Genomic DNA, 144,179 nt, shown 5'->3' with positions numbered 1-144,179 from the left:
ATGATTGCATTGATATTGATTGTGTAGTGACAAACTTTAAATAGCTTACAATCATTTGCATGTCTGCATGTTTGAATTTACTCTACAGTTGCCGTGACTTTTACAGTACCAAGTTCCCTGACGGCTAACCGCCAAGTTACTGCGCGGTGTACCGAGAGTGGAGTGCTCGAATCACAGACAGCGAGCTGGTTCTTGGACGGCGTCCAGATCACTGAGGGCGTGGTCACAAATAGCAATCAGGCTCGACAAGACAAAAGATGGGGTTACCAGGGAAACATCAACTCGACTAGACCTGCAGACATATACACTTCTACCGCTAGATTTTACGTGTGATAGGAAAGACGACATAAACATAAACACAAAGGCAGACACTACTCCATTGGCCCAACGATGCATATGAAAGGGTTTAATATGTGCGAAGTACCTTTAGAAGAACTAGACACATTAGTTGTGCAAAAACGAGTTTTGATTTTTCACATTGCGGCTGGATTTTTCTGCCATGCCACTCCAAACGGAAATGACGATACTTTGATAAACAATCATCGCAACAGGAATCATTTCACCAGCATTAATGTCAGATCTATTTCCCTGTTGATCATGATCATAAAAACTCTAGGATGAAGCCAGTTTGAAACCTTTATTGTTCAATTTCCTTTCCGACACCGACGGAAGTAACCTTTATTACTACATAATAACAAGACGGGTAAAACATTTATTTTGCTAGAAAGATGAAAACACATGAATGTGTTACAGTACACAAAGAAAAAAACACGTTTTCAAAAATGTCAACAATAAAGGTATTTTACTATTTCTCCAATTAAAAAATTGAAAAAGCTCACTATCACCATCTTATTGAATGGTGGTATGTTATGGGCGTAAAAGAAGATAACAATACACGCAACGTGGACCACTCTACGACTGATGTGATTAGCATGCCCTTGAAATTTACAGATATCCTTAAGAACCAATGTTAATCTAGCTTGTCGTATTGTAGGCAGAATAGGTGACATGATCCGAGATAAAAATCTATCGTAACTTCAGTAAATGGACCTGTATGAATAGATATCTTACAATCAGAAGCTACGGAATTTTCTCCCATTTGGCTGCTTGTTTATCATTGGATTACGTGTCCGCTCTAAATATCTTACATCTAAAATGGTACACTCTTTGATAATCGGCCATTTTTACCTTGCTGCTCGGGTATTTGTTTATGATGCTTACGGTATGGCAAGGAAGGGTTAGAGGCCTACTGTAAACTTGGAATGGGGAATAAGTTTGGAGTTATTTTTGAGGTGTTGCATTCAAAACAAATACAACAGATTTGATACCAAAATTATTAATACATGCATGTTTAACATACGCATTTGTTTGGTTGAGTGCTAAGGTTTTTCACAGATATCACAACCATTGTTTTTGTGATTGAAAAAAATGAACTTGTTAGACTAACCTCATCAAAAAGTGACTGTTTATTCATGTAACCTTGCAGGGCGTAAGATTAGACTAACCAAGATGCTGGGAGACATACCCATCACACTAGTTACATCGCTCCTGGGGCAGGAACATTCAGTTCTTCATCGGCGTCTCTGGCAGCTGCTTTTATTCTAAACCCTTTTACTGCACGGATCGCTGCTATCACTACAAAACATATTATGACATCGAAAGTGTGTTGACCTTCACTCCTTCCTCTGATCATCATGGCAAGACGCTCCAGTGCATCATTTCCGGTTCTCAACAATCAGCCACACTGAACGTGAGACGTATGTATCGAATAACACTAAGACGTACGTTTTAAGACGGATTTGCAGGGACATGTGAAGCTTTACCAGTGGCAAAATAATTAGGAAATTAAAGCACATTTCATTCTTCTTTTTTTAACTAAACACTGCTTTTTTAGTATAGTTTCATTTCATGAAATTACAACTGTCCTCGATAGTAACGTTGATTGCTTTAGTTTAGTAATCTTCAGTAATTGATCGAGTAGTACTTGTAGTATTATGTATTTTTTTTTTTAGAAAATCATATACTCGTGGTGTGTGTCTATTGAAGTTACAGAATTAAGATCTTTTTAATAAATCAGGGTGAAAATTGGATTTTAATGAGTACTACCTAGACCATACACTCCGCCAGGTCTATCAAAGTTATGTGGAATAAACGCATCCCATCAGTAAAGGCAAGATGTTATAGTTACATGAATAATCAATGCATTTTTCTACAGATGTAAAGCAATTTTCTTTTGCTGTAACATGAAATCTTAGCTCAGTTGACAAACTTCCAGAAACTATACAAACTTTAACAAAATAATTATATTGTTTTTTTTTTATGATATCAGTTAAAGAGTTAACGGGATCGTAGAGTTTCGGTTGAGACCTAACTTCAGTTTATAACATTTCTTGATGAGATAATGAGAAACCTCTTATGAAATATGAAAGAGCATATAATTCCAAGAGGAATTCAACGTTTATTCGATGAAAATTAGTTTTGTCCTGGCTGAGATATCCAAAACAAAGCGATCCTAACAAAAGGTTGGACCCACCGTTTATTCGGATCACATTGTTTTACTTTGTTTTGGGATATCTCAGCCATTCCAAAACCGATTTTTATCAAATAAACTTTGAATTTCTCTCAGACTGGTATGTTTTGTACTATTTCGTGAGTGGTTTCTTGGTATCTTGCAAAAAGTTAAATGCCCTTTCCTCATCCCTACCAATACTACACCATCGCCTTAACCGATAAGCCCAAGGGGGCATTGTGCCCCCTAACCGATTTTCATTTGCCTCTCCTTCGCCCTTAATCCAATTTCAACCAAATTTGGTGACTTTACCTAAAATCTTATTGCAAACATTTTGATGTATAATCTAGCTATATTTTGTATTGCTGGTTGCCATAGCAACCATAAACTGACAGCCATGTCGAACAGGTTTTGCATCTTTGTTTTTCTGTGCCAATTTCAAATAACAATATTACTGTAAGTGTATGAAATGGGCGTTTCTTGACTGAAATTTAATGAAGAAGCAAAATGTGAATTAATTATGGTTTTGAAATCTTTTTCTTATTATTTCCTTTGTTTTATGTGACAAATTCATAAAATTAGATATAATAGACATGATGGAAAACAACAGTATTTTCCAAAGATTGCCTTTCTATTTCCAAAGATTGCCTTTCTATTTTGTGTCATTTTGCTTCCTTCAGCCAGGTTAAGCCTGTAATGTCTTTAGATTATCATATTGTCAATTTGCAAACTCAAATAAGCACATAATTATGAAATGTGATAACTATACATGTACCTATCCCAAACACTTCATCACACTGTCAGGTCTCATAATATTTCTTGATGTTGTTATGAATAGCGCCCCCATGTGGGGACCGTGAGAAATGACAACCATAACAAATAAGAGTCCACTTGCTTATCATGTATGGCAAATATGAAAATGGTTGGTCTATAATACGACATATACTAGGGATAAAGAAATTATACAGAAAAATCATGTCTTAGCATGTTCCCAATGTATTTCTTTGTATTTTGGAAAATCCACCCTCCATGGGTGACCTTGAGAAAATTCAAATGTGTGGTCAGGTAGAGTACATGTTGCTCTACCCATGTGCCAAATATGACGATGATCAAACATTATTGAAATATTCATCGGGGAAATCAAAAGTTACTCTTGGTGACAGGGCATTTTTGTACGCTGCACCAAAATTATGGAATAATCTCTCTTTGTTTGTAAGACAAGCAGTTACAATTAATGAGTTTAAGGCCAGGTTAAAAAGTCATCTCTTGAAGTAATGTATTCTGTTTGAATTTCCTGTAATGCGCAGTAGAGTATATTATCATAGTATAGCTGCGCAATATAAATGTCCTTTATTAGTATTATTATTATGATACATCAAATAAAAAGTTACATGGGGAGCACAATCTGTCCCTCCCTCCCCCCCCCCCCCCCCCCTTTGGACCTGGGATAGGTAAAAATAGCTTGGGCTTAATAGGGTTAAACATGAGATCATAAGTTTTCGAACAACATTAATAACTGCTATCTGGCCAGGTGGTCCTAACTGATTATTACAGGCTATGTAATTATAAAAGATTTAACTTGTTTGTCCATTTATTTCTTTATTAGTTAACTGCTCAGACAATCTACGTATTTCATATGAAGAGTTTGTTTGCAAAAACCGATAAGTCCATATTTGCCAAATGGAGATATTTGCGATTAAAGGTCAAGAAAAACAGACAGAATAATAAGAAAATTTGTGCTTCTTTGGACCATAACTTCAAAAATGTACCTTTATATGTAGTGACCAATATATCATTTAAAAGGTATTGTTTTGTACTTTATGACAGAGACCGTACTTCAAAATCTTCAAAAATGGACTTATCGGTTTGTGCAAACAAACTCTTCATATATTCTGTCACGTATCATATTTGTAGCTATTTGATTTGTTTTGTATAAATATTCAGGCCTCTGAGTAGCTTGTTTAATCTGGTAATATACACGGTTGGATTTTAGTGACTACACAGTTATCAGTCATCGCTATTAAGTTTTTTTTTATTGTCTTTGATAATAGACAATTTATTGCTTCCTTGTATACAATCAAAAGGATGAAATTGTCTTTATAATAACGACAAAAAATCCCAGTGTATAATAATGTGAGGTACACCGGGATTATTTCGTTGTTGTTTCTTAATTCTCTAGTTTTGGTTTGTGGTATGTCATCTTTGTAAAGACTGAGCGTCTTTTCCTTCATGCAAACATTGAATTACTAGAATTATCGTATTGTAAAGTCACAGAATCATGACTTAGCATGGGAGCCTTCAGGAAATCTTAAACAATGGAGTGGGGCATTCCGATATTTTACACATCAGCATGATCCCGGAACATTCTTTTCAAACTATGGGCTTCTTATTTCACCCCTTCGCAAGTGATTTTATGCATATCGGCAAAACAAAACAGAGAGCCATGGGTCATACTGCAGTTACTATAATCACGATTATTATTATAAGATTACGTTTTACAATGGTTTTTGGATTTTTGTTTTGAAAGTGAACACTGTAAAGAAAGTAATTTAGTGCTGGCATCAAGGCAAGCAGCCGCGGCATTCAGTCCCTTCCGAAGGACTCAGCTATGAGGGTATTATTGCCTTCCCTATAAAGGGCACAAATGCTATTGCCTGAGTACTCGAACCAGAAATTTCAAGATTGTGAATCCGAAAGTCTTACCACTAAACCGCATCTTTGATATTTCTTCCCTGCGTTTCAACAATTGGCTTGATAGATTAATGGCAGTCCACTTATTTTCAATACGCAGATGGCCCGGCCGATGACGTGTTAACTATTAAGACACGTGACCAGGGGTCTTCCTTGCAAATTGAATGTCACGTGATCCCTCAGAACCAGCCACATCCCGCCATCAATTCATACGTCATCAAAGCTGATGGCGTCACACTCTCCCAGTCATCTTCTCCTACTACTCGCCTTTTTCTACGGCCTCGTTGGTGCATCGAACTATCTTGCGTAGGATCTAACGACCTTGGAATGACATCGAGTGTAGCAATCTATTGCCCACGAGGTATGATATGCACACTAGATGACAAATACACACCAATCAACAGATCTGCTTTACAGCATGAATGTAACTGCTGTAATAGTTTATGATCATAAGCGTTTTCATAAGAACACCTGAGTTTTCATATATATATATATATATATATATATATATATATATTTAAAAAAATGAAATATACCATTCAATAGAAATGAAATCACTTGAAAACATCCATTTTCATAATGAGTGTTCTGTATAGACAAAGAACGTCTTTCTCCTTGTAATATCATTGTGTTTTGATGTTCGATGTTTCTTTCATAGTGCCCCCAGGAAATGGCACAATACAGGTTGAGTTCCAAGAGTCGGGACCTCTGACGGAGGTCGACGGAGGTTACACTAACTTGACTGTATCATGTGATATTGCATCCCATAATCAACCATTCCCGCCTATCAACCGCTATGTCATCAAGAGAGATAGTCAAATATTGTCGACCTCCAAGTCGGTCACCTTATCTCCTCGACCGCACATGTGTACTAATGTCACGTGTATTGGCCGAAATGACAACGGATCTGCATCATCTGTTAAAACGTACTGTCCCAAAAGTAAGAATTCATCTTTTATCACTTTCTAGCCTTCTAATGTCATTGAAATTTCACGCATTATAGTGGCATATAATAATGCGTGATTATAGTTATTTGGAGACAAATACATAGTATACATAATTATATAGGTCCAATCTACAAACATGAAGCTGTGCAATTTCATCCCGCAGTTTGCCTCTAGTAAGCCATCACATGTGAAAAAACAGTATGCATGGAATTGGACATTTTCTTTGAATAGTTCCTGCAGGTTGGAATGCACATTTGAGAACAAACGAGTAAGAAATAACAATAAAAACAAATGTTATTTCTAGTTCAAATTACAGAAAATGCAATAGCTATCCCGGGCAGCTATCCCACAGTTGTTGCTTATTTCCGTTTTTCTAGTGTCCACCTTTTTAACTATGATTCTCAAATCTGAATTAGTTTTATCATTGCCAGCCTTCTCTACGTATTTCTCGAGTTCAAACTGTATGGGAGGCGCTGTGGCATAGGGGATACGACTCCCGACTCCCAATCAGAGGACCCCAGTTCGAATCCCATCCAGTGCTTACGTCCATGGACAAGATGTTTTTACCCAGCCACAATGTCCCTCTCTATACAGGTGTAAAAAATAGGTACCTATGGCAATGTTCGGATAATGATAATTGCATGGACCTCTGATTGAGTAGTGGAAACACTGAAGAAGCTACCCTGGATAAATAAAATAAAATAGTAATTTTGACATGACGTTGTGTTCATCATCCTTTTATGAGTCTTTTGTATCACTCTTCAAAAATCCTTGACAGATCCACCACGTGATCATATCATTGACATTGAGTTCAATGAAAGTTTGGATGGTAGTTGTCGAGGTAGTTTGATTATTTTTTGTCGCGTGAACGACATCGACCAACCCTACCCTACTCTCGAAAGGTACGAGATCAAAGTTGGAAGTGTGACAGTGTCAAACTCGAGCTCGTCATCGTTCACGGTATCGCCAAGCCCACCAGGCTGTGTTTATGTCACGTGTATTGGAATGAATGAACTTGGTTCGACATCTACCGTGAATGAATTTTGTCCAACAGGTAACTTTCATTAATTCGTTCTTTTATTTTGGAAAGGAGTGTTAAATCTGAAGGGCTAGGAAATTAAAACGTCGATTAAAACGAAGAAAATTTACCATGACAGCCTTTTCAGAATTTGTCTATCCCCAAACATCAATCAAAGACAAGCCGTTCGTTTCGCTTTGCAGTGAAATTCCTGTTAAGTTTATGCGACATGGTGATAACATCCTACCATGCCGCCCATATAGCTGTCTTTTGTTCAGTGATCTTTATTTGTCATTGTGTTTCGTTTATCATTGTATCATTGGAAATAATGACAGATTTTCAGCGCCAAGGACCTTTGCAGCGATCTTCAACAACCTACGCCCTCCTTGCCGTCGTGCTCTTCCTCTCCGCAATCGTGTCGGTCGCTTCCGTCAACAGAAGAAAAATGTTTTCTACCCCAAAGGAGGTATTAGCGATAGACGAGTAGACTATACAATGCTGCAGAAAGCATAAACGCTGTGTAATCTTGCACTGTTTATACCAACTTGTCCCCAAGATGAGCTGAAAACTTGAAGCTCATCACACGAGTCTTGTACGTATATATATATATATATATATATATATATATATACATTTATGCGTGCGTGAGCGTGTGCTGCGTCTCCCTACCATATTTAGATTTAAGATTTGTCTTTTTACTTAATTCTACACAGGTTTTGGTGTTTTCATGGTTAGAACACTGTTTTGTATAAGACTATTTTGATATGTTTATATTTGTATACAGTGCACTCCCGTTATAACGAAATGCTCGGGACCGGCACTTTTCTTTCGTTATGACGAAATTTCGTTATAACCGAAAAAATACTATATATAACGAAAACAAGGAAGCCACGCATATATGATATTCTGTTTGTTGAATACTCGTCATACACTGGAAAGCTATGTGAACAATAAAACAAATAGTTAATCAATTTCAGATTATTCTATTACAATAACGCAAGTTCCCCTCGGAAACTGTGAGGGACACACCAAGCGAATCCCCATTTCGTTATAAGGGAGCACATTTCTTTTGTTTTTCTTTGTCAGTGGTGCTCGGAAAAAACTTCGTTATATCGAAAATTTCGCTACAACCGTGTTCGTTATAAGCGAATTTTGTACCATAGACTTTAATGGCGATAATTTTGTGACCAGAAGTTTTACTTCGTTATAACGAAATTTCGTTATAACGAAATTTCGTTATAACCGTGTTCGTTGTAACGGGAATGCACTGTACTATAACTATTGATCGTCAAGCACATGCGGCCTATAATAAATGTCTATTTAAGTGGTCCATAAGAAACGAGACGATCCATATCATTACAATTGCAAACTTTGAGGTATGTCATGTATTTTTCTCAGAGAATGGAAAGTGAACGGTCAAGTAACACCGTTTGTTGTGTCTTATAGGGTTACAAAATCGACAACTTCATTAATAAGAATCAGATCAGTGTAAATGACTCCAAAGAAATCGGGAAGTGAGAGGAAGACGAGTCCAGGACTTTCACACTTGAAACGAGCATTGTCTATTCGTAGTGTATTAATACCCAATAATTCTTGTAATTTCATGAATAGGGACCAAATCTTTACGCACTTAATGTAGATCAGACACGTCATCGGATTTCTTAATCAATCCTGATCATTTATCTTATTCTTACTTCCTCTGTATAGGTGGAATGTTTCGACGAGTAATTGGAATTGTCTGGATTTCTCGCTGTTTTCGTCCTTTTCGTTCGGGAATGAATTCTTCTTTTACCATGCAGATTCATTGATGTGACGACTCAAAGAATGCATTCGATCACATTGCAATAGTTTTGATGGGAATCTTTAGTGTTAAACGTTTTCATGATATTACAGTGTATAATATGCGGTTTCCTGTTTTATTAGTGGAAGTCTGCTATACTTAGTATACAATCCATGCCAGTGGGTATTGCCTGATATCGGATGTTTAGCGTAGTTGTAACATTTTGTTGTACACAGAACTGTTAACCATTGAGAGCAAAATTCTGCATATATTATCATGTTAGTGGGAATAAAGCTTTAGGGGAACTATTAACACATTAATTTGGATTCAAACGTTCAGGCCATAACCACGATTAGGACCGACCCCAATCGCCCCCCCCCCCCCCCCCCCCCCAACAAAGAAAAAGAATAATAACAATCTTCTTATTGCGTCTGACAGTTGTTTTCGCTTATTTTTCTTTTTGTTTGAGAATTATAAACCAATTATGTGGTCCAAGTGTTACATGCTCACAAAGAGTAATACCTCTTCCAATAATAGTAACAATATGCAAGCTTGTTATATCAGTTGTATAGTGTGCTGTTACTTCATTATGTTATAAACAAGACTAATTAATGCTTAAGATTCCGTAAAAGGTCACGGTCATTATTTCCAATAGTGCACATGCCCTTTTAGTGTCTTAATCTGTCTAAGAATAATCCTCCCACTCGTGTATAGTATTTACAAAAAGTCATATGGGTAATCCAGAATATCACGTCTATTTTATTTTCATTTCGTTGCAAATATCAATAATATGTAGGATTTCATCAACTACGAATTAATTCAAATTTTGTAGCGCATCTAACTTATCATCAAACACGTCATTAATCATTATCAGTAAAATCGTAAAATTGTTTCATGCCCATAATATACCCTACCCTATCATGCAATTACCACTCGTATCGGTGAATTCTAATTGTAATTTCAAGCATATTGCTGCATTGTTATGCATCAACTTTACTTGTCTACAAAATAAAGCCTCTATATTTTCACAATGAAACTGCAATTGCATACGTGTTGTTAAAAGTGTCCTCTGAGTTCAGATTTTAGAGTTGTATCACACCATTCCCCCGAAGACAGAATTTTGGATTGACAGAAAGTCTCAACAGAGCAACGGAGAAAAAGAAAGAGAGAGAGAGAGAGAGAGAGTAAGAGAATAACCGTGAAAGGGATTGAAGACTCAAAATAACGAATAACTCACGAAAATGAACCCAAAAATATGGAAGTGATTTTGCTAATAAAGCAGACATTTCTTTGACACAATCCGACGTAATTATCAAATGCACATTTATATGGACCGTAAGAAACAGGGAAAGAATAGTTGTGAGAGAAAAGAAAATAATGTTATGATCACGCTAGAGAGGAAGGAAGAAAACGAAGAAAAGAAGATTCCGAGAGCAACCACGCTGATGTAAATTTGGACATATATAGTAGACATTGCATTCTTTTCAATTAGACAGCGTTACTTGAGGATGTCTTATAATTGTGACCGTGCACCACAAAACAAACAAAAAGTCGCACCCCTTGATTTCACTTGATCACTCAAAAAAGGTGAAAAGGGTCAACCAAGTCAATATTAAGTTTTTCATATTTTCTGGAAGGGCTACCCTTCTTCCACATTATTCTAAAGTTTGGGATCATAAAAAGAATGGGAAAGTGCATTTTCAGCAGTTTTTCTACAACCCTTTCTTGTAGAGTGGTGAGATCAGGTATGTCTTAGAGGCTCCTTTTCATTTCTTGATAATCGTTCTCACACTCTTCACTTTCAAGACTGATCACTTTTGAAGGGACAACGCTACTGCTTTGAAAGATGGCATTGATCATGGACAGAATGTGTTGATAGAACATGCTCAATTTCAACTTAATCCCTTCATTGTTGTTGCTCCAGTGGTTTCCATCCTGTTTTTGCCCCATTCACCGCACAGCTAGCACGGTTTGGTAAAGATTAAGCGCTTGGATATAGACGGATAGACCCTGTACTTCAGAGCCTCTTTTCTCTGTTCACACTTTTCCAGAGTGTGTGCTCTCTTTCAAATACTTAGATATAGGTTAGGAGAGTCCATTTCAATTGAGCTATACATCAATGTAAAGCTTAGAGTCTGCTCCTTCAGAATCTGCCCTTAACTAAAAATCCATGTCTGGCGACTTTTTGTCGGTTTCGTGATGCAGGGTCACAGTTGTAATTTGTGACCTTCTTATCCAGTAAAATTCATTGAACTTTGTATCATGATATGTAGATACAGTAATTTAGATCACAATCTGTAAAGATATCGATCAACCTTCGCAGCCCAAGGAATAAAAACCACCACTGCTAATTCTAAGTCGACTAGATCTAATAGTTACGCCAAGCACAAACTTAATGAAGGTGACAAGCCGGAATTGTTGTTGCATCCATTTCACGTTGACTACAACTATATATTATGAAAACGTGAGCATGGCTTAGCAGGGTTTGAAAAAAAGCAATTTCTGTACATTACTCCTTACTGAGCAAGCATTATATCACACACACACACACACACACCCACTCTCTCACACACACACACACATACACAGCCAACAAAGAGAAATGAAAGAGAGGGAAGAGAACCGAGAAGAACGTCTTAAAGACAACATGAGATAGAAAATTATGTGGGTACCTGTCAGGGCCGGCGGAGCGTTTTCAAATGTGTGTGTGTGTGCGGGGGGAGGGGGGGGGCACACTTCTGGGTTTCATGAGCTAACGAGCAACAACAAAAAACAAAAAACAAACGAAAAAGAGGTCCTCAGCTCACTCTCCCCTTCCATTTCCGGGTTTCTTTAGCTGACAAGCAAAAAAAAACAAAAACAAAAACAAAAAATCTTCAGCGCTCACATAAAGATATCTATCTATTTTTCTTTAGTGCCACTTACGTACTTCCGGGTTTACAAAAATGGGAGTGGGCCCAAAGTAATGACACCTTATGTATGTCTCTGTATGGTGCACAAAAAGTGGGGGGGGGGGGGGGGCGAGCCCACGGCCCCCACGGTTCCGCCGGCCATGCCTGTAGCTGCGATAGAAAAGAAAATATGAAAAACAGGAACTCTTAATAGAGAATAATACAAACAATACAAGTATGTAGGACCTATTCAATAACCATGTTGAACAGTAGAAATCAATGTCACTAATTTTAAATCATTCATTTATATACGCTGTCACCAACATACTTAAGTAGTTCATGCTTAATAAGTTGTTGAATCCGTAATTCATTTGTGATTCAGGATTTGCTTTTTTTTTTAAATCTATTTACTCAGCCATTGTAGAGCTAAGTATTTGCAGGCTCGTAACTGTAGGATTTTTATAAGAGGGTTCAGAAGTAGAAAAATTGGATCGTTTTAGTTCACATTCTTCGCCACTTCCGGGTTTAATCAGCTGAGAAGCTAAAACAAAAATATGATAATACAAATATTAAATTTTTAAAAAAGCGGATCTCTGTTAAGCCAATTGACATTACGCAAATGTTACCCTGCATCACAATACCACAACAAGTCCACAAACATTGATTTTTACTTATTTTAATGGGTAGATTCTGAAAGAGAAAATTCGAAGCTTTAAGATAATGTATAATCCAATGCAAGTGGATTTTCCTCTGATAATGTGTCTAAATAGTGTAAAGAAAGAATACACCCTGGAAGAATGGTAACTGAGAAAAGAGGCTGTGAAGTTTCGGATTTGTTCTTGAAAGTGCTTAATTTCACCAAGCTGCTCCCTGTCTAATATATGGGACAAAAAAGGATGTAACTCTTATTCGGGCAACGACAATGAGGACATCATCAGATTAAACTTAAATTTTGCACACATTATACGCACATTATATCGATTACAAACACAAAATTTCAAAGCAGTATAGCATTTTCTTTTTAACGTAATTCTAGTTGAAAGCATATAACGTGTGTGAAGGGTTCTTTCAGCAATATAAGAGACCTCTAAGACATAGCTAATCACATTTTAAAAATGTGTTATTTGCAAAAACAACAAATAAACAAACACACATACAACCAGGCAATTGAGTTATGATTCCAAACTGTAGAATTATGTAAAGGAAGAACCGTTTCTTACAGAAAATAGGTTGATAGAAGGATATACATTTATGGGTTGACTCATGCATTTCACCTATTTTGAGTCCTCACGTAAAGTATTTGTATACGTATACGTAAAAGTATAAGTAAAGTGCGAGTTTTTGTTGGTTTTGCGATGAATGTGATTATGAAGACTTGGTGTTCTCATCAGAACTGGAAGAGGATGGCTAAGATGTCCGAGTGGGGTTCTCTGGCTCAACATAAGGGTGGAAGGGCACTTACATATACGATAATTATCTGTAACGTGACATGGAAGTGTAAATTGGACTCTGAACTCCATTAGCAGGTCAGTCTGAGCTTTCCTTCTCGTCTAGGGACAAGTGATCAAATAATATATATTTGCTTTCAAAGTTCAAGTAATATGAGAACTGAAGTTGGAGTTCAGTTTAAAAGCTCGGTTCCCTCCAAGTGATTCGTTCTTCTTCCTTGGGTTAACTTTGATACTGCATGGTCCCTGGTTTTAAGTAATAACATATTACGAGACATCATAACATCATGGCGTCTTATTCTCTCTACAAGCGTCTGGGCCTATTAAGTATGACGTTATTTCTGATATCCGGACAACTCTTCTGGACTGCACGGTCTGATTCTTCAAGATTATGGCTTCGTCTCATATCTGGTAACTTCTAACAGTCCATATCTTATCACATATTTTGCATGGACTGTGCAGAGCATCGCGTTCTTGTACCTGACGAGTAAAATGGGGCCTGTCATAAGAACATACCAACATATAATATTTAGTCTTCGAGCAATTTCTGCTCTAATGGTTATAGGCCCTACTTGTAGTTGAACGCTTGATAAGTGTGCCGGAACATGTCAGCTACCTTGACGTTGTGTCATAATTATCATAAATTTATCAAAGAGCTAGGCCTAACCAGACTCAATTTGGGGAATTTGGTAATTATAAATACTTTCCTAAATGCCGGTTAGCGGTGATGCATTCTTCCATAACGGGCACAAATGGCTTTATATCTTAAAAACTATTATTTAGAGTCATTTCATTAAAGTTAATGTAGTTAATTCCCGGAATCTGCAACAACTTGTCAATGTCTAACGGCATTTCTGTTTTCGAATAATCCTTACGATATTTGTTTCATATCTGTCTTGTCTTTCTAGGTACTCTTGGTCTATGTCTTCTACTGACATCGTTTCTTTATACCTGGATTCTCTTCCAACAACCAACACCGCGGCAAACCCTAACGACAGTCACAGCACACTTTGTGGTAAGATTTTTAACGGACCAATTTGGAAAGCGAGAACGGAGAAAGATTTTTGAGCTCTGCAAGAATCCTATGCATCATCAAGAGCGCCTCTTGCAGAAAATAATCAAGCGGAATGGACCCACCGTGTATGGGCGAGATCACCACCTAATGGAGATGAATTCACTTGAACATTTTCGCAGACAACATCCTCTCACGAACTATGAACACTTCCGGAGCTACGTTGATCGAATGGTGGAAGGCGAGAGAGACGTCCTCATTCACGGTCTTCCTACGTCGTACATCAGGACAACTGGAACAACGGGCAAACCCAAATATATCCCCCAGATTAATCGAATGGCCATTTTATCACAAGTCATGGCCTTTATGAACTTTGTGTACTACGACCTTTACCAGGTAGGTGCACTTAAGAAGACACTCTACTTTTATGTTGCACCAGAAATTTTGAAAACAAAGTCAGGGGTAGATATCGAGACAGGAGCCGCAATTGCTGAGGGGTACGACCTGGGCCTCAGTGGCTTCTCTACGCCCCCTGCTGGTTACAAAATCAACACCTTACACGAAGCCCTATATGTGCAGTTACTATTTGGCCTCCTAGATCCAGATATAGGTGCCGTGGTATTGACGTTTGCCCACTTCTTGGAGAGTGCCATGAAGATGTTGGAGACCAACTGGAGACAACTCGTCTATGACATAAAGCATGGAACTCTTAATCCAGCACTGAAGCTCCCAGCCGAGATACGCCGAGAGCTTTCCGAAGATCTCGCCCGTCACGGAGCCGACCCGAAGAGAGCCGCTCAACTTGAAAATGAGTTTGAAAAGGGATTTCAACGGATTATTCAGAGAATCTGGCCTCGCATCCGTGGGATCCATGCCGTCGATTCTTCGGGAAGCTGGCCACGGATTAGTCAGACGTATGCTGAAGGTATACTATATCTGGAATTGATCATTAGCCGTTTGCTGGTTAAAGTTGACGAATCTTTCTGGCCATCCAAGGACAATAATGTGCACCGGTGATTTAAAGGGCCAAACATTTCATGGGAAATAGTTGTCAGCAAGGGGTCATCCACGAGACCGAAACCCACATCTCATACAGCCCATGAGCTCGATGCTAGGCAAATAAGGCCCATGAGTCCAATTTGTAGCACTTTAGGGTTTTTTTTTCCCTAGTGTCGGACTCGTGGACCTCATTTGCCTTGTGTTGATCTCGTGGACTGTATGACTCGTGGGTCGTATTACTCGTCCGTTGCATGACTAGTGTTCTGTATGACTCGTGATGTGCACTCTTTTGTTGGTCTTTACGCTTGTACACGATTAGGGAGCTTTAGATTTTAGACGCGCGGACGTTCAAAGGGAAAAAAACATGTTCTGAGCGTGCGCAGAAGCGTGCGTCAACTTGACCCGCGATTCTGCGCACGCTCAGACCATGTTTTTTTTTTCCCTTTGAAGTCCGCGCGTTTAAAATCTAAAGCTCCCTAGTATCTCTCTGTGAAGAATAGCGTCAAGACTTCCCATCACTGTCCAACTGACTGTAAACCAACACCAGACACCTACCTTGAAAACATGGGGAAAATACGTGCTTTTGATCTCATGTTGTATTTATTCCTTTTTTTAAGTCATGGGTTCAACGGGCCTTTCAGTACGCCAGAGCATGGTTTCCAAAGAGATACACAAAATACATGAATCTCATGATAGTTTACATCGCTCTCGTTTGATGAGATAAAATACCTCTTTATATAAACATGTATCATGTCTGAGTGCTTGAAACTTTAAAATGGCTCATATTTCTGAATTTCTTTCAAAGCAAAGTTTGGGGCAAGATTAAAGTAAACAGATAAAGCAAGGCTTGGAGATCGAAACAAAACAAAAAAACGTCACTACATGCACAAAACGAAAATCCACTGACTGACAGTGATATCTCTAGCCTCGATGAGTTAGACTTAAGTTAGTGAAAGAAAATATTATCTTATCAAGTAAGGTAATGTTTTATACTTTTTTATTTAATCTACTCCAGGGAAGCAGTTGTCTGTGTGAATGGTGTAAGGCTTTAGTCTTGAAAAGTACATTTATAATGAGCGAAAAATATCACCCAACCGCACATTCAACATTTTTTTTGTGTGTGTAGGATAGTCAATTAAGGGTATCCCTTGCTGCAGTTAACATTGTATCCTAAGAACAACCCCAAAGGGTATATCTATCAATGCACAGTCAGTGGGAATGAAGTGGTTCATTGCAGTAATACCATTTATGGCAGCATTTGCTGTGAATACAATTCGTTATTCCAAGATAAATTAATCTGACAAGTAAGTGATGTTTCGTTAAAAGGTATTACGTTTTCACTTTCAGATCAGGAAATTTTTTCATTTTGGACTAATGAACCTCTGGAATAATGAACACTAACCTTTGTCTGAGGCGTATTGAGAAAAAAAAGAGCAGAGTCCTTTGACAGGCACAATTATTATGTAACACTAAAGTGTAGACATCACCACAGCAGAGAAACTAAGTAAAAGGAAAATGATTATTGGAAGTAAGTTTAACATTAGAAACGAATACACTTGTATATTAACGCAAATCTTAATTGTTGTTTATTCACCATTACACAAACCTCGACAGGGCTCCAGTTGATCACGCTAGTTTACGGGTGTTCAGAGGCCTTCATGTGCGTCAGTCCAGGGCCAAAGTTCCTCCGAAGTGGCTACCTGCCTTTCGTCGACCAGGTTTTGTTTGAATTCATCAGAGAGCAAGACATGTGAGTTTCAAATGCTTTGATCTGGATCCATGACACGGTGTGAATTATGGTTTCATATTTACAAAGCCATGTTTCATTTTATGGCATGTCATCATTGGTGTTATCAAGGTTGAAATATGGGTTATGAAGCCTGCCCAGCTCTAGTAGGCGATCAAAATGTAGAGCAGGGCTAAACACATAGGAATTTTAAAGAAACATTGACACGATAGGAATTTTTTCTTGCTTGCAGGAGCCTGGATAAACCAAAAACCTTCTTCTTGAACGAGGTCGAGAAAGGACAGAATTACGAAATAGTCGTCACTCAAGGCTTTGGGCTGTATCGATATCGGATGGGGGACGTGGTGCGAATCGAAGACTTCTACGAGAATGCGCCGGTCATCGAATTCTTGTACAGGTAAGTTTCTACTGTTGTTGTTGTTATTTTAAGGGGGGGGGGCGATACTACAGTGTACTCCCAAACACTCTTATAATGAAACTTGTTATAACGAAGTAAAAATCAAGATTCCGAAACTATTGTATATATATATATATATATATATATATATATATATGGGTGAGAATTTTGAACGATGTACAATTGCCAATTTTCGTACCTTCTGACATTCTTTCCCTTAGAACACGCCAGGATGATCTAAGAAACCAGATTTTTTCATGTCATCTCAAAGATTGGTAAATTTCCTTTCAGGAAATATATGGTTTGGTTGCCTTTTGCCTGATATTTTTCATTTCACAAGGACTTAAAGCGTAAAAATACGGTAAAAACGCTATTTTCACAATAATTTTTGTTTTTCAAACTAATGATGTGCATTTTTAATGGTACGTGGCATCTAATATCTGACCATGTTCTTGATCTTACATATCATGGGTATGTACCACAAAATTATAAGAACTTCATGAGCACGTACAAAATTACAGAGAACAATTAAAATATCAAAGTCCTAAACAGACGAACGTCCGTGATGCTTTTATTTCTATCGCTGCTGCAAATTCTACTTTGTTGCCCCAACTGTAACGTATACAAAAATTTGGTGTTCCACCTAATGAACATATCCTGCAAAAATTGTACGTCTGCTGGCTGTACATGGGACGTAATATTCTTTTATGCAAAATTATACTCAGTTTTCGTCACGGACGTGCTTCCGCTATTTTCTAATAAAGATCGTAGCCCATGAAACGTTATCGGCGATATTGTTCTGAGTCGTAATCAACTAAGATCTAGCAACAAGACAATATGTTTGTTTTGAGTTTCTGTCCATCCTTTGTCAAATAGGAACCGAAATTGTATTTTTAGACGAACCTCCAAGAAAAAAAGAACGTCCGTGATGATTAAAACGTTTTCGAGTGGGACACCATCTTGCTTTGATGGCGAAGGTGCATTTCACCTTTGGCTCTCTTGCCGAGGAGCTGCATGCCATTTTTGGAGCGGACTGAGGTTCGTCCGCAGTTTTTGGACCATGCAATTCACCAAAAACCAAGCAAATAATTGATATTTTCTCTGAAAATTCACCTCCTGATCCCCCTCTGAGCAATACATATGTTGTAAGGATGTCAAATTTCTTATAATTTGCATTGACAATACCTTTTCAAATTTTTGAAAGAGTTAGGAAGGCTAGGTACTCTCTGCCGATTAGTTATCCGTCCTGGAACATGACCCTAGTAGTAGAACGAACGTCCGTGATAATTCCAGAGAACGTCCGTGACGTATGCAATCCCTCCAATAGGGATAACTTGTCCCCAAAGTGTCTTGTATTCTTTAAAACTTTTGGCTCGAATAGCGACAAATAAAGTTTTACAAAGTAAATAATGAGTTTAGAGCAGTAGTTTCAGAATTTTTAAGGCGTTATGTGATCATGATGAACAAACAATTGAAAATTTACTCACAATTTTACGCTTGTTTTCCCTCTAATTATACAAAAACAGCTAAACACTTAAAACAAAGTTATGGGAAAATGGAATTTTGCGTAATCTGTAATTTCTGTGCGTTTAAATTTCTTTCTAATGAGGTTCTGGAGACAATTTGTACTGTTACAGGTTCTGAAAGTTTCGCTCACGGACGTTCTGTCCGAGAAAGGAAATTTCTGACAATTACAAATATATCACTGCACATAAGATTAATGTTAGTTGAAAATATTACCAAATCACCGAGGCGCTCATACCCGAAAATGAATAGCGTTCAGCACTCAATTTACCTGTAATAACAAACGGAAAACGTTTTTTTCACGGATGTTCGTTGGTTGAATAAGTCAATGGATTACATAGTAGGAGAAAGAGGATCAGTGCCACTTTTTAGTGACAGGTGCTCTAAGTGTTTATCTTTTGAGTATGGTAGCTGCCGTCTCAAACAGAACACATCCAGTTTTGGTCTCCATAACGGACGTTCGCTGTAATTGTCATGATATTAAATGCCTTAATTCATTCTTATTTTTCTCTTCATGACGATTTTTCTCTCATTCCTTCAATAGCCTGAACATGCTGCGACCAAACAGAAAACAAAAACAAAACAAAACAAACCAAAACAAATCCAAAAAGTGCTACGCAATCACATTCAGGATAATGACGGAAGAAGTCTGTAATGAGCATGTGTTGAATAAGAAACGGAAAAGTTTCAAAAGGACGTGGAAGCAGTTGAATGAAAATGACTGAGACACAGAGAAGGGATCGAGCTCCAACACACAGAGAAAAGAATTGCCAGTGCACTCCCGTTATTCCAAATTCCTCTGGAGAAGTTTTTGTTTGCTTGTTTATGTTTTTTATTCATCGAAATGCCGTCACAAGCGAGCAAAAATCATGCAGTATACAATAAATTGTTGTCTGATGAAAACACACAAATCCTCCGCTTATCATCACATGGTGTTGTTTTATACTCATCAATGAAAAGCAATATTCATTTGTAATTTTTTCCAAGATTTTTTTTCATTTTACATTTAAGAGACAGAGAGATCGTCAGTTTGTTTGTGCTTTTGTGCTTACTTTGAAAACACATGTTAAAAAAGTAATGATTAAGAATAGGTTTAAGGTTGCACTTTGATACGTTCGCTCTTCCAAAGATTCGTTACTCCGATGTCCAAAGGTTTGTTATTCCAATATGAAAAAAAAATTGTAGTTAATTCAGGAGGTTTGTTATTAGAAATGTTCTTCGAAAAATAGATATTAAGGATCATTATTTTTAGGTCCGTTCCTCTAAAAGTGGAATGGGTCTGATATTCGTTTAGGTGAAAACGGTTATTATGAGGTTTTGAAATTGGAGGATTTTAGTTGTTAACTTGTTTCTCCACATTTGGATAAGCGAACATAAGTTTTCATGTTCCAATTAATAAGCCTTTCGGTTAACCTTCGGAGATTCATATCATTTACCGAATAAAAAAGCTTCATAATTATACGAACTCTATCAATTTTCGTATTGACAAACTGTATGAATAACGAGCCTCCGAAATGACGCGCTACAAAAGGTTTGTTATAACAAACCATATTGTATTAATATCGAAGTCACAAACATCCATCCAAGATATATGGACTTATTGTGTCTTGTTATGACGAAACTTCGCAGTATCGAACCTATTATCATTTCTGACTAATATAATAACACAAATTTTTCTCGGTAACAGTGTGTAACACAAGGAGCAAACACAGAGGGATTTCTTCCTAACGTATTCGTTTGCCCTCCCCAGCTAAACTTCGTATTTCTATAACGGAGCACATTTCTGTTGTTTTTCTATATTAATTCTTTGTCATAATTTTAGCTGTGACCATGTTCGTTATATAAAAAGCAAATTTTGCATTGTAGACTTTATTGAAGTTTAGTACCTTAATATTTACTTCATGATAGCGAAATTTTGATAAATATATTCGTTCTCAAGGATGGGCTACGTCACTGAGATTACACGTACGTTTGTACGTTCATTTACGAGAGATGGAAAAATTGTTTTCTTTGATTCCTCAGTATGAGAAGATAAACAAGCTTATATAATTGTGAATTGGTAATGTCTATTCAGGATTTTGCATAGGAGTTTGTTCTCGACATGAAATTGCTGTTTGTTGTGAGTAGAAAGCGTTTCCAACTCAAGAGAGCTGCATTGTTCAATATCTTGTTTGTTCCGAACGTCCGTGAGCTACATGCGAACCTCCGTGATGAAAACTATGCTATGTTTGTTGGGTTATAGAGACTGCCCAGATGAGATACATCTTAAAAAGGTATATTATTATTTGGGAGTGAGGATTAAAGTATAGGATAGTGAAATAAGAGGTGAAAATATTGAGTTTCTGTAAAATGCGCGTAAAGTGGAGAAAGTGTTTAGCGGAAGAGCAATATTTTTACAGAAATGACGAATTTAGTTAAATCATCAGTTGTCTACCATTACGTACAGGTTAAGAGTACAAGCTTAATATTCTGCAATCACGTACACATGTCCCTTAAGATATTTCGTTAGGATTTTGAACTGAATCAGATCTTTGGAAACTATGTTAAATGGTATTCAAATGTATGTGCAGTACTATTCCTTACGGACGTTCGCTGCTCTGGACATGGTAAACTTCAGCGGTGAATAAAAACTTGTTCCTCTGGGAAAATCCTAGTATAATTGGGTTCATATTAAAGCTTGAGTTATACTTTTTCAGGTAAGATGAATGATTTGGAGAATTTCCTACTTTTTAAATTTTGCCTTGTTTTGGCTCAATTGTACATCGTTCAAAATTCTGACCCATATATATATGAAGAGTTTGTTCGCAAAAACCGATAAGTCCAGATTTGCCAAATGGAGATATTTGCGATTAAAGGTCAAGAAAAATAAAAAGAATAATAAGAAAATTTTTGCTTCTTTTGACCATAACTTGAAAAATTTACCTTTATATGTAGTGACCAATATATCATTTAAAAGATATTATTTTGTACTTTATGACAGAGACCGTACTTCAAAATCTTAAAAAATGGACTTATCGGTTTTTGCAAACAAACTCTTCATATATATATATATATATATATATATAGATATATATATATATATCTGTATGTTACTTTATTGTTTAACTACAACAAAATGTCAATGATATTACATGCGAAAACTGCTGTCGCAATGACGTTGTTAAAACGGGAGTCGTCTCTAGAAAATATGACAGTGTTATTGGTTGTCCCTTTTGAATCATTTCAGGGAGTATCATTCAAAATATCCATATAGGTGACATTTCAACTTTGCTTGGATATAATAAAACAAGTCTTAAAAACCAAGTGTGCAATGTTGCATGTTGTCTGTATTGTTTAGAACTGGTCAAATGCTGAATCTTCGTTTTGAGAAGCTGGACCAAACCGTGGTATTGGAGAGTGTAAGAGCAGCAGTCAACCGCTGGCCTGGCAGATGCATGCTGGAATTCGCCGTGGCTGAAAGCACGATTCTTACAAAGGACTGCCCAGGTATATGTCTTTTCCACATCGACTGGTTGTTCAGCTGTGGAAAAGAAGCAAAACTTAAAAGCATTGTGCATTTCAAAGGAAATGCTACTTACTGTTTTCCACAAACAGGGACACATCTAAACAAAACAAAAAAAAATCCACAACTGGAACAAATTACCGAGCAATTGATTTAAACATGTATCATTAAAGGACAACCTCAACTTCATGACACGTTGGTTGAGTGAATGCAGGAATATTAGAAGAACACATCAGTAAGAGTTCGAGGAAAATCAGACAATCAGTTCAACAGTTATGAATTTCTGCTCAATTATAACTCGATGAGAAGACTAAGCTTGTGATGTCACATGGGTACAACAATATAAAGAGAGTATAAAGAAAATTCAACATACTATTATTTTCACCTTTCTCGCATAACAAAAGTTCACTCGATTTCTCTATTTAAGAAGGCAGGGGGAATAATTTATTATTACCCCATCAACATTCGACAGTGACAAGTTGAAGGAATGTGCACTTTATTCAAAAAGTAATGTTTTGTGGAATTCTTTTTTTTTTAATTTTCTTTATATTGTTGAACGCATCTGGCATCATACACTGTAGTAGTCTCCGCATCCAGCAGTGATTGCGCAGACACTTTAAAGATTAATCATTTTTGAATAGATTGTCGGATTTTCCCCAATCTTTCACAGATAAGTTCTACTACTATTGCTGCATTCACTCAACCCACATGTCTATAAAGGTGAACTTGTCCTTTAACCCTATAGAGCCCAAGCTATTTTGACCCCTTCCAAGCCCAAGGGGGGGGGGGGGGGGAGGCACATTGTGCCCCCTATATAACTTCTTTATTATGTGATGTATGACGGTCATATTTGAGACATCATGGGTAAAGCAACTCATACTCTACATGACCCAACATTTAAAATTTCTCAAGGTCATCTAGTTTGGGCGCTGTTTACCAAAATATAAAGAAATACATATGACATACGCTAAAATCATGTTTTTCCTTTTTATTTCTTTATCCCCAGTGTATATGTTTTCATCTTATATCAATCATTTTCATATTTGCCACAAAGGAAAAGCAAGTCAACCTTCACTATTTTTATTGTTGAAATTTCTCAAGGTCAACATATGGGCCGCTATTCATGACAATATAAAGAAATATATAAAACCTATGATGTATTGCTTGGTATGGATACATATATTGGCATCGCATTTCATATTTCCAAATTTTTGAAATTTTGAGTTTGCAGATTAATAATAATGGATGATAAACAAATGATATTACAGGCAAAGTTTGTATGAAGATAACGCAGAATAAATGGGTGTCTTTGGAAAATGTATTTTCGGTTATTTCTATTATATCTATTTTTTGGTGCATATGTCATATAGAAAATAAAGGAAATAATAAGAAGACCATTTCAGGGTAATTCACAACCATATTCTTCACCCTCTGGTCCTCCAGCAAATTACAGCCAAGAAAACCCCAATTTCATCCATTATTATATTGTTAACTGAAATTGAAACAGAAAATTATGCAAAATCTGACGAACTTGGTTGTCAGTCTACGGATGCCATGGCAACCATGGCAACCATATCGGACAAAGCTAAACTATACATCAAAATATAGGATTTTAGGAAAAGTCACCAAATTTGGTTGAAATTTGGTAAAGGATGCAGGAGTGGCAAATGAAAATATGGTAGGGGGCACAATGTGCCCCCCCCCCCCCCCCCTCTTGGGCCTTGTAGGGTTAAACAATATTGATGCAGGTAATACGTAAACTTATTTGAAGCAGCTATACTGTACACCGTAACGTCTTTTTTTTTTCAAGGGTCCCTCATCATAATAGCAGTTTACGATATCATTGTCAAGCAAATGGAATTTATTGTCATTTGATTCAAATTTGAGTTTACCTTGGTTCTCTTTTCAGTGGTTGAACCGGATGAGCTAGCGCCTTACTACCTCTTCTTCATTGAATTACAAGAAGCAGGGAAATCTCTTTCGGATACGGAAAAGCAAGCAGTATGTGATATCGCCATTGTGTTCTGCACTCAGTCTGGTTAAATTTAAACTTCAGTTTAGCTTTTTATTGAAGACGCTTTTGTTCAATTTATGAATACGTGTACGTTGTGTAAGTACAAATTTGTACATTTTGAGATTTGATATAAGTCAAAAGCTAAAGTATACGTTGCAATGTGGGACTAAGATATAGGATTTTATCATGCTTTGAATCATTGTCTATGATGCAATGTGAGAGAGAGCTAAAGGGGCATTTGGCCTGGAGCAATACAGGCACATTGGTTGTTAGTACACAGTGCAATCCTGTTGGAACGAACATGATTACAGCTATATAACGAAATTCTCGATACAACGAATTCAGATTTCATGTCCGTAAATTATCATTAGATTATATCTTAGTCACCATACTGTTCGGCTAGAACGAAATTTCGAGATAACCAAAAAAAAAAAAAAAAAAAACCGCCGGTCGCGAGGATTGCTCTGTATGGATATTTTTTTTTTTTGACGTACATGTAACTTTGACGAGCTGTTCTTCAATAAACACCACACTGTATTGCTATGCAATATCCTCTTTGAAATAAAAAGTAGAAAAACCTTGGGCTGATCTGCGAGTCTTTATTTTGAAGAACTGATTGTCACTTTTTTTTCACCCGAATTCATGCACTGGGATAAGAAAGAAACAATCCTTTCTTTTCCATTTTCAACTAAAATATTTGATATTAACTTTTCTATCTCTCTCATAAACTACATCTCTCTCTCTCTCTCTCTCTTCTTTGACATCTCATTCCAACTTCATTTCATAATTCTTTGTAGATGTAAATTTCAATTAAGAATTTTCTTTAACCACCTTTTGCATGAGAAGCTGCGTCTGACAAATAATGCTTTAATTCCTCACTGTATAAATGTTCTTATTCAAGGCAGTCGACAATTTACGCACACGATTTCTACATGTACCATTTGAATATGAAATGTGAAATGGAATATGCAATTTAGAAAAAAGAAACATTTTCTTCCCTTTCCATTTCGTCCTGACCAGATCGACGAAGAGCTGCGACTGCGCAACAGTGACTACGAACGACTCCGTCGCGAAGTGTCCATCTCACACCCACGAGTCTTCGTTGTTCGACCAGGAACCTTTGACGTCCTCAAGGACTATTTGCTGGAAAACACAGGAGCAACTGCCAACCAGTACAAGGTTCCCCGCAAATTGCGCACCTATGTCATGGTGGATACTTTACTGAAGGGCATGGTGTAATCATTGCACCAAATTCACTGGGATCTGGGCTGAGCTGATCTTCACCTGTTGGAAATTCTCACAAGTGTACTGCACTCATTTGCCCCTATGTCGTACCTTTTTACATTACACCTACCATGAGAACGAAATACATATGTAATCCTAAGTATTCGCTGTCATTATTCATCAATTTCTATTATGCTAAGTTTTTCTGTTATGCATAAATATTCTACGGTTAAGATTCGGCAGTTAAATCTCTTAGAAGGTATTTCCTTGTTGATTTAATATCATCGGTACTTATACATTTCCTGGCGATGAAGTGGCGCATTAACAGACTATCTTCTTTCTTTTCTTCTCCTTCTCCTTTCTCTTTGCTTTTCTTTGTATTTTTTATCATTTTGTTCTTATTTGGGTTTTGTTGCTACAATATTGCGCTTCTTACGCACGGCTCTTTTCTGTTGTTGTTTTGTTGTTTGTTTTCTTTTTGTTTGTGTGGCCAACTGTGTGTTTGTGTTTGTGTGTATGTGTGTACTGTTGTTTTATCTCACCACATTTCCCTGGTATACCAGGCTCAATGAACATGGTTTGTGCAGTAACATTGATATCTCCGTTCATTTCATTACTGCGTTCTGTATGCTTTAGTGTAATCTGCTTCATGGATTGGCGAGATATAAGAAGATGGGTATGTATATATGTGTTATAAGCATATTTTTCCCTGAAGTGATCCGCGTCTTGATAGCTCCTATTTCAGTAAATTGCTCTATAACATCGCCATACAACGTGCTTACTTTCTGTCACCGTTGTAAAGTATGCATTGTCCACCCCCCCCCCCCCCCATTATACACGTAATTATAATATTTATTTATACGTATAGTTTGAATTATACTTTATGACTTATTTTTACTTCTTCAAGTAATCTAAACAAGAAAAATAAAAAAGAAATGCAGTCATGAGGACACAAAATAACAAAATCCAAACAGAATGAAAGAATTGACAGGTTGAAAAACAAAATATGATAAGTATTATGAAGGTCCACTTTGTCCAATATGATATCGTCAAGCTTATTTCTTCCCTCCTTCAAGGTTCATACGTCTTAATGAACAGTTTCCAATATCATTTTGTTATTTCATGGTTCTATTTTCTTGTAATAATATGTAATAAGTAGTGTTTATGAATAGTTTGTTTCAATATCGCATATTAAAAAAAAAAGCATAAGTATGAATTGCCAGTTGATTTTTCTATCTTTGTTTTCTATCGAGTGATGTAGTAAGTGAAAGCTCTGGTTCCAAGTAGATCATTTTCTATTGCCTTAATTTTTCTTGGTTTCTTTTGCAAAGTGCGCTCTGTTTTCTGATAAATGATTATGTATACGTATGCATGGATGATATGGTAATATATATTTCATAATCTGTATTTCTTTTTTATACAAATTTCTCGATATTATGAATCGACCAATCAATACTTTAGGCATTGATTTTGTTGATGAAATTGAATTTAAATAAAGTATAGGAAGAGGAACGAGATGAACGAAGGAAGATTCAAAAGGTAAACGCTTTATGTAAATTTGAAAATGATAGAGTAGATATTGCTTCGTTCTCAATTAGACATTAGTTAATTTACGGTGTAGCATAATTGTAATTTCTGACCTTCACTCATACCGTAAAAGTTATTGAACATTGTATCAAAGATATAGATGGTTTAACTTAAATATTATGACCTTTACAAAAAATAAAACAAAAAACATTTTGAATGAAGGACTGATAGCGAAGTCTATATAAAGTTTGAAGACTTTGAATAATAATAGTGTAAGGGGGATAACTGAAGTGGCAATACTTTCCTAATTCCCCTTCCAACTGTAAATAGTAATACTTTTTGACTTTTTTCGCACTTTTTCTTTTGTCTTGGAGTATTTATGATCGACTTGTAGTATGTAAGGCTATTTCACTGTTTGAACTTTGATTTTATGTACATGACATTTGTGTCTGTACATAATGTTATATGGAAATTAGTACAATTTTTTTTTTATACCAGGCAAGAAGACATCTAATATTCAAAAGGTTAAATCAAATGGTGAAGAAATAACAGATGGTAAAATTATAGCAAATGTGTTTAATGATCATTATGCTGATGCTGTAAGATGTAGAAAGGCATCGACTGATTTCCAGGCAAATCCTGAGCAATTTCTCAAACCAATGTCACGTGATATTTTATTTTACTTCACTCCCGTTACTGAGAAGGATGTGTCGAAAATAGTAAAGGAAATACCCAGAAATAAAGCAACAGGACTTGATTATATTCCTTGCAGTGTAATTAAGGACTCAATTGAATGCATTGGTAAATCGTTGACACATATAACGAATCTCTCATTAATGGTAGGACATGTTCCTGATGAATGGAAATTAGCTCGGATAACTCCCGTGTTTAAAAATGGAGATGTTTGCGATCCTCACAACTACAGGCCGATTTCTGTGTTACCCGTCCTATCGAAGGTAATTGGAAAAAGTTGTTTTTAAACAGACTTTGATACACATATCTCACGGAGAACGATATCTTGTGCCCGAATCAATTTGGATTTAGGCTAAACCACTCGACAAGCCTTGCACTCTTAGAACTCACTGAAAATATAAGCACCGCCATAGACAATGGTTATGTTGTGGGTTTGGTAACCTTGGACTTAGAAAAAGCATTTGATATGATTTCCCATGATATCTTGCTCAGGAAACTGAAATTGTACGGTTTCAGTGATGATGTATTAAAATGGTTCAAATGTTACTTTTCTCTTCGTAAGCAAGTAACTATTATAAATGGACATACGTCGACCACATCATTTGTCACATCTGGGGTGCCCCAAGGCAGTAGGTACCTATACTAGGGTCATTGTTATTTATTATATACATGAACGATCTACCTCGTGTTGTCCATCATTGTACAGCATCTCTGTACGCAGACGATACTTGTCTATACGTAGCAACTGAAGACCCCTATAAGCTTGAAAGAAAGGTGAATGATGACTTAGCCTCAGTAGTGAACTGGCGGAGCCATAACGAGTTACTATTGAATGTAAAAAAGTGCACTATGCTGATGGGATCACAAAGGAGATTATCCCGTTTTCGTAACGTGTCCTTCTTTATTGAAAATAGCAAGCTGGAGTTTGTCTCGGAATGCAAATACCTTGGCGTTATTCTCGATAGTCATTTGTTCTGGACTCCACAGATAAGTCATGTTAAGTCAAAGGCATTAAGTAGTTTACACGTGTTAAGACGCACACGCGTATTCATTGACCTAGATACCGCGATCTTATTGTACAAAAGCATGATACAACCCCATTTTGACTACTGTAATACAATTTGGATGCATTCAAATTCTACCGCCATACGGAAACTCCAGGTCGTTCAGAATAGGGCACTGAGAATAATCCTACAAGTAAATGGTATGCAGGCCTACAGTCGAAAGCTACTGTATGAAACCTCACATATAGACTGTCTGAATGTGAACTTAGAAAAAGATCTTGCTATATTGGTTTTCAAACTACTACGCAAACTTGTTCCTAGGGAGATTTCTGCTAAATTAACAACAAAATTGTCACATCACCAACTGAGAAATAACGTATCCAAAGTTTCCCTCCCAAAGCCAAACACAAATTTCAAGAGAAACAGCGCATTGTATGTAGCGTCAAAAGTTTATAACAGCCTCCCGATTAATCTCAGATGTGAAACCCAGTTGAATAGATTTGTGTCAAACATTAATTGTATCATTTTCCAAACTCCGTTTTGAATATGGTAATTTTCAGATTTGTATGATTTATTTTTTTTTGTCTAGATTACTTTTTCCCCTTTGTTTTTTGTATCTATATTTTTTTTTTACCCTTATCAAACTTTGTTACTGTATTTTTGCTTTGTCAATATGTTTCTTGTCGTGTTTGTGAATGCTGTTTTTGTTTTGTATTTTATTTTTGTTGTTTTATACCATGTATATTGATATATACGGACTCACTGAAAAACAGTCCTGAGGCTGATAGTGGGGTTTTTTTAACCGTATTGAAATAAATGAAACAAACAAACAAACAAACAATGTGAGTAAACTTTGTTACTGTATTTTTGCTTTGTCAATATGTTTCTTGTCGTGTTTGTGAATACTGTTTTTGTTTTGTATTTTATTTTTGTTGTTTTATACCATGTATATTGATATATGTGACCGTGCACCTCAAAACGAAACTAAAGTCGCACACACTGATTTTGCGTGAGGACTGAAAATAAGTGAAATGGGTCAACCTAGCCAAACTTGACTTTTTCATATTTTCTGAAGGAGCGGGTCTTCTTTTACATTATGCTAAAATTTGGTATCATAAAACGGGCAGGAAAGTGTGTTTTTGGTAGAATAGTGCGATTAGGTGTGTCTTTAGAATCCCTTTTTCATTTCTGAAAAACCTTGTCCACACTCTTCACTTTCAACTCTAATAACTTTTGAAAGGATAGGGCTACTGCTTTGAAAGTTGGCATTAATTATGGACAGAATGCGTTAATGAGGCATGCCTAATTTCAGTTTAATTTGATAATCCCTTCATTGTTGTTACTCTGGTGGTTTACTTCCTGTCTTTTGTCCCATTTATTGCACAGCCAGTACGGCTTGGTAAAGATTAAGCGCTTGAATAGACACTGTACTTCAGAGCCTCTTTTCTCACTTCACACTTTTCCTGAGTTTGTGCTTTCTTTCCAATATTTAGGTATGTTAGGAGAGTCCATTTGATTTGAGTTATACATCATTTTAAAGCTTAAGGTCTGCTCTTTCAGAATATGGTCTTAATTAAAAATTGATGTCTGGTGACTTTTTGTTTGTTTTGAGGTGCAGTGTCACATATACGGACTCACTGAAAAACAGTCCTGAGGCTGATAGTGGGGTTTTTTTAACCGTATTGAAATAAATGAAACAAACAAACAAACAAACAATGTGAGCAGGCCCCTTGGTAGAAGAGTTAACCATCTGAAAGGGCTACCCTGCTAGAAGAATATTGAAATAATGGATAGAAAATTACCTGCAAATAACCTTCATAGCACAAAGTGTGAAGACCACCACTGCAACGTATTAGGCGACTATAATCAACAGGTTTACGCCAAGCCCAAATGAAAGTGATAAGTCAGAATCATGGCATACATTTCACAGTAACCACAGTGGATTATGAAAATGTACCCATGACTGAGCACGACTTGGAAAAAAAAGTCGTTTCTGGAAATATCTCCTTGCTGAGCATACAGAATATCACGCACACACACACACAAACACACACACACACCTAACATAGAGAAATGAAAGACAGAGAAGAGCACTGAGAAGATCACCGTAAAGACAACAGTAAAAAGAAGATTACACTGCTTGGACAGATAGGAAAACATGAAGAACAAGGTAAGCATAAATCGATGCTACTGATTTTGAATTACACATTCATTCATGCAATCACCAGATTACTAAACTAGCTCATGATTATTAAGTTGCATTTAAATGTATTTAGTCCAGAAATGTTCTGCGCAGTAAATGGGGAAAAGAGCAGGGCGTAAATCTGAGGGCAATTATAAAGAAGACATTATTAGATTGAGCTGATATTTTGCACACTATATAAGCGCATTCTATTCATGACGAATGCTAGCTTTCATAAATGGTGGACGTTTCTTTTCAAAAGTTATTAGAGTTAAAGGTGAAGAGTCTGTGTTTGTTTTGTTTTGTTTTGTTTTTTTTTTCATTTTTAGATGAGTAAGGGGGCCTCTAAGACATACCTGATCGTATTTTAAGACAGTTTTATTTGCAACAACAAAAAAATTGCAATCGACTTATCATCCAGAACTATAGAATTATTTATGTAGAATTTAAGGATAACTGCTCTTTCAACAAATACGTTGACAGAAGGATAATAACCTAATGGGTTCATCTACTTGTAGTCGTCACCTAAAGCATTGGCGTGCGACTTTTTTTAGTTTTGCGATGCACTGTCATAAATGTAATACGACTTGGTGTTCTCAGCAGAGCTGGAAAAGCCTGCCCAAGTGATGTTTTCTGGGGTAGCACAGGGAAAGAGGGCTATGATACGATGACCTTAATCGTAGCATGGAAATGTATATTAGACTTCGAACTCATTTAATGGGCCAGACTACGTGCTTCTCTTATCGTCTGGGAACAAGTAATTAAGTAAATATTTGATTTCAAAGTTCAAGTAATAAGGGAACTGCATTTATAGAGTTAGAGTAGATTTAAAAGTTCTTGTCATTTCTAGTGATTCTGTCTTCTTTCTTGAGTTGGCGTCAGTACTGCATGGTTCCTGGTTGAAGCAATAACATTGCGGAGCACCATTACAACATGGCGTCCTATTCTCTTTACAATCGTTTGGGCTTACTAAGCCTGACGTTATTTCTCCTATCGGGACTACTCTTCTGGACTGCTCTGTCTGGTTCATCGATGTTGTGGCTTCGTCTCATATCTGGTAATTTCTAGCAGTCCACATGACACTCCAATCATGGACTATGCAGAGTTTCGTGTCATTGTAGGCTACCTGACGAGAAAAATGGGACATAACATCAAAATACAACGACATATTTCCTCTTCTAGCAACTTCTGCTCTAATGGATGTATTTGTAGTTGAACGCTTGTGAGGTGTGCCGGAATATGTGGCATATCTTGGCGTTGTGTCGAACAAGAATTTATCAAAGAGCTATATAGCTATATTCAATTTTGGAATTTTTGGTAATCACCAATACTTTTCCTACATGCCGGTTTACGGTTATGCATTCTTCCATAAAGGGCACCCATAGCTTTTTATCTTAAGAACTATATTTAGAGTCAATTCATTAAAGTCGATGTCTCTAATTCCCTGATAAGGAATTGGTAGCAACTTGGTGTAATTCCATGTCTCTTCATGTTTTCGAATAATCCTTACAATATTAATTTTGCTTCATATCTGTCTTGTCTTTCTAGGTACTCTTGGCCTATGTCTTCTACTGACATCTTTTCTTTATGCCTGGATTCTCTTCCAACAACCAACACCGCGACAAACCCTAACGACTGTCACTGCACACTTTCTTGTAAGGTTTTTGATGAACGAATTTGGAAAGCGTGAAGGTAGAAAGCTTTTGGAGCTCTGCAAGAATCCAATGCATCATCAAGAGCGTCTCTTGCGAGAAATAATCAAGCGGAATGGACCCACCGTGTATGGGCGAGATCACCGCCTCATGGAAGTAAACTCACTCGAACAATTTCGCAGGCAACATCCTCTCACGAGCTATGAACACTTCCGGAGCTACGTTAATCGAATGGTGGAAGGCGAACGAGACGTCCTCATTCACGGTCTTCCTACGTCGTATATCAGGACAACTGGAACAACGGGCAAATCCAAATATATCCCCCAGATTAATCGAATGAGACTCATATCCCATGCTATGGCCATTATGAGCTTTGTGTACAACGATCTTTACCAAGTTGGTACACTTAAGAAGACGCTCTACTTCTATGTTGCACCAGAAATTTTGAAAACAAAGTCAGGGGTAGATATCGAGACAGGAGCGACGATTCCTGAGGGGTACGATCTGGGCCTCAGTGGCTTCTCTACGCCCCCTGCTGGATACAAGATCACCACCTTACACGAAGCCCTATATGTGCAGTTACTGTTTGGCCTCCTAGATCCAGATATAGGTGCCATGGTACTGGGGTTTGTCCACTTCCTGGAGAGTGCCATGAAGATGTTGGAGACCAACTGGAAACAACTTGTGTATGACATAAAGCATGGAACTCTTAATCCAACACTGAAGCTCCCAGCCAAGATACGCCGACAGCTTTCCGAAGACCTCACCCGACACGGAGCCGACCCGAAGAGAGCCACTCAACTTGAGAAGGAGTTTGAAAAGGGTTTTCATCGGATCGTCAAGAGAATCTGGCCTAGTATTCCAGGTGTCCATGGTATTGACTCGTCGGGTAGCTGGCCAAGGATTAGTCAGACGTATGCTGAAGGTATTATTATCTAAGAGTTGATTACTAGTCGTTTGCTGCTTATACATGGTGGATGATTCGTTCCGGCCCTCCAGGAAAGATAATGTGTACCGGTAATTCAAAGGGCCCAAGCTCCTGGGCTGTGTGACTTTAACGTGTCAGGCTGGTGAATGATCCCCTGCTGATAATTATTTCACATAGACAAGTTAAAGTCTATAGATCTATTCAAGCTTGGACATGAGAACTTAAAAATAAAAACCATAAAAAAATAACCGTATGTACCTAACGAAATGCCACTGACTGTGTCATCTCTGGCCTCGGTGAGCTCTAATAATCCGAGCTTAGTGAGAAAAAAAAAATGTTATCATTTAAAGTCAGATTATATTCTAGCACGTTTTATTCTGTTCACTACTTTGTAACAGTCAGTAGTGCAAGTCTATGATTTTGAAACCTGTATTTATGCTTAGCGAAGAATGTCAGCTAAACGCACACTCTAATATGTTGACTATAAAATAGTCAAGGATATCTATTACTGCTATTTACATTGTCTCATGAGAACTACTATTCCAATCCGTCTATCTACCAATTCGCAATTGGTGGGGCTAAAGTGATTCATTGTATTTACGCCATTTATGGCAGCATTTGCTGGCAGATTTGAGGCAAATTGACCTTGAGGAAAAACAGGCACTCTATGTAAAACTAAAGTTTAACTATCACTGCAGGAGAGAAATAAGGTAACAAATAAACACTCCTTGTAAGATTCAGATTCCAAACGGTAGCATTAATGCAAATAAATTGTTGTTTATTCACCCACATACATATTGACAGGACTGCCTTTGATCACGCTAGTTTACGGGTGTTCAGAGGCCTTCATGTGCGTCAGTCCAGGGCCAAAGGTCCTCAAAAGTGGCTACCTGCCTTTCGTCGACCGAATTTTGTTTGAATTCATCAGAGAGCAAGACATGTGAGTTTCAAATGCTTTGATGTGGATCCGTGTAATCCATTAAATGGAAGGTAAAAATGGCGGTGTGAAGGTTTTTCATAATCATGATATATTATAATAATATTTTTCATATTTGCAGTCATGTTTCATACTATGACATCATTGGTATTATCGGTACGGTTGAAATAAGGGGTAGCGTTGGTTGTAGTACCAATTCTAGTATGAGATGAAAGTGTAAAGCAGGGTTATACAGAAAGGAGTTTTACAGAAACAATGGCGTGACAGGACATTTCTATTGCCTGCAGGGGCCTGGATAAACCGAAAACCTTCTTCTTGAACGAGGTCGAGAAAGGACAGAATTATGAAATAGTCGTCACTCAAGGCTTTGGGCTGTATCGATATCGGTTGGGAGATGTGGTGCGAATCGAAGACTTTTACGAGAATGCGCCGGTCATCGAATTCCTGTACAGGTACGTTTCTATTGTTGTTGTACTTGTTGTTGTTGTTGTTTATATTTAAAAGAACACTGTCATACCGGTAAAAAATAACAAAGTAAGAATTCAGTTTGCAAACTTTTGATCTAAGTAAACATTTTGTATATACTTTTTGTTGACCTTTCACGAAATTTATATAAAATAGATGAAAACTACCGGTTCCGAAGACGTTGTTGTAACGGGAGTGGCCTGTATAGTATTATGACAGCGTTATTGGTTATCTCTTTAGAATTATTTTAAGGAATAATATTCAATTTTCCATATAAATCACAGTTCCACTTTGAATGGATATATTAAAACAAGTCTTAAAAAACCAAGTTTGCAATGTTGCATGTTGGCTGTATTGTCTAGGACTGGTCAAATGCTGAACCTCCGTTTTGAAAAGCTGGACCAGACCTTGGTATTGGAGAGTGTAAGAGCAGCAGTTAACCGCTGGCCTGGAAGATGCATGCTGGAATTCGCCGTGGCTGAAAGCACGATTCTTACACAGGACTGCCCAGGTATATCAACATTTTGTCTTTGATATCAACACGTGTTTTTTTTTTTTCCTCTTCGACTAGTTGTTAATCATTTGTGAAATCATTGTTGAATTCAAAGGTACTGTTCCTTTCAGTTTTTCCACAAGCAGGAAAGATTTTTTTCTTCTAGAGAAAAAAAAAACACAAACGATTTCGCAACTGCAACAATGAAGGAGGAATTTAAAGGGACGGTACAGTATCGGTGGAGAAGAGGATTGGTCTCTTGAATTTTTGCGACATAGTACAGGGACCATTCTAAGAGATGTGTTACGTTTATTACTTGATGAAAATCGGTTTTGGAATTGCTGAGACATCCACAAACAAAGTGAACAAAACGATCTTAATAAAAGGTGAGTCCCTCCTTTTATGAGGATCACTCTGTTTTGGATATGTAAGTCATTTCGAAACCAGTTTTCATCAATGAAACAGATGGCAGTTGTGTATAAACTGATTTGAAGCAGTTGTTGTTGGGGGTTTTTTTTCGTTTTTATTTTTGTTCTGTGTTTATATGAACAGTGGCTGAACCGGATGAGGTAGCACCTTACTACCTCTTCTTCATCGAGCTACTGGAAACAGGCAAACCTCTCTCGGATGCAGAACAGCGAGCAGTATGTAACCATCGTTTTGTGGTCATTGGGTTCTTCGTTCATTCTTTTGCAATTAAACTTAATCTGCAGTTCAGCTTTTTTTTTTGTTCGTGAATGAGCTTAAAACAGATTTTTTGGGCGATTTCGGTTAAGTGCTAAAGTGTTATCAAATTTATCTTATAGAATTCGACCTCACTTATATTTTTCCTTTCATTTTCTACGCCTTCAATACCAGCAAAGCTTTCATTTTGATTCCATATTGTTTACTTTTATCCCCATTGATGCATTCGATCTTTTTCACATACTATTTCTAGATTTGTTTATGATTTCCTTTTGAAATGTAGAATATGAAACCAAATCATGACGCAATGAAATGTGTTATATGAAACCAAAATCAGGTAATAAAAAAGCGTGAGTAAAATTTAATATTAAACTTATTGAACATTGTCTTCCCTTTTCATTTCGTCCCAAACAGATTGACGAAGAGCTGCGACTGCGTAACAGTGACTACGAACGACTCCGTCGCGAAGTCTCCATCTCACATCCAAGAGTTCTCGTTGTTCGTCCAGGAACCTTTGACGATCTCAAAGACTATTTGCTGGAAAACACAGGAGCAACTGCCAACCAGTACAAGGTTCCCCGCAAATTGCGCACCTATGCCATGGTGGATAATTTACTGAAGGGCGTGGTGTGATTTGTCGTCCAGCGCTCATGGGGATCTATAGGCTGAGCTGATCCTCTCCTGTCTGCCTGTAGCAAATTCTGACCAGTATACTGCAATCATTTGCCCGTTTATCATGCCTTTTTACATCACACTTAACATGAGAAAAAAATACGTTTGTAGTCGGAATTATTCGCTGTGATCATTCAAAATATTTTATTATGTCTTTCTTTTATGCAAATATATTTTACGGTTAAGATTCAGTAGTTAAAATGTTTTAGAAGGTATCTTGCTTGTTTATGTAATAACTTTGATACTTACACTTTTCCTGGCGATGAAGGGGCGTGTTAACAGACCTATCTTCCGTTCTTTTCTGCTTTTTCTGCTTTCTCGTTGCTCTTGGTTATATTGTGCAATCATTTTGCTCTTATTTGGGAATTGTTGCTACAATATTGCGTTTTCTTTTTGTGCACGGTTCTTTTCTGTTGATGTTGTTGTTGTTTGCTTGTTTGTTTGTTTGTTTGTGTGCCCAAATGTGTGTGTGTGTGTGTGTTTGTATGCTCTTGTTTTATGTCACCATATTTCCCAGGTGCATACAGCTCGATGAATATGGTTTGTGCCGTGACATTGATATCTCATTTCTAGTTTATATGTTCTATAAAACAAATACTGCCTACTGTATGCTTTTGTATAAACTGCGTCATGGAGTGATCGAATATAAGATTTTGGATATATGTATTGTTAGCATATTTTTTTCTGAAGTGATCCACGTCTTGATAGCTCCTCTTTAACTTAATTGTTCTATCACATCACTATGCAATGTGTTTACTTTTTTTACCGTTGTAAAGTATGCATTGTTCCACTCATTATACATTTGATTTTACGCAGTATTCATGTGTACGTTTAATTTGAATTACATTTTATTACTTGTATTTCTTCAAGTAATTAAACAATATATTTTGTCAAATAAATGTATACTCTACATTACGAATAACTTTCTATTGGATAATGGAAATATTTAAAATGGAATGTAAAAAACATGATTTTTGTGTAAAAAAAAACAAAATAAAGGTTTACATCACTAATTCTTTAAGTTTGGTTTGTACACCAAGACAAGCACATGCATTTAATTAATTCTGCTGTGTTTTGTAATCACTTGACAAAATAGCCTATAAACACGTCCCTGTGTTGTATACACGTAATGTATAGTATGGGGATATATCATGTCTTCTTTCACATGATGCTGTGGTGAGTTTTCTGACAGTCATAAAGATGACAATGATGAACTTTGCGTAAATTATTCAAACAATCGAACCCATTATTCATGTTACCGTATTTTCAATCCAAACGAGGTAAACACACTGTTGCGTATTATAGTTCTGAAAGCGTCCCTGTGATTTACGTGCGGTTACAAACAGCAGCCCTGGAGTTTCTTGGGTAACGAAGCCCTCACGTGGGATCTTACGAGATGTACGGACGTCACAAGTACACATGAAAAAAAAAAAAACTGCTGAGTTTACATAGCCGATATTACACAGGAGTCCTTTAATGACTGCATATATTCATATCATTTTGTTTGCGTATCTGATTACAGCGATGGGAAACGAATCTGATAAAGCACTTGATGTACAGTAAAAATTAAAAAAAATGCGTGACACTTGATAACATCCGGGCAAACACTTGTATAAATCGTTAATTTTGTTGATAGATACACAGGCACTCATATTGTTGTGGTTTTATTTGTTCTTTCTGATAGTTTCAGGATTGATATTTCCTTCGTCATGCTTCATGAGAGGAATCTGCCGAAAGGTCTTTGAACTTATTCCAGTAGCGGAATTAGTGTAAAATAGCTGTTCATACCATTTGTCGAGACCTTATTATAGTCATAATAGCTTAATTTATCTTATAGAGAAAACGCTATGTAAGATGGTAAATCATTATGTTTGTCGAACACACGAATTTGGCTCTCTATATACTCATCATTTGTGTCACTTTGTCTATTCTTCAACAATCGTTACGTCATAATGTAAAAGTTATACTGGAAGTAATGTTAGTCTGGAACAGATTAATCTGAATCTCGGTTCATCACTCAACGAATATCAAAACAAATGTCACAACAGCAACGTCCTTACGGGTTTACATGGGTTATAGACGAGAAAAAAAATGCGATTGTGTATCAAGTAATAATCACAGATGAATATCAAAGTGCAAGTCCAAGACAAACTTATCGAACCTTTTCACTTAAAGTCTTGGTACATCAGAATTGAACGGTGTATCAGTGGACTAGAAGTTTGTTTGAAAGCAAAATGAATCCAGTTTATATGCTAATGTAACTGCAGAGATGGAACAAAGTAGGCCACGCAAACTGATTTTTATTGATATATATATATATATGTGTGTATATATATATCTGTATATATATATTATATAACATACATATATATATATATATATTATATAACATATATATATATATATATAATTATATATATATATATATAATTATATATATATATATATATTATATAACTTACCTGTGTTCATTCATTCTTTTTTTTATTCATCTACATTTCAACTCATCGTAATTCATCATAGGACTTAATGGTTATTTCGTGTTTGAGCTCGTGATAAACAAACAATTCTAGATCGAGTATATTCTGTAAAAAAAGAAAAAAAATGTTTTAAAAGTTCCATGACAGGGATTAATTTAAAAATAAAAAATACTAGGGGGGGAGGACAGTTGCCATGTGAAATGGATTATATAAAGACACCTAGGTTACCATGGATTTCTAAATCAATTCTCCGTTCAATAAACAGAAAAAATCGATTGTATTATAAATACAAAATGGAAAAAACTGAACGAACAAAGAACAAATATACATCATATAAAAACACATTAACCAGGATTTTACGTTTGGTAAAGAAAAGGTATTATTCTCAGCAGCTGTTGAGATACAAGTCTGATATTAAAAATACCTGGAAAGTTTTAGAACAGGCTATGAATATTCCGAATAAAAAAGCAGAAATTTGTGAAATAAAGTGGGATGATGAAACAATTGATGACCCTGTTGATATTGCAAATATTTTTAATTCTTATTTTTCAAAAATAGGTGAAACGCTTGCTCATGGTATTCCGGCTACAGAACAGAATTTTACTGAATTCTTAGGCCAGAATAACCCAAATTCTATTATTTTAACTCCAACAAATAGACATGAGATTATCGACATTGTATCCTCTTTAACAAACAAACGAAGTTCCGGTTATGATGATATAGATAATTGTATCCTTAAAGGTGTTGTTATATCCTCAGTTGCAGTTCCCTTGGCCCACATTTTTAATCTGTCAATTTCTAATGGTATTTTTCCTGATAAAATGAAATTGGCTAAAGTAATTCCAATATTTAAGAAAGGTAATAATCTGGATGTCAGCAATTATCGTCCAATCTCTTTATTATCTTCATTGTCGAAAGTTTTAGAAAAAATAATATACATCAGAACTATTAATTTTTGTAATGTGCATAAAATATTCACAAATTGCCAGTTTGGTTTTCGAGAGAGACACAGTACTATCCATGCAGTTCTTCATTTTATTGATAAAGTTGTTAATGCAACCGACAACCATTCTCATTTAATTAGTATATTCTTGGACTTCTCCAAGGCCTTCGACACGATTAATCATAACATTTTGCTCCATAAGTTATCGCACTATGGAATACGTGGGAAGGCCTTGGAGTGGTTCAAGAGTTATTTAGCTAACAGAAAACAGTTTGTTTCAATTAAAGATAATCATTCAGTTATAAGAGATGTTAAGTGTGGCGTTCCACAGGGAAGTCTCTTAGGGCCGCTGTTATTCATTATTTATATCAATGATTTTTCCTCTGTTTCAGAGCTACTTTCTTTTATACACTTTGCTGATGATACCAGTGTTTTTCTTGCCCATAACGATATCGATGTTCTAGTTCAACAAGTAAATACGGAATTGAAAAAAGTGACCAACTGGGTCAGAGCTAACAAGTTATCTCTGAATGTTCAAAAAACAAAATATATGCTTTTCAGCAATACTGTGGATTCTTTGAACTCAGAAATAGTTCTGAATGATTGTAATTTAGAAAGTGTGTCATATTTTAAATTTCTTGGTATTTTTGTAGATAATAAACTTTCTTGGAAAATACATATAGATCATATCTGCAAAATTATTTCTCGCAATATAGGTGTTATGAATAGACTGAAATTTTATATTCCTGAAAAGACCCTACTGGTGTTATACTCCTCTTTGATACTCCCTTACCTTAATTATGGAATTTTAGCTTGGGGCAATACTCATCAGACACTGCTGAATAGAGTGTTATTATTGCAAAAGAAAGCCCTCCGTATCATTTCTAATTCTCCTACACGTTCACATACAAATGCATTGTTTGACTGTTATAAGCTATTGAAAATAAACGAATTATTCTTATTTAACTTAGGTCAATTTATGTATATGTATGATAACAATTTACTCCAACCTATCTTTGATTTTATGTTTCAAAAAAATCAATCCTTCCATAATTACCCCACCCGACGTTCTAACGAGTTTCATTTACCACTTCTTCGAACGATTTTAGCAAAGAATACACTTATTTACACTGGACCAAATTATTGGAATTCCCTGAACCATGATTTAAAATCTGCTCCATCTATATACTCATTTAAAAGGAGATTAAAGTCTTTTCTTTTACAATCTTATAATGACGACTCGCAGAGTCAGATTAGTTTATAGGCTTACTTTGCTACTCATCCGCAATATCGGCATTGCCGTTCTCTTTATTATTGTAACTATTGCTCAAGCCTTGATTATAAGATTTTCGTTAACCTATACTTCGCAGTTGCAGGGTTTTTTTTTCTATATTCTTTTTTCTTCTTCTCCTTCTTCCTCAAACCCCCGAGGATCGTCATATGTGTTGCATATTCCTGTCTATTTTGTTACCTCTTTATCACGCTATAGTTTTGTTTCCTCTTGTGTCGTCATGTCAGTTTTTTTTCTTGTTTTTCCTCCTACAAGTAGTCTTGTTGCTGTCCCAGTCCTGTTGCATGTTCATTACTCTGTTTGTAGTTGTTCTATGTATAACTGTTTGTTCGTCTGTCTCTTAGTGGGCTGCCAAACTTTTTTTGTGACGAACTTTTTGTGCGGATTTTTTGCTGTTTTCAATTCAATTTTTACATCGGACTTCTAATAACGAGGGGCCCACACTCTACAAGCTCTGTCTTTTTAGTGGGTCCCTCCGTTTTTTTCACACAGTGCATAATTATATTGAAAACTATTTCACTTTCGTTGTCTTAGCAACTATTGCAATGTATCGATACTGTTAGTTTTTTTTTTTGCTATTATTGTTGTTTTCTCTGTACAATTGTATGCATTGGTTTTGTCACTTCAGAAAGTGAGATTTATGTCTGTGTTATGTATTGTGGAAAAAACGAATAAATATGAACTTGAACTTGAACTTGAAAGGTGAGACTTTAGTTTACTGTCTTGAGTTTTCTCTTACCCACATGTCTCCTACATGACACGTAACCAGCTGGACAGCCAGGTATAAACGTCGCTGACGGATGGTCCACGTTATTTTCTTTTCATTTTATTTCATTTTCTATAATTAAGTCTCCACACAAATCATACAGTGCAGCGTTTGCAACATCCATCCATGACAATGTAAAGTAACACGTGAATAATACGTTATTAGTTCAGTATATACAAATAGCATTTACACGGCACAAATCAATTGAAATCATTCTCAAGTACATTACATTCATGACGGATAAATAAAATTGTGTGTGGTGGGAACCTATATCGAAGCATGTTATGACCTAATACACATAGTGATTACTTGTGCATCTTTCTTCAGAGCATTATCAATCTCTTTATTTTCTTTTCTTCATATTCATGTGATAAGATTGCACTGAATCATGGCTTCAATGGGTGGCAGAAAAACGGTGCTGTTCGTTATTCCGAAGGTGCGCTATTCCGAAGGTTCGTTATTCCGAAGGTTCGTTAATTCGAAACACAGAAATTCCCTATACCGAGGTTCGTTAATCCGAAAATGAAAAAAGGGGTTGTTAATCCGAAAATTTGTAGCGTTATTCCGAAGGTTCGTTATTCCGGAGATTCGTTAATCCGAAAATGAAATTCGGAATAACGAACCTTCGGAATAACGAACCTTCGGAATAACGAATCTTCGGACGTAAAGCGCCATTGGAATAACGAACCTTCGGAATAATGAGACTACAAGTACGAGGTCGCGTGGTGTAACTGTGAACTATGATACGTCTACGGTAGTGGACAATTTGTCGTAGATGGCGCTATCCACGGTATTGCTTGTAACCTGCCCGAAGGTAGCAGCAGCATAAGACTGAGTAACCATGGAACCAGGGGTCTCTACTTCTATTGACCGATTCTGGTTCGTTGAGGGCAGCAGACATTTTACGGCACAGGGCGCAGCCATAGTGGGTGTATCAGCCGACCCCCCCCCCCCCCCCCCTGCTCTCCCCCACCCCGGGGCAACATGTTTATCACGCACTTGTAACAAAGGTTCGCGCACTAGCAAGCATTCGCGCACTCAGTACGAGACGCCCATTGGCTAAAGCAGTTTTTCATTCTGCGCGCGTGCTAATGTAGGGAGAGGGGTTTTTGCCCCCTCCCCCCCCCCCCCCCCCCTTCAGATCTCGGTCGTGGATCGAGCGATCCTCGCGAAAATTTACACTAAGATAGAGGCCAATGTAACCACGAGACTGTATAGTTAGATTTTTCAAATTTTGATTTATGCATTTTATATTAATCAATTTATGCTAATTTATGCAAAAATATTTTTGTCTATAACTCAAATAATAAACCTCCAAGGTTTCTAATTTTGGGTAAACATATTCTTTTCAATATCCTCAACAATAATATTGAAGCAAATATTCGGCTTCATAATTATTTCTTATGTATTTCTTTGTTCGTTACTATTTGTTTTTGTTGTTTTTTTTGTCAAAATTTGTCGCAGAAACTTTTTAAAGTTTAATCAGGCTAAAATAAATCATTATCAGCCATTGAAAGTAAAGATATTTATTTTTATATGAATTAATTGCAAAAACACAATTTACATTGGATTTGTACACGTAATCACGTTTTTGAGCAATTTTTGGGTCGACGAACTTTTTTCAAAGGGGCGTGGCTTCAAAACGGTATGCCCGGGAGCAAGAAATTTGCTCTCAAAAGTTGCGCGATACTTGAATGAAAAAAGTCACAACAATGTCGCGGCGAGGGCATCACACGTTGCGGAATAATCACGCGAAACGTCGAGGGGGGGGGGGATCCCCCCCCCCCCCCGTGGGAATAGGGTTAACGTCAATCCTATAAATTGTGATAATGTGTCTAACCAATTGAGTAAAACAGAAAGGTCAATTGTACCGATGTACCCTGTGAACTGGTTTATTGAGAAGATTTGAAAAGGTGGTGGTAGTGAAAGAATGCCTCTTGCCTACACCAAACACTGTAATGCAAAACCTCGACCAGACTGTCCCGTTGCCGGGGAGAACTTTCGTCAGAAGAAGCATGAGCGGAATTTGGTCTGAGTGTGAGGCTTTATATTCTTCTGTCACCTACTTGCGATCGTTTTCTCATAAGCCTTTGTGCGCGATTAGGGCTGAAGAGTCTCTTCTAAATCTACTGGTTTGCCTAAGTCAATGCCCACATTTGACTTAAAAAGATGAGCATGACATTTCTGAATCAGTGGCGGATCGGAGAGAGGGGGGGGGGAGGGGGCTCACCGAGCGCGCCCCCTTAATTTTTTAACCAAAGAAATTTAAAAAAAAGTGAAAAGGGGAGTCCCCTTTATACATCTTTTCTTATTCACCAGAAAATTGCGCTAAAACATTTTCCTTTTTGGCTTGTCAACCAACGAAAACCAGGAAGTGGTACGAGAAAACGAAAAAAAAAGAAAAAAGAAAAAGAAGAAGTGCACTTGAGTTTTTCTTTTGGTCAGCTGATTTAACCCGGAAGTGGCATCAGAAATGTGTTGCACCTCCCCCGCCCCCCCTCCTTCTTGACGGAATTCCTGGATCAGCAATTGAATGCAGTCGTCGTATACCACAGTATAAGGCAACATCGCGTTTGTGGGGACATATAGCAGTAAAGATTAATGGCAGGAGACCAAGAAGAAGTTTCAAAATGGACCTGAGTGAAAGAAGAAAGTTTAGCAACTGACTGCGCATTTCACAGGTCATCCAAAAAAAAAAAGAGCAAGTACAAAACAAGTCATTTCTTTGAGATTTTCTTGTAGCCCAAACACGCAGTAGAAAAATAAAGTACCCTGCGTTAAGGTGCCTTGAACACTAAGCTTATCATGATGTTAAGGACACACATCATATTTCCCTATAGGCATAACAGGTGTTTTTCGCGAGTTTTGTGTTGAAAAATGCACATGTGACATTGACAATTTAATTGATCTATTTAGAGGTACTGTGGCATAGGGGCCTAAAAGCCAGTTCGGGGTTAGCTCATGTGCCGATGGGTAAAAATGACCTTTCTTCTTTCTCAGTTGATTAGGCACTCATGCATTAGCTTGCCCAACGAAGAAATTTATGGAATTCATCAGTCATGTTCAAACAAAGGATGAACTCGCGTAGACCAGGTCACCAGAATAATCCATCACTTGGCACTTTGGAAAGCATCCATTTCATTATCTTGTATTGAATGTAATTACCATCATTTTCTATAGATATTGCCAAATACTAAATTTGCCGTCGGGTAGATGTAATGGCAGCACCACTTAGGAGGTTTACTTGAAATAATCATTACATCACAAATGCTTCTGTCAGTGAATTAAAAAACCAACATTCTCTCCTGGTTCAAACACTACCCTTTTTTCTGCTCACACACAAAGTATAACCCCGAAATGGCTTATAATCCTGACTACTAATCAGAGGACCCGATCCTATTCTATCCTCTCCCGTGCCTACGTTCTAAGGCTGCGTTCACATAGAAGTATTCGGTATTCGCTATTCGCTATTCGGTATTCGGGCACCGAATACACCGCCACCCGCACCGTCAACTCACCATCCCGTGCAGTGAGGATTTCTTCCTCCTACATCCCAGCAAATCTTACTAACAATTTCTAAACTGCATGAGAATGTCAGTCCACATGCTTATTTTTGCTAAAGGGCAAATCCAGACCAAAAGTGTCATTATCTCATAAACGAGAGACGGTATACGCTGCAAGAAAATCGAACAAGCTCGATTCCCACTTTGCTATACTTTTCGCAGCTATACTTTCGAATAGTGCCCTCTTATGTGAACCGGTGTGAGGAAATCCTATCGTTCGATTCAAGCTATTCGCGTGCCCTCGAAAAACGAGCCCGAATACCCGAATAGTATACTTCTATGTGAACGCAGCCTAAAGGACCCTTGGACAAGATGTTTGAACCCATCATGTCCCTCTTGACAAAGGGACCAAGAGTATAAATTTATACTTGGCATCGCTGGGGTAGTGATGATGGCAGTGCTATCTGTAAGAGCAGTGTCAGCATTGAAAAGGCTACCCTTAATGGCAACAATACAAGAAAATACAAGAAAATACTTATGATGTCGAATGAATGAATGAATGAATGAATGAATGAATGAAACATGAATTAGTCTCCTTATCCAGTCATTACAACACCAAAACTTTACCAAATACATAACTTTTGCATCGATTGTCCGATTTTCCTCAAACTTTCACTGATGTTTCTTTTAATGATGCTGCTTTCACTCAATTCACATTGGTCTTTGGGTTTTGGTTTCCTTTGAGGTACCCCCGACCCATATCCTTCATATAGTATTCTTATGTCTCGGGCAATTTACTACAGGCCGGTTATGAGTGAAAAGAGCGAACAGCTCCGCCTTTCCAACGGATCCATTTCACGCTTCACTGGAATGTTACGGTGACAGTACGACACATTCCATCCCCACACCTGAATAATATCCTCCGTTGTGCATTCACGCGTTCATTTCCCATTGCATTTTAATCCCCACAAATTCGGTCTGCTGCACACACACTTTCTCACTGGCTCTTACGTTATGAAATCTCCCTATATCCCATTCCATTTGGTTACTTGAGTCTATCCCAGTCTCCCCTCCCCCCCCCCCCAAAAAAAAAAAAAAAAAAAACTTTTCTCTCTGTCCTTTTTTTTTTCAGGGGTTACATATACCTAGTGTTGGGTAACCGATACGTAAGTGCTTCTTTGCGCAACACCTTGCCTAATGCATTTTCCTGGCAAACCAAAGTAGCGCCATGATTAGATCGTCCGCAAAAGGCATAACGGAGCCATAAGACTCGACGTTGATGCCAGCAGAAGCCAGCTTTCTCATGCAGTAGAAATGAGTAAAGCCTGCTAACTAACGATAGAAGCAATTCTGTTGTACATATTGACGCTTTGAAAGAAGGATTTAGAAGACTTTGATGTGCCGACCCACCCCCACCGGAAAAGGGATAAATATGAGTTTTCTACTTTTTTGTGTGTCTGTTTCCTCTACTTTTTCCCTTTTCTGTCTTTTTGTTCTTTTTCCTCCTCTTCTTCTTCTTGTTCTTGTTTTTTTTTTCTTCCTTTTTTCTTCTTCATATTCTTTTCCAACTCCGTGTTAGTTGACATTGTAGTGTCGTCTATATTCCATCATTGCGTTATGATTCCCCATGTCATGTGTGATGTAGCCAGGTAATGCGCCAATGTGAAACCTGAAAAGTAATGCAATATAAATGTATATTTCATTTATTAAAACAATAATTAATGCAAATATTACTACCTAGTATATGTAGGGTTGTCTCAGTGTAAGCATTTTTGCCAGAATCATGTGCAGCTGCTGTTTGTTGGTATTTATCACGTGAAAAGTACACTTATTTTGAGTACAAGCTTAATCACGTAATGAGTACGCGCAGCTCACTTAGTGCATGTTGAGCTACGGGTTGTTTTTTTGTTTGTTTGTTTGTTTGTTTTTGCTGTCTTCATCCATGTCCTATATACACTGCAAGAACATCGGTGTTAGATTTAACACCATGGGTGTTAAATCTAAGACCAATCAAGTGTCAATAAAGGACCACACCCACAGGTGTAGAAAGTATGTTGTGATGGTGTTGAAAGTGTTCACCTGGCACATCGTGGTGATAATTTGACACTGTTGCTGATGATATTTTTGATATTACGCTGGTGTTAATTCAACATTGTTGTACCGCATGGTGTTGATTTCATATTTTGCTGGTGTTAATGTCAATGGCAGAACACCCTTCCAGCTTTAATAGGAGACCACACCAACTGGTGTTACTGTGGTGTAAATGTGTTTACACCTTTTAATTACCTGCCGAGTGAACGTGAATTGATGTTCGTTGTGTCTGCTGCCCTGCTTGTTTTTCTTTTATTTTCCCACCACAGTTTGCAAAGTGGTGTCAAAACGTTGTGTTCCGAAGTGGAAAAAGAAAGAAAGAAAGAGATGACTTGTATCCATCAAATGCCCGGGGTACATTTTACTCTGTCCCATCCTAAATAACAAACAGACTCTTCTCTGTTCAAGTACAACTTTGTTATAGACTCAAAATGGTTCAGTTTGCTTTTAGTACTTCACCAATAAATCATCATCGTCAGGTTACCGGCAACAAAACGGGTACAAAATAGATTTAGTCAATTAAGTGATGTCCTGACAAAATCCTAGCTGTCTTATCCAAAAAATAAAAGAAAAAGAAAAGCGAAAAATGAAAAATGAAACCACGGCATGTAATAGAAAAGATGACCCCATTTGTTGGTTTGTTTGTTTACCTGTTTTTGTCTATTCATTTATTTATTTTAGCCCTCCTAAACATCACAGATACGATATTTGTCACCTCAACCGCGTTGTATTTGTCTGTATATTCGCATCTACATGTATACTCGGTTTCGAAGGTACACTGAGACGGTTATGTACAGTTTCCTATGGTGCCGAGATAGTATCAATTACACGTTACGTCATCTCCTCTTCTGTGTTTCTTTCTCCTATGCATTTACGCTGATGACATATGGTTATATTTTACCCTATAATCTTTATGCCAGGAAACTCTGATATCAACGAAATTGGTCACCCTGATGACCCTGATGACCCTTAAATGACTTTCAAATAATCTAACCACGCCTTTCATTTCCCTAATGTCCATTCATCGAAAAAAGGTGGGGCTTTGTATCGTTCAGGTTGGCCAGTGGCCCCTTCGATCAGTACAAAGGGATAGAAAACAACCAATTACATAAGAATCCTGCCTATAAAAGATAGGAACTGGACATGGTAGGGGATTCTGTTCTTACCATCTATGGTAAGATAACCCTTGGGAGTGGTTGGTCGAGTTGGGCTATTCTTGGTATACATTAAAAGATCAATGTGGGATTTACGCCACAACCAGGCCGAGGAATGATACCATTACGATTGTACACTAATAATGCCACGGATACGGACGTTGCTCCGGCAGTGGAAGGCAAGAAAAGGACGGAAAAGTACCGCGGCGCAAGTCTATCTTTCAAGATGATATTGCCATGGATGTACCCCCTTCTATCCGATACCAGACCACCTAATTTCCTAGAATGCAACAAGTTAAACACATGCGCGACAAAACTTTAGACCCTTCCATGACTCGACTTGCGGTTGATCCGATGTTGTAAGAATTATTTCCCTTTCTAATTTTCATAGACGTTATTCACCCTAACCGTCAACTTTCTGGTATTTCTAATAGCAAGGCTTGTTTAGTTAACCTCGAAGTAAAGAGAAGATGAAACAGAATGACCTGAAAGTCATCAATAGGTTATTTATTTACATGGGAGGAAAGCACAAACAAATTAAAAAGAAACACCAGAAGGCTTTGATGGGTCCATAGAGATGATTGCAATCCAATATTTAGGTGATACGCTATCAGCGTATCACCTATTGTGATTGTCAAAATCTCTCTTTATTAGGTGATACGCTTTTAGCGTATCACCTATTGTGTTTGTCAAAATCTTCCTTTCTTTCTTTTTATTCTTCTTTCTTTCTGGCACATTTTGTGTCGTGAATATCTCAACATTGACATGACGGAATAACATGACATTTTCAGTCAACATGTCTCATGACAATATCTAGCCACAATAAGGTTTTCATGACAGTTACATATCTATGACGTCATCTAGGCGCCATTTTGTGATTTTCGGACCATGTTACATGATCGATCATAACTTCATAACTAAAGGTCATTTCTGTATCATTTTCGTTGGACATAAAGTTCAGGTCACACTCTATCTTACTTTTTAATGCTAATTACCTAGGATATCATAACGCGCGCATTAGCGCGCGTCAAAGTTTTTAAATGCTTAAAACGACTTCCCAATGGGAAATCTCGAAGTTTCAGACAATTTTAAGCGTTCCGCGCGTTCGCGTCCGTCCGCGCATTTCCGCGCGCAGTGCGAGTAAGCAACATGAAAATGCACATTTTTTACAGATTTGGATTCCTGATACATTAAGTAACAATATCCATTGATTTCCGATCAATTTCGACCTATAACAAAGGAATGCGCTGGCGTCAAAGTTGAAATTTCGTGTGCGCGTCTATGTGGAAATATAGCGAAAAACATGTCTTTGTTTATTTCGCCATAGCTCTTTAAAACGTCAGGTGAACCTATGTTTTTATTGCATATTACAAAAGCATATGAATTGAAAATAACGTTTCAAGTATCAATATTTCCCTAAATACATTATGTCGTCATCATATCATCATCTGAAATCAAAAAAGTGGAATTAATTTTTTGAGGTACTGTTTCTGACATTCATTTGCTCGTATCTCTGTTGTTTAAGCTCAATATTATCCCAAATTCAGATATGTTGTACTTTGAACATTTGCCTTTTAAGTCCAAGTCATGGTTTTGAAATTTGATGACGTCATCATACCTTAAATTGTGATTAAAGGTAAAGATGCAAAATCGGACAAGTTTACGTGTTATGTCTATGGGAGGTGATTTTTTTTAAACCATGCATTGACTTGACAACGTTTAAGCACCTTTATCTCAGCTGATTTTGCTTCATTTCCTCTGAAACTTAAGTATGTTGTAGCTGAGACAATAAGCTTCAGTAATCATGCATTTTATTTTTTGAAATCTCATCATCAGGTTGACAATTTTGCAGTTTAAAACTGAAAATGAGAATGGAATGTGGACAAAACGATTCCCGATTCAGCTTTCACATACATAAGTTTACGTTCCTCATATTTTCTCGCCGAGATGTATGGCCGAGTGGTTAAAGGCGACGTCTCAGAGACGTGGGGTTGCGGGTTCGAACCCCACAAGATCACGAAACAAAATACTTAGCTATTTTACTTTTTTTCTTCAATTTCGTATTACATATTCGTCCATGTAGAAATCACGTTCGTATATAAACGCACCTATACACACACACAGACACACAGACACACACCATATCCCTCTTTTTTGTGTTGGAGACCACATTGCTTCGACTGCTGCAAAATTTTGCAGGCTGACTTTGTCAAACCGATCATAGTATGTAATGACGACGACGGAGGTGTTGTACTTTGAACAATTGTCTTTCAAGACCATGTCATTGTTCTGTACTTTGATGACGTCATCACACTGAAAATTGTGATTAAAGGCAAGGTATCAAAACCAGCCGATTATAGGCTTTATGTCTACGGCGCGTATTTTTCCCAAGTTGCCAGAAATGGCATAGCGACATCAGTCGTTACAAGGCCGCATTTCCCTCTAGCAATGCAATACATGTTCACGCGGCCACGATTGTTGAGTGGGCATTGACTTTTTCCCCTGTAATATCTATACATTTCTTTTTTGCCTTACCATTTCCGGGGATGTCCCGTGGCCGAGTGGTTAGAGAAACGGTTTTGCATGCACGCTCAATATAACTTCAAGGTGCCTATATCACATTCTTTTCGTTGTCGATCACAGATGACCGACAACTGATGACCCCAAGCGTATCACCTAACTCGTCAGCGTGACGAGTTTCATATCTCGTTTCTTTTTATTCTTCTTTCTTTCTGGACAATTTTGTGTCATCAATATCTCAAGAATGACATTACGGAATAACATGACATTTTCAGGGAACATGTCTCATGACAAAATCTAGCCACAATAAGGTTTTCATGACAGTAACATATCTATGACGTCATCTAGGCGCCATTTTGTGATTTTCGGACCATGTTACATGATCGATCATAACTTCATATCTAAAGGTCATGTCTGTATCATTTTCGGCGGACATTAAGTTCAGGTCACGCTCTATCATACATTTTAATGCTAATTACCTAAGACATTATTACGCGCGCGTACGCGCGCGTCAAACTTTTAAAAGGCTCAAAACAACTTACCAATGGGAAATCTCGAAGTTTCAGACAATTTTAAGCGTTTCGCGCGTTCGCGTCCGTCCGCACATTTTCGCGCGTAGTGCGCGTAAGCAAACTGAAAATGCACATTTTTTGACAGATTTGGATTCCTGATACATTAAGTAACAATATCCATTGATTTCCGATCAATTTTGACCTATAACAAAGGAATGCGTTGGCGTCAAAGTTGAAATTTCGTGTGCGCGTCTTTGTGCAAATATAGCGAAAAACATGTCTTTGTTTATTTCGCCATAGCTCTTTAAAACGTCTGGTTACCCTATGTTTTTATTGCATATTACAAAAACATATGAATTGGAAATAACGTTTCAAGTATTAATATTTCCATAATTACATTATGACGTCATCATATCATCATCTGAAATCAAAAAAGTGGAATTAATTTTTTTGAGGTACTGTTTCTGACATTCATTTGCTCGTATCTCTGTTGTTTAAGCTCAATATTATCCCAAATTCAGATATGTTGTACTTTGAACATTTGCCTTTTAAGTCCATGTCATGGTTTTGAAATTTAATGACGTCATCATACTTTAAATTGTGATTAAAGGTAAAGACGCAAAATCGGACAAGTTTACGTGTTATGTCTATGGGAGGGGATCTTTTTTAAAACCATGCATTGACTTGACAACGTTTAAGCACCTTTATCTCAGCTGATTCTGCTTCATTTCCTCTGAAACTTAAGTATGTTGTAGCTGAGACAATAAGCTGCAATAATCATGCATTTTCTTCTTCGAAATCTCCTCATCAGGTTGACAATTTTGCAGTTTAAAACTGAAAATGAGAATGGAATGTGGACAAAACGATTTCCGATTCAGCTTTCACATACATAAGTTTACGTTCCTCATATTTTCTCGCCGAGACGTATGGCCGAGTGGTTAAAGGCGACGTCTCAGAGACGTGAGGTTGCGGGTTCGAACCCCACAAGATCACGAAACAAAATACTTAGCTATTTTACTTTTTTTCTTCAATTTTGTATTACATATTCGTCCATTTAGAAATCACGTTCGTATATAAACGCACCTATACACACACACAGACACACAGACACACAGACACACACCATATCCCTCTTTTTTGTGTTGGAGACCACATTGCTTCGACTGCTGCAAAATTTTGCAGGCTCACTTTGTCTAACCGATCGTAGTATGTAATGACGACGACGGAGGTGTTGTACTTTGAACATTTGTCTTTCAAGACCATGTCATTGTTTTGTACTTTGATGACGTCATCACACTGGAAATTGTGATTAAAGGCAAGGTATCAAAACCAGCCGATTATAGGCTTTATGTCTACGGCGCGTATTTTTCCCAAGTTGCCAGAAATGGCATAGCGACATCAGTCGTTACAAGGCCGCATTTCCGTCTAGCAATGCAATACATGTTCACGCGGCCACGATTGTTGAGTGGGCATTGACTTTTTCCCCCTGTAATATCCATACATTTCTTTTTTGCCTTACGATTTCCGGGGATGTCCCGTGGACGAGTGGTTAGAGAAACGGTTTTGCATGTACGCTCAATATAACATCAAGGTGCCTATATCACATTCTTTTCTTTGTCGATCACAGATGACCGACACCTGATCACCCCAAGCGTATCACCTAACTCGTCAGCGTGACGAGTTTCATATCTCGTTTATACATTTAATTCGTTGAGTTGAATCTACAAACAAAATGTTTCATGAATTCAATATGAACACATAACATTAATATTGCATGAGAATGCGAGCATAACAATATAAATACAATAAAAAGATATAAATACATATTTTTATGATTATGATACATACGTATACTTTACCATGATTGTTCTGATTAATTTTCCATTTGGCCCAAAGAAAAAACGAAAATCACATCGAATTGGCGTAAACTGATATTTGCTTGATACTTATTAAAACAAACACAAAAACTAACAGAATCATTGTCGAAAGGAGAACCAAAAGGTATCACATATTTTGCTATTCGAGAATTGTTTTCCCATAACTTCCTATTTTCACTAAAAAAAAAAAAAAAAAACACTACGTAGTATATAACTGCAAATTTTGTTCATGATAAACCTTATATTTATTAATAACCTTTGTTAACAATGAAATTATAGATCTTTTACGAAATAAAAACCCTGAAGTTCCTCTCGAATACCCATGGGAAAACAATTCCAAAACTTATGCAAAAGATAATAAGCACGTATCATGCCATAAATTTACATTTAGGGAATCTAAGCATTGGGCAGCCCTTACCTCTGCTTGTTAAATATGATATGGTTCATCATATTGTAATAGTATAATACTTTACTTTAGGTAAAACTTGATATGCCCTTTCTGTAAAAATGTTGATATTGAAAGTTCACAAGAAATAATAATAGACATTCAATACTCATTGGGCTCGTAATTAGTGGCCTTAAAAAAATACCGAAATGGAGAAAATGTAATTGCTCTCAAAGCCGCAAAGTTCATTTTCACAAAGTATATAGTAATTGGGTAATAGTCCTGACACGCCCTTGTGTGATTGCTTCTTGTCCCTCTCCTGTCGCGTTACTACAACCGTTGTTACCATGGTTACAATGCAATAAGCCACTTAGGAGTCCCACTTTGCGCATGAGCAGAAGAGGGTCATTTGTAGCAACATGGCATGTTGTTTTTAAATTCATCGATATAAGCATCTGTGAACTAATGATTATTTATGCTTGCTAGCGCATCCACCTGACTGCAAATAGCAGTATTTGGCAATATCATATAGAAAAAGATTGTTGATACATTTAGTGCAAAACAATGAAATGGATGCTTTCCTATTCTGTTCATCCGGTCTATGTGCAAGTCCATCGTTTGTCTGGACATGACATATGAGTTTCATACCTTATTTTGTTTAGCAAATTTACGGATTTTGTCGCCACGAAAAACTGAAGTGTCTTTTATCTGAGGAAAAGGGGGCATTTGTACCCATGTGCACATGAGCAAACTGCGCACTGGGAAATTTTCTTAAAACATCATCTGGGCATGGGAACCTCTCCCGTCAAGGGTGATGGCTAGTAACTGATCAGTGGGAATCAGTGGGAATGCTGGGGGATGATTGTTCCAATCCTTGTGGGGTTCTTTTAAGAGTACATTATATATCTATTGTTGAGTGAAAATCATTTGCTTCAGAACGGTGTTATATTCAAGTAATGTGCAGTTTAATGCACCTTCACTGTACAAGCATGATAGCCTGGAACCATTAAACTGCATATTACTTGAATATGAGACCATTCTGAAGCAAATAATTTGCACACAACAATAGATATGTAATGTACTCTAAAATGAATCCCGCAAGAACTGGAACAATCACCTCCCAGCATTCCCACTGATTCCCACTGATCACTTACTAGCCATCCCCTTTAAGCTACCTGGTATGATTATCGCTTTGGCAGAGACCATGCTCCTTTTACGGGTACTGACCCTGTAGGGAGATTATACAATTGTCCATGGTTCAGCCAAGGCCCTGGGAATTCCAACTGAATTTTGGAACTTCTGGATCAATGGACTTCGTCTTTGAGCTGACTGTGAGGATGGCATTTCAAAGGATTTGGAACAATTAAAACTTTCTCCCGTTCTTCCGTTGAATTCTGTCTCTTTGAAATCTCCCCATGTTAGTTTGGTGGAAGGAACTGACTCCCTGGTATTATCTGGTGTTTAGGGACAAGATAAGCCTACCTGACAAAAAGAAAGAAATATTTTGTTTTCTGTCGGTGGATTATCATCGTACGATTCTCGAGATTTTAGATGTAATGGATTAGTCCATTGAGGGCCATTCTAAGGGACAATAATTTAAATACCGATGACACGCCCCTCGAGGTGTAGGAAGAACAGAATTGCAAAGATTTAGCCCAAATTTAAACACACAATTGCTGTCATTCTTATCCAATATTGTGAATCATGGGGGGGGGGTTAAGGATAGAGTGGGAAAAAAAATGAGAATTCAGCTTTATGCTGCTATAACCAGTGTGATGGTGACCATGCGTATGTGTATAGGGCATGATGTGGTCGTACTATGTGCGTGTCGAATACTATGTGCATGTGAATACGTCATGATGATGAATGAAAAAAAATATGAATCATAGGTGTGTATTTTAATTACGAATGGCTGCACGTGCACGGATATCAGCGTTGTGAATACATTGTTACATGAGATTAAAAATGGCTCATTATTCGGTAATGCACTGGCATGACTGGCAAAGACATGTTGTCTTCCAAAAGCGGATTTCTCTAAACTACATGCATATCACTTTTTGTAAATGTAATACATTCCTTTCATCTTTTTTATAATATACATTGAAAAGTGTTTATATCCTCTTGTTGCTGCAAACAATATTAGTTGCTGAGAGTGCGGATGTCCATATCAAAAAAAAAGGAAGGAAGAAAGAAAGAATAGATGGAAATGAAAAAGTAAAATTATCAGAAATGAAACTGATTGACGAAGGACTAAAATGATTGATAGTAATAATGAAGGTAATTAAACAAAAAATGTGCACTGCCTCATCACAGGAGCAGTGATGCAGTATAGTTCACCCAGCACATTGCTTCATTTAAAGAAAGTTCGATGAAATTTGTCAAGGGTCGCAAAGGTCACCCTGACAGAAAATGGTTGTGTACCGTGTTGAGCAAGACGGTGAAACTTAAAGAAAGTCAAACCCTATGGCACAAAAGATTTCAGAGATGTTTGTTTATTTTATATCACTTTATTTCATAATATGTATTTGACTACTTGTATTTCACTTATTTATAGATTTGTTAAATGTAAGCAACATCAATTGGAACACCCCTCCTGGAAAAGTGGCTTGGTCTTTTATAAGCAAACGTTCAAGCACGAGCCTTGAATAGCGTAAAATCGATTTTAGCTTTGGCTTTGTCGCAAGGGCTCAGAGATGAGCGGGGTGGGAGATAAGGGGGATGAGTTGTCATTGTCCTATTCATCTGTTAAAGGCCTTCATCTGAAGAAAAACATTTGTAACAATCATCCTCTTTTTTTGCATCTCCTACTGAAAACCTCGAGAACAAGTTATAACCTAATACCGAATTTACAATAATCACTTCGACAGTCGGAAATATCTCTCGATCCAATAATAACACGCTTTGTACCAAGGACAATTATCTGTACTTTCACATTCTACTATCAGTACAGTACCTATTGTATTACCTCCCTTTCTCTTTCTCTCTCTCTCTCTCTCTCTCTCTCTCTCTCACCCTCTGTCTCACACACACACATGCACTGTATATATTTATATATATGTATATATATATATATATATATATAATATATTTCTCTCTATATGTATATATATATGTATATATGTATATATATATATATATATATATATTCATCATATTTTCATTCCTTTTACATTCAATCAATCATGATTATGTACTTGCTGCATTATGAACGGGGGTACTAAGGAGAAATTGTCAATGTTTCATTACATATTATTTCTATTTTCCATGAAAAAGCGTGTGCATTATCCAAACGATTGTTTTGTTTGTAGTATATGTTATATGCGTACTTTATGTCATTGCTTATGTTTTGCACATTGCTCTGTATACGTTTGATTACGTTTAAGCATTTGAACTCTGCAGGAATGTCCGAAAACAAATGTTATGCATATTTTTACATGACAATGAAATATCTTAAGTCATGAATCTCTTGCACGCCCTCTCCTCTTTTTTTCAATTTGAAAATATTGTGGTCCGTAATCATTTCCCGGATCTAGTTTGCTAGGATTAGAATATTATTAGAACTTACAGTTCCACTCTTACCTGACTTTGAGATCCCAAGTAGTTACTTTGTTGGATTCTTCATCAAAGCAGTGCTACATCGAATGTGGTGTCCCGCAGGGCTCCGTGCTGGGACCTATCCTCTTTACCATGTATACTTCTCCTCTTTGTGACATAGCAAGACGTTTTGGCCTGAGCTATCATCTCTATGCTGACGACACGCAGCTCTATGTTGCCTTCAAGCCAGGAATAACCGATCAGGTCTGTTGTCGGCAAATTCAGGATTGCTTGGCGGTAATGCAGGACTGGATGAGTGGCAATTTCCTGAAACTTAATAATGACAAAACTGATGTGATCCTGATTGGTTCCCGACACCAACACTCTGTGTTTGAGATGGAGCACATTTCCCTGAATGGCCAGAATCTGTCGCTCTTGGAATCAGTTCGTGACCTTGGAGTGATCCTAGACAACAGATTGAATATGAATGACCACATCACAAGTGCCTGTAAGAGTGCCAACTACCATCTGAGGAACATTGCAAGAATTCGCAGATTCTTGTCTGAATCTGATGCAGTCAAGGTTATTCACGCCCTAGTATCGTCACGCATTGACTATTGTAATGCAGTATTAGCTGGTCTGCCTAACTCTTCTATCTGTCGCCTCCAAAGAGTACAGAACAGTGCCGCCCGTGTTCTAGCTCGTGTGAGGAAGAATGTTCACATCACCCCAATACTAAGACAATACCACTGGCTTCCAGTCAAGAAGAGGATTGAGTACAAGATTCTTACCCTTGTTTTCAAGGCATTACATTGCATGACTCCGAAGTATCTTCAGGACTTGGTCACAGTAAAGCAGTCAGCTTACAGCCTACGTTCTTCGTCTTCGACGGTGCTACATGTTCCCAAAACTCGGACAACCTACGGGGATCGCGCCTTCCTCCATTTGGCTCCTTCACTTTGGAATAAACTTCCGGATAATGTTCGTAACATGCACAGCCTAGCTACTTTTCAACGACATGTCAAGGCATACCTTTTTGCTCAATCATATGATTAGGGTTCTTTTTTGTGTGTGTTTTTTTCTTCTTCTGCTAGGCATTGTCATTGTATTGTATTGTTTTGTATGGTATTACACTGTATTGTAATGTACTATTTATTTGTACCTTTTCTATTTTCTTAAGAGAGAGCAGAAAGCGCTTTGAGTAGTTTGTAACTGGACATAGCGCTTTATAAGAAATTACTTATAATTACTTATAATATATAATAATAATAATTACTTATATATACCTTGAACATCGGACCCGATGCTAAACTGTCATGTGTACGTGTGTGTGTGTGGTTAAATCCTTTTCATGTGCCTAAGTGCTGATTATTTTTTTTAAGCCCGTACTTACTGAAGAAGTCCCTGGCACAGAAGATTAGAAATAAAAGACAAAATTAGATTGAATCGCTATTCCTCGAGGACCTCGGATCCTAATTTTTGTTGTTTTTGTTTTGTTTTGATTTTAAGTTGGAAGTCATCAGTGAGTGTGGGTTTTTGGTTCATTCGGCAACTACTGAGATCTGCCCGGATTTGCTCCGGCGAATAAGACGGTCAAATGGGCTTCAATGACAAGGTTTTTAGCCGCCCTGTTATCATTCAAGTCTTTGTGCTTGGTATTATAGGTGAGTGCAGTATTTAGGGTGTGAGTTGAAAGTGTGTACTCTTCGGCATCAAACGTCAAACGAATCGATAAACTTCGTGGTTCTTGTTCTTGTTATTTGAGGGTCTTTTATTTTTTCTGTACGAATACATTATTACCGCGCTGTCCTACACTTATCCATCTCTGCTTCCATCTCTTCCCATATCTATCTATCTATCTATCTATCTATCTGTCTGTCTGTCTATCTATCTATCTATCTATCTATCTACATGTATATCTATCTATTTATGAACATATTTACGATTGTATGTATGTATCTGTATGTATGTATGTATATATGTATCTACTATCTATCTATCCATCTTTCTGTCGATCTGTCTATCCATCCATCTATCTTCTAACTATCTACATGTATGTTTATCTATTTATGTATGTATTTACGTATGTATGCATGTATCTATCTATTATTTATCTATCTATCTATCTCACTATCTATCTGGCTATCTATCCATAATATATCCTCCGTTTCTCTCTTGAAAGTTCTGAAATGGGAATGGTTTACATATTACATAGGACGTCTGTATGATATAGCGCAGAGTGAAAATCGATAAGACAAACCACGTTTCGGGGCCATGCACCCTCCCCTGGATACGCCATCTCCTGCCCCCCCCCCCCCTCCTAAGTAGACTTACACTCACACTCCTATCGTAATAAGGCCTAAGCCAAAATGATAATGGTTGAAAATACCCCAGTGAATCTATGATAATGATGGGGAGTTCAGTGCAAAGTCTGATCTCATGACTTATCAAGAAAGGTCCCGTTCACCTTTTCACGGGCGACGTTGATTATTGTGAAAGCGTGCCCCATACGACAAAGGGAATGAAAAGTAGAAAGGGTGCAGGAATTACAGTTGTTACACTCGAGATAGCAATACTTCCAATTTTTTCTATTTTTACCTTCAGTTTGCTTGATTTCAGATACTATCAATACTATCAATAACAATGTTGACGGTTATGGTAATGACAATGATAATAAATGAAACGATAGTGACAGTAAAAACAATGATGTTGATAACCATTATCATCATCATCGTCATTTCTTTGTTTGATACAAAATAATCTAATTCCGACCTACTCGGAATCATTGATATATAAACGAGCTGTGAGGTATAGGACATTTTATTCCTTGACATTTCACCACTCACTTTCTCGTGAACTTCCCCGCCCAATAACAGAATACAATCATATAAAAAGAGAAATATTTTGCATATACGTCGGAGCCACTTTGTTTTATATTTAGCACACCCCCTGTAAGTGTTCAAACATGTGCATCCCTTTATGGATTGAAAAAAAAAAAACTATACAAAGACACACATAGTAATTGAATTGATTTGCAACAGTGCTATATTATACCCATGCATCTAGGCCTACTCTCTAAAAAAAAAAAAATCGAGTGAAAATATTCACTCTTAAAAGAGTGAATACAAAAAAGAGTGAATTTCGAGTGAAATTTGAGTGAATTTTGAGTGAAAATGTTCATTTTCACTCATTTTGGAGTGACGTCAGGGATCACTCCAAAATCTTCGAGTGATCCCTGACGTCACTCCAAAATGAGTGAAAATGAGCATTATCACTCAAAATTCACTCCAATTTCACTCGAAATTCACTCTTTTTTGTATTCACTCTTTTAAGAGTGAATAATTATTTTCACTCGATTTTTTTTAGAGAGTACGTATATGTACACTTTACCTATTCTCGATGTACATAACTTGCAATGTTTCTTTAATTGTGTTGTATTTTGTGTTTTTATGTCTGTTACTACTGCAGGTTGCCTTCAGAAAGCAGTTTTACAAAACTGAAGAGGCCAACCCTCAGCATAAAATGAATAATAAAAATCCTAGATGAAAATAATAATCATCTTTATTATCATTGTTATCATTATTATTTTCATTATTATCATTATTTTTATCATCATCATTATTTTTATTATTATTATTGTGTTATTATTGTTATTATTATTAACATTATTATAATTATCGTTGTTGTTATCATTAGCATCACCATCATCATCATCGTCATCATCATCATCATTATCGATATCTGTTTTATCACCATAGAAACATTGATATAAAAAGAAAATTAATTAAAAAAAGAATACTAATTACAAACAATGTCAATAACACGTGCTTTTCATATCATGCAGTGATGTATGCCCTTTGGTACCTTCGAAAATTGGTTGTTAATACATATTTCCAATTACAAAAGAAAAACCAACAACAGTGAGCCAAGTATGCCGCTATGTACAAAATTTTCAGCGTTGAGTAGGTTTGCCAGTCCAGAGTAAAAAGACCAGGCCCTGTTTCACGGAGACTTATGATTGACTTTTAAAGTTGATTTCTATGGCAGCCTGTATTAGATCAAGTGACATCATTCTCTATTTCATATCCTTAAAGGGAAGAGACAGCCTGCCTATCTGTTGGTCTGTTTCTCTTCCCGTTGGTGGCGCTTTGAAGAAAGACATTGATATAAATGAAAAGGAAGAAATGATACGAGAAAGACATAGAGAATGAACGAGAAGAAATGCAAAGGATCATAATTATGAACAAATAATGATTTAACTCTCTTCCACCATAATATCACCATTTCCCACAGGGTCAGCTAATCAACCTCCCCTTTTTTCTTGGGAGCAATGGGTTTATTAAGGAAGAATGAAGCGCTGTGGGAGGTAGTGCATGACAGACTATTACATGGGAGAGCGAGAAAAGATCATTCGAAAGCTAGAGAAAATTGATGAAGAAATAAGACCGAAAAGAAGAAAGAAAGAAAGAAAGAAAGAAAGAAAGAAAGAAAGACATATCGGTGAAATAGAGAGACAAAAATGAAGGAGAGAGAGACAGGGGTCAAAAGATCATGAGGACAATGTAGGTAAGTGTTTTTTTTAACTGCCTTTACGAGATTTTTCCGGCTCTTTTTATAGCTTATTTACTGACATGAATTTGAAGCCTCTTTAGGATTCTTCTTTGGAAAGGATAATTAAAGTGCCCAAACGATTTGATCCCTTGTAAAGCTGAAACTGTCTCAAAAAGGTGCTCTTAGACAGAACAATTTGACTTAAACAAGCAAGAAGAGAGGGAGAGAGTGATGTCTTTCTCCTCCTATTGAAAATTAGGAGCATTCAGTTCTCTCACTCTACCTTATAGTCCAACCAACAAAAGATACTCTTCGCCGCAAATCAAAACAGATTTGTTGTCTTCAGTAAAAGAAAGACAACATAAAAAAGGAAACCAAATAGGCTAACGTTTTGTTTTCTTTTTCATTTGAACAGGCATTTATCATACTTTTAAAGCCAGTGCCAATCAGCTCGCCATGACAACCCACAAATCGAATCTAATATTACCCCTTTTCGCCGCAATGCACTCGGAAAGATAGCTTTGATATTTGTAGCAAATGTATATAAGTTACATCTTTCACTTCTCCCTCTTTATGACAACGCCCATGTAGAACTTGTTTTGTTAGTTGTTTGTTTTTATGGGCCAAGTTATACCGAGCATATTTTATTACCACTTATGCATATGAGATACGATTGGCGTTAGTCGGTACGTGACTGTGATATTCAAATCTTTCGAGCATTGCTCTGAAATTTCATATTGAGATTTTATTTCATTTCAAATTCTTTCTGTTGGCATTTAGACAAATATGGATATCTACACATATACACACAAACATACATTAGTGTATATATATATATATATATATATATATATATATACAGATTTCAATATCATACAATTATACAATCACACATATTATACTCACAATGCAGCGAGTAAATGCATAATTACCAGTTTATCATGCAAACAATTTATTTATAGATCATCAACAGAGCAAAAGAGTTAAGAAAATGAGGAGTCCGTTCTTTCGTTGACCTGCACCATTTTCATGATCACCTTAAAAATATAAACCCTCTTAAATATCATTAACAAGAGAGGATAATTAACATTTCCTATTATTTACAGAACTTACTTCAAAACACACTATTGCATTCGTATGTCACATTTGTTCCACACCAGTCATGTTGTGAACTTTCTGTAAATCTATTTTTTCCATTGTTTTGTCTGTCTGATTCTGCTGTTTACAGTTTATCACACTTAATTTGAACGTTGTTGAGTACGGAATTACATTACTCTTTTTTTCAGTCCAGTATAATACCGTGCCCCAATTCTCCCTAGCCCCAGCATACCCCCTCCCCAAGATAGGGGGGGGGGGGAGAAAGAAATGTTTCTGTATCATCAAGCGTTTCTTTCCATAAGGTACTTAATCCACTTTTGATGTTATTGTAAGAAGAAAAACTAAATCCGTATTAATTTCTCAAGCATACGTGTAAAAGTGTTTTCATGGAAGGACTTAAAGGACAAGTTCACCTTCATATACATGTGGATTGAGTGAAGGCAACAATTTTAGTAGAACACATCAGTGAAAGTTTGGGGAAAATCCGACAATCCGTTCAAAAGTTATGAATTTTTGAAATATCTGTGCAATCACTGCTGGAGGAGAAGACTACTACAGTGTATGATGGCACATGCGTACAACGATATAAGGAAAATAAAAGGGAAATTTCACAAAACTTGACTTTTTGAATAAAGTGCACATTTCATCGACTTGTTACTGACCTATGTTAGGGGTAATATTATTCCCCCTGACTTCTGAAAGAGAGGAGTCGAGTGTTCTTTTATTATGTGAGAAAAGCGAGAATATCTTGAATTTTCTTTATACTTTCTTTATATAGTTGTACTCATATGACATCACAAGCTATAGTAGTCTTCTCATCCAGCCGTGACTGAGCAGAAACTTCAAAAATGCATAACTTTTGAACGGATTGTCCGATTTTCCTCAAACTCTCACTGATGTGTTCTATTAATATTGCTGCATTCACTCAACCCACATGTCTATGAAGGTTAACTTGTCCTTTAATGTCCCATAGGAGTACACCAAATTGGGTTAAAGGAAATGAGCCTCAGAAAATGCTACGCGTCTGCACTGAATTTTGTGGATTTAGCACATTTTGGAACAGAACTTGTTATGACGGTGATGGAGAGCATTTAAAAGTTGTTTTAGCAACGACTTTATGTGATTTAGTGTTTTTTGATAATTATGATGATTTGTTACCACCTCGCATTCTCCTTCTACTTTCGTCATCTTTCAAAGGAATTCATATTGCATAGAAATGAAAAATATCACAGCTTGTAATAACGTCATAGGTGCATAATTCGAGAAGCTACACAGCTCGAAAAGTTAGCCAACTTGGAATAACTCGGGGGTCAAGTGAATTCAAGCATGCACATTTATTTCTGGATTAGATCCTGCTGGATTCAACACCTTTTGGAGAAAACAATTCTTTTTTATCATTATTATCAGCTAGGTTCTCCATTTTCTGTCAAGAATGTCAACATTTAGAAGAGTCTACTGTATTAGATTAGTAAAATAAAAAACAAACCTGTAAAACAGAAAAGTTCTATTTGATGAAAATGGTTTAAGCACCTTTTGGAAAGGCGCTATTTGTGGCATGATATTAGGCGAAGGAGAAAGAAATGGAAAGAAATGTTGAAAACGAGAGAAGAGAAAAAGAATCCATACCATTTCATTTACATGACGGGAATAGTTGGAAAGGGAGATCGCAAAGGCTAAAACCGATGAAATTCAGCTAAGACTTTTTTGTAGAGAGGTGAAATGAACCCTGATTTAGAATTCCCTTTCTAATTACGCAAGACGGTACGAAAGTAATCGGATTTTAAGTAAAGTTGATTTTACTTTTTAAAGTGCATCCGCACGTTGTAGAAGTCAAAGACGGACACAAAGGGATAACCCGAGGGGCTGAAAATTGTGGATTACTTACCCTGCTGCTATCTATAAAACTCCTGAACAGTGGTACTTAATGAGCAACTTTAATTTCGATGCTCCTCCGATTGTCGCTCCTGAAGTTACCCGAATGCATAGAAATAATTTGACACATAGATTTCGTATACGTCAGGGTTTATAATGGATATTTTTGATCATGTTTTGAATCCATTTTTTTTTTTACTAAGGGATGTTTATAGATGATATCGCAAATCATGTCTTCTCATCTATCGATCAGAAGTTTCAAAAGAAACTCAAGTTTCTATTATTCGTGAACACTTCATTTCGAGTATGACCCTCTCATAAGTTTACAATCAATGAGAAATTACCTAACATGTTTACTTTAAATTTTTCTTGGGCATGTAATATGACGAATTTGTCATCCGCTTGTTAAACTTTATCACATTGTAATGAAAGCAAAACAATTTTTAAAAAATTAAGTTACAAGGAAGTTAACTAATCCGAAATGGAAGTAAAACTAAATAACTATCTTTCCGTGCATTTATCTACATCAGCTGATTATCTATGTATGATAAAACGTGTAGAGAGGGTGTTTGTGTGTAATAAGACATTTGAGAGATTGTACACGAAAATGTACATGAACGGATTAAAAGGGGGGAGGAGAGATAGTGTCAATATTGTGTTTTTTTCTTTGTGGACGGATGGTGATTCGCTCTTTCCGATTCCCTGACCCCATTAAGTTCCATAAAAACCGTCGTTTTGCAGCTTTTACGTCAAAGATAGATCACAGTGCGTGTTCTTCAGTTGGTCCGACTCTTTACGAGAAGAGAAATAAAAAGCTAATCATAATCCCAAACATTATTTTAAGGAGCTACAACAACACAGAGAAGTAGAATTAAGACATGACAGATTTCTTAGGACCAATAACTTACTGTAGATCTACACTTGTGTGGTTTGCGTGTGAGTGTGTTTTAAATACAAGGAGTCAAGCCACTCCTGTCCAATGTTGGTGATTTTTTTTTTTACAGTCTTTTTTTTTAGGGTCAAAGTTTTTGAGGGAGCCTAGGTCATTACACATAAAGAATGAATACGCTTCGTAACACATGCGAATAATATACTTGGGGCTTTAAGTGGGTATATGAGTCACACCAGCAAACCATCACAACCTCTGGTAACACTCTCCATTGCAATGCGATAAGAAACTGGTGAGGGCGTGGTCTTTTCGTAAGAGGCGACTCACGGTCCGGTCCGGCCGCACCCCCCTTTCACTACCTGAAGCCGCATCCCCATTCATGTCCTTCATGGCGCCTTGTTTGCTCTGTAGGCCTAAATGCGATATAGTAGCACAACTTTACCTTCCCCCACTCTAGACGGGTAGCATTGTTTGCGTAAAACATTTAAGCTTTCTGACCTTAAGATTCACTCTCCTCACTTCAGAGGCGGTGAATTACTCATTATTTGTATGTCTTCATCATTTACCGATGAAAACGCCTCTTCCCATTGCGTGGGACTGACTGGATGTTTGTTGTTATTTTTTGTGTTCAATCTAATCATGGGTGTTTTCCTGATTCAGACTTTCTACGAGACCAATAAATAACACGACACGCAAATTACTTATATATAATTACTTATATATAATCTCTCTATCTCTCCGTACTTAACATATAGACGTGGGTGTATACAGTGTATGTGTATCTAGGTGTCGGGTGATTGTGTTTCATTACAAATGATTAGTATGAGCTTTTTTCAGTTTCAGTTTCAGATTGTTTTATTTCTCCACTTGCTTTAAAAAAATCAGAATGAAAAAATCCAAAGTTTTCACATGAAAAAAATATAAACAAGAGTACTCAGAAGAAATGTTACTATGTGAACAGTATAATAACATAACTCATTATCTAATGTTATATCCGAACGTATACAGGTGGATTAGTTTTTTACTTATGAGTTAGTTGTAGAAATGGTAAGTTTATGTATAATTTATGAACTAAAGGGTAAGTTATTGTTACGGGTATTTTACTGTTTATTTTGAAATTTTCAATTAAACAAAATTGTTGCGTGTGCATGCCCAACCACTATTTATTCTTGCGTGTGAGGAGCTTCAACTATCACTGCAAGGTTCTGCCAGATAAATCCATATCCAGATAATTCCAGGCTGCCGTGCGAGTTATACCTTTCAAGTTTGGGTGTGGTCTCGGATCCAGTAGTACATCATTGTTTGTTCCGATGAAGAGCTTGTGTCTGTTTTAGGGGGAAAAGCCGATCAGATACCACCCCCACCCCTCCTGCAATGGAAAGAAAAGCGTCATGTAACTACAATCTTTCATGCAATGGGTACTGTATGGTCAAGGTTCAAAAAATTGAAGCGGATCTCTTTTGTTATGCTAATTTGCACTAGATTACATCAGAGAAGGCAAGGGGCGGGTCTAAGAGTTGTTTTGCTTGCGTTTTGCTCTTTTCTTTTGTTCTTTTGTGTGTGTGTGTGTGTGTGTGTGTTTGCGTGTTTTCTTTTTTCTTGTTAGATTTTACTCACGTAATGTCGCAATCTTGTTTTTGTTTTTTTGTTTTTTTTGTTTTTTTTCCGGGCACATAACTTGAACGTACAGACGTGTAATGCTTTTAACAATTCAGGCCTTATGCGAAAGGCAAAATTCGCTTATGTATGTTGTATAGCAACTCCAACGCGAATCACGCACAGGCCTAGCTGAATTTCTTCCATCATTCCTTTGATATAGGCAGCACTTGAAACAATTTCCCCTAAATGCTTGACCGCAGTATTAAGAAATTAGGCGTTTTCACATCAGCCCGATAAAATCCAAGTTCGAAATATTTTTTTAATTCCCCCTTTCAGAAAATAGCGCGCTATTTCGAAACATCGGGCTGATGTGAAAACGCCTATTGTGTAATAATCCTCTTTCACTAGGCGTTTTCACATCAGCCCGATAAAAATCCAAGCTCGAGATATTTTCCAATTTCCCAGGTCAGAAAATAGCGCGCTATTTCGAAACATTGGGCTGATGTGAAAACGCCTAATGTCTGTGGAATTTTCTGGCATTATTACAACCTCTCTGACAAAGTATAGGGCCTACTGGAGGAGACTGCTTGCTTTCTGTTCAGGGAGGTGGGAAGACATCTCTCTACATTCGCAGCGAAACATTGTGGATGACACCTTTCCCCTGGCCGCGTGCCATGCACTCACAACCGTCGAAGAGATCAGGGCCCTCGTTTCATAGAACTTGTTATCTGTGAAAAGTTGTAATAGTTGTTATAAGCTACTGAAATCCCTGCATCTGACTGGCTGAGAGAAAATTTGTCACAGAAATGTGACAGTTGTCACTGATAACAAATTTTATGAAACGGGACCATGTGCAACTGCCTTTGTAGGATCTTATTCAGGATATTCCGGATGATTTTCAGACTCTTACGTTTGAGCATGTATGAATTTGCTGTACTGGGTACAGAATTTGAAAATTCATGCAGACTGGGATAAGGAATAAGAATGTTTAAGGAATCACAACAAATCACAATGAGGGCGAATGGGACATAGCAGCTTTACGTATTAAATAAGAATGCAAGTTTGGTGCTCAAAGAAGCAGAAAAAAGAAAAAAAAACATGCATAATTTCTAGGAGGGGGAGAACTTGTCAAACAAGTAGTATTGTAATGGAATTGATCCGATACATTATTGGAATATGACTCTGCTACGTCATCATCCTTTTTCAGTGCATAATGTTTTGGGTTTTTACAATATTGGTTTCTCTGCTCAAGGACGACAATATATTCAAAGGTGTAAACAAAGCACTGTCGATTTACGTGTTATAAGATTATGATGTGAAATTATATAAACCACCTGGGATGTCCCTTAAAGGGGATGGCTAGTAACTGAGCAGTGGGAATCAGTGGGAATGCTGGGGATGATTGTTCCAATTCTTGTGGGATTCATTTAAGAATACATTTGTTTATTTATATATCTATTTTTGTGTGAAAATTATATGCTTCAGAACGGTCTCATATTCAAGTAACGTGCAGTTTAATGCCCCGTCACTGTACAGACATGCTAGCCTGGAAACATTAAACTGCACATTACTTGAATATAAGACCATTCTGAAGCAAATAATTTTCATGCGACAACAGATATATAATGAACTCTTAAATGGATCCCACAAGAATTGGAACAGTCATCCCCCAACATTCCCACTGATTCCCACAGATCAGTTACTAGCCATCCCCTTTAAACGTCTATTTCATAGTCTGCATTTTAGTAGTAGGTACATGTATAGCAATGTGTTACTCCCACTGAAAGGCCATTTTAGAAGACAATGAAGATAATAAATACATGGACTGAAAAACAATGGTCGGGCGAACAAAAAAAAATTGACATAGAAACAAAAGTGAAGCGACTACACTTGAGAAAAGCAAAGTTCGGAGACGCCGCCATCAACTGTGATGGTTAAAGGCATTATTTACCATTTGCAAAAGAAACAAAAATCCTGCATTAGTGCATTAAAATCGTTCTAAAATGTGAGTTAGGGATAGAAACAACCACTGTAAAAATTTGAATCCGTATAATCGATGTTAAGTATTGTTAAATACACAAAATGTGGACAATAGTTATAACAAAAATGTTTCCAGACTTAAGCGTCTACAGTTAAGGTTTAATGAGAAAAATACTGATATCTCCTTATATTTTAGGCTTTATTGCAAACATTTTATACGGTAGGATGTTTTGCGATACAATAGACCTCACATATTATGCATCAATGTGATATCTTGATTTTTTTTTTCAATCACTGCTCCCAAAAGTAAACAGGACCTTCAAGATGGAAGTCGGGATAGATGATATCACAGAGAGATATAGAAAAACGGAGAAAGAGAGAAGGGGGAATAGAGAGAGGTACCATGCAGAGGCAGGACTACAAGACGAAAAAAGGTCAGAGATTAGTTACAAAGAGTTTCCATTGAACAAGAGATTTAGCTTGACAATGGTGATGGTATAAGATCGTACCTAAACGACTGAAGAGCCCTCATTCAACTGTTTCTCTCAGAGATGCTGTGAAAGAGCAAATAATAAGCAAGTAGAACGACCGTGTGAATACCGACACTAAAGACTTTGTGCCCGAAAGTTTTGTACCGTTGTAGGATATGTCCTTCTTCTTGTGAGGATGGTAAGATTTGTCCATTGTAAGAATAAAGTCCTTCTTTGTAGGATACATGTACTATTAGTAACAAGCAGTGTTTCGCATGTAAATGGTATAATAACATGGTGCTAGCAAAGAGGTACTGTGGACGAGCTCCTCCTTGGGGCTAGTAATCGAGCAATCATAATAAGGTGTGCCCCTGCCATTCTCCAAGCATGGATCTACTACGAACTATGAACGGAGGTCTTTCTTTTATCCCGTCATCACCGCTGCCAGCTGATTATGTGCATCTTGATGAGAGTACATTCAGATGATTTGACAATGACAATGACAATTGTGTAATCACGCATCGTCACTGACAAAAGAACCGTTTCCCTCATTTCGGCCTTATTTGGCTGAGGTGCCTTTCGAGACTCTATTGCCTTTGAATAAACACCGATGATGAGGAGCAGCAAACGTTATAATAATATGTCAAATTTGTGTCACAAAATGAGTAATTACGGAAGTGGACACTTGTGGACACGCATTTAACGTTACTTAATGGTGAGACATAGGTGTTATCTACCGTTACTGTCCATGTTTTCTCTGAAACACTGCACGAAAGATATAGGGAAAATGAGATTGCAAATCACAATGAACTTGCCGAAATATTTGCTTTCTCTTATAAAGTACGTGCATTTCGCAAATGAAATTGGCTGAGCGATGATTTCCAAATTCACACTACAACTGCACTTGCATTTTCTTGATTAAGATAGAGTTATCATCTTCTGCGCATACGGTTTTTAGATTTCTCAAAGCGCGTTTGCTTTCATCCAGGCTGACAATCGGTGGTCGTGATGAGATCAAAGCACGAAAGTATGTATAAAAATGTTAATGTGACGCTTTTGGTAGAAACGTGTGTTTGAATAAATTAACGAGCGATGTATGTCCATGTGTAGTAGGTCCATGCTCCAAGTATAGGGAACCTGGATGATATCCATGGGCACCTTTATTGAATAACCAAAGTATACTTATTGCATTGACCGATCAAACCCGTTGCACAAGTGATAGCGTAAGAAACGCACGTGGACACCCATATGAAGCTATTGGTTGTGCGCCCCACCCTCTCCTTTTATCGACATCTTGCAACCAATCACATTCTGCACCTTGCTCGAAGTACTTGGTTGATGTCGTAAGGCTGCGTTTACATAGAAGTATACTATTCGGGTATAAAGTGCGCGTTTTCGAGGGCACGCGAATAGCTTGAATCGAACGATAGGATTTCCTAACACCGGGTCACATAAGAGGGCACTATTCGAAAATGCCGAATAGCTGCGTATATAATGGGAATCGCACTTGTTCGATTTTCGCGCAGTGTATACCAACCTGTTCGGGTGTGACCGCCGGTGTTCGTATGGTGAATGTATGCTCTGGTTAAAGGTAAGTTGCAAATTCATACGATTTCTTGGTACTCAATTTATTGGAATTGCATAGCACATGCCATTATATCTAAGTTATCCAGCACTTCAGGGTTACTATGTCAAATGACCCACGTAGCCCCACCCCCCTTTTTTTAACTGAAAGAACAACATTACATTCTATGTGATTTATGTGGGCTCTGCATTTTTTCCTTTTTTTGACCTTGAAATGATTGAAGATGGTCAGAAGGGCAGGTTAGTTGTGTAGTTATGTGGAAAAACAAGTTTTCTTTTATTCTTTTACACAAATTAACTTCAAGAAGGAAAAATCGTACTGTCATACATTTATATTCGGATGAATGAATAAAAAATAACAGAAATAATCTATCTATCTAAACATGTATTTCAAAATAATTTTTCATGTGTTTTGCTTTCAGACATCTTGCCACCCGATCATCGTTTGCGTCGATGTCAGCACCATTTCACATGTCCACAAATAGGCCTAGATGAGAAGTTTTTTTTTTTTTTTTAACTACATGCGGATGTCATACAACAGCTACAAGAGTCCGAAGTATCCATTTTGACGGCACCAAAAGAAAGTATAGGACGCGCGTGCTATCTTATATGGATGAACCGCCTGCCCGTATAGCGTATACCGAATAGCGAATAGCGAGTAGCGATTACAGTATACCGTATACCGTATACTTCTATGTGAAAGCTATACGTATATGCACCAACTCAGGTTATCGAGACCATTCAGAATCCTTATTCGCAGAATTAAAAACACTTAAGGTAAATGACATAATTTTTTTTTCCAAAACTCACTCTTTATGTTCCGCTTACATAATGGTCAGTTGCCATCTTCTTTTTACTCACTATTTCAATTAAACAAGGACATACATTCTTATCCAACAAGACGATCTGATAAGTTTCATTTATATAATCCCAAAACAGTGATGGCTCCGAAATCTGTCAGACACACCGGACCCGATGTTTGGAATTCTCTTCCTTCTGAAATTCGGAGTTTAAAGACCATGTATTCTTTTAGGAAAGCTGTAAAAACAATGTTGTTTTCTGGATATCAGTAATTCCATTGTCATTGTTAATGTATTATGTAATAATAATTATGTAACTGACCATGACCTGTATCAACTGTTCATCTGTACCTCGGTGAGAAAATATTTTGTCATGCCTTGCTAATCAGTGATACGCTAGTGATTTCATTTTGTATAAACCTTTAGTGAAAACAGACAAACCTTTCCTTTCCCTTTCTCCTTTCAACTATCCTCATCCAAGTCATCCCTCCCTCCTATTCCCTTTCCGATGTATATTATGATATTACAGTATGTTATGCTACGGGGGCTGCACGCAAATCAAGCAACGCTTATGCTGCAGCCCTTCTGTATTATTCATTGTTGTATATTTTGTTGTACTCTTGCTGTACATTGTACAAAGGCAATGAAGAAGAAAATGCAACTTATATTTATGTTTGTATATGAATGTGTATGTACAATGATGATACAGAAACCAATAAGTCTTATCAGATAAAATCAAACGTAGCCTCACGGTAGCTTTTGTAGAGGAGCCCAAAAGTCACCGCAATGGTTGCTCTACATAGAACGAAATCCTACGGACTCGCCTATACCCGACCTCGATCAAGGGCATGAAATCAGTTACACAGCTGACGAGTTCGAGTAGCCCAAGCAAAACTCTTTTCTTGTGTGTCAATACCCTTCTGAAGGGTGGCCGTAAGAGCCACTTGACCACGTTGACAGCCCCGAATACGCAAATCGAAGGCGGGGTCCTTGAAAGCAATTAGAATCAGAAAGATGGACTTCCGCTCTTCTCAATAAACAGCAGCCGCGATCTTCGTGACAACAAACAACGAATGGAGATAGAAGAATCTTCCAATGAAGACTGACGAACAAATTTATTCCTGGAGAGTTCTAGTTGTCAATACTGAAAACTGCCGAAGAATAATTATGACAGAATCCTCATCAGCGAGGGGATGCCCTATATACCCTGAAAATGATTCCGTTTAAAGCAAATCTGTTAACCACGTATATGCCGGTACGCCAAGCGGAGAGACTTTTCGGCTATGCTATCAAAAGGGATCACTACCCGTCGGCAGGGGAGGGGTGGGGACTAAGATTCCTTGGCACTGGTTAAAATAAACTCTTCTTAAATCAGAAAGAGCAGTTCCATCTCATGCATGAGATGCCGACCTTTTCTTTGAAAGGTTTAGGAATAACCTTTCTCGCCCTTCAAAATCTAGGCACCGGTGAAGTACCCCTAACAGTGGATTAACGATCCGTGTTGTCGACAAACCGGTGCTAATCTGTTCTTCATTATGAATAGGTAGCTGCTTGTCAGCACGCAATCATAGAAGCCACAAAATCCGTCATTGTGCAGTGAACTTGGATAGCAATAGAGAAGCGATTAGGGAAAAAAGGGTGGTGACCCCTCCGAAAACTATCAATGTCTGTCAATTCCACTGCAAATTTGAGAAAAGAAGGCTTACTTGGTCCGTTATTACCCTGATTGTTGTTGCCTAGATTAGCGACAAGTTCGCTCATCCGGTTCGTCCTTCCCCCCTCGGAGACTAGTAGAGGTGGACTGGTCCGCGATGCCTCGAATCTGGGTGTGCAAATCTATATGCCTCGGTCAAGAGCATTGTATTGCATTTTCAAAGAAACCGTGATGATACAGAGGACTCATCCACTGTATAAGAGGGGGAGAAAGTTGGAGATTTAAGGAGGTGGGAATGAGGGGGGAAAAGACAGGAGGTGAAATGTTGTATCTCAAGTGGAACAAACACTAATTTGGCGTCCATTTTTGTCTGCAAGTATCATGTTATTTCTCTCCATAAACTTTCAACATTCGTTGAGTTTTTGTGGGAACAGGAGAATGTCTCTTCTACTCACAGAGCACAATTAAACGTTTCGGCAAATGGGGCTGCCGTGACCTCCTGGAGCATGGTGTAAAGGCACACACCTTTCCGGGCAAGCCTTGCGTGTGATTTGCGGAGAACATGCGGCTGCCCAGAGATTCCCAGCAGATGGCTCTCACATGACAGTACAGTGCACGTATCTCGCCCGTAGTCGCCCGTAGGTGCGCACGCAAATCCGAGTTTTGCATAATGTCTTACTTGCTGGACGCGTGCTACTTAAGTTGCGGGTATTCTGTGTGACCTATATGTCAGGCGCGTGGGGGCGTGGGCGCCGGCTGACAACTCAGTGATGGGATTCCTCAGTCTGAAGGAATATTTCTCTTTTTTTTTTTGGCAGAGGTTCCAGAGAATGTCATAATCCTGGCCCCAGCTGACTCTCAACTAACCAGCAGAAAGGCAGTAACTGACCCTCAACATGTACGCGGGTTAACTGCCTGTGACTTACGGCAGCTACGGGCCTCCTACTGGTGTTCTGCGTCTTCTCAACTCCCTATATCACTATAGATTCTGTTTCAGATGCCAGGAACCTGGGCGGAGTTTGCAGATGTGCCTAATGAGTAGAACCCGAACAAACAACGAAGCAAATAACCAACAGGGCAGAAGCAAAGTATTGGACATGGGGGCATTTTCAATGTTGTTTCTTTATATATTATATATATAGTGCATGAGGCTGAATGCACTATAACAATATATAAGCACCGACAAATTCTGAATTTGTCCCGAAGGCCAGTTATATTCAATGAGGCCGCAGGCCGAATTGAATATAACTGCCTGAGGGCAAATTCAGAATTTGGAGGTGCTTGTATTGTTATAGTGCAAGAAGAACTCATGCACTATGTGTTATATAAAATAGCATACATACCCAGGTGAATTATAACAATAGGTAGAAATAGGGAAGTCCAGATCACTTACCAATACCAGTTTCTTTCAAGCTGTGTAGACAAAATCCGGAAGTAACAGTAGAAACCCTTAACAGTCAACAGTTAACACGTAATTAACGCTCTGGAACACCGAACACAAGATCCAAACGTGAAATTCCATAATGGCATAGTTCTAGGCCTATAACATGAGACCATGCCCATCACATCGTCATTGAGTTTGTTCGTTTACTTCTGATAATAAATTTTGACTTTGCATCCATGAAAATGAAGTTGCTGGTGAGTACTTATGTTGGAACTGATGTTGATAGGAGAAGTGTGGGGTGACGCGAGTCCAGCCGTAACGTTAGGACTAGATGTAGGCGTAGATCTGCGAGCGACAGAGCTAACGTTAGTAGTACTAGTAGTAGGAGTAGGACCAGGTCTAGGCGCAACCGGATTCAAGCACGTGCTTGTGGCAGGCATTGTAGGCGTCGACTGGACCCGAGAAATGGTCAAACTCATTCGTCGCTTTTGATCTTCCTCAACTCGAGAATAATGCTTTATGCTTGTCTCAGATTTGTGTCCGGAGATTGCCATTATATGGCGTGCTTCGAATCCAGCATTATCGAGTTTGTGAATTGAAGTTGCCCGAAGGCAATGGTTGGTATACACTTTAGAACAATGCGCTTCAGCAGTAATCGACGACATTTTGTTCGCAAGAGTATTCACACCTACGGGAGAATTGTCGTACCATGGATGGCCAGGCCTTGTGGTTGCTTTTGGTCGTTGCCACAGTGCATCACAGTGTGGATGTAGGTGTGAGACATATTTCACGAAAGATTCAACGGGGCAGTCATCCTTATGGGTCTCATACATACGACCTTGTTGACTTTGTTCGTCGTCAAGCCCTTCCCCACGGTGATTCTTGGTTTTCATGTCTCTAGCCAGATACACATACCTTTGATTCGAAGAGTCAGTTGTGACAGCAAAATCTCCCTTGTTCATGTTGCGGAGATTTTCTCTTCCCCTGTTGCAGAAATGCAACATTAGATCTAAGAAAACCTTATTCTGGAGACCCCTTGGTGTCGTAGGTGAGACGGCAGGTGAAGATTTGATTTTTGACATATCTTCGTCGGTGATAGGGTCCTTATGCCGTACGGATCCTTTCCCAGCCTCTTTCACTTTGTGTAGCACAGCTTTAAACATATCATTGCACCTTTGAAGTCACCATCGCTACAAATGTTTACGTCAAGCGTTTGTTGAAAGTGTCGCTGAAGACCATAACGAAGTGTGATCAGAGAGCGCTTAGCGTATAGTTCCCCATTTCCCCTACGCACCTCCGCGTAAAATGTACGCAGAAAGCGGCACAAGTCCTGGGCTGACTTGCTTTCAACATCCGTCAGGCTGATTCCTTTTTCCGAGCAGTACGATTCCAAAATTCGAAGCGCGTATTTTATGACATCTTTAGTTTTCTTTGCGTCCTTATTGTCCTAGATGTCGCTTAGATCAGTCTCTGTTAGAGTAGCGAACCTGTTGTTTTCAGCTTCCATGTTTAAATCTACCGCCGAACTAGTCGAGTCCCCCACTACAGTAGTATGGTTGGGTGTCCATAATACCGGACACCTAACGTTTTTCTATCAATAGAAACGTGAAAAATCTCACAATTGGCCTGAAATTTTACTCACGTGTGGAGAAAATACTCCGGATTCACAAGCGCGCACTGAAAATGCGATCTGAGGTACGCGCTCTTAGATGGCGGCTTCGAACGCGTGGGGTGTCATTTTTTCCGCACTCAGTTGCCCTGCTCATTTCCACCGACCACCCTGAGAATACGTATAAAGGGCACTTAAATGCGTTTTTTCGACAGGCCGCTGTTTTTTTCTAGCCGTCATTTTTTTCCCAATAATATTTGAATATATTTTGAATCCTTCGATATTACTTTTGAAGGACCGTTTGATGAATTTGAATTGATTTTCATAAGGAAACTTTTTCATCGTAATTGAAATAAATTAGATGAGTCGGTTTGTTTTTTTCACATTCATTTCTCGTTTCTGCATCAACTCGTACGGTCGTAGCGGGCGACAAAATGTTTATGTCATGTGTATGTGTAACGTGTGTGCTCGATCGTACAAGCGGCGGTGACAATTTTGCGGTCAAAATCGTCAAATTTATTACGGAAGGATACTCTACATCTAACAACGAGTCAGCAAAGGTAGGCCTAGTTATAATATTGTATGTAACGTTAGTTACACGATAAACCTTATTCGATTTTGCTAAATTTCGGTAATTTAGAGGGAATACTTAGTTGTTTTCGCCACATTTTACTCGGTAGCGTAGCCAAGTGAATAATCGAACACCGTTGCGCGTAGTCCCATGCGTACATTTTCTTTCTGTACGCGCAATGCCATTATAATGCGCGGCCGGTCGTTATGGACCCGGTCGGTAGGTTGGACACCTACCATACTACATGAGTTGCTGGCGGCGATATGGATCAAACTTCGATAATAACGATAGTATCGAAAAAAAGGTATCGTGATTGTGGCGCAATCGCGTCGATAAGGTGCGGGATTCAGTACTTGATGATTGAAATGAGAGAGCAAAAACCGATAACAAATCGATAGTGGGTTATCATTGGCAATCGTTATATTTTACGTGCACTATAACTTTTGTCGTGCACTGCCGGCCTGTATCATAAGTATGTATGCTATTATATATATATATATATATATATAGGCCTATATATATATATATATATAATACATAGTGTCTAACCACTTGTTGTCCTCACTTCTTTCACTTCGGAAGAAAAAAAAATGCAGTTAAGCTCCGCTTGTTTTGCTTCTTAGTCGAAGTTGTATTGGAGTTTGTTTGTTTTTTTCTTTATTTCTTGCCAGCCAATAAAACCCGGAAGTGGTAACAGAAGAAGTGCGGGGAAAACCCTCAGCTGAAGGAGCTAACCTGGAAGTGGCACCAGAAATAAACTATCATAAACTCGGCCCTCCTACTTTTAAAAACGTGGCACCGGCCGTGAGCAAAACAAGACAAAAAATTTGCATTTCCATCTGAGAAGATGGCTGGATAGCACATATTCAGCTACGTTAAGCTGGTCTTCCATGGGCTTCAGGTGGATGTTCGAGGTGGGACAACCTCACCGGGTTAAACACCCTGCTCTTTGCGATGAATGAATAAAGCGGGATCTGTTACTTGCATGAGTTGTGACCCTCTCATACACGGGACCACCATTTTATGTCCTGTCCGAGGAACAGAGTGTTTTACCTCTTGCTAGAGGGATGATTATACTCAACATTACTCAGTCCAGACTCGGGTTCGAACCCGAGGATCGTGAGGCAGACGCGCTACCGACTGAGCCAACTCACCGTCCTGTCGGGTCTGCCTGCATCTTCATGTGTGAACTCGCGACTGAAAGAGTTCGGAGGGAAAACGTGATCGTGAGGGTTATAAAGAAGACTTAATGCTCTTGTCATTGCTCTGTAATCATGGCCACAGGCGGCTAAGCGTGCAACATTGACTTTCATGTCAGCCCCATTGTAGAATTCAATCAGAACAATAAGAACAATGAACATGACTTTCACTTGTGATGTTGGAGGTGATAATTTTTTATAATGATGATGATGATGATAGTAATTATGGTTATGATGATGATGGTAATAATGGTGATGATGATGATGGTGATGATTGTGTGATGACAAGGATGAAAGTCGGTGAAGGTTGAGTGTCTACGCAAATTGATGGTGATGTTAAGAATAGAAGATGAGGAGGGGACAAAATGTTACGGTGGCACATACTGACATCCTACGATGAAGGGTGTTGAGATAAATTCAATAAAATCGTAAGTTATTACGATCATTGGGGATTTGATAGTGATGTTAATGATCAAAGCAAAACTAGAAGGAGCAGAAAGTGTTGGAAGTTGTATCACAGGGCATGTAGGAAATTTATGATAGTAATAGTGTGCTGAAGATTAGGTCCTATCATCTTGTAAAGAGACTGATGTTTCACCCTGGATTCATCCCGCAGAATGTGCATGGAATAGGGATTTCATCACGCCAGTATAACATCGTGAAATGTATATACTAAACAAGAAGGCTGTGGTAAAGTTACAGGAGCGTAATACCGGGTGAGTCCCGCGAGGTTATACAGGAAATAGTTTCACAGAGGATCAAGTCACTCGGAAATCCAAATTCAATAATTTCTCAGTTTTGTTTAGAATCAGCACAGTGGCAAGAGTATCAGCGATACAATTATAATTTACACGTGTCTTGAAATAGCATTAGAATAGTAGCCCAAAAGGGTATCATAATTAATTCAATACAAAAAAAAAATCAACCATTCTAAAGAAATCTGAACACCTTTCTGCAAGATAAATGTTCAGGTTGGGCAAAAGCATACCAGTAGATCATAATGGTGCGTTAGTGAAGTTATTTTCTTATACACATCCTCCGCACATCGGTTCACCCATGCAAGGCAAAATCAATGGCTGATCGAATCGAGTGTTCTAGTCTGAATTACAAGTGAGGGGCTCGCTTTGCTTCCAGTGTCACAAAGAATCAATTACCAAGACAAAGGTCATAGGCGTTACCCTCTACCTGTCGCCCCTGTTTCGGAAGATGTGCAAATCTTAATCCCTCTCACCTGATACTATCGCCGCTTGATCTTTCAGCTTCTTCGGGAAGCTTTGATTACTCGCAGTCAGTAGGAAGAAAGAAAGTATACAAACAACAACAAAACGAGAGGAAAATTGCGCGACAGTGTCTAGAAAGGTACCAGCTCGTGTTAGGGCGTGTTCAGCCTACTTTGCCACTATTCGTGGGGACGGTGTAGTCATTTTGTATGTTTGTTGTTTCGTTATTGTTCTTAATGTAATTATCAATGTGAATAGATATGCGTCACAGCGTACAAAACGTCTATGCGTAGAAGGAGTAGATGATGAAAGTATAGTGGTTAAGGTCACACCCACAATTATGAGAGCTTCGGTTTGAAGAGGTCGTGAACAACAAACAAATGCCGAGCTCAAGTGCTCTTGTTATTTGAAAGCCGTTAAGAATAGGGACCAGAATAATTTGCGAAGATTTTCTTGCCCCGTTGTTGGTTCTTTTTTGTAGTTGTGTTATTGTAGGTGTTGTTGTTGTTGTATTTTTGTCTGTTTGTTTGGTTTGTTGTTTTCCATATTTGTTTTTGTTTTCTAGGAGGAACGTAGAGGGGAAAGAAAATGGAACTGCGCTTACATGTGTGTAAGTTCAATAATAATAAAGTCTTATTTACCCAGGGTAGCCTCTTCAGTGTTACCACTGCTCTACCAGAGGGCCCTGCCATTATTATTATTACCCTAGCGTTGCCAGGTACCCATTTATACACCTGGGTCGAGAGGGACATGGTGGGTAAAAGCATCTTGTCCAAGGACGTAAGCACTGGGCGGGATTCGAACTCGGGTCCTCCGATCGGGAGTCGGGAGTCTTATCCACTACGCCACTGCGCCCCCACTATTATTGCGTACAGAAGAAGATTTTTGTTGTTGTTTTTTTGTTTGTTTTTTGTTCTTTTTAGTTTCTGCTGCTGTGCGACCATCATCCCTAAGGAACACCAGTTGCAGTAGTTGTGGTACCATCTCTGTTTGAGTAAGAATGTCATAACAAATTGTGAAGGATATGAAGTGTCGTTGTATTAGTAGCATTAGTAGCAGTGGAATTGCAGTAGAAGTAGTCGTAGCAGAAGTAATAGAAGTAGGAGAAGTAGTAGAAATAGTAGTAGTAGGCTAGTAGTACTTAAAATAGCAGAAATAGTAATAGTAGTAGTAGTAGTAGTAGTAGTAGCAGTAATAGTAGTAATAGTAGTAGTAGTAGTAGTAGTAGTAGTAGCACTAGTAATAGTAGAAGTAGTAGTAATATAAAAGTAATAATAGTAGCACAGTAGGCTTAGTAGCGGTATTAATAGTAGTAGTAGTAGTAGTAATAGTAGTAGTAGTAGTAGTAGTAGTAGTAGAAGTAGTATAAGAAGTGGTAGTAGTAATAGTAATAGAAGTAGTAGTAGTAGTAGTAGTAGTAGTAGTAGTAGTATTAGCAGTAGTAGTAGTAGTAGTAGTTTAGTATTAAGTAGGCCGCTTATAACCAATCGCTTAACTAGCTATGCTGTATTTTCTACCATCGGAATTTAAACAAAATGTACTCTTTTTGGTGAAGATACCCATGATGGCAATATGTAAATCAATGGCTTGGCAATGTTAGTGCATGGAAGTGCAGTGTGCTCAGATGTATTATTGAAGATTTCGTGCTTTGTTATTTTCTTATAGTTGTTTTGTTGCCTTATGTCATCACGTCTGAGCAATACACTTTTGTCTGCGGTTGAGCATGTATGAGTTTTGTTACCGCAAGGGAAAAACAAGGTTTTAATCGAAAACTTGTTTTTCTTCTGGAGGAGTGAAGGGAGAATTACAACATGCCTTTCATTGCGAAACACACACACACACACACACACACACACACACACACACACTGAAAATTTGGATCAAATCTTGATAGTGAGTTTTCATCGGCAGTAATTAATAAAAAAAGCAATACACTCCTTAAAAGCAAGGATTGATAGGGAACCCAGCAATGTGTCAATAGGAAGAGTTCCTTCGAGCCTATACAGCAACAGATCCCCTATTTTCGTTATGAACCACAATAATGATCAGTCACACCGTATTTTCCATTCACTGCACAAAATCTGAAATCTGATGCAACGGCGCGGCGATTCCAAGGTATATGTCACCTTTAGATAAACAGGTTACGCAAAGCTGTTAAGTACGGCTGAGTTTTCCTTCACTTTGTTCATGATTAACGGTTATATCTTTTATGAGACATAATAGCCATTGATCTCTGGTTCTCTGACATACTGGATTTTCCTTCGGCAAAATGAAGATTAATCGACGGTTTATCTACATGTTGAATTAGGACAGAGAGAGAGAGAGGAAAAAAATGATATTGGACATTTCGGGTGGAGAAATGAATGAACCACAGTCCGAAAGCAGAGTGGTGTCAATGACCAAGAATATATGTTTCTTTAATGTATCAAAATTCATGCATATTTCCTTTCCTATACAGCCTAGAATCAGAAAATTTCATCCACCTGCTACCCCCAATTAATTCCCTTATGCAAGAATGCTCCTAGCATCCACTCGTTGTTGTTAGGCAAGGCAAGCATGCAGCAAGCTCTATGGTTGTTAAGGCAAAAACATGCATATATTTTAAACCTTTTGCTCAGAAACGTTTATTCTGTGCACCTATCTTTATAAAATGTATATGGGAAAATATGTGCACACTAATTGTTGTTTCCGTGGTGCATATAATATGAATGACGCTTTGATATGTAAAACCAGTACATGGGCTTGGAATCCAGATGTCTTGCATTATTCTTGATGCCATGTCGAATGACCCTTTACAGGACAAGCTTCACAATTGCAGATAGCTGTTTATAATTTGTCGTTAAAGTTTGCACAATATTTGAACTATAAATTATTGCTCTACGTACGATTAAAGGGGTGTTCCACACTATTCATATAATTTCACATCATGTGTATAGTACATAAATCGACAATGCCTTTTATATGTTTATTGAATTTATTGTGGTACTAGAGCAGAGACACAAAAAGGCTGAAATACATCAATGTAATCCCCTTACCGAATGATTACAGTACCAACTGTTTGACAAGTTCACCTGTATAGAATTTATGTTTTTCGTCCATTTTTCATTCGCTCTGCTTCCTTGAACACCCAATCGTTCATTAAGATGTGAAGATGCTCTGACGTCATCCTCATTCATCTTATTCCTCGTCGCAATCACTGCAAAATCTGAAACTATACACCCAGTTTATCCAATATTGTTATTCAATCAAATCCAAAAGTCTAAAAATCAACAGGGGATCTCTTTTAATGGGCAAAGACGCTGTATTCTGCTATGGCATTACTCGAATATATTGCATTCATTGAGAACCATTTCATCTCGAGTCAAGCTGACCTTTGCCAGGCAGGCCTTATTGATTGTACGGTGTACGTTGTGGTTTTAGTCTCATTTTTATTTTCGAGGAACAGGAGCCAAACGGAAGTGGGGTTGCTAAATATTCAACAAGTCATTGAAGACAGCTTTTCTCAAAACATTTTCCCTTTGCCAAACTTCTGGCTGTATGTACCACACCCCTGCTTCCATGGTTGTCTGAGTACACAGTAAATCACACAAATCCCTAAAAAGCATGTAAGGGTCCTGTGTTGTAACGGGATGGTGATCATTTGGTCGATCTGTATGAAACCGTGAGCTGTGCATCAGATTGCTCTGTACAACTCGACATACTTACGAAATTCGTTAAAGAGCTTTATTATGACAAAAATCATGTGCAGTAATCATTCTTACATCCTCGTACTATGTTAACCATGACGACTGCCGGCATACAATAATGAGAAAAAGAAAAAAAAATCCACAACATATCTCCGTCATGAATAAAGTCACACGAAAACGAGGAACACGCGTTACTGCAAACACTAAAACATTCCATGTAAATAGGTGCCAAAGCATGCATAGTTGTATCTGTGTTTAGTGAGTGTATATTATGTGCGTGCGTATGTGAGTGCGTTTTTTGCACGTTTTTGATGCGTATGTGTGTGTGTGTGTGTGTGTGTGTGTGTGTGTGTGTGTGTGTGTGCGTGTTTGTCAGTATCGGGGGAGGGAGTAAAAACAGGGGAAGGAGTACATGTAGGATGATAAGAGTAGCAGTGGAGTCGAAGTGGGGGTAATTGATCGGCTTTAACCGATTGGTATAATAAAATAAATTATAAATTTTGTAATCATGGTAGTCTCATGTTGTACTGGGTATCTGTTTTCAGATGATGATGGAAAACATTTATAACCCTTTCTGTACAAAGGATTGGGGGCCGTATGTACAATACCACATGGTTTCTGTGCCAATCAGCACTAGAAGCGCACCAAGGGTTAACAGGGACTACAATCGAAATACAGCAATATACCGTCATGGGGAACGTGGCTCTATCATGTACAGAATCTAAGATGGCGTGCTGAGAGATTTATAGCATCTTTTTTTTCACCAATTGGAACAACACATTTTTTTTTTTTGTTCCGTAACTTTGGGTGAGTATAATAATGGGCATTTAAACCAAGTTTCGTGTACCGTTATAGTCTTACGCTAAAATTTGAGACGAATCATGTCTGTCACCATTTAGTGAAAAAAAGGTTTGAGACGTGAAGAGTTTACAGCCGACATCCATACAAATCTGTTATTCTCTGTCTGAACTTAGGCTCTTTGACCTTCTTACTTAAGAGGGACTAGCATTTGGACTATGTGGCCCTCATTCGGCTCATTCCGTTCCCATTGTTTGCACGGAACTTCACGCCGAGAAATCGAGACCGTTGACTATCTGGGGCTCGTTTGAATTACAAAAGGGAGTGTATGTGTGAGTGTGTGTATAGTCTTTATATACGGTGGAAGATAGTCAATACCACATGTGTGTGGCTTTGCTAAAGAATGTCGGTTTTGAATGGGCTGCGAGATGTGTCACAATTTGCAATGAAAGCTAGAAAGTGAGTCAGTCAATAAGACGAATCGAAGGATGCGATTGGTTCTCGCTTTCTGATTATTCTTTCGTCTCGTAATGCTAGAAACCGTACCAGGGCGTGGTCGAGGCAAGGTCCTACTGTACTCTATAAAGACGTAACTCAGCGAGAGGTGGCTCATACCTTTCACTGCGGCAAAGGTTTCGCGCCATTGTCTGGGCTGCTTAAAATATTGATAACAATCGGACTCACTACTTCAGCCTCGCTTGATGGTGCCCGCCCAGTCTTTTTTGTAACATCGGGCAGAACTGCATTGTTCTGCTCCTGAACTCCGAATTCGAGCAGCAAGCGGCGCCCCGAGGTTCGGGCAAGCAGCTCCGCGCAGATCAACCGTGTCCTTCTTGCACACTTCAGTGCCCACCGCAAAAGGGTCTGGGCTTTCTCCTTTTTCGTTTCGCTCTCCTGGTCTAGTCGATCCAGGATCTCGGGAGGTCTTTTCAGTGGTCGCCTGCCTAGCATCAGCTTCAGACGCGCCACGGAGGGACACAATCTCACCTTCCTTTGGAGCAGACTCCCTGGAACTGCTTCAACCTGTTGCGGGGAATGAGATGAAATAGGTCCCTGAAGTACAACTGTGTTTCGGGACCAAAGAGAGTGTGTGTTTTTTAAAGTTTTTTGGACAAGAAAAAGGGAACGGGAACCAAAGACTTGTGCCATGGAGACAAGAGGAATTCTAGCTCTGTTGGGATGTATCCTCTTCGTGCATATTGCCCATGCGCAAGGTAAGTCTTTTCACATGGGACGGTGTGTAGAATGTCTGCGTGTGTGCGTGTGTTTGTGTGTGTGTGTGTGTGTGCTGTTGTAAAACGTGGTAAAATTCCGCGGTGCTTCCAACTCGTCGTGGGTGTGGTCGGCGATTGTCGGATGCGTTTTTGGTATTCGTGCGTTCCGCTGCCTGGTTGTCGTATTGGATGACCTTCTGCAAGGATGCCTATTGAATATTTAATTTTGTTTTCTTACACGCTCATAATGCACCAACGTCTTCTCTTTCTTGGTAAAAGCCATCCAAAATGAAAAAAAAAAAAAGTACATTACAGTTGACTCACGTTATAACGAAGTCCTCAGGAAGGGCAGTAATGCCAGTATTCTTTCTTTATCATATCGAAATTTCGTTATAACCCAACAAATGAGCAGTGAAATGAAATACCTGGATCTTGAGCAGACAATTTTGCGGTCTGAAATTTTCTTTCGTTTTTCGTTAAAACGGGAGTATTTTTTTTGCGCTGTATATGAAAAAAAAAAGATATCTGAATAAAAAATAGTAATCTAAATTTAGTTTGTAACAAACCGATATTCTCGAGAAAGATTTATTTCTAGAATGGACACTTGTCATGACTGATTTAAAGTCTCTCTCTCTCTCTCTCCCTCTTTCTCTCTTGGTCAATAGATGTTAAGTTAGGTTTAGTAAGAGGGTAGGAATTCCAGCTAATAAATTCTATAGATCTATCTAGTTAGTATAAAATAAATGGCTAAAGCGTGTTTTTTTTTCGCTTTTTTTTTTTTGCATTTTTAGTTGCTGGCCCAAAAGGAGCTCCTTTCGACTCCAAAGCTGCAAATTTAAGTAAAATTTCTGAAAATCTACAAAATACAAGAAAAAAAACAGCATCAAAGTTTGACATCCCGGGCAAAATGCAAAGTTGCAACCACGTGCAAAAAAGGAAAAAAGGTTTTACATTTAAGTTTATTAGCTGGCGGTCGAATTTTTGACGGCGTTATGGTCGAATTTTGAGCGGCTTGCTTTATCTAATAATGGACCACACATCCGATCGGGCATAAAATCCTCTTTCCTTGCTTCTTTTAACAATAATTAAATTTACTCCAGCAGGAATGAATTCTTCACTCTCCGGCCGCCGTGTATGAATGACGTTTTCTTTGAGAAATTCCCACATAAACGGCTGAAAATGGTCGGTGCTGCTTTTCTGTGTGCGGATTTGAATTTTATTCTTCACTGTATTTAATTTTCTGAGCTCGGTAGCGACAATACCAGGTAATTAACACATTCTTTGTCTTTTTCCCTAAATAAAACGAAATAGATCATAAGGCGGAACAGCTGACTGTCGTAAGCATGGTGATGATTACTGAAAACATTACCATGGTAACTATCTAAAATTTTACTCTCATTTGGAAGTAACTGAAAGAAAGTTCTTGCGATAGAGTGGCATTGTGACGTCCAAGTCTTTTATAAATTAGATAAATATCTAGGGTAATCAATCCAGTTTGCGGCAGGGCCTTTGTATTGTACTTCGGTTTTGTTTAGTTTTTCTACTCATGAAGAGTAATTTGATCAAGACCTGAATATAGAGCTTATTAATTGTCCTCTTAAATAGATTTAGATTTATATTTATGAAAAAGAAACTTGGAAAAGAGTTCTTTTTTTGTACCCCTCTAGATTAGCTTAAACGTATCCTTCTCGGCGTAGGCGTAGGACTCGGAATCTTAACCTCACATGTGTGGTGACTTGTTCCGCTAATGTGCACTAGTCTATAGTATAGATTGCGAAAGGAATGCAGAAACTTTTGTGATCGAGTGAGCTTGTGTAAATGTGAAGTGAAGCTTTCTTAATCAGACACATATCTATGCTTCTGACAAAGGCGAGTGTTCTGGATGTTTCGGTTGGAGAACTCACTATGATTATTTCTCCCGAGACTGAACAGGAACAAAAATATGCAAGGCTTTTGTGTCATTGAATGCGCGTATTTGTGGATGTGATTATGTCACTTTAAGTTATTAACATTTCCCACACCTAGAAGGGGAGGGCTGGGCGGAGTGGGGCGGAGGAGGGTCGAGCACATCGGGATGCAGCTGAGGAGAGAGGCGAGACGGTACTATCTAGCCAGACTTTTATTCTTTTATTCCTTGCAGATCGTAGTAAATATCGGGAAATCACATGGTAATGCAGCCTGCAAAACTTTACAACGGTCTTAATCGTTTGTCCTTTATTTACATTCACAAGTAGTCGTCTATTCACGTTCTTCTTGTTGCATCTTTTTAATCATGTAATTGTCAAGTTAGTCAGTCAGGAATTAAAGCTCTTTTATAATGAAGACACCTTGGTGTTTATTGACGTCCGAAGTCGAGGATTTTAGCGTCTACCTAAGAGGTGAAGAATTAATCGTAACTGAGAACCGAAGCATTTTTTTTCTGCATTGTTACTGGGAAGGGCATTCAGCGTGGATGGAGAAAATGAGAGAGCAAAAATGAAAAAAATAAATGTGAGGGTCTTTCTGTTCTCTCTCCTTCTTGTGCACATGAGAGAATGGGTCGTGAATTACAACAAGACAAGTAGTATTATTTGTGGAAAATTGCTAATGATATGCATACCATGTATTATAAAATGTCAGGGATGTGTGTGCTCATGTGACTTAACCTTGTCAGATTCTTTGCTCGTTTGCGCTATTTCTGTTCCGATTTATTTCCTGTAAAGAACATGCCATAACCATTGTTTTCTTTACTTGCTTAGTGATATTTAGGACTGAAGTTCTTGAGCACCGACTCTACCGAGTTTGGGAAAATGGCAATAAAATGTTTGGGGGTTTTCGGTTTCTTTCTTTCTTTGTTTTTTCTTATACGTTGTTCTTCCACCTTCCTAGTTTACTATTCATTATTCTCATACCTCCTTCGGAAAAGGAGGAGATTAAGTGTATCTGTCTTTTCCTGTATCTTTTATGTCTTCCCCCATTTCTTTACCCTTTCTCAACCCCATCTTTCTCTCCCTCTCCCCTCGTCTCTGACCTTCCTCTCCTGTTCTCTCCCACTTTCTCCTCTCCCTCTTTCATCAAATCCCCTAGTCCGTCCAGCCTCTGTGGAACTTGTACAGTAATATTGTATATAAGTCAAGAATTCCGTGTTTCCCTCTCCCTGACGAGCTTTTTGTTGCTGCGCACCGCTTCGCTTCCTCTAAACTCATTCAGCACGCGTAATTACTCGTCATTTCTACCACTGTCTATCGACCCCGTCCAATTTCCTCTAGATATAAAATAGCGCTTATTTGACTACTCATCTGACTCCCGAATAATCTAGTCCATATACAAGTCTTCATTCTATTAAGTCCGACTCCTCCTTTACATTCCCAACATATCTTCGTATCGCGCCGAATGGTCAATAAATCCTTATAACAAATCCGGCTATTTAACTCTGGAAATGAAAGAGAAGACAAACTTTTGTCGATCCTAGGTTTATTTGACAAAAAGGGGGAAGGTAAGGGGGTAAGGTGCTTTGCTTTGGAATGAGATGTACACATCATGGGCAATCATCGGTAGGTAACTATTGGATAGCCTGAAGACGTTTTTAACTGTACAAGGCGTATAACTGCGTTAGCTCAATGAGTGCCCAGGGAGTATCAACCATGTCAACCACGTGGTCCTTAGCTTAAAGGCATTTACTGTTGGCAGATGAAAAAAAAAAGATAAAAGCTTCAGCCCTTTAAAATAATTTTAAAATGCGAGTTAGGGGTAGTTAACAACCAAAGCGAAATTGTTGATAAGTATAATCGATCTCCAGTATTGTTAAAATTGAATATGAACATAAGTTTAATAAAATTGTTTTTAGAGTAAACCGTTTAGATATGGTTTATTGAGGAAAACTAGTGACATCTTATATTTCATAGGTTTTATTTCGAAATTTCTCTGATTTATTGTGGTAGGATGTTTTGTGACACACCTAATAGACACATGATGCATCAAATGTAATAACTCGGAACATTTTTAAAAATCACTGCTCTCGATGGAAAACAATACATTTGAGGCGCTATAGACCACAGCAGAAACGCTCCTATAGGCATGATAGGTAAGAATTATACTTTTTTTCATCGTTTCCTATTATAGTCCTTTAGAAGGAACATTATAAAGACATATGTCCCGTAGTTGCTTACCTACATGTATTTAGTGTTTCAAAAGCAGCCAGGCAAATCAAATAACTCGTGTCTATATCAATTTGGATCCAAAAGGGGAATCGTTATGGGAGAACCATATTGATATACGCTGTCACAAATAGCTCGATTCATCATGTTCATGCAGGGATGTCAGGCAATAAATATAGTTTTCTATAACGCTATTATTAACAATTATGTTTGCATTCGGCGATAACTCGACAAGTTCAGTAGAAACCCGGGCAGATTATCACAATGCATGATATGGCAAAGGGTGTGTCTATAAACAGGCAAGAATCGGTTGAACATTGCGAATTACAACAGATTTTAGAGTCACATTCATTGAAAAAATCGAATACGTTGATAAAAATCGTTTGGTGCTGAGATATTCTGAACATTCCCATTAATTTTGTACATGATCCACCCGTATTCCGCAGACAGTAGAATGAAAACGTCAATTTCAATCACTCGATGTATCAAGTTTTCGCGTCACCAGGATTTACTGTAAAGAAACTATTGCAGTTTCCAGAGGGCTTTGGTGAGAATTGTAATCTCAATAGTAGTTTTATTACAGTGAGAAATACACGACGCGAAGCTGAATATTTTTGAAATATTCAAGCGTTACGTGAATGGGTGACATTGCTACACGCAAATAGAAAATCAAGTAATGAGCATTATTTGTTGTATAAAATTGTGACATTGTTCAAATTCCGCGTCAGTTATTTTGATAAGACTACCGTCATCCAAGACCAGTTGCAAGGTATTCGAACTGAAGTGCACACACAGTTACAGTGCATTATTAACAGGGAGGTGTTTTGCCTCACCTCCCTGATTATTAACAACCGTTCAATGCAGATGAGCGCGGACGAGCGGTCGTTAGAACCTGTCATTGAGCATAATGCCCAGTGAAAAGTAAAATTGGGCCCTTTGGCAAAATAAGACTGGTGACGAGATAGCTCTCAACCAGGCATTTGATTAAGATCGATATTGTCATTTCACAATGCGTCGTTACATCTTGTGGAATACCACTTGGAGTGGCGCCTAGGTCTCGAGTAAAGACATAAACAGAGTGCGTGCTTTAAAAAAATGAAAATGGCAAACTCTGTAACTGCTGGAAAGCATTGAAGCTGTAAAGTTATGTATTACAAGTTGCAAATGTGGAGTTCAATATTAGACTTTCTCTCTTTTTTTTTCGACAGAAAATAGCATACTGCACTGTCGACAGTGAATTATTCTTTTTTATATACTATCATCAACAGGAATAGCATACTTATTTCGGATGCTTTGCTATCTGTGTAAACAGCTTAAAGTCACGGCAAAAGAACCCATGAAAACGTTGGACCTGGGCACGGATCAGCAAAAGATCTGTTAAAAGACAAGAACGATGTAGGAACTCATCAGCATTTCTCACACTTTGCTGCTTGTCCCAAGTTTGCATCCCCCCAACACGCACACGCACGCACACACACACACACACACACACGCACACACACACACACGCACACACAGTTCTGTTACGTAACTTAATGACGCTTTAAAGCCAGGTTCCCTGGGTCGTTTTTTTTTCTCTTAAACTAGCCGTTGCATTGATATATTTATGAAAGGGGCATAAACTTCTTTTCTGACAGAGTTACATTTTCAATACTTTCCTAGAACTGCATTGCGTGAAGAGAGAATTCTGTAAGGAGACCATTATGTAAGTGCATTCATCTGGCATGCTCTACCAAGGGAAGAAAAAAGTGAAGCCCGGTATGTGTTGTGTAAACGGGCATGGGTGATGAAGGACACGGGAAATGTAGCGTGGGTAGCTCCACGTTGGAGACAAGCTTGGGCTGAGCGACCCTGTATGACGAAAACTCGATGCAATTCCGGTAGTTGATGTCTTCCGCGAGAGAAACGGGAAGGTGTTGAGGTCGGTTCTATGACATTTGCTACTGCGACAATAATTGTTCCCATTAAATATTTGCACTATAAGCCAAGCATAATACCTATCACAAAATCATAATCCCACTAATTACATCAAACTAAGGGGTTTAACTAAACTTAAAGCCTATTACAACCCTAACTCGAAGTCTTTGGGGGAAAAAGACCGGGGCAATTAATGCAGGAGCATAATGTCTGGTCACCATGATTAGGGTCAGCTCTGTCTACAGAAATCCACAGCATGCACAAGGAAAGGTTGCAAAGGTATCCTCATACAAGAAAAAGATGTTTTCAAGTGTCTGCCTGGCACTTACTGTAAACATCGGTAAAGCCAATATGATAACTATGCTTTCGTGTTTTGTTTTAGCGAATAAATAGCCTCGACTGGCCCCGATATAAAAGGCAGAGTATACTTCTATTCCGTTGGTTAAGATGGGGTTGAGAGCGACAGAAATCTAACCTATGTGCCTCCATTTCCTACAGAATTTAGCTTTCTACCAATGTAGTTGCAACATTCACAGGAGAAATATTTCGCATTTTATAAGACGTCTGTTTCAAGGCAAAGAATCAGGGGAAACTATTGTCTGCCGTTTCTGTCCATGCAGGCTTACAAATAGCATGTGGATTCATGTGGACACATGCGCTTCCATTGCCAAAAAGTGAAGATAAAAGGCATTCGGCTGCGTTCACATAGAAGTATTCGGTATTCGCTATTCGCTATTTGCTATTCGCTATTCGGGCACCGAGTACACCATTACCCGCACCGTCAACTAACCATCCCATGCAGTGAGGATTTCTTCCACCTACATCCCAGCAAATCTTATTAACAATTTCTAAACTGCATCAGAATGTCAGTCTACATGCTTATTTTTGCTAAAGGGCAGATCCAGATCAAAATTGTCATTATTTCATAAACGAGAGACGGTATACGATGCAAAAAAAATCGAAGAAGCTCGATTCCCACTTTGCTATACTTTTCACAGCTATTCGGTACTTTCGATTAGTGCCCTCCTATGTGAACCGGTGTGAGGAAATCCTATCGTTCGATTCAAGCTATTCGCGTGCCCTCGAAAACGAGCCCCGAATACCCGAATAGTATACTTCTATGTGAACGCAGCCTACTACTGTCTTAGCAGAACCTGTTGATGCAACGGAGAGGCAAGTTTTAGAATTTAAACTAGAAGTAATAAGAGCGACTTTGGTTTTGTACAGCCGGAGTGATCACCTGTGTAATCGGTATGGAATCTTAGGAAATGGAATGTGATTGTTGCTATGTTGGCAAGCCACAGTTGCTTGCCAATGCCATCAGGAGGAGAAAGTGCCGCAGACGGGACATTTTGTACATATTTGCTTACCCTAGCGAAACCGGAGAGTAAAGCATGACGGTGGTTTACCATATCCTATTTAAAAGGATATTTCTACAACCACAACGAAAAAAAACCCCCGAGAAACTCGTGAAAATATAATGGATTGAAATGTAATGTTTGTTCGACCTTGTCTTACACCATGACAAGATTCTGATAAAACTGCTTTTGCCTCCAAACAACAGTGTGTGAAAGACTGTTGTGGTTATCAAATATAAAGCTCGTATACTCCAAAAAAACAAGTTATTCCTAATTGTTTTCCATGTCATTTTCATTTCATTTCATTTCCATCAGCACAAAAACATTTACACACACATAAAGTAACACCAAATCCCGAGACTTGCCCAACGTAGCAATGTCTCATACACTCAAACTGGATTAACATCCATTGTGCATCTGACTTGTTGTACCAGAAGTTAGTATGGCTTGTTCCTAGGTAAGCTTGATGAAAAGTAGCCATAGATAGGAATACACTGAAAAGGGGCATTATCATGACATAATTATACGCGACCAGTTTGGTAATAAGAAATGGTTCAATTCGCTCATTTCCTTGACACTCTTAATTCCAATCTACCTGATTAAGCAGAGATTAACTATAAAGACCTGTATAGTGAAAAAGGAAAATACAACGCATTGACTGCTAGAAGTCCATTAGTTCACTGAAACCACTAGTAGGTGAAGCAGGTTTGATTGCAAAAGTAAATGCTCCACCTGAAATCAATAGTTTAATTGTAAGCCGCTGCTGATGCGGTTAAAACCTGGTTAAAAGCCATTTCAATTCCTTTTCTTCGATTCTCGGCAGGCGAGTTCCCAAGCTAAGAAAAGAACAATAATTAGGCAGAAATGGAGGTATGCGGAATGTGCCGGATTAATGCCAAATTTTCACCCGCAAAAGTCGTTAATCGTGACGGGAGGAGACGATGTGGATCGGATGGTGTAACACATACCGTATCTCACACCAACTATACTTTGTAAAGTCGGCGGGCTGGTGCCACGCCCTTGCCCATTGCCGCTGATGGCGATCTACCTTGCAGGTGGCCTGAAAAAAAAATGCATTTTATGAAGCGCGAATTTCACAGGATACATTTGGTCCTGATGGTTTGTTACGTCTGCTTGGGAGTGTCGGATCAGCGATGTTGCAGTAGTTATGGCGGAGTTCTCCGTCATCCGAGTCTACTCAACACCTTATTTTGCATCTCTTGTAAAAATATTAAATCAAATGATGAGAAACTTTAGTTGCTACCGACGATTCATTGCCACAAGTTCTACCCAATGCCAACATTCCAATAAAGGAGAACACTCCATTTCCTTTTGTTTAGTTAGATGAAAATATTCCAGCAACATACAAGATGTGTAGGCTATACTGACAGCCCCTCTTGACATCGTGTGAGGCTACTACTGAATAAGCCTACTTTTACTATCATGTAGAAAAGGAGAAGTGAAGGAATGGAAACAAAATGATTGATTAATGAAAGGAAATGCACAGATTAACAAGAAACAAAAGTGGTATCGGGCAACCAGTTTCATAAATGATTAAGAAACTCGAGAACGTAGCTATGTATCAGCCCGATGATTTGGCACAGGGAGTGACTACGCAGTCGACTTAATTCTCGTTGCGGGGACTTCTCTTGTTTGTGTGAAAGTATTATATTGATGTACTATACACTGTGCATAAAAAAAATATTGCTGTACAAAGTTGTGTTCTTGTCTTATAGGCCCGTAAGAACTTCAAGGAGAAGGAGAGTGGTATTCTCACACCAGTTGCCAACCACGAACAAAATTAAAAATAAAAATACTAAGTGACGAAAGGGTTGGGTCCAAAAACAGTGAACTTGCTGTCTTCTGTGAGAGTGGCGAGAGGGGAGACGACGAATCTATTAAGAAAAACCTTGCGGGGAGCTTTTAGTTTGCTTTCAAGATGAACGTGACAGTTTTGCGCATGCGCGCAGTGAGAGCCTCGATTCGAGAACAAACGGAATGGCGTTGGGCTCCAGATGAATAAGAAGCTGTGTACACACAACACACAGACGCAAGTATAGAGAAGTGATAACAATTGCTGAATAGGGTATGCTAATTTGTGCTGAACGAACGGCGAGTGGTTACGTCGTGTTATGCAGGAATGCGAATGGAGATTCGTGCCCATTTTCAAGCAAAACTTTTGTAAAGTATTCAAATATAATGCATGCCTCCATCGCATCAGACTTCAGTAACTTCGGGCGTGTTATCAGGCCTGGTGAATTGTATGAAACTCCTGGTATCGTAATGTTCGTTGGAATTATGACAGCATTCTCGCAAGAACAAAACTACATCGGTTGTCATAATTTGGATAAGGGAGAACTCAAATTTGACAGAAAGTGTCCTTTACTTCCTAGTTGTCTGTTTACTGAACGATGAACCGACAGAAACAGAAAACGAAATTAAAATCTTAGGTACGTTTTGCACGTGGCTTTTGAATTTTACAGTCCTAAGATGGATTCCTCTGTTGAGAAGACTTGTACTACAGCTCTTTTCATTCTTTGGCCTAAATGAGATTGATTCAACTAAGAACATCTAGTCATTCAATTCGCTGCAATGTTCGTTTTTCATAGTCTTAGTCTGTCTGTATCAAAATGTCTACATGTGCCGAACTCGCCTAATCCCATGAGACTGCTCTTGAGTGGCCATGCTTTAGATTCTGCTGTATGTGATAACAGGGTTTTCATTGCACTAGTACCCAATATCTAAAGGGATTTCAAGCTGAACGTTTTCTTGTTATATTGTACAAATATAAGATTTGGCAGTCGTGTTGATATAGTATACATTTGCCACTTGCAGTGAAAGGAGAAATGAGTGTTTTGAAGGCAGAAAGTATTACAAAGTCCTATCATACTTCCGTGGCCCTGTCTCGTAAAACTTGAAGAGTTTGTTCGCAAAAAACCCCGATAAGTCAACTTTTGAAGATTTTGAAGTACGGTCACTGTCATAAAGTACAAAATAATATCTTTTAAAGGCTTATTAGTCACTACATATAAACGCACATTTTTGAAGTTATGGTCAAAAGAAACAAACATTTTTTAATTCTCTTTATTTTTCTTGACCTTTAATCGCAAATATCTCCATTTGGCAAATATGGACTTATCGGTTTTTGAGAACAAACTCTTCACTTGTTATCGATATCAAGGTACATACCGCGCCTAGAGCACTCTGCAGTGTGGATTTGGCGCTATATAAATCATATCAATTATTATTATTATTATACATATCCAGTTATAAGCTACTGAAACCTTTAATCTGATTGGCTGAGAGCAAATTTGTCATAAAAAATAGCGGTTGTTACTTTGTAACAGGTTTCATAAAAAGGGACCCCGGTCTAACGCATCTGTGTGCCCATAATTTGGGGCGTTTCCTCTGACTTTTCCTACAGAGTGTACCGTGAACCAGTGTCCCAACGGCGAGAACTGCTATGTGAGGGACGTCGACGGGGAACTGCCATATGCATGTGAATGTTCGGTTCCTTTTACGCAGGGAGCTGACTGCTCCGTTCTATCAGGTAAGTGGCGCCATGCGTGGTTGGAATCCGTTCACCTGTGGTGCTATATCATGTAGATTTTTTTAAGTTTGCTTATTACTGTTTTGAAATAGTTGCTGCATCCAGTAGCTGAACATGTTTTGACGAGAAACACCGTAGAAGTAGTAGAAGTAGAGCTGCACAATGGAAAATGATGGAAAACGGGCAAACGTGCAGTTCGCAATTATCAGATGAACAGCCCGCCCCTTGTATATACGAGGGAGTGAGCGTTAATGCGAAGTAAACAAACCGTTTGGAAAATTACTTATTTAGGATACATTCTTGTGCTATTTGTGTGTGATTGCAGGTTCTGAGATGTTTCCTTGACACCTTTTCATTTATGAATTAACTCATAAGAGCACCGGGCTAGCATCAGGAGGTCTCGAGTTCGAATCCCGATGGAATCCAATTCTCTATGCTCATGTTTTTTACTAATGAATTATTTTATACGTAACGCTTTCACAAGCGAGGCTTCTAACCTGCCCATTTCTCGCAATAACTTTGCACTTTATAAGATATACTACATCATGGCAGAACATTTACATATTGAAATAAAAACAGACTGTGCCGAGATTTTCACCTAATTTGGCAATATATTTCAGAACTCGTAACTGATATTCCCTAATGTTTTTGTGTCAACCACCCTACCCATATTTTTCTTCATCATTCATTGCTTGGTCATTTCATCTTTTTTGTAAATGTCTTAATCTAATGATTCCGTTTTCTTGTCACTCTGTGATTAAACTGAACAGACGGTCAGGAAATCTTTACGTGCTATGGCGACTCGTGCAGATCGGGAACCTTCGCTTCCGTCAACTACCCGGGACTGTACAACAACCGCTACAGGGCGCTGTACCTCTTGTACATCCCTGGAGCCACCAGCATTACTTTCACTTTCAGCCCGCTCTTCGACATTGAGGAGTTCAAAGATGAGCTGTATGTTGGAGCTGGTAAGTAGTGTGCTTTTATGTTTTTGGTTTTAATATGTTTTTGTGTAATCTTAAGTAAGATAAAGACCACCTAACGCGAGTAATACAAGTGGGTAAATATGTCCATCTAGCATGTCTAGGTTTTTTTTTCTGCAGACATTTGGAGTTAAAAAGAAGTTGATACTTAAGGCTAACATTTTCCCTTTTTCCATTTTGTTTCCTCTGGGTAAATACTGTTCATATTGCCGAAAGGGACTGTGATCATTCATTGAATTATCTACTTAGTATGATTTTTTTTTTACCCGTTTACACTCTGTTAAACGTTATATATCCAATAGAGACAATTATATTTTGTAACAACGTACAGTTGTATGTATAGTGTACAACTAGCATCGTGTCTTACAAGTACAAAGATGATCAATTAAATCAACCGATCAAATCAAATCAAATCAGCTTCCAGGATAATTGTTTGCGTAGTAGAAACTTGCATTCGCAAGGATTGACATATCGTGCTACTTTACGTGTAATCCGATTCGCATGTGTGTTTACAACGGTAAGGCGGATTCCCGATAATCTAAAAACTTTTTTGTTGTCTTCCAGGTCTGCAGTACTCGGATTCCCAACTTGATGGTGTCGGGAGTCCACCCAACTGGTATTTCTTCGAAGGTTCCGAGCAACCTGGCAGTTTCACCATTCAGGGAGATACGGCTTGGATGTACTTTGGAACCGATAAGAACATCCAGCGGAATGGATTTGAAATCTCATGGAATGGTCTCGGTAAGAAAGAGAAACTTTAATTATTTTTTTTCATTTCTTTATTGATTTTCATTTCCAGGTAAATTGCAAGTGCAGTAATATATGAATACACAATTGTGCATATTCATACTAAACTGATAGAAAAGATTAGTTATAATGAAGGAAAATCAATGTAAAAAATCAAATCAATCTGTATTTTAACCCAGTTCTCCGCTGAAAATTGGTGACGTTTTTTCTATACTATCAGAATCATAACCGGAATCCTTAGAATTCCAATAGTTTCAGTTCTTTTTTTAACAATTTGATCATTGGAATTTGCTTCAACAAATCTGTTCCTCTGCAAATCCGTGAAAAGCATAAAAATTGCAGAAATACAGAGTAACTACATTACAATAATAAAAGAAGGAACAAGAGTCGTGGAACAACAAAATCAACGAAACACTAAAAAAGGTACATCAAAAAAAAAAAAAATCCTCATTACGTACTGCCGTATCTTTTTTAATTTACTCAATTATCAACTTTATCCCGAGTAATGATCGAGGGGAAAGGGGAGGCTTCTCGGAATATTTTGTTTGACGATTTTTGGTTTGACGATTTCGCAAAACGCTAAAGCCCTGTGACCATACCAGTGCCTTACAAATTGTTATAAATGTTAAATTTTTCGAAATGAAATGAATAAAATGAGAAATTGGTTTGTATTGGTGTTTTCTGGTATATCTAACTAACAGTGGACACTACTCCACCGGTATTTGTCAACTGCCCGGCTAACATCGTGAGGACCGTTGAGCTTGGTACCTCCAGCACTGCCGTGTCTTGGACCGTACCCACGGCGACTGACGCCAATGCATTCACCGTTGTCTCCACGAGCACCCCCGGTAGCATCTTCAACACTGGAACGACCACAACAGTGACGTACACGGCGACGGATGAGTTCGGCAATGTCGGCCAGTGCTCGTTCACAGTCACCGTTGTTGCCAGTACGGAACCATCATTATTAAGTCACCAATATGCAAAAGAGTTTCTATGTGTGTGCGTTAATTGATGTCTCGTACGATTACGTCCTCTGACAGAGTGTTTGAAAATAGCAATTTTTACGTTAATTGTTTGATATTGTTTGAACACCGAGCTGTTGATATATCGCCCCATATGCAGTTGTCAACCCAGATGAATACAATGTCGAGTGCAATGTATTCCCAACATGTGGATCCTTTACATTGACAAAACAAATACGTTTGGAGATTTTTTTTTTTTCAGTTCACTTTCCATGTAGAGATAATGTCGCTGAGCAATCATGAAACGAGCACTTGCTCTTGTTCGAGTATTGTGCTTTGTTTATACCAACACCACACAGACCTTGGCCATACAAGTTGCCCGAAGCTGTCACTGCTACGAATTTCATGTAATTCCTGACATTTTGTTTCGACTGAAATGATAATCACACATGATCAGCGCCTTTACTCTCTTTTCTTTCTCTTCCCCTTTAGCATGCGATTGCAGTAATAACCCAACTGTTTTGCAGGGCCGCTAGTAGGGGATTTAACGGTGGAACCCACATTGACCAAAAAAAAAAAAAAAAAAAAAAAAAAACACGCGTGAAAAAAAGCAGTATGCAAAGAAAAGTCCGGTGCCACTGCGTGGCAAGCTTATTGCAAGATACACCAATATCTACACAAATAACCCCCAGAGTCGACAATTCTATCTTTGATCCGAAGCAGAGCCGAGGATATAAGCCGATCCTCAAGTACGAGTAGTGCAGTAACCTCTCGTCTCCATTTCGGTTAAATTCACCCTGCGATATAGGACGCTTGCCCTGAAACGGTTGACCGTCAGTGGTCAGTCTCTTCCTGGTCACAACTTGTGAAGTATTGTACAGACATCTGTCTTTACCTAAGTCGCGTAAACAAAAACCAAGATCAAATACTAATGAAATTGATTATTTTATTATTTCGAATACACTTTTACAGCTGTGTTAGATTTCGGTAACATATAATGTAAAAAGATTAGTATAGCAAATACAAGAGAGGGCTGACTTCGTAAACTCGCGGGTTCGAGTGTTCACAGGATCCACGTATTGAAACGAGGATTGCTTGGCGAAGCCGCTTGAGCTGGAATAGCTTTCCCCATAACCATCCTCACAACCCGGAAGTAATGATGGGAGATTTGGAGAGAACGGAAGCTGCCATAGGTAGCAGACGACATTGGAGATGAATTAACCACTTGTTTTTTTCCAACAGTCACAAAAATAAAATAGCAGTGAATAGCGTTTTTAAGTAATCTTTATTTCACAACAATACTTCACAATAATATGGTGATACTATAAGTTCACGGTTTCATTGTTAGATTTCATCATTCGTCCTCCCCCTCCCCCTTCCCTGCAGCCGATACCACCCCACCAACCATTCTGACCTGCCCGTCAAATATCGTGCAGACCGTCGAGACCGGGACGGCCGGTGCCCAGGTGACCTGGACCGAGCCAACAGCCACCGATCTCTCTGGCGTGGCATCCACCACTTCGTCCGTCTCCTCTGGAGCTTTCTTCAACCTTGGCACGACCACGGTCGCCTACACGATCACCGATGGTGTTGGGAATGCTAACACCAATTGTGTTTTCACAGTGACGATCACTGCCGGTAAAGAGAGCCCCTTTTATTTTCAGTTTGACCTGAAGGCACCAACAACTGCTGCTTCCCCGATTCTCTCCCCATCCCCCCCCCCCAACTAACCAATGTATCAACCTGCATTTTTGCTGTACTGCTAATGTGTTGCTATTACCTTGTGCATTACGAAAATATTACTTTCATACCTGTGATGGTGTTCAATTTCGTACCAGGTCTGTCGCCTAATGTGTGTCCTAAAATCCTGCGATCCTCTTTTTTTCCAATGCCTCAGGGTTACTAAACCAATTTTGTGCATGCCGGTTTGCAGTGAATGATCAAATTAATGGTTGGAGCAGTTTTTTGTTTGTTTGTTTGTTTGTTTGTTGTTTTGTTTTTTTTTTTTGGGGGGGGGAATAAGTCTTTATATAAATGTTGCCATTCTGCTTGTTTTTATGCTTTCCATATTATTCTTCACGTCTCTCGATAATGATGTTCCCCTACATTGCCTATACTCAAACTTTCTTAGAGATGCACCAAATGCCTGCTTTCCTTTTCGTATATGTAATCACTCTCTCGCATGTGTCTTCACTGTTTCATGTATGTATCATCCGTGGGCTATAATTCGTCCTCGCAGTCGATAATACGGCTCCGGTTATAACTGTAAACAGCGGTAGTATCGTGAGACAAGTCGAGGTTGGGTCACCCGGAACTACGGTGACCTACATCGAACCTACTGCTACTGACAATTCCGGTACTGTGTTCCTCGTGAGCCGTACGGCTCAACCGGGAGACTTCTTCCCGGTTGGATCCACCGTCGTGGAATACGTCTTTGCCGATCCCTCTGGCAATACAGCTACGGGAACCTTTACTGTCACTGTTGTAGAAGGTACAAATTAGAATAAACTAACAGCTCTTCTTTCTTCTTTTATCCATTTCTTTCAATTCATTTAGACTTCACACAGGATCTACTAGAAACTACTTAAATCTATGGTCAACCTGTTATTATAATTTTGACCTTATCTGGTCAAGATATGAATTCATGCCCACAAAAGATAGAACGCAACAGTGCTGAACTCTCGTACTCCACTGGCGCATTGTCCCTCGGCCCTAGGCCTATATCTAGCATTATGTCTTCATTTCTACTTTCATGTTTAAATTAAAACATTTTCCATAATCTGTATCCTTTCTCCCTCCGATATGCGTAATGTTCATATACCCTATGAAAGGAAAGAAAAATGCATGCCGAAGCACTATCTTTGAAAATCAATACATTTTATTGCTGGTGAAGGGCAATATTTAACAATTGAGCACCGTTATAGACACGTATTTCTTCTTGCATGTCTATCTCTGTTGATCATCTTTATCTGTTTGCACATTATTCTCCATGCATCCCAACTTTTCCTATCTAATTCATAATTTCCAATACAACAGTCGACTCCACCCCTCCTACGGTAAATGTGAACAATGGTAACATTGTCCGTCAAGTCGCATTTGGCTCCACGGGAACCACAGTAACCTACACCGAGCCCACAGCTACCGATAACTCCGGCACCGTTTTCCTTGTAAGCCGCACTGCCCAGCCGGGCGATTTCTTCCCGCTTGGGTCTACCGTTGTGGAATACGTCTTTTCTGACCCTTCGGGCAACACGGCAACGGGAACTTTCACGGTGACCGTCGTGGAAGGTACAACTGTCCTGCTCGATATTAGCGGGATAACATTCTGTCTGTGGCGGAGATGGAGCAACGAATCTTTGGAATTAATCTGACTTTCCCAGCTGCACTTATCATAACATAATATCATAATGGTGGGGTTGTCGTTGAAAATGTAATCCTTGCGTTAAATTCAAGGAAGCCTGTTCCTATTGCTTTATCTTACGTGTGCATTCCACTGTTTCAGACAATGTATTGTTGCCTACATGTACTCTGTATCTTACTGTATCTCAAACTTGTCTCACGAGTGTAATAGCTTTTCATCATTTCATTGCCTTTGTGCGTGTGTGCGTTTCTGCTTTTATGCCTTTGTGCCTTTGTGCACAAGTATAACAAAAGAATTCTTTCATCGTTGCATTGTCTTGTCAAATTTCCAGATGTATGTCAATATCTCCTGGCATTTGTTTTTCATCACGCTGTGCAATCATGTTTCATTTCCTTCCCTCTGTCAATTCGTCCCCCATTATGCAGTCGACACTACCGCACCCGTTGTAACGGTAAACAATGGTAACATTGTTCGCCAAGTTGAAGTGGGTACACCGGGTACTACTGTCACCTATACCGAACCTACCGCTACCGACAACTCCGGCACCGCTTTCCTTGTAAGCCGCACGGCGCAGCCGGGCGATTTCTTCCCGGTTGGATCTACCGTTGTGGAATACGTCTTTTCTGATGCTGCGGGAAATACTGCAACGGGAACTTTCACAGTGACCATCGTGGAAGGTACCCAGGAGATTCGAATGAACGTTATTGGACTATTTCTGATATTATTTTTCTGTGTCTTTGGAAGTTCTTAGATAGCAATTTTGGAATCTTGTCAAGAAATAATTTCCATTGAACACATCATTATTGTCTCCCCGAGTAGCAGAAGCGAGACAATGGCGCCTCTTGTCCTTCGTCGTCGTTGGCGGCGTCTTCAACAATGTGGTGTATTTTTTTCACTTTCCATAGCTTTGAGCTGCGCATGACCACCAATCTCACACCACAAGCATATTACCTTAAAATGTCCGTCAAGTTTGAATATGTTCACTACCCAAAGGTGTGAATTGTCTATTTAAAAAGGTCGATAAACTTGCCCAGATGAAAACATATGCGATGTTATGGTCTACTCTGTGTAGCTCTTCACAGATCCACAAGTATAATTGAAAATGCCGATAAAGTGCGAATTTGAGCTTTGAGCTACGACCACCAAGTTCACACCACAGGTACATGACCTCAGGATGCCAGTCAAAATTGAATAATGATGAATTCCAGAAGGTCAAAAGGTCAATGAACTTTCCCCCTAATATAAGCGTCATATTGTGTGCTCTTCATTACCTTTTCATAGCTTTGACTAAAGTAATGCAAAACCTTGGACTACGGGTGATTCATCTAAAGTTGGCGGTCAGGGTTGAATATTGGTTAAGTCAGACAAATTCAAATGTCTGATAAGTTCTGTGAACTTATATTTCCAAAATTATCATTCAAAATGCGATATACTGGCTGGTGAATCATCGCTTGGGTAATGCCGTGTCTGATCCTTAGTCTGCCAAGGTTCTACAAGTTATTAAAAGTCGAAGTTTAATTATTCTATCAAGATATGCTGTAACATTTTTCAGACCATTTATCAATAACTAGCGACGTAGAACCCTGCATGTTGAGTTGGTCCTATTAACTGTCTTTTGATGTAAATAGACGTTACTTCTGATCTGTGTACCGCAGGAGCAAGGTAGTGTTGAGAACAATGTAAAAGAACTTGAGTAGCGAGTATATATGTTTATCTTTGTACTGTTATGTACTGTCAGACTGTCCGTCCGACGCTAATGGCCAAGTCTTTGCATCCAGCAAGTTGTTTTTGTTTTAAAATATTACTTGTCTGTACAATGTTCTTATGTGTTTTTCTGTGCTCATCCTTTGGACAGTTGACACTATCGCACCAGTTGTAACGGTAAACAATGGTAACATTGTACGTCAAGTTGAAGTGGGTACACCAGGTACCACTGTCACCTATACCGAACCTACCGCTACCGACAACTCGGGGACCTCTTTCCTTGTGAGCCGCACGGCTGAGCCGGGCGATTTCTTCCCGGTTGGGTCTACCGTTGTGGAATACGTCTTTTCTGATCCTGCGGGAAACACCGCTACGGGAACTTTCACGGTGACCGTTGTTGAAGGTACCCAGACGAGTGAAAGAGGCTTCACTCACGGAGCTGATCAATCGTTTAAATGTCGTAAATTTTTGCATGTTTGCACTTCGGTGGCACTTAGTGTTTCTCGATGATATTCATAATTATATTTAAAGCTCATGCAAGCAAGCTTACGTTTTTGTTTGTTTTTTATTAACACATGCACACAAGTCAGATAATGTTTGAGACACCCTCAACTTTTCTTGACTTTAAAATTACTTGTCCATCCTCGCCTTCATAATGCATCAATTCAGCTTTTAACATTCTCAAGTTAGAGCGAGGGTCATCTTGACTGTTCTTTTTGTTAAGTTTGTAACTTTTTTGTCTCTGTATTTTGGCTAATATTGTCATCGCCGTCTTTACATTTTACATGCAGTGTTCCCTACTGTTTGTTGTCGTACATGTCTATTAATCAGTCTGTGTTGCTCGTCTATCGTAAGTGATACCTGTCAACTATAATATCGAATTTCCCGTCGGTCTATCCACCCATCCTTCACACAGTCGACACTATTGCCCCCGTTGTAACGGTAAACAATGGTAACATCGTTCGCCAAGTTGAAGTGGGTACACCAGGTACCACTGTCACCTATACCGAACCTACCGCTACCGACAACTCTGGGACCTCTTTCCTTGTAAGCCGCACTGCCGAGCCGGGCGATTTCTTCCCGGTCGGGTCTACCGTTGTGGAATACGTCTTTTCTGATCCTGCGGGAAATACCGCTACGGGAACTTTCACGGTGACCGTTATTGAAGGTATCCAGAAGAGTAAAAGAGGCTTCTTTCATGGGGCTGAACATTTGTCATTAGTTTAAATGTTGTAGACGTTTGAATGTTTGCACTTCATTTGCACATTATTGTTCCTCAATGATATTAATAAAGTTTACAGTTCATGCAAACTCACGTTTCCCTTAACAGATACAGGTGCATAAATCAGAAAGTCATATAATGTTTAAGACATCCTTTAAAACTCTTCATCTCGTGTACATTACTTTTCCATCCTTACCATTATTCTGATACTGTATCAATTCAGGTTTTTACTTTCTTAAGTTAGAGTGACGGATGTCTTGCTTGTTCTTTTTATTCAGTTTGCCACTTTTCTGTCTATGCATTTTGGTGAACATTGTCTTCACTGTGTTTATATTATACACGCAGTGTTTACTACTATTTGTTGTCGTACCTGTCTTTTAATCAGTCTTTGTTGCTTATCTTTCATCGCGATACCTGTCGACTTATCTCAAATTTCCCTTTGGTCTATCTACCCACCAGTTGACACTATCGCACCCGTTGTAACTGTAAGCAATGGTAACATTGTTCGCCAAGTTGAAGTGGGAACACCTGGTACTACTGTCACCTATACCGAACCTACCGCTACCGACAACTCTGGGACCTCTTTCCTTGTGAGCCGCACGGCTGAGCCGGGTGATTTCTTCTCGGTTGGGTCTACCGTTGTAGACTACGTCTTTTCAGATCCTGCGGGAAACACCGCTACGGGAACTTTCACTGTGACCGTTATTGAAGGTACCCAGACGAGTGAAACTGGCTTCTTTCACGGAGTTGATCAATTTGTTCAAATGTCGTAAATTTTCGAATGTTTGCACTTCGTTTGAACATATATTGTTTCTTGAGAATATTGATATAGTTTAAAACTTTTGCGAGCTTGCGTTTTGTATTCTCTTTGTTTGACTAACACGTGTACACAAGTCAGAAAGTGATATGTTTATGACACCCTTTAAAGCTCTTCATCTCTTGAAAATCACTTGTCATAGTAATACTGTAACGATTCAGGTTTTTATTTTAATTGTTCTTTTTGTTCAGTTTGTCTCTTTTCTGTCTGTTTTCTTGGTAAACATTGTCTTCACTGGTTTTATATTGTACATGCATACAGTTCAGTCTCACTAGTTGTCGGATCTGTCTTTGAATTAGTCTTTGTTTCTCGTCTATCATAAGTGATACCTGTCCGCTGTATCTCAATATTCCCTTCGATCCATCTACCCACCAGTTGACACTATCGCACCCGTTGTAACGGTAAACAATGGAAACATTGTTCGCCAAGTTGAAGTGGGTACACCAGGTACCACTGTCACCTATACCGAACCTACCGCTACCGACAACTCTGGGACCTCTTTCCTTGTAAGCCGCACGGCTGAGCCGGGTGATTTCTTCCCGGTCGGGTCTACCGTTGTGGAATACGTCTTTTCTGATCCTGCGGGAAATACTGCTACGGGAACTTTCACTGTGACCGTCATTGAAGGTACCCAGACGAGTGAAGGAGGTTTCGTTCACGGAGCTGATCATTTTTTTTACATGTCGTAACTTTGTGTGTGTGTGTTTGCACTTCGTTTGCAAATTGTGTTTGTCGATGATATTCACAAAGTTTAATGCTCGTACAAGCTTACGTTTTCTAATTGTTTTAATAACACATGCACACAAGTCCAAAAGTCATATATAAAGTTTGAGACTCCCTCAAGTTTTCTTCTCTTGAAAATTACTTGTCCATACTCGACATCACATTGCATCGATTCGGCTTTTTTACTTTAAATTAGAGCGACGGAAGTCTTGATTGTTCTTTTTGTTAAGGTTGTCACTTTTCTGTCTATGTATTTTGGCTAACATTGTCATCGCCATCTTTACATTTTACATGCAGTGTTCCTTACTGTTTGTTGTCGTACAAGGATTAAGCAGTTTTTTTTTGTCGCTCGTCCATAAGTGATACCTGTCAACTATATAATGAACTTCAATTTGGTCTACCCACATATCCCTCACACAGTTGACACTATAGCACCAGTTGTAACGGTAAACAATGGTAACATTGTTCGCCAAGTTGAAGTGGGTACACCGGGTACCACTGTCACCTATACCGAACCTACCGCTACCGACAACTCGGGGACCTCTTTCCTTGTAAGCCGCACTGCCGAGCCGGGTGATTTCTTCCCGGTCGGGTCTACCGTTGTAGACTACGTCTTTTCAGATCCTGCGGGAAACACCGCTACGGGAACTTTCACTGTGACCGTTGTTGAAGGTACCCAGACGAGTGAAAGAGGCTTCTTTCACGGAGTTGATCAATTAATTGTTAAAATGTCGTAAATTTGCGAATGTTTGCACTTCGTTTGCACATATATTGTTTCTTGAGAATATTGATATAGTTTAAAACTTTTACGAGCTTGCGTTTTCTATTCTCTTTGTTTGATTAACACGTGTACACAAGTCAGAAAGTGATATGTTTATGACACCCTTTAAAGCTCTTCATCTCTTAAAAATCACTTGTCCATCCTCATCATCACAGTAATACTGTAACGATTCAGCTTTTTATTTTGATTGTTCTCTTTGTTCAGTTTGTCTCTTTTCTGTCTATGTATTCTTGGTAAACATTGTCTTCACTGTTTTCATATTGTACGTGCATACAGTTCAGTACTACTTGCTGTCGGATCTGTCTTTGAATCAGTCTGTTTCTTGTCTATCATAAGTGATAGCTGTATCTCAATTTTCCCTTCCGATCCATCTACCCACCAGTTGACACTATCGCACCCGTTGTAACGGTAAACGATGGTAACATTGTTCGCCAAGTTGAAGTGGGTACACCAGGTACCACTGTCACCTATACCGAACCTACCGCTACCGACAACTCTGGGACCTCTTTCCTTGTAAGCCGCACGGCTGAGCCGGGTGATTTCTTCCCGGTCGGGCCTACCGTTGTGGAATACGTCTTTTCTGATCCTGCGGGAAATACTGCTACGGGAACTTTCACTGTGACCGTCATTGAAGGTACCCAGACGAGTGAAGGAGGTTTCATTCACGGAGCTGATCAATTTTTTTTATATGTCGTAATTTGTGTGTGTGTGTGTGTGTTTGCACTTCGTTTGCACATTGTGTTTGTAGATGATTTTCACAAAGTTTAATGCTCGTACAAGCTTACGTTTTCTAATTGTTTTAATAACACATGCACACAAGTCCAAAAGTCATATAAAAAAGTTTGAGACTCCCTCAAGTTTTCTTCTCTTGAAAATTACTTGTCCATACTCGACATCACATTGCATCAATTCGGCTTTTTACTTTAAATTAGAGCGACGGAAGTCTTGATTGTTCTTTTTGTTAAGGTTGTCACTTTTCTGTCTATGTATTTTGGCTAACATTGTCATCGCCATCGTTACATTTTACATGCAGTGTTCCTTACTGTTTGTTGTCGTACAAGGATTAAGCAGTTTTTTGTCGCTCGTCCATAAGTGATACCTGTCAACTATATAATGAACTTCAATTTGGTCTACCCACATATCCCTCACACAGTTGACACTATAGCACCAGTTGTAACGGTAAACAATGGTAACATTGTTCGCCAAGTTGAAGTGGGTACACCTGGTACCACTGTCACCTATACCGAACCTACCGCTACCGACAACTCCGGCACCTCTTTCCTTGTGAGCCGAACGGCTGAGCCGGGTGATTTCTTTCCGGTCGGGTCTACCGTTGTGGAATACGTCTTTTCTGATCCGTCGGGAAACACTGCTACGGGAACATTCACAGTGACCGTCGTGGAAGGTACCAGGACAATTATTATAATAAAAGATACAGGCACGGGTTTTATCAAGATGTCGGGAATAGTCTTGGTATAGATCTATACATTTCTTTTCTCTTGCAGTCATGCTCACCTGAAAAGCTATCAAGATATGTTAAGAATGTTTTTTCTGTTTGTTGGTGGCAACATAATTGTGTTAAATGTTGTGCTCTTCCAGTTCATGTGTTTTCGAATGTCGAGAGTTCTTTTTAACTCGTGAATTTCCGCAAGTTTGCATTGCAGGTATCCTCTTCTTCTACAATCAGTCAAGTCCAAGTATAATCACTCTGTTCAAACTCTTGTTCGTTCAAATACTTTAAAAATGTTCGCAGTGAAAAGTCAGAAACATTAGGGTCCTTGTATCCAAGTTGTGTACGGCAAGCTTAGTAGTAGCTGTTCCGTCTCTGTACCTACATCTGTAGCTTCTACATGTCTTATGATATGTTGAGTTCTCTTTATCAACATATCTGTCTGTCTTTTACGTGGTTTTTGTTTCCTTTTTTGTATAATCTCGTTACAAGTGATCCGTGAACCTTTATTCCTCGTTTTGTCTGTTTAAGTTGGGTCCCTTATGTGAGTTTTGCTGTGTGTCTCTGTACTCTGTGTATCTGGTTTTTTTTTCTCCACATCTTTTCACTATCCGGTGTGCAGTCGACACTATCGCTCCCGTTATAACGGTAAACAATGGTAACATTGTTCGCCAAGTTGAAGTGGGTACACCTGGTACCACTGTCACCTATACCGAACCTACCGCTACCGACAACTCTGGAACCTCTTTCCTTGTGAGCCGAACGGCTGAGCCGGGTGATTTCTTCCCGGTCGGGTCTACCATTGTGGAATACGTCTTTTCTGATCCTGCGGGGAACACTGCAACGGGAACTTTCACGGTGACCGTTGTTGAAGGTATATCTTTTTTTTTTTCCAGAGCTTTAAATCGGATAACGAAAGTTATCTCATATCCAACACACACTCCAAATTATCTTACAACTTCACTGCTAATCGTTGATTACCACCATTAATTGGTTTTACCTACAAATTAATGATTAATGTACTAAACCAGCACGAGATTTCTTTGATCAGGCTACTGACATGTTTCAATCACACAACAATAAGTTTAAGCCATGTAAACCGTTTTGATACAAGATCATTCATTCACAAGGGGGGGGGGGGTTACAAGAAGCCGTTTTACGCGACCGCAGACAAGTTCAAATACGCCGTAGCTCGTTAGGGAGGGGGTTAAAATGCCGCGCTTCTTTTAAAAAGTCTGTTTGAGATTAAAATTCTATCCGAAACCAACTCCTAGGCAATCATAAACAATTCTGTGTTCTGTTGTGAAAAAAAGCCGATTCCGTGTTCTGTTGTGAAAAAAAGCCGATTCAGCTTAAATACATAAATTACTCGGGTCCTTTCTGGAATTTTCTTCAATATGATAATGGTCCAATTTGAAAATAGTCCAATTTATAACATAGTAATTGATTCTCTACCACACTCCCCCTTTTTTAATATCACGCCCCACCCTAAACCTCCCCATCCCCACCTCCCCTCCCTCGTCCTACATCGATCAATACCCACTTTCCAGTTGACACGATTCCTCCTGTTGTGACGGTCAATAGTAGCAACATTGTCCGCCAAACAGAAGTAGGCACGCCTGGAATTGTGGTGTTTTATGCGGAGCCCACCGCGGTAGACAACTCGGGCTTCGTCACTCTAGTCAACCGCACAGCCCAACCGGGCGCTTTCTTTTTCCTCGGGACTACGGTAGTGGAATACCTCTTTTCTGATCTATCTGGCAACACGGCTGTAGGAATCTTTACTGTCACTGTCGTAGCAGGTACATACTACTGTTCAAGTCATAATTTGTGCAGCTTGCTGACGTCTATGATAATCAACTGTGTCAACTTTGCATGTGATTTTTTTTTCTGTACTTAACGACCTAATGCTTATTTCAACTGTTGCGATTTCCTATGCTATGTTTAACAAGACAGAGGTTGTGTCTTTCATGCAAAGTGAATGAAATCTTTAATCCTGCCTGCTTTTGTATCTTTGATTCGGTTTCCCTTGTTTTCTCCTGCATGAACGGTGCTGCTGGTTGGTTATAACTTGCTTGCAGATTGACTATAGTAATCATATATCAATTAAAAACTGATATGCTGCGAGACACACGACATCTATACCCCTTAATGAAGTAAAGGTCTGTAAGTCTATAATGTGCAAATAACAATGTTTTCTAATAACCTTTGCGATATTTAATTCCTTTTCATTGCTATTTGTGTGCTTCTCTTTCTCTCTTCTCCCGATATGAAACTTATCTGTGCACTAACCGTCCTCAATCAGATCTGGACACGACGCCCCCTATAGTCGTAACTAACGAAGATATAGTGCTGATAGTGGAGACGGGCACGACGAGCGTAGCCGTTGACTTCACCGAGCCGAACGCCACGGATAACTCGGGCACGGTCTTTCTCGTGAGCCGCTCGGCCCGTCCCGGGGACAATTTCTCCCTAGGGGTAACAGCGGTGGAATATGTGTTTTCCGACCTTTCCGGAAACCTGGCGAACGGGTCGTTCACAATTACAATTCTTGAAGGTGCTTCAAATTAGTCCCCCGATTTTGGGGAGTGTAGATATTATATAGAATACAGTCTAGCACATTGTCATCAACTACTACCTGTTCGTTCACCTTAGACGCAGGACCTCGTGGTCTGTGGACCAATGTCGTCGACGATAGCTATCCACACTTACGGCTTACAAAGTCTTTTTTTTTTTTCTAGATTGGACGCCATGCCCTATTCCAATCCTATCACTACCACACTCCCTCACGTCAACAAAAGTCACACAGTATTAACCGACAATTCACATTCTTTTTCATCAGCGAGCAATCCCTTGTTTGTTTTTGTTGTTTTTTTTTTCATTTAGGAATCTTGAATATCCGTGTCTAATAGGGTAGCTTGGCATCGCACTCATTCGATGCTAGGATACCTAGTGGCAACGTCAGATTGTCTCTAAATTTGTGTCGAGTTTTGTAGTGTAGTTTATTTTTTCTTTTTAGCTTCATGTTCTAGAAAGATTGCATGCACTGCACACGTAGCTTCCTGCAGATTAGACGCACGTGTTTAAAGCACAAAAAATTACAAATAATCTAGAGAACAGCAACCACTATTTAATGTGTAGAATTTGAATTAATTCAAGTCGCACTGGAGCAGTTGTAACTCGAGAATTAATACCTGATTAATGTAGACTAGCCTACTTATTACAAACAATAATACAAATTTCTACTGCATAGTCGTCCATTTCATTGATCGAGGAGTAGATGGTGTCACACACTCCGTATGACGCAATGCACTCCTCGTTATTGTAGACAGTCCAAATGTGCCTCATCATATCTTAACACAGAGTAGCATGGCGTAGGAATAGTCATAAACAGGTGTTTGTTGGCTTAGCTATTGAATAACTTGGTTATCATTGTAGATACAAACATTTAGAAGTGATTTCCATTCGCAAGATGACACAAATATCCATTCATCAATTCATCAAGCATGTCATTGAAATGATAGAGTGTAGAGTGTAGATGTTCCTCAAAACTGCCTACTTATGGCTTAAACTCGAGATAAAAGCAAGAGGTTAGCAAAATATTACCATATCCAGTTTACTGGTGGTGGGTGGGGCAACTTTAGCATGTTACTATGTTTCCAGAAGAAGCAAAAAAAAAATAAGAACAAATGAATGCTTCTGAACTAGTGGGCAGAATGCAACAAGTGTAGCAATATTGCTTCAAGTGTACAGATTAATTTCTCAAGAATTATTTTTAAAGGAATAGAGTTTGTGAAGTTTTTACTTAAAATTAGGGTGGTGACAGGACACTGCATTTAATGAAATTGCAGCATTTCTCTCTCTCTCTCTCTCTCTCTCTCTTTGGGGGGAGGGGTTCATTTAGGCGAGCTGGAGAAAATAGTCAACGAAATTGATCAATCTTTTTCCTTGTTTAATATCATAATTGCATAAGCCTCAAACCAGTCGGGTGCATTGCAGCATAACTTGCATTATTGCTCCATATCTTCGGGTTGCATTGCGGATGATGTTTGTTTGCCACCGTTTCGCCCTCCATCTAAAAATCGAGCCCATTGTGCGCTCACGTCCCGAGAAAAGGGTCCCCCATTATACCACGTACAATGTTTTTATGACTGGTGTTTGGATTCATATTGCAGTCGATACAACCCCGCCGTCGGTGACGTGCGTCAGCAACATCGTGCAGACCGTCGAGCTCGGCACGACCAGCGCTCAGGTCTTCTTCACCGAGCCCACAGCCGTCGATAACTCCGGTCAGGCCACTCTGCTGAGCCGCTCGAACGCTCCCGGAGACTTTTTCCCCGTTGGCACGACGACAGTCACGTATCTCTTTGTGGATCCCTCCGGAAACCAGGCTGCGCCCTGTTCGTTCACAGTGACCGTAACGTCAGGTGAGCGAGACAGTGCCACCCAAGTTAGTGGGCAAATACCAAAGGAATAGAGACGCGAAGCCTCTGGGTTACCATGACTAAGAATAAGTTTTTTGATACATTTCTTATAATCCTATGCTGAAATGTTCAAGCGTTTCATGGTTAAGCTTCAAGAAGTATTCATGAATGTAGTTCGTAGTGGTCGAGGTTCGTTGGTGTCTTTTTGGGGGGATGTTCGGTGGATGGTTGGGGAAGGTGTATTGATTGGTATTATTGCAAGGCTATTTTGCCGAGTTCCCGCGAAAACTGCAATTCTTCTAGTAGTGATTCTGTATTTTTCCTGCTCTCCGCAGTTGACACTACGCCACCAACGGTGACTTGTATCAACGACATCGTCCAGACCGTTGAGCTGGGATCCAGCGGGGCACAGGTCTTCTTCACCGAGCCTTCTGCCACCGACTTGTCGGGACAGGCAAATCTCATCACCAGGACTGCAGCTCCTGGTGACACGTTCCCGGTCGGCACGACAACAGTGACCTACCTCTTCGCCGACAACTCTGGCAATCAGGCCGCTCCTTGCACATTCACGGTTACCGTGGCAACAGGTGAGTTCTTTCAACAAAAAAGTGGGAAATCTCTACACAGAAAGGGAACATCTTGTAACGCTAAAGAGTTGAATGGAATCACCGTGCTTTGTAATGTAAAAACTGGTGATAGTTGCCTTTCAATCATAAACATAAGATGGGGGTTTTCTACCCTCAAGGCTTTAGATGTTAACACTCGAACAATATCAGCCTTTTCGTATGACAATTTTTCGTAATCCTGCCTTATTTATAATAGCCAACTACACATTCATGCGAAAGTATTGAAGGGATGGTATAGTATTGGTTGTATCAAATTCAAATTACAGAACTATAAAACGGACCAATAAAGCGTGTGTTGGCTACAGTTTTGTAGTAGAGAAATACATGTACAGCCGTAATGTCAGCCTGGCTCACATACTTCAGCAGAATCGTCAATTGCTGCCTAAAAACTAAATGAAGAACTTTTCAGGACAAAATTTATTTTGTATTTGTAAAGTGGGTTTATAACTGCCACAAGTGGTAACTATTTGTTGATTCTTACCACCTACAGTTGACACAACGCCACCAACCGTGACATGCACAGAAAACATTGTCCAAACCGTCGAACTCGGCACCAGCGGCGTCGCTGTGTTCTTCACGGAACCCTCGGCCACGGATATTTCGGGCACCGCGATCCTGACGTCGCGCACCAACAGTCCCGGCGACGTTTTCCCCGTGGGGACGACGGTTGTAACCTACGTGTTCAGCGATGCCAGCGGCAATCAAGCCGCGCCCTGTGTCTTCACCGTGACAGTCACCACAGGTTAGCAAGCGTCCCTATATTTCAAATGGACATTGCGCAATACACTGCTTAGTATCGGAGGAAAGATTAGTTAGTGGACAGTGACGTTCATCCACCACATGGTTTGTGGTAAAACAAATGTTGCGGAGCATGTTTTTAGACTTTTACACTCATCGTGTGATTTGCTGGTGTTAGTTGTGTATCGCTACCCTTTCACAGATAGGCTTTATAACATTAAAGCATAAATCTGAACGTCTGTGCTACGTGTAAGCCTGCATGAGCCTTTAGCTTGGAACCGTCATCGAGCATGATCCGTAGTTGTAGTGTGAATTAGTAGTGCAAAATGCATCGAAGAAAAAATCGATGCCACATATAAAATTTTTCATCCTGAGCTCGACTTTGAAACTAAGTTACACAGAAAATAATATACCCGGCAATTGCCCCTTTTTTGTCCAAATGATGCAATTGATTCAGCATTGATCGATACATAAAACGATGTAATGCAAGAGCATAAGAACATGTAATGTGATCTCTTTTGCAGTCGATACTATGAACCCGATGGTCACTAGTTGCCCGGACAACATTGCCCGGTCGGTTGAGCTTGGTGAAGCCGGCACTGTGATCACGTGGTCACCCCCAGAGGTGTCCGACATTGCCGGTATCCAGTCCATTGTGTCCAACATCCAGTCCGGCACATTCTTCAACGTCGGCGAGACCGTCCAGGTCAGCTACACGGTGACCGACAACAGTGGGCTGGTGGACAACAGCTGTTCATTCACTGTTACCGTCTTCCCAGGTGAGTCACGGGCAACATGTCTTTAAAAACATGTGTGGCGTTTAACCCGTTGAAGGACTAGCTAATATGAGCCAGTTCACCGTCAGCACTAGTCTGCAGTGACCTCTCCAACCATAAACTTTGCAAACCATGGAATAGTCTTTGGGAAGAGCAGTTGAAAACAGCCATGCAGGAAGTGGTAATTTACACGTGAGTGCTGCATGAATAGTTTTTGTTAAAATGTTGCTGAAAAGAATGTACATGTACATCATTTGTAAATACCAATCTGCACCTGGTTCATTTATAACAGTTGTCATGAAGCCCTTTTTAGATTTTCAATACCTCTGTTGCAAAACCGTTTCAAGAGAAGGTCTGCAATGATCTTTTTTTCTGCACATGCTCGGATCGAAACTGTGAAGTGGCTTGTTAGATAATTAACTTGGTCTATGCTTGGCCCTTAAAATTTAAGCGTATTTGGATGAAAGAGTGTTAACCCCTTTGAAGCCTAGCCCTGATTATTGGCTAGACACCTATGGCTAACACGTGTTAGAGCAAAATAAGAGACATTTCCCATGGCCAGTATAATTATATCAATCGGTCTCTTCCGTCTTTTGTGCTAATTGGTTTTTATCTCCTGTGTAGGCATACGTAGGTATTCCGTTCTTTTAGATATTAACATACAGACTTCGCCTTTGGAAGGTCAAAGACTTTTGCTTCTTGCTCCTCACCTTGAGAATCCCATTCTTTTTGCGTGTTGCGTAATTTGGAAAGTCCTGCTTGAATGCCGGTTTCTCTAGCTAGGTCGTCAACCATTCAAGATAAAGATGGTATCTTGTTTGGGCACTATCACACCAGTGAACTTATCCGCAAGACAGGAGTAGTAAAGGACTGTATCGGTTTTGTTCTCTTCTCCTTTTCGTCTCTGTCTGCAGTTGATACAACCCCACCTACGGTGCTGTGTGTCAATAACATCGTACAAACCGTGGAACTCGGAACCAGCGGTACCCAGGTGGCGTTTACGGAGCCCACTGCCACCGACATCTCCGGGCAGACAACGCTGGTAAGCCGCACGGCTGCTCCAGGCGATTTCTTTCCCGTGGGAACAACGACGGTCACGTACGTCTTTGCCGATAACTCCGGAAATACAGCTGATCCGTGCAGTTTCACCATCACCGTCACTGCAGGTTAGTAAAATGGGGGATAGCCCTCCAGCAAAATAACTGTATGTCGGTATTTAATGTTTATTTATATACCCTACAATAAGGTTCTTATCACTGATTGGTTAAAAGTAGATCACGTGACGTGGTACGGTTCTGCCTATCATTGCTTCAGGATTTTAACGTTCTTGTGCTGCTTCACCGAAAAGGCACCGGCGTCCTTGGACCAAGGAGGTATCCTACTTCCTTGCCAAGGCAGACGAACATGTGTGATATGGTTTACCATACTAAAAATGTTCATGTCTATTCATTAGTGTATGTATCGCCAACCTCGCGTGGGTCAAAGCCAAAGAAATCTGAGGAAATTCTTCGACTTGCTTGAATTTCAATTTACGAAGTAGAACCAATTCATGTTGTTATCCATCCAATCAGCCAATGGGGAGATCTTCTTGCACATGGCCAATTTTCAATAATGTTTCTATGCTATTTGCCATATAAAAATCAATGACTTTTATACCTGAATGTTTACCATGCGAATATAATTCTTTATGAAAAAACCGTCAAGTGCAAGATCGAGTGTATATACATAATAAATATAATCAATATGGAATTACGTTTGTGTTTTATTATCTTTCACCTTACGCCCGATTATTCCCTCTTCTTTTTTCTTTGTCAGTCGACACCACACCCCCGACCGTTACCTGCACCAACAACATCGTCCAGACAGTCGAACTGGGAACGAGCAGTGCCCAGGTCTTCTTCACAGAGCCCAGCGCGGCAGACATCTCTGGCCAGGTCAGTCTGCTCAGCCGGACCGCAGCACCAGGCGACTCCTTCCCCGTCGGCGACACCTCTGTGACTTACATCTTCACCGACAACTCCGGAAACACGGCCGACCCGTGCACCTTCACGATTACAGTCAATACGAGTAAGTTGTGATACAAACAAAAGTAAAAGTGCAGAAAGGTGTAATCAATGCATTTAGCCCCTGGAGATCGATTCAAAACGCCTTAAGAATTGCTGCATAGAAGGTGGATTTCACAAATATCACAACCCCTTCCCCTTCTTCCTGGAATCCCCTTCACCCCAACTCGAGTGAGATCGAAAAGTGAGTGTAACCCATGCCCAAAAAAAAAAATACTTTGGAACTCGGTATGCTCAGTTGACACCACTAAGCCCAATTCTCATGTGTCGTTGACAACAAGCTAATAAAATACCCCTCCCCCTTTACTTCAAACCTTCACCACCCCCATCCTCACCCTCACCCCACGTTGTGAGCTCGTTACGTGTGCTGAACCCCTTCTCACTGATACAATTTGGAATATTTCAGTTGACACCACCCCGCCCACCGTGACATGCATCAGTGATATCACGCAAACCGTGGAACTCGGCACAAGCAGCGTGCAGGTGTTCTTCACCGAGCCGACGGCGTCCGACATCTCCGGCCAGGCTACCCTCCTCAGTAGGACGGCCGGACCGGGAGATACTTTCCCCGTTGGTGCCACCAGCGTTACGTACATCTTCACCGACAACTCCGGCAACACAGCCGCTCCCTGTACCTTCACCGTCACAGTGAACACAGGTACGACAGCGTTATTTTTTACACTTTAAACTGGTCTATGAAATATCCCAAATGTTCTGCATTTGGTCTGCCCCCCCCCCGACTTTCAAAAAATGTGTCCCAAAGGAATAAATAAAAGGCACGAGGTACATGCAAACGTTTACCAAATATATCGTGGGGAATTAAAAAGAGAAACAGTATTTCTCAACTCCGTATAAATTGGGCCCTGTTGCGTAAAAGTTGTGATCAAACATAAATTGAAAATCGGACACAATCCTCTAGATACTGAATTCTGATTGGTTGATGCCTGACTTTTTCTTTGTTGGGTTGCTGCACGTTTTTCACGCAACGGAGGCCCTGTTCTTTTACCAATAATGCGTACTGAAAAGAGACATAATGTAAGACTTTACTTTGGGACATAGCGTTGCTGTATAGTAAAAAATGAAATGCATACCTGACGCTCTATAATGACTCGTGTGCCAAGAAATCGAACAGTCTTTTGGCCCATTACTGAAAATGGCTCTATCTGTAATTTATGCACAGCTTTAGTGCGTGCAAGTTGTACACCTGTCAATTCATCTCCTCGTCCCGATTGTAATACCTTTCTAGTGGACACCACACCTCCAAGCGTCACCTGCGTGGAGAACGTCGTCCGCACCGTTGAGCTCGGCACCTCATCCGTTGCCATCTTCTTCAACGAGCCCACGGCCACCGACATCTCTGGCCAGGCCCTCCTCCAGTCAAGGACCAACGCCCCAGGCGACAACTTCCCCGTGGGTACCACGGTGGTTACCTACGTGTTTACCGACGCCAGCGGGAACCAGGCCGACCCCTGCAGCTTCACCGTGACGGTCACGACCGGTGAGTAGTTTGATCTCTCACCATATATTTTGCAACTTGGGATGTCGATGAATCATAATGGTCAGAAGCAATGAAGCTGCATAGGTGCAGTGTGTCTATCAGCCTCCCAAACGACAGACTTAATGGTTATCTCGAGCGACCCCAGCTAAGCTGTGCTCTTTGTTATTGTGCCTCCCCGTCATAACATATAATAAAAGATCCTTCCCTTAGACGGATCGTTGAACATCGATTCCACGAGTGACAAGACTGGCATTCCACATATGTTAAAGGTCCCAATTCAAGTTCCGTTCTTAGAGCAGCATTCAAACTCCGCCAGGCAGACACACCCTGGAAAATGGGCAGTAATGTTACATCCATATTGGTGCGATGTTTACTCTTTTACCATTGCGGCATTATTGCATCATTTGATCCATCAATCGCTATTAAGCACATTCCATTCCTCTCTCTCTCCCACATCAGTTGATACAACCGACCCAACCGTCACCAACTGCCCCAGCAACATCGTGCAGTCTGTCGAGCTGGGTGTGCCAGGCGCCATCATTACCTGGACTCCGCCCACAGCCACTGACCTGTCCGGCATTGCTACCATAGTGTCCTCTTCAGACTCTGGGTCATTCTTCAACGTTGGTCAGACCGTTGACGTCACTTACACGGTGACCGACAACAGCGGAAACTCTGACTCTTCCTGCACATTCACGGTCACCGTCTTTTCTGGTAAATCCTTGTTGCAGCTGCTGCTACTGTTATTGTTATTACCTCCGCCAAGGGAGGAGGTTGTGTTAGTACCGTTTGTTTGTTTGTCCGTGTGCAAAATAACTCAAAATGTTTTGAACGGATTTCAATGAAACTTGCAGGAAAGTTTGAGAATGACACAAGAAACAGATGATTAAGTTTTGGTAATGATTTGGCAGTTATTTAGATTTTATGGAGGATTTTCGATATTTGGCAGGTAGGGTCAATGAAGCTGAGGGTTGATGACGTAACAAAAGGCTTCTATATTGGGAATTTGGGCGATTTTCAGCATGCATAGTATGGGTGGAATGAGGAAATCACTGATCTGTATAGGAGAACAAGATCATTGGTAGAAAATAGCTGCTTGGCTGAGGTCTACCCTCTGGGAGTGCTTCTCTAGTTTTAAATAATGTTATTCTTACTTAGCTTGTTTCATTCCATCGCGCATATTCTGCATGTCCAAAAACTCGCGATGTTCGAAAATTACCGGCATAGATAGGTACACTACAATAAAAGAGTTATCCTATAAAGCCTACAGATACAGACAACCTGTCTTTGGCGACCAACCATGGGGGACTCTAAAAGGTTGCAGTTGTAGACAGCTGGCCGCTCACTTGAATGATCCCAATTTCTTTGAAAAAATAAGTCCATGTTACCAAGACGGTATCCTTTCCACAAGCAATATACTATTCAACGTAAGGAAAGTGTACGTGACCTTACATTTATCCTCATCTATCACCCCACAGTTGACACCACTCCACCCACCGTCTCCTGCGTCGAAAACATCGTTCAGACGGTGGAGCTCGGAACATCCTCCGTCCAGATCAGCTACCCCGAGCCGACGGCCTCCGACATCTCCGGAACAGCCATCCTGGTTAGCCGAACGAACTCCCCAGGCGAGCAGTTCCCCGTGGGAACCACCACTGTCACCTACATCTTCGCTGATGGTTCCGGCAACCAGGCCGACCCCTGTACCTTCACCATCACGATTGTGGAAGGTAAGCAAAGAGTTTAGACTTGCTGTCCGTTTTAGATTAAAAAGAAATCCATTGGACATTTAAACTTTTGTGGATGTTTTCGTATTGTGATCGGAAAAATGAATTAGAGTGTATTACTACAATGAAAAATCCACTGAATTCCTGGAGTAAGTCCATCTTGAGACCAGTAGGCGGATTGCTATACCAGACAGAGCCTGATCTGAGACACAGGGAATGCGTGTGTTTTGTTTGTGTTTAGTCATATCGATGTTATATCTACTGCCAAACTGAGTGGGACCTTGAAAAGCAGAACAAATTTAATGCAGGTTGCGATATGCAAAAATGTATGCCATAACGTATGCCATATCAGAAGAAAAGCATAGAATGGTATTTCAAACTGTTTAGAAAGTCTGATCAAAAAGTGGTGGAACGCACAGTATCTTGAACCATCCTTATAACGCCTATCGAGTGATGGCTGTTACTCATAATGCTGGTGTACGACGAAAAGTGATGCAAAACTTGATATCGTCGTCAGTATCCTACGTCGTGGAATGTTTGTCTACCAAGCTATCCTTTTCGAATCTGATATCCATCTTTAGCTTTTTGCGGTACACTGGTGGTCTTAAGTTACGGATCGATCGATTTGTTTTCTTCTAACGTTAGAGTCGTTAGCTAACACATCTTTGTACGATTTTGATACTTTGCAGTTGACACCACGCCACCAACGGTGACCTGCCAGTCTGACCTTGTGAGGACCATTGAGCTTGGAACGAGCGGCGTCGAGGTCTTCTACATCGAGCCCACGGCCACCGATATCTCCGGCCAGGTCAACCTGGTCAGCCAAACCTCGTCGTCTGGAGACTTCTTCCCCGTCGGCGTGACCTCGGTGACCTACGTGTTTTCGGACAACTCCGGCAACACTGCCGATCCATGCACTTTCACCATTACCGTTAACACAGGTGTGTGGGACAAACCTTCACAAAGAATTCTTTTTAGCTCTAATTTCTTTCTACACCGCTTGATTCGTATTGAATTTGCGCCGTCGTTCGCCCGCCGAAATCCTCAAATGTAGTCCAATTTCTGAAATACCCGTCTGTTTGTAGCACAGTGTTGACATGCACGCTGATATTGCAGTAAGAGGACGCTATTTTATCGTGAGGAACATGAACGGAAAAAAAAAAATGCATTAACTCTTTCATAGAAATTTATTAAGCGTGCTCATATGGTCTGCACCGAAAAAGGGCTATGTAAAACTCTTAAGGTCGTCTTTTTTTTTTCTTTTTTCTTTTTTTTTTTTTGCTGCTGCATTATGTTAGTGACGACATATGAGGCCTCAGTTCTGTTTGGAAACGGATGGAATTCTTCCCGCCTTTGTTTTGAGACGGAAAAATGCTTTGCCTTGCCAAGCCAGTGTTGAAAACGAAAACTCGATAAGGAGTATGCTCTGTAACTGCAATTCATGTTGGCTGATATAGTACGCCCTCTGTTGTCTCGATTATAACTATCTCTTTTCTCTGTCCCCCATCCCCCCTCCCCCCCCCCCCCCCCCCCCCCTCCCCAGTCGATACGACCCCACCAACGGTTACATGCGTCGACGACATTGTGAGGACCGTCGAGCTTGGAACCACAAGCGTTGTCGTCTTCTACAACGAGCCCTCCGCAACCGACATCTCGGGCCAGGCCATTCTCCAGTCCAGGTCGAATGCCCCCGGCGACAACTTCCCCGTGGGAACCACCTTCGTGACCTACATCTTTGCCGATGCCAGCGGAAACGAGGCGGCTCCATGCATTTTCACTGTCACGGTTGCAACCAGTATGAAGATATTCTTTTTGTTCACGTCTTTTTCTTTAGCATACCACCTCGCAAAACAAACTTTCATCATCATAAGACCATGTCTGCCCTCTTTAATGATTACTACTGGAAGGAAAACCTATTATCTGAAAGTACGTTTATTCTTGTTTTGGAGTCCCGAATTTCTTTTATGATGGTCATTTGGAAAAAAAAAAAAAAAAATCTGCATAATTTGGTACTTGAGTGTGATATCTATAACTTGTACCCAACCCCTGGGGCAAGTGGTAATTAAAAAATAACTTTGATTTTAACCTGAAATTTCACATTTGACAGACTCTTCTCAGTCAGATTTGGGCATTTCTATTGACTTGTTCAGGATTATGAAGAGGGAAAGTCCATTCATCCAATGCTGGTTGTGTCTAGCTATTTGGAAGTTTTTACATGTACCTGCTCGTCAGATATCTAATGACAGTGATGTTTGTTTATCTCGAAATTTTACAGCCGATACCACGCCACCAACGGTGTCCAACTGCCCAACAAACATCGCCCAGTCTGTGGAGCTCGGCACCCCGGGGGCAGTCATCAACTGGACCCCGCCCACCGCCATGGATCTGTCCGGCATTGCCTCCATAGTCGCTAACGTTGCACCGGGCTCTTTCTTCGATGTGGGACAGACCACGCTGATTACGTACACCGTGACCGACAACAGTGGGCTGACTGACTCCAGCTGTACCTTCACTGTCTCTGTCTTTGCTAGTACGTTGGTTCCTCACTGTGACCTTCTATTGTAAAACCTTATAGTGCTTTGAATACTGATTGGCTCAGGAAGAAAAAAAAACACACACTGTCCCAAAGTCCCCTGGCACATAAAGTAAACTGGAAAACGCTGGGTTGAATCTAAAAAAAGAAGAAAACTTTGGCATGGACAAGTTAAAATCAGAGCTGGAGTATGAGACACCAAATCATAAGTTAGAGTACATACTGCCCGCTCAGGGAATTTTGAAGTGTTGCCTCATTCTAATGGCTGTGTTTGGTCTTTTCTACTCCCGTGTTCAGTTGACACCACGCCGCCCACTGTGACCTGCGTCATGAACATCTTCCAGAGCGTCGAGCTCGGCACGCAGTCGACTCCGATCACGTGGACGGAGCCCACAGCCACCGACATCTCCGGAGTGACCATTCTGAGGAGCCAGACCCACACTTCCGGTAGCCTGTTCCCCGTCGGCACCACGACGGTCACGTATATCTTCACCGATGGCTCGGATAATGACGCCGCTCCCTGCACTTTCACCGTCACAGTCGTGGCCGGTCAGTATCATTTTGGATAGTGTGCAGTGTATAGGAAGTTATCACATGGTTCTGTTTCTTTGCCATGAACGAGCCACAGATCCAACCATGTTACGGTAGTACCATATTCAGATTCAAACTTCGATATTTTCCGTCATAAGTATTGGAACAAAAGAAAAAAGAATAACAAGGCCTCGAATACATAGAGAACAAATGACCCAGATTTTGGACATGTTTGACGAAAAGTTAAATGAATAAGCACAATGGAGACACTGGTTTCTGGTATTTCTGGTCAACATTCCATGTGATCTTTCCGTTGCCTATCTCCTTTTAGATGATACCACTCATCCGACTGTGCTGTGCACTAACGACGTAACCCGCACTGTCGAGCTGGGCACAGCAGGCGTGGAGGTAGCCTACACCGAGCCATCAGCAACCGACATCTCGGGCACGGAGCAAGTCATCAGTCAGTCTCACAGCTCGGGAGACTTCTTCCCTGTCGGGGCCACAACAGTCACGTACGTCTTCGCCGATGCCTCTGGCAATGTAGCACCAACCTGTTCGTTTGTCGTCACTGTTAACACCGGTAAGTACCCTGTGGGATAAGATGTCCCCCCCCCCCCCCCCCCCCCCCCCCCCCCCGCTCACACACACACACACACACACACCACCACCACCACATAACAGGTCCTATGACGGGGAGTCATTAACTTGCAAATATTTATGCGATTTTAGACAGATAAATCAACCAGCTCAGATGAAGGGCAACGCCCATTTGTTCATTAACTGGAAATAATTGAGTATTGGACAATTTCTATGGACGAAAAAAACAAAACAAAATAATGTGTACTTCCGTCTCACAAGGAGATGTCCTCTAACTTTATCCTTTTTCTTGATGGCCTCTCCTTTGAATGTTATCAATAATGATACAGAATGTCAGCAGTAAAGTCTATTGTAAGGTCATGCTTTATTTTTGCGTAGATATCATATTAAGTATACACTGAGCTGCCAATAAAACTTTTGTGTCTTTCCCTCGATTTATACAGTCGACACCACTCCACCAGATGTCCAGAACTGCCCAAGCAACATCGTGACAACCATTGAGCTTGGAACCGCCTCCGCTCAGGTCACATGGGTGGAGCCCACTGCCACGGATATCTCTGGCACGGCCACTGTCCAGTCCCAGACCCGCCAGCCCGGCGATAGCTTTGACGCCAGCACCACGACAACCATCGTGTACCTGTTCGTCGATGCATCCGGAAACGTCGCCGCACCGTGTTCCTTCACAGTGACTGTGAATACAAGTGAGTACTTTTTGTCACATAGGCCTGAGGGTGGTAAAACTCGAACACGGATGTTGAAGACTTGAGCTATTGTGGGTCAGTAGTACAGTAAAGGAAGGATGGAATATGCGGTGTTCTCGAGTAACAAAACATCCACCCAGCAGTTATGCGCTAGACAAAGACCCGTCAATTTTGGAATATGATATTTTACACGCCCCCAAATGCATTATGTTAAAGATATTTCTCCGTCTTTTGAAACACGCAGTTGACACCACACCGCCGACCGTCAGCAACTGTCCGCAAGACATCGTCCGCACCATCGAGGTCAACTCGGCCACTCAGCTCGCCATCACCTGGAGTGTGCCCACGGCGACCGACATCTCCGGCACCCAGTTCATCTCCTCCCAGTCGGCATCATCCGGGGACCTGTTCCCCGTGGGATCCACGACCACGGTCACCTACATCTTTTCCGATGCCTCCGGAAACGATGCCGACCCATGTGTCTTCAATGTCATTATTTTGACAGGTAGGAATAGATCCTTCCTGAACTTGGTTCTTACCTATCGGGAACCCTGCCCCTGCTGCTGGTGGAAATCATGTATGTAGAACTAGATAACAAGTACTGGAACGTTATCATCTAGTGTGATCAATTGGTAGTAGGAAAAGCTTTTATAACTCTCATGAGCTGGCATCAAATACATGTACACGCACAAGTACCAAAGTGTACAGGGTAGGAACAGGTGATGTGACTTAGCAACCTACTTGGTAAAGGGAAATGTCAAGTCTAAATATCAAATAGAAAAGTGCAGAAGTGGTGAAAAATCACAGCCCTCTTCTTCATTTTTCCCCACTTTCCTGCATCTCGCATGTCGCAAAGAGGAATAAAAAACAATATATGGTGAGTGTGTGATGAGTCAGATGGCGAAGAACGCAAAGCATTTTATAGTTCGTGTGCCATCTCAGACGAACTTTACAACTAGACGTCCCTGTTTCTGTTTTACAGAGGATACCACCCCACCAGTCATCTCTGGTTGCCCCGCCGACATCACCCGGACCACGCCTCTCAACAGCGGGGGTGTGGTCATCTCCTGGGTGGCTCCCACGGCCATCGACAACTCCAACAACCAGCCCTCCGTCACGGTCACACAGTCACCGAATACTTTCTTCCCGACCGGTGCCACAGTGGTGACCTACACCTTCTCGGACCAGGCCAGCAACACCGCCACCTGTGCTTTCACCGTGACCGTTATTGAAGGTTTGTCGTCATGAAAATACTTCAGATTTATTCATGCAGTTTCAATAGGTTGTAACATGCTTTCTTTTAAGGGTTGATGGAAGAAGAGGAACACACGAAGCTTTACTGAACGTTTTGAACGGCAACTGCTTAAAAAGCTATTCAGTATGGAGGGAACTTTTCAAACTCTCTGGCAATTATCGAATGTTGATATTATAAGACTTGATTGCTCTTAGACCACCGAGCCCACACTCTGAATTGCTTCCTCAATTGTTTGATATGAGCTGTGCATTATGCGTAACATCTGAAAACTAACTGACATTGTTGGTGCATTTTCAAATGCTAAATTGTGCATTATAATCACTTCGGAAGTACAAAATTCTACCAGTGTCTATAATTTTTACACCAACGACACGTGAATGTCGGAATCAGGATACATTGATGATAATCCTTTATCAATAACCACAGCTGACAGTGGATTGAAAAAAAACAAAACCAAAAACAAAACTTTCCCTGACTTCCCCTTGACAGTCGATACGGAGAATCCAGTCATCACCAACTGCCCCAACGACATCAGGGTTAACACTCCTCTGGGTACCGCACTGACCCCGGTTTCCTGGCCAGCTCTGATTGTGACGGACAACTCCGGACAACCGGCCCTTCTCTCCCAGACTGCTGCCTCCGGGGACTCATTCTCTCCCGGCCGGACCACAGTGACCATTGTCTATACTGACCCGTCCTCTAACACCGCCACCTGTCAGTTTGTGGTGACCGTCACAGAGAGTAAGTCCACCTTTCCAGTCTATGCCCAGTATTCTGTCCAACTACGATCTCTGCCTACGCAGATTCAGCGAAAATACGTGTATCGAACAAAATTCATTATGTATTCATTCAGAGCCGCCTCCAGTGATTTTCTATTGCTATTGATGCATTGGTGTTCTTATTGCTGAACATGTCTGGTGAAGGTGATCAATGTCACCATCGGCGTAAACTATATAACCAAAGGTCCAAAAATTCTGTCAAGTGTAGTTTTTTCTTTTGTTTCTTGAAATAAAGAGGAAACGTATTTGTCGAAGTTGATGAAGCAAAGATGTTTGTGCTAACCGAACCTTGTGTTGACCGAGTTACCTGTCACTGATTAATCTGTTCTTCTCCTGTCTTTCAGTTGACTCAATCCCACCGGAAATCCTGTCTTGCCCATCCGACATCACCTCCTCGGTTCCGGTCGAGGTCGCCGGCACTACCGTGACGTGGACAACCCCGGTGGTCACCGACAACTCCAACGTGGCCCCGACGGTCACCAGCAATATCAGCCCGGGCTCCTTCTTCCTCCGAGGCTCGACCCAGGTCACTTACACTTTCACCGACGGATCCGGGAACCAAGTCACTTGCTCGTTCGTTGTCACCGTCGTAACAGGTGTGTGAGAAGAACTCGTAGGCGGCTTCTGATGCCACTTCATCATAAATTGAACACCATAATGAATCGGTCATAATTTCTGGTTTCCCACTTACTCTTGCGGATATGAAGCCCAAGCTTTCCCATTTAAAAATGATAATGTGTATGAAGCCATAGTCACTTTGTCGCATGCAAAATAAATGAGCCCCTTTTTTCACTTCTTGCTCTGTACAGTTGATGAGGTCGGTCCAGTGGTCACTTGCCCAGAAAACATCGTCGTCACCGTTCTGGAAGGAGTCGACGCTGCCTTTGTCGACTTCGACCCACCCACCGTCACCGACAACGCTGGCGCCACCAATCTGGTTGCCAGCAGTGCGCAGAGCGGCGATTCTTTCCCCGTTGGCACCAGCGCTGTCATCTTCGAGTACGCCGACACGGCCGGCAACACTGGCTCCTGCAGCTTCACAATCACCGTCCTTACTGGTGAGTTGGTCACTTAATACTCCCCTCACATTTAAGGCTCTCTTCAAGTTCTGACGTAAATTTGATACTAATCTCGATGCTGTAGTTGTTCATCTTACAAAAGTGAGGAAATTGAGGTGCCAAGTGTTGCAAAATGTTATGCGTTCCATATATTTATACCCCCGCCAAACGAAGTTTGAAGGGGGTATATAGGAATCAGCGGACGGTCAGTCGGGTGGTCGGTCGGGCGGTCGGGCGGTCGGTCGGGCGGTCGGTCGAGCGGTCGGTCCGTTGCAAATCTTGCGTCGCGAACTACTTCCTCAGTTTTCAACCGATTCCCATAAAACTTGGCACAGATGTGTGCCTTGGGTTGTAGATGTGCAAGACATATTTTTTGACAGTACCCAAAAGTACGTTGCCATGGTAACGGCATATTATGGGCAAAAATGGGTACAAATCTTGCGTCGCGAACTCCTCCCACAGTTTTTGATCAATTTTTATGAAATTAGGTACAGATGTTCATCTGAATATGTTAATGTGCAAGACACGTATTTCTGCAGTGGCAAAAAGTGCGTTGCCATGGTAACGGCATGTTATTGGTAAAATATAGGGCAAAATGCGCTTCATGGCAAAACTGCTTCAGTGTTCTTCCAATTCTCATGGAATTCATATTGAATGTTTGTCTTAGGATATAGGTCAGCATGACACATTTCTTGACAGTGACAAAAAGTATGTTGCCATGGTAACAGCTCATATATTATGAGCCAAATGATGGAAAATTTTGTGTTGCAAACTACTTCCTCAGTTTTTGCCCAATTTCCATGAAACTTGGTACAGATGTGTGCCTTTGGTTTTATATGTGCAAGACGCATTTTTCGACAGTACCCGAAAGTACGTTGCCATGGTAACGGCATATTAATGGCAGAAGATCAAGGAAAGATCTTGCGGATTTAACTACTTCCTCAGTTTTTTGACCAAAGCTTATGAAATGTTGTTTTGACCAAAGCTTATGAAATGTTGTTTGGTGGGGGTATAACCAGTCGCTGTAGCGACATTTCTAGTTATGAATTTGCACCTGAAAGTAATGCTAGACTGTAAAATGCTAAGATAGTATGAAGTATGATGCATTAATCAGGCATTCAAAATATAGAAGGTCTTAAAACAATATAATGTACTTTGTAATAAGTGTAGTCTGCTCTAAACTTGCAGTAGCCGTGCTTGAAAGGATTCATTTTTGTTTTTAATTTGAAGAATGCATCAGTTGCAACGATAAAGAAGTATATCCAACTCAAATGAAATTTAAAAATTAACTTCCCAGACACACCATGTGCCCCGAACCCTTGCCTGAATGGCGGTGCCTGTGTGGTGAACAGTCTGACCGAGTACCAGTGCGTCTGTGCCGAATGCTTCACGGGAACCAACTGCGAGACGCAGCTCAATGCGTGCGACAACAACCTCTGCCAGAACGGCGGTGCCTGCGTGGCCTACCCGGGCTCCTGCGACAACTACTACTGCGAGTGCCCGGCCTGTTTCGTCGGCACATTCTGCGACATCCCCGTCGATGCCTGCGATAACAACCAGTGCCAGAACGGAGCGGCCTGCGTCGTGGATGCCGACTCGTGCCTGACCTACACCTGCAGCTGCCCTCTCTGCTACACGGGCCAGTTCTGCCAGACCAGTGAGTCCATGATTTCTGATGTCCTGTAGGGAAGTTGGAAAGGGGCAGTTTCAGTCAAAATGTTCGAATTCAAAAGTAATTTATGTTCCAATCACTCATTTGTGTGCATTTAATACCTAGTGATAAGACAAATGCATGGAGTTTGTGCAACCAAACAGGATGACTCGCAGGTTTATTGCGGTGAGTTTGGCATTATTAGAACTAAGTCTGCTTTCCTTGTTAATGGGTTACACAAAAAGCGTGAAATTATTCATCTCTGGCTGTTTGGGACATAAAGATATACTTCACCCACCATAGAGGGATGCATTCCATTTATGCTAAATTTGCGTTCACTATGTGAACCGTGGCTATGGTAACTATGTGTCTTTCTATCCGTCATCCTCTCTCCAGAGCTCGACGCCTGTTCCAATCACCAGTGCCAGAACGGCGCCGCCTGTGAGCCCGTAGGCGATCTCTGCACGGAGTACACCTGCCAGTGCTCTGGCTGCTTCACCGGCGACCTCTGCGATGAAGGTAAAAGTGCTTCCTCCTCCCTGTAGGCCTAGATCTAACCTTGAAGATGGTTATTTGGCTTCAGTGTTCTTTAAGTGGCCTTTATACTTCATTATTGCCTTCGTGTGGTAGTTACCCTGTATAATGACTCGGCTCCATTTCATAAAAGATGTTCGGATAACAACTCTTGCTGAAATAGCAACTTCCTATAGCAACTGCCAATCAGGAAGCTGAATTTTACTATTACAATTGCCATTACAGCAAGAGTTGCAATCATTATCAACTTTTTGTTTACTAAATGGGGCCCAGATCTGTTTTAAAGCTGGCGGTATAACCAGGTAACTCCCAACTCAGTATTCAACAAGCGATCCAGTTTCTACAAAAGGAGATTGTAGCATGTTTCATCTGTTTACATTTTACCGAGGATTCATAACATTTTCCTGAAGCTGACATTGGCACCATGTGACTAATCAGACCTGAGTATGTTTTGCCCGAATGTCTGGTGAGAAACTGCTTGTTGTGCACCTGTAACATTTCTTGGCATTAGCTCTACTAACCTCGGAAAAGTCACCAAGTATCTGAACCACTATAAATCAATCTTCGGAAAGAATTTGAGAGTGGGGAACATTGATAGCAGTCGGTTGTAGATAGCCATTGACTCACACTCCTTGAGTTTTTAAAATGTTTCTAGAGAGCAACCAATTTTCAGATACATGTTAAAGCTACTAATCAGGATTTTAATTGTTGGAATATATTTTGCTCAGAGTTACATTAACCCATAACCCGCTGATTATGCCCTTTCCTACAACAGTGCGCGATGCCTGTTCCCCCAACCCGTGCCTGAACGGAGCACAGTGTACCACCCTGGGCGACACTTGCTTTTCGTACAGCTGCGAGTGTTCCGGCTGTTTCACTGGATTCAACTGCGAACAAGGTTAGTTTTCTTACCAGTAAAACCTTAAAGCTATACATTGTACAGACTCTGGCTGCTTGAAATTGAAGCACAAATGTTGGTGATTAATAAGTAAAAATCGAAATATGTGATGCCAAATTAAATATCTTGATTTTACCACTGCAAATCAGAGTGCACTATGAAAAACACCGTGTGGATCAATTATGGAGAATGTTTCTTGGATTGCATTCATCAGGTGGTACTTCTATTAAAAACGAGCAACGACAAATGTTCTGACACTTAACTAGATTAAATCATTAGAATGAATTTGATATCAATGATATAAAACTGATACCATGGATTCTCGTATATCAACATTTGCATGCCTTATTGGAAATCGAATCAATATTAGTACCAACATGTTTTCATTTTGCATTTTTCTTATTTTTTTCAGCCATTCCCTCTCCGTGTGACAACAACCCATGTCAAAACGGAGGGGTGTGTTCCACCATCGCTGGCGTCTGCTCCGGATACCAGTGCACCTGTCCCGACGGATTCGCTGGGGTCAACTGTGAACAGGGTAAGAGAGGCCTTGTCGAATTTCTTGTACATTTTATCAAGACTTCACTTTGGGACTATTACAGCCTTTATCGGGCAGTTCAGCATATACCTTCTCGAGTTTACCATCTTCTTTCTTTTGACACGGTTGTAAAGCTGAACTTTCTCGAGAGTTTTGACTGGATTCCCCAACTGATTAAAAAGATTTTCCAACTAGGTTGCATTGTATTTCCAGTAGTGATCATACACAAAACGATATAGTTGTTGGGGTTATTTTTACCAATGAGTACAAATAATATTACAAAGCCGAGCTTAGCATAAATTTGTACGAATTCATAATACAAGTATCATGAAATTTTGAACATCGGTCGAGTATTTTCCTTTAATGTATGTAAACCCCTTCATTTTACTGTATTTGTTTTCTGTCCATATCTGTAGTTTCCGTCATCAACACCAACCCGTGCAACAACTTCCCATGCCAGAATGGTGGTACGTGTGTGAACGAGGACTCGGACTCTTATCTCTGTCTCTGCCGCGATGGTTTCACCGGTATCAACTGTCAGCTCTCAACTCGTGAGTATCGATTGCAGCCTCGTTTTCTGGCAAGAAATAAATACCACCCTTTTTCTATTTCCTGTCAAGCAATCGAATTAATCTCTTATTTTCTAAGTTTTAATGTTGAATTTTCTGTGATCAATGAACATTTCACTTGCTCCTGCATTTACTGTCACCAGAGGGTAATGCCTGCATTCATCAGTAGAAACAGAAAAAAGATAAAAACAACCTTGGAGACTTTATCATCTCGAGTGATAATCATCACTCTCCTGTATGACATGGATAGATCCTGATTAGCACAAAATACACTGACAAAAAAAGGGGGAAGGGTCAGCTATTTGTTGATGAAGATTGAACAGAAGACGGACCTTGGAGGTGGGTTTTTTTTCCCGAACAGGAGTTCCTCGACTGGAGTCTTTTTAAGTTAATAAATTAATAAAAATTAAATCAATTTTGCGGTGGTGTAAGATAAATGATAATTTCAATTGTTAAAATGATACGTTTTTGTGCCCTTCCAGTGACTGCGCCAGGACTGGACAGCTGCTCAGCATCACCCTGCTTGAACGGGGCCGACTGCGTTAACAGCTACGACAGCGACAACCCAACCCCCGGGACATTCAACCTCCAGTACGCTTGCATCTGTCAGCAGGGTTTCACCGGCGTCAATTGTGGATCAACCACCGGTAAGTGTTAAGTTTTCCTTTTATATAGGCTCTGGAAGCAGGGTGCCACTGTCTGGCTGATGGCGTGCACCAGCTGCTCAGCCCCTCTGAGAGAACAATTCCACGTCTCGTTGGCTTTAAATGAACAGAATGTTATAAGGTTCTGAAAAGGCGGACCATTATGAAGGGGTGATAGAATTGAAGTTTCCTCTTGCTACCACAAAGCACTGACATATAACATCGCAGTTTTCATACTCAAAACTGGCAGAGGTCATGACCTATCACCTTTCCTACTAAATCATGCAAGACTTTTCACTAACTTTCCTATTCTAACATGAAATAGGTATATTAGATGAAGAGCAGGGTAGCACAGTTACATGTACACATTGCCTGCATTACACTCTTCCCTTCCATGAACCTGTGATGGGGGTAATTTCGCCAACTTCCATTCCGTTTGCTAATATTGATGAGGGGGTAATTTTGATGGCGTCAAAATCTTAACCTTTTCCATCCTTGAAAGAGTATCGGACAAGCATAGTGGGGGATGGCGCCTGTGTGTGCTTTTTGCACGCACTTGCTGCTAAAACAAATCAATTCCGTGCAAGTAAGATAGACCATATGAATGTTTTGAAAGTGAAGCTAATCCCCAAGTCTGACACTGTCCCTTTGCAGCTGACCAGCCGGTGTTGGACATCTGCACCTTGGAAGCCACCACCAACGGCGTGGCTTGCGAGAACGGCGGGGTCTGCCGCAACTTGTACGAGAGTCTGTCGGGAGATGTCGACTTCTACTGCGACTGCCCGCTGGGCTGGGAGGGCCACAACTGTGAGACGCCGTGTAAGTGTTAAAATGATTTGATAAATCGGTCATGAATTTTGTCATCAGAGTATGTTTCCTCTGTTTTATATAAAAACGATGCCAATTTTTAATAACCACAAGCTCATGTGCCATTGCATGGTTGGTTTTACTTTTTCCCAAATTCCCTAGTGTCACTCTACCCACATTAAACTAGTTTTATTCATGTGTTTTGATTTCTTTCTTGTTAGCTACGAACCCATGCGCCAGCGCACCGTGCCAGAATGGTGGTGTGTGTACCCCAGACAACAACTTCTTCACCTGTGATTGTCCAACTGGCTTTTCAGGCACTACATGCGAGATAGCATTCGGTGAGTAGCAGGAGTCTAAAGGAGAGACTCGTGAGGGGTGTATTTTTTAAATCTAGTTAGCAACATAAATGGCGCCAACTTAAGGATGGCATTTATTCTGTGATTATGAAAACCTTTTTCCAGACTTGGAAGGATTAATTTTCTGTGTTTTTTATTGTTGGTGGTTTTTATTTTTCATTTTTTTGGTGGTTATCATTCTAAACGTTGGTTTCGTTGTTGCTGTTATTACCTATGCTATATCATTCGCAACCTGCTCGTATTTGTATCAGCAGTCCAGGCATAATAAATGCATCCGTTTTACAAGAGGTGGACTATGGATGTTTGTACCGAGGAGATCTCTGGATTCTAAGACTGGCCAACGAGAAAGTCTCTGGAAAGTGGCCTTTTTTTCAAATAGATTATGTTTTGCGTCGTTCGCTCTGTGTGTTTAGATCAGCCATTCACGCGGACAGAAAGCATGATACTGCGGACGTAATTTTGCCAAACCATTGTGGACTTTTTTTGTTGTTGTAAATGGTTAAAAATCTATTGCATGCCTTTTGACAGAGTGTTCGAGCGACGTATATACATCGACTGACTTCCCTTTTACTTTCGACACTGAGTAAAAGAAAACCTTCAGTGTTGGGGCAGATGTTAATTTGTTCTCCAAATTTCTCTTCGATCCAGGTGACAACGACCCGCCCACAATCAACGACTGTCCCGACGATATCGTTCTCACTATCTCCTCGGGCAGTGGCGCCGTCGCCTCGTGGGTGGAGCCCACCGCCACCGATGCCGGCACCGTCCAGCGCCTCCTCCGCTCCCACGTGCCCGGATCGTTCTTCCCTCTCGGCGACACAGCTGTGACGTATGTCTTCACCGACAACAGCGCGAACCTTGCCCGCTGCGAATTCTTCGTCACCGTCACACGTGAGATCTTTATTTTGGCCTATGCCATTGTCTGTATCTAAAATACCCGACAACATTTCCAACTTATAGTAATTTTTAAACATGCCAAATTAGGGAATTGTGTTTGCGATATTCGCAAGTCGATTTTAGCTCTTAGGTTCGACTTAGATGCTTGTGAAACACCCCAAGTCTGCAAAATCTGCAATATCTCTCGAGTAATAATGAATTATGGCTTGCCAATGTGTACACTATTCAAGCCTCTTTCCTTTTTTGCATCTGTATTCCAGTGGAGGAAACCGACAGCATTCCACCTGTTATCAACAACTGTCCCAACACCATCGTCGTCAGCGCCGGTGAGACTGGCACCACGGCCACCGCGACTTGGACGGAGCCTACCGCTACCGACAACAGCGGAACCGTCTCCGTGTCCAACAACTACAACCCCGGCCAGAGCTTCCCCGTGGGAGACACCACAGTGGTCTACACCTTCACTGACGATGCCGGCAACCAGAATACTTGTACCTTCTCCGTCACCGTCTTCCGTAAGTTATCCATTGCCGTAACATATTCTTACAAGTATTAGTGTTAAGTAATTCAATGTAGTGTAGTGTAGTGTAGTAGTGTAGTGTAGTGCAGTGGTGTAGTGTAGTGTTGAATTTGTCAGATTTGATTTGTTTAAAAAGGCGAGTTTGATATCACTTATTCGAAGGCGTACTTCATTACCGCACTGGTTTGTTTATTTACCTGTGTTATCCACTTGGCAAAGGCCAATAAGCAAAATAAGTTTTTGCCAAATAAAACATTGAATTTACACACCGTGTCAAGAGTCTTTATCAAAAAAGGAGTTTGCAAAGAGAAGAAAGTGATATTTCAGAGCAGAAGAATTGTGACTCAAATGAAACTTGAGAAAATTCTCCACTCGTAGGCAACATTTACAGTCGTCACATACCGGATTTTACTTCCAATATGCATAGGTGTTATTCTAGTTAAATCCTTCATGTTACAGGAGAGATTGTCAACCAGTCCCCGACCATCACATTCTGTCCCGCGGGACCACTGTCCTACTCGACCGTGGGCGCATCCGAGGTCGTCGTCAGATTCCCCGTCCCCACTGCGACCGACGACTCCGGCATCGCTCCGACGGTGTCTAGCAACTTCTCTCCCGGCCAGTCGTACGCCGTCGGCACGTACGTCGTGACTTACACCTTCACCGACAATACTGGCCTCACCAGTGAATGTACTTTCACCGTTCAAGTTGTTGGTGAGTTATAGCAACGGTTTCATATTTCATAATTCTCTTACAGGCATCCGGGCCACAAGGAAATGGCTGTTGATTTGTGCATCACATGTTATAGTAAATTTGTTAAAAAAGATACCCAAGGCTGGAAATGAATCAATGCTTAAAATTACTCACTGATGGCGAAACTGACTATGAATTTGTACATTGGTTGCTTATGTTGGGTTTAAGATTATTCGTCATTGTTTGCTTCCGGTCTTTGTAATACAAACTTTATCCTTGTACGATTTTGTTCTTAAAGCATGTAAAAGCTTGATTAAATGAGCAACAGTATTGAGGAAGAGTATACCGTAGAATACATGTGAGAGGGCAAGCTAGCTCCCATATTAGGAGTTTCTCTATTCCAATGGTTGTCCTTGCAAATCTCGAGAGCCAAATTATGACGTAAATCAATATCATTTCCTCAATTTTGTTTTTCCTATTTCACAAAGATTTTGTTCACCTATTTAACACATTCAGGTACAGATAAATGCCACTGTGTGTGATACATAGTATAAGTTACGCAATTTGACAGACGGCTTAAACAGTCTATATGGCATGGACTGGATTCCAGCTAATATGGGATGCAAGATCTTGGGATTTTGCAGACATAATTATTTTCATTTATCTTATTTGCTCGTTTCAATGGTGATCAAAGATTAAATGTGTTGTCATTTAGAATTGTTAGAAATAGAATGCAAGAAAATGATTACATCTTATTTCTTTGTTGTCCCTAACAGCTGGAGGTGACATCACCCCTCCAACCATTTCGGACTGTCCCAACATGGCTATCACCGCCGTCGCACCCGCCGGCGCCTCGGGCACCACTGTGACGTGGACCGTTCCCACGGCAACCGACGATTCTGGCTCTGTGACAACCAGCAGCTCGGCCGCACCCGGTAGCTTCTTCGCGGTCGGTACCACAGCCGTGACCTACACCTTCACCGACTCGTCTGGAAACAGCGCACAGTGTATCTTCAACGTGATCATCACTGGTAAGTCTCTTTCTTTTATGTACGTCATTGCTTTTGAGGAACATACAATATTTGACTTTTTTTTCTTTCATGAATAGAGAAGAGATTAATAGTCAGCGTTCTGAGGATTAAAGTTCAATACGATGGTTATGAATATTTTTCAACAGTTAATCTTTAATGCATGTGCAGGAATTTGAATCTAGAGTGCATTTTTTAAAGTCCATTTCGTTTTGGAAGGTCGCCTGTTCACTGTGACAAAAACTGTCAAATCAAATGTTGCCCGAGTATATGTTTTCGCTTGCTTAAATGTTGTATGTGTTGCCTGCCTGACGAAACAGAGACTTCCATCGTCGAGACTCCAGCCCCAACCAACCTGGTCCTCACACCAAGCACCGACTCCATCGTGGCCACCTGGACGCCGCCCGTGGGCTCCTTCAACGGCTATCAGATCACCGTCGGCTCGGCATCGAGCCCCAACCTCCTCACCCAGGCTCTGCCAGCCTCAGCCAGCAGCTACACCATTCCCAACCTCTCCCCCAGCACGGCCTATGTTGTCAGCATCGCCGCCACTGGCAATGCAGGACTTAGCTCCTCCATCTCCGGGACTGCAACCACAAGTGCAGGTGAGTTATGGTCGTATTAACCTTTTTCAGTGCCGGTTCACACACAAACACACAGTCACAAAGGCACAAACATCTTTAATTGTGTTGTACACATTGTCCAAACTCCATTACACAGATAGGGTTATACACATCTGTCAACTATTCTATCTTTTTATGATGTGTTTTTGCCATGGAAAAAAAAATGAAAGAGACAAATATTTGATACTTGCAAATTGCCTATCTACTCACCGTGTTAAGTTTGTTTGTTTGTTTGATGGGGGTAGGATATTTTTTCCCGTGATGCCTAGGGCGTTGCAACAACGTGAAGACGTCATGGTAGTTTAAAACAGAAACGCGTTCGAAATCAAAGAGCTGCTATAATTATATAAAAATGAAAGAAATAAAAAAACAAAACTTGAAATGTTTTGAAACGAGGACTCGTGCCTTCTAAGATTGTAGAGAACTTTTCTGGTATGTTATGAGTTTCGAGATCGCCGTAGGTCGTTCTATAACTTTTCCTTTCCGTGTTTCTTTTCACCACAACAGTGACCGAGACCCCTGCCCCGTCCAACCTGGGCGTCACCACCACCACCACTACCCTCACTGCCTCCTGGACCGCACCCAATGGTGCCTACACCGGCTACCAGCTGACTGTGGGTAGTCCCACCAACCCTAGTCTGATTGTTCAGAACCTCGGGGCGGGCACCACCACGTACACCGCCAGCAACCTGACACCCAACACGGCATACACCGTTAGTTTGGCTGCCACGGGCACCGCTGGTTTGAGTGCAGCTGTTTCAGCAGTTGGTGTGACCGACGCTCGTGAGTTTGATTTGTATCCCGTCCGACTTAGAGGTCTTATATCCCTTTTGCAAAGATCACAAAACTTGAATGTCTCCAAATAGTGCTTATTCACCTCTATCATCAAGAAGCTTCCAGTTCCATTACCCTGAGGAGCAGTCTGATTTGATTACTTCTTACAATAAACCAGCTTACGATAAAGAATCTAATTTTCAAAGTTGCAAGAGGGACACACGAACTGTTCGTCTTTCATTTCTCCGTCTGTACAGAAACAAAAAGAAATATAACCTACGTTCGCTCTACTCTTTCTTCCACCTCTCTTCCTGATTTCATATTTTGAGATGAGAAATGCATGCCAATTTTTATTGGGCAGATTTCATACAATTATTGTACATGATTCAAATCGTACTCGTTACTTTTTGAATAACTGCTGGTCACTTTGTTGTTGATATCTGTGACGGTCGTTGAGAACAGATTAAATGGTAATACATAAGTAGCATCTCCTTGTAAGAGACGTAAAGGGAAAAAAGTGTTTGAACTCACACATAACTTTCTTCGTCTTTGATATCAAAATCAGAGACCGGACAGGCCCCGGCTTCCGTGAGCAACGTCGCCCTCACACCTTCCTCAAACGCCATCACTGTTTCCTTTACGGCGCCCTCTGGTGACGTGTCTGGGTACAACGTCGGCGCTGGCACGACGACCGCTGCTAACCAGCAGACGGCAACCCTGGCTGGCGATGCGACCAGCTACACCTTCAGCGGTCTCGCTCCGTCCACTCTCTACTTCGTCACCGTCCAGGCTTTCAATGGCTTCGGTAGCAGCCCTGCAACTTTGGACAGTGCCAATACTTGTAAGCACCCCCCCCCCCCCTTTACCACAGTGGTAGTGCAGTTGTAAGGAGCGATCATTACAGAAGAAAACAAAGTAGATGTGGTTGACGTCGGCGTAATTGTGAGCACTGTAGTATGCTTTGTGATGCTTGGTGACGACTTTCAATGAGCACGAAAAATATGTGTTTTTATAACAAACAAACTTCAGGTTATTATTGTAGGCCTTTTTAGAAATCACAACACCAAACTATGATTACTATTGCCGTTTTTAACTCTTTATTGCCATGGTGGAAACCCCCTGTGTGCCACGTTATTCTGAGACACGAAGGTAGTCATGCTTTGAGAAAGAATTATGTTTTTCCAATCTATATAACTTCTACTAATTTCTGTTAAGGAACGTAATAGTAAGCAAAGTTGAAGAGGAATGGCAAGCTTTGCTTTGATACAATTGTATGACAAATCTACTTCTGTTTTTTTTCTCTTGAATGACAGTTGCTACATTACTGTAGAGGCATGACTTTTGCACATGAAACGGTGACAGAAACTTAGAATTTACACGCAGAACTAGTTGGGAACACCGCTTGCAGTCAATCACCACATAGAATGCAAGCTGTATGTAAAAGGAACAAAAGCGCGAGAAAAGCTTTCATTGTACCGCGGGATTTGGCGATTTATCGATCGGTTTAAGCGGATTTGTGCGTTTGAGCAGAATATGCGAAGTCGGCACGCCGTCGACTGAGTGGGACATGCGAACGTGGCACATGAAGAGTTAACAGTTGGACATGGGCTTCGTCAGTAGAGTCAATGTGGCTAGAGCTGTCCACATATCATGTTTATCATGTTTTGTGCTTCCCTCGTGAACAACTCGTACTAATGACCCTAAAATTTAATTTCGGTGTATATAACTGTTTAATATTAATTGTAATCCACCGTTTGTTGTGCATCTGGTTTCCCCTGGTCACTGCAGTATCTGCTGATAAGTCTGACGGTAGTCCAGCTACTGTTGCTATACAGTGACTGAATTACTTAAATGTAATCTATCTGAACACGCCACTCTTGGATGTGAGGGTGTGGTCGGAAAGATTTCAACTGCTCCCTACATTGCAATTATTAGATTATCTACCAAGCGTGCTTTCTTTATTCATTGAAATACCCAATTCAATATCGAAACCTTTACTAAATGGTCAAACTTTTTTTATAATTCTTTTTGGTCCTTACAGTGGACGTGGTGGTGGCTGGCGGACCAGTCATCGACAATTGTCCCGTAGCCATCCCCACCTCGCTGCCTTTCGGTACCTACGCCTACGTCACTTGGGACGAGCCGACGGCAACATCCTCCCTTGGCCCCGTTACCACAGTAACCTCGCCCGGATACACGGCGGCATACTTCAGGCTGGGCACGTACACTTTCACATACGAGTACGCAGATGTCAACGGTGACACCAGCGAGTGTACATTCGACATTGTTGTCACTGGTGAGTATTGGTATATCACGCAGATTAAAAATCTCCTCGCCCACCGCCTCAAAAATGCAATTGATGTTGTGTTCAAACAGGGATGCCTTATAATGCCAGACTACCTTGTAGTACCTTGTAGTTGTTATCCCCGAAGACCTCCGCTAGGAAGGGTAACTCGGGAAGTTTCTAATGGTGAGGGGCCTCCGTGTTCTTTTAGTCTGATTTATAGAGATGTGACCTCTATTATATTTATGAAGCCTACAATCTACCATGTACTAGCCTCTTGTAGACGGCCCTGGAGCTGTTGCAAGTCCGTAGAGCCGATATTGAGGCGAAAATTTTGGAGAGCAAAAAGGGCTCTATAAACTGAGACATATAAAACAAAATAACATGGCAAGGAGGAGCTGTTGGAGGGCTGAAGAAAAGGAGATGAGTGAGGATTCGCCATTGCTAAGGTGTATAGGTCCACTACTGACGGTGAAGGGGCCGAGTTGTATTCTCTGCTTGACCTATATTACATATGCCAGGAAGGGACTTCTGTTGAAAAAGTTAACACGTTTCTTTTATCGTTTGTGTCACTGAAGGTGCTTTGATCACTGCGGAAATCTTCCGAAGCTATCTTAGAATAATTGTATTCAATTTTTGTCAAAAATCATTGCAGATGGTAGCGATACCGATGCACCGGTCGTCTCCGGCTGCCCCTCCGACGTCAGCGTCTCCGTCTCCGGTGGCTCGTCCAGCGCAGCCGCTAGCTGGGTGGAACCAACCGCCACCGACGCCTCTCAGCCAGTTACCGTCAGGAACAACTATTCTCCAGGTGATACTTTCCCCTTGGGAACCACGGCCGTCACCTACACCTTCATCGACGCCGCCGGATACTACTCCACCTGCTCCTTCAATGTGGTTGTCTCGTCAGGCGGTGGTAAGGAGCGCAGAGATTTTATTCATTTTGATTTTGATTTGTGTGTGTGTGTGATAGGAAGCACAAAGATTTTATTCATTTTAATTCTTTTCAAGGCAATAGTCATTCTTTCCAGCAAGCATAGTGAGATGTGGAAACATTACCCGGTGATGCCCGGTCTCAATTCGCCAAGCACCGCATGCTCTGGCGGTATTAAACATAACACCAAAATAAGTGTCTTGCCAAGAACTGTCATCAACGCAGGCGAATGAAAAAAGTTGATTCCTAAAATGAAGAGACAGTGCACATGAAGTTCTCAAGGCCGGGCATAAGATAATTGATTGTACTCCAAAAGAGATGTAAAATTGTCATTCAAAGTTGTCGAAGTGACGGTCTAAATCGGTGTTCATTCAATCCGTCCTTTTCACTCCAAACAGTCGTTACAGACAACGTCAGTCCCGTCTTCGATAACTGCCCGTCATCTCAGGTCATCGTCGTCGAGGCCTCGGCATCGAGCGCCTCTGCCGTTTGGCAAGTGCCCACCGCAACCGACAACTCTGGCAGCGTGAACGTCCAGGTGAGCCCGGATCAGAGCGTCTTCCCCGTCGGCACGACTACCGTTACCTACACGGCCACCGACCCGAGCGGAAATGCGGCTACGTGTTCCTTCGACATCTCCGTAGTCCGTAAGTTTCTTGCTTATGATCTTTAGCTTCTTGAAGGAAGCAGAGTTAACCAAAAGAAGAATAAACCGGAGGGGAATCAAATGGAGGGAGACGGAAACATTTCCAGTGTGGGCGGTGACAGACACCACAAACTTTCTCGTATCATATGCGCCTGTTAAACTAAATTCTGTAAACTTAACAGAAATTAATGATAACATTTTACATATGTGTACTTACAACTACAGATATATACATATATTACATATTTACAATGGTCAGATAGATGGCATGTACTGGCCATAGAGGCGGTGGCGAACGTCTCCGCCAGCAGGGTCGGCAGGGCCACCCCACGGATATCTGCCACCACATCGCCGACAAAGAGTGGGGCGTTATACCACATGTCCGCATGAGGTTTCAGGTGAGGAGAGTCCGTTTCTAGAAACAATCGATTGCAAAGGATGGCCCGCACAGCCTCCTGGACATTCCCGAAAATTTGGACCAGGCCGGTGATCCCAAAATAAACGTTGAGGTCCGGCGCCAGTCGAGGATGAGGATGATGTTCCCACCGAAGCAGTGGAGATGCATTCTTTGGAACGGCTAGTA

At 39.9% G+C, this 144,179-nt stretch overlaps 4 protein-coding genes and 1 pseudogene across 4 annotated transcripts; 4 read left to right on the top strand and 1 right to left on the bottom strand.

Annotated features, from left to right (window-relative positions):
• The first annotated feature begins 13,519 nt into the window (after positions 1–13,519).
• LOC139738997 (uncharacterized) lies at positions 13,520–17,443 on the top strand. The gene is made up of 4 exons (XM_071649613.1): positions 13,520–13,695; positions 14,193–15,221; positions 16,910–17,045; positions 17,275–17,443. The coding sequence occupies exons 1-4, from the start codon at positions 13,572–13,574 to the stop codon at positions 17,441–17,443; spliced, it is 1,458 nt and encodes a 485-aa protein (XP_071505714.1). The 5' UTR covers positions 13,520–13,571.
• A 4,724-nt stretch (positions 17,444–22,167) lies between these two features.
• LOC139738977 (GH3 domain-containing protein-like) lies at positions 22,168–26,374 on the top strand. Its single transcript, XM_071649597.1, has 3 exons — positions 22,168–22,449; positions 24,375–24,466; positions 25,500–26,374. Exons 1-3 carry the CDS (start codon positions 22,281–22,283, stop codon positions 25,716–25,718), a joined length of 480 nt encoding a protein of 159 aa, XP_071505698.1. The 5' UTR covers positions 22,168–22,280; the 3' UTR covers positions 25,719–26,374.
• Positions 26,375–31,986: 5,612 nt separating this feature from the next.
• Positions 31,987–37,665, top strand: LOC139738976 (uncharacterized). The gene is made up of 7 exons (XM_071649596.1): positions 31,987–32,166; positions 32,658–33,686; positions 34,494–34,629; positions 34,914–35,078; positions 35,454–35,602; positions 36,137–36,228; positions 36,683–37,665. Exons 1-7 carry the CDS (start codon positions 32,043–32,045, stop codon positions 36,899–36,901), a joined length of 1,914 nt encoding a protein of 637 aa, XP_071505697.1. The 5' UTR covers positions 31,987–32,042; the 3' UTR covers positions 36,902–37,665.
• Positions 37,666–75,486: 37,821 nt separating this feature from the next.
• LOC139738996 (uncharacterized) lies at positions 75,487–85,911 on the bottom strand (annotated as a pseudogene).
• A 70-nt stretch (positions 85,912–85,981) lies between these two features.
• Positions 85,982–143,597, top strand: LOC139738995 (uncharacterized; the record flags this gene model as incomplete). The annotated part of the gene is made up of 57 exons (XM_071649612.1): positions 85,982–86,174; positions 97,010–97,135; positions 97,906–98,103; positions 98,683–98,859; positions 99,567–99,815; positions 101,217–101,468; positions 102,070–102,321; positions 102,867–103,118; positions 103,617–103,868; positions 105,047–105,298; positions 105,812–106,063; positions 106,577–106,828; positions 107,310–107,561; positions 108,078–108,329; positions 108,821–109,072; positions 109,592–109,843; positions 110,511–110,762; positions 111,439–111,690; positions 112,194–112,445; positions 114,064–114,315; positions 114,648–114,899; positions 115,429–115,680; positions 116,201–116,455; positions 117,367–117,618; positions 118,268–118,519; positions 118,922–119,173; positions 119,762–120,013; positions 120,473–120,727; positions 121,492–121,743; positions 122,430–122,681; positions 123,284–123,535; positions 124,016–124,270; positions 124,571–124,822; positions 125,136–125,387; positions 125,848–126,105; positions 126,350–126,610; positions 127,088–127,339; positions 127,850–128,101; positions 128,484–128,735; positions 128,949–129,197; positions 130,495–130,854; positions 131,245–131,367; positions 132,158–132,280; positions 132,693–132,818; positions 133,235–133,369; positions 133,870–134,034; positions 134,686–134,850; positions 135,060–135,179; positions 135,846–136,088; positions 136,355–136,609; positions 137,074–137,328; positions 138,084–138,338; positions 138,656–138,940; positions 140,298–140,573; positions 141,774–142,028; positions 142,672–142,932; positions 143,349–143,597. Coding segments are annotated over exons 1-57 (13,309 nt in total), but the record flags the coding sequence as incomplete, so codon positions are not given.
• Between the last annotated feature and the right edge of the window lie 582 nt (positions 143,598–144,179).

The sequence above is a fragment of the Diadema antillarum genome, unplaced genomic scaffold (genome assembly GCF_040938485.1).
Source record: "Diadema antillarum isolate AM-2024a unplaced genomic scaffold, OU_Dant_1.0 seq00000778_RagTag, whole genome shotgun sequence".
In the NCBI taxonomy this organism is placed as follows: domain Eukaryota; kingdom Metazoa; phylum Echinodermata; class Echinoidea; order Diadematoida; family Diadematidae; genus Diadema; species Diadema antillarum.
This window is presented reverse-complemented; position numbering and strand designations above follow the sequence as displayed.

Coding starts and splice junctions, on each gene's coding strand:
- LOC139738997 (XM_071649613.1), top strand. CDS start 13,572: ATGGCGTCTTATTCTCTCTACAAGCGTCTGGGCCTATTAAGTATGACG. Junction 13,696..14,192: donor ATGGCTTCGTCTCATATCTG/GTAACTTCTAAC, acceptor TTGTCTTTCTAG/GTACTCTTGGTCTATGTCTT. Junction 17,046..17,274: donor TTCATCAGAGAGCAAGACAT/GTGAGTTTCAAA, acceptor TCTTGCTTGCAG/GAGCCTGGATAAACCAAAAA.
- LOC139738976 (XM_071649596.1), top strand. CDS start 32,043: ATGGCGTCCTATTCTCTTTACAATCGTTTGGGCTTACTAAGCCTGACG. Junction 32,167..32,657: donor GTGGCTTCGTCTCATATCTG/GTAATTTCTAGC, acceptor TTGTCTTTCTAG/GTACTCTTGGCCTATGTCTT. Junction 35,603..36,136: donor TCTTACACAGGACTGCCCAG/GTATATCAACAT, acceptor TTATATGAACAG/TGGCTGAACCGGATGAGGTA.
- LOC139738977 (XM_071649597.1), top strand. CDS start 22,281: ATGTTGTCTGTATTGTTTAGAACTGGTCAAATGCTGAATCTTCGTTTT. Junction 22,450..24,374: donor TCTTACAAAGGACTGCCCAG/GTATATGTCTTT, acceptor TTCTCTTTTCAG/TGGTTGAACCGGATGAGCTA. Junction 24,467..25,499: donor CGGATACGGAAAAGCAAGCA/GTATGTGATATC, acceptor CGTCCTGACCAG/ATCGACGAAGAGCTGCGACT.